General features: G+C 32.5%; 3 protein-coding genes across 12 annotated transcripts; all 3 read left to right on the top strand.

Annotated features, from left to right (window-relative positions):
• The first annotated feature begins 10,530 nt into the window (after nucleotides 1-10,530).
• Nucleotides 10,531-29,110, top strand: LOC143237961 (alpha-tocopherol transfer protein-like). Of its 4 annotated transcripts, none has more exons than XM_076477743.1 (8): nucleotides 10,531-10,675; nucleotides 13,659-13,762; nucleotides 19,557-19,716; nucleotides 20,248-20,309; nucleotides 23,486-23,679; nucleotides 25,623-25,733; nucleotides 27,168-27,267; nucleotides 28,555-29,110. In XM_076477743.1, exons 2-8 carry the CDS (start codon nucleotides 13,669-13,671, stop codon nucleotides 28,713-28,715), a joined length of 882 nt encoding a protein of 293 aa, XP_076333858.1. In that variant the 5' UTR covers nucleotides 10,531-10,675; nucleotides 13,659-13,668; the 3' UTR covers nucleotides 28,716-29,110. The 4 variants fall into 4 exon arrangements, with proteins under 4 accessions (XP_076333858.1, XP_076333855.1, XP_076333856.1 ...); XM_076477740.1 differs by having other exon boundaries at nucleotides 10,537-10,675; nucleotides 13,585-13,762; XM_076477741.1 differs by lacking the exon at nucleotides 10,531-10,675 and adding an exon at nucleotides 10,876-11,135 and having other exon boundaries at nucleotides 13,585-13,762.
• A 26,653-nt stretch (nucleotides 29,111-55,763) lies between these two features.
• LOC143238721 (phospholipid scramblase 2-like) lies at nucleotides 55,764-86,913 on the top strand. Of its 4 annotated transcripts, XM_076479198.1 has the most exons (10): nucleotides 65,882-66,019; nucleotides 69,587-69,676; nucleotides 71,737-71,876; nucleotides 76,149-76,259; nucleotides 77,941-78,018; nucleotides 78,436-78,575; nucleotides 80,154-80,315; nucleotides 80,991-81,152; nucleotides 82,733-82,813; nucleotides 86,801-86,913. In XM_076479198.1, exons 3-9 carry the CDS (start codon nucleotides 71,759-71,761, stop codon nucleotides 82,763-82,765), a joined length of 804 nt encoding a protein of 267 aa, XP_076335313.1. In that variant the 5' UTR covers nucleotides 65,882-66,019; nucleotides 69,587-69,676; nucleotides 71,737-71,758; the 3' UTR covers nucleotides 82,766-82,813; nucleotides 86,801-86,913. The 4 variants fall into 4 exon arrangements, with proteins under 4 accessions (XP_076335312.1, XP_076335310.1, XP_076335313.1 ...); XM_076479195.1 differs by lacking the exon at nucleotides 86,801-86,913 and having other exon boundaries at nucleotides 65,881-66,019; nucleotides 82,733-84,237; XM_076479197.1 differs by lacking the exons at nucleotides 65,882-66,019; nucleotides 69,587-69,676; nucleotides 86,801-86,913 and adding an exon at nucleotides 55,764-55,870 and having other exon boundaries at nucleotides 82,733-84,237.
• A 12,917-nt stretch (nucleotides 86,914-99,830) lies between these two features.
• LOC143237446 (4-galactosyl-N-acetylglucosaminide 3-alpha-L-fucosyltransferase FUT6-like) lies at nucleotides 99,831-112,031 on the top strand. 4 transcript variants are annotated; one of them, XM_076476701.1, is made up of 2 exons: nucleotides 99,831-99,964; nucleotides 106,722-112,031. In XM_076476701.1, exon 2 carries the CDS (start codon nucleotides 106,831-106,833, stop codon nucleotides 108,070-108,072), a length of 1,242 nt encoding a protein of 413 aa, XP_076332816.1. In that variant the 5' UTR covers nucleotides 99,831-99,964; nucleotides 106,722-106,830; the 3' UTR covers nucleotides 108,073-112,031. The 4 variants fall into 4 exon arrangements, with proteins under 4 accessions (XP_076332816.1, XP_076332815.1, XP_076332811.1 ...); XM_076476700.1 differs by lacking the exon at nucleotides 99,831-99,964 and adding an exon at nucleotides 103,210-103,422; XM_076476696.1 differs by lacking the exon at nucleotides 99,831-99,964 and adding an exon at nucleotides 103,517-103,929.
• The last annotated feature ends 14,964 nt before the right edge of the window (nucleotides 112,032-126,995 follow it).

Here is a 126,995-nt window from a genome sequence, read left to right as displayed (position 1 = left end):
GAGAATCAATGCACACGTGTGTTACTTTACTACTTCTGTGTTTTTTTACGTATTTATTTGTCGTCCCTTGGCAAAATTCGTATGATGTCAGTTAGCTTGTACAGATGGAGCTACTATAGCCTACACATATTTTAAACTCTATACGAAAAAATGTTTGTGTTTTGTTTGTTATTGAAGCAAAGCCACAATGAGCTATATTCTGTGTCCACCGCGGGGAATCGAACCCCAAATTTTAGCGTTGTAAGCCCATAAACGTATCACTGTCATACATTTTGATGCATTAGTAAATAACGTTCAATTAATGTTTTTGATTTAACAGACTACAAGTTCTGAAAAAGTTAAGAGAAATAGTGTTAGAACGATACTTAACGTACGAAGGAATGAAAAGTACTTACTTTAATTTCTTACGACTATTAACTACAATATTGTGCAACAGAATATTGAAATATTACTTTGAACTTTCGTATTTTATTTGAGATTTGGCTAATTTTTATAACATTCATTTAAGGTACTGGTTAACGACCTTAGCGTTTACAGTAAAAGTTTTGTTTTCACTGTCTTTTCGATTTTTAAGTATTATATAAAAAATAATTAAAAATTACACTGCCCTGTAGTAAAGTGAACTTAAGTATTGAATGTTTTCGTTTGCTCTGTCCAACATTCTTAAAAGAAAATCCCACTGGTTATAAGAATAAGTAAAGGATTTTACAATTAGAAATTGAAATGATGCGTCAATTTCACGGCTTCGCTTTTCTTTACATTATCGGCCCAGTATGGCCAGGTGGTTAAGACACTCGTAATCCGAGTGTCGCGGGTTCGAATCACCATCGCATCAAACATGCTTGCCCTTTCAGCCATAGGGGCGTTATAACGGTGTAATCAATCCAACTATTCTTTAGTAAAAGAGTAGCTTAAGAATTAACGGTGGGTGCTGATGACTCGCTGTCTTCTCTCTAGTCTTACACTGCTAAATTAGGAACGGCTATCACAGATAGCCCTCTTGCAGCTTTGCGCGAAATTCAAACCAATCCTTTACATTAAACTAAACTTACAACAAAAAATGTATTTTTTTAATGTTCTAATGGGAACAAAGATCGCTTTTATTATTTTAGGATCTCTGATTTCCCAAGAAAAATTGTTACAAACATTTCTCCAAATGCTCACGCACATACAATCTATAAGCATTAGCATATATAAAAATTGAGGGGGGAGAGGAAGATGGGGCTGTGATAATTTAATTTGAATTTCCAAAACTTTATTTAGATGAATAGATTTAGCAGTACTAAAAAATTATTTTTGTACACAAAGTGTTATTTTTTTATTGATTGAAATGTTATGATGTTAAGATTTTTTTTATCAACCAATAAGGGTGCAGAATGTGAGACTATTTTTACAGAGAGGGTGCATAATGTGAGAGTAGTTTCACAGGATATAGAATTTGAAAGCAGTTTTTCAGAGAAGATGTAGAATGTGAGAGTAGTTTGATAGAGAGGGTGTAGAATGTGAAAGTAGTTTTAGAGAAAGGGTGTAAAATGTAAAAGTGCTTTACAGCAAGGACGTAGAATGTGAGAATAGTTTAACAGAGATTTATTTCAACTCAAATTAGGATCAAAACTTGGCGGTGATGATGTTTCCTTAGTAAAGTAACTGTCCCTTCTGTTAACAATATACGTAGTTTTTAGTTTCGTTATTTTAACTTTTGACATCATATTTCAAATTGAGCGTAATAAGAAACGTAAATTTACCTATACATCTGGTAAACATGTCTTACAACTTACTTACAACTACGTTTTTAATTAAGTGTTTGTCTCGTTATTTTTACATCGAGTTTTGTCATTTCTTTCATCTGGCATCAGATCACTATCTCTGCACATTCTCGGATCTTCAAGCACTCACAACTTGAAGTAAACGGTTCTTACGACACTTAAAAATGGTTCTTTATTAGAATTGCGTATCTTATTTGATTAACGATGGAAAAAAAATAAATTTATCATTAAAATGCAAAGAAATAATTGAAATGGTTAAAATAACATAATAGTTATGCGGTTAACGGCTACCATCTTGTTTTTAATTCTTATAGATTTTTAATAAATATTCTCATTAGTGTGTGACGTTATCATTACGAATTACTTTCCTTAATGCAACTTATGTGGATGAATTGTTTCTTCATTCTAGTGTCCAATAAAGAAAGAAAAACTTTCGCGTTAATTAATAAACTATGTATCTTTGGGACTATTTTTATGCCTTTTAAAATTTTTGTAACTCAGTAATAAGCTACACAATGAGGTATTTGTGTTATGCCCACCCCGGGTATCGAAACTCAGATTCTAGCGTTATAAGTCTGCAGACATAACCGGTGTGCCACTGGGGTGAGGGATAAACTTTAAACTTTCTGTATCTACTGTTTTCTTTCGAAGGCATAACGAATAATCCTAACCAAAGCATAAATCTAGCGAAACGCCGGCATGATCCTGCATCGTTCACATTCTGTTAGTAATATACTTCAACTCACTGACCATATAATAAGGGTTAGCAAGAACTTGAAAGAATTTTAATTTAGGCCCTGAGAACTTAGGAACAGTAAAATAATGAGATTGTGTTTTTAAGAAACGCAAAAAAAGCTGAAAAAAACTCACTCCTTTTAAATTCCAGGGAAAAGAAAACTAGATTTCCTGACCATGTTTACATTTATAGAAGGTCGATTTTTGCATGATTTTATATCAAAGTTCAATAAAAGACGTATTTTGAAAGTTTCAAAAAGGTTTACAGTAATACTTGAATAGCTATTTTTAATCTAATGAAGTTTTTATTTGTTCTTTTAATATCCTTTCTAATCACAATAGTCAATAATACAGCAAAGATGCAATCGAAATATTTAAAGAATTAATAGAAAATTACTATATTATACGTTAAAGGAATTATGATTTTTCTCTTTAATGGTGCCCTAAGATTCAGGCATAGCTCTCCTTAATCTTAAACGCTTGACCAGAGAGAAGGAACCCAGTCGGTAACACCCGACTTAACAAGGGTTTTCTTGGCTTTTGAACCAAATAATGTGATTATTTTTAAATTATATAGCACTCCTACTGCTGAAAGTGCTGAGAAAACTTTGCAGTACCTCATCTCGAACTCTAGACCTTTTGTTCTTCAACAACAAACGCTAATCACATCCAGCCCTTCTGTAAGTCGCAATAATTTATAACAGCAAGTCAGTATAACTAGAATAAACTTTTTCTGTAAAATGTTAAACACTGAATCCGTACCAGTTAACCACATATTAAACAATAAGCACTAAAACAAACTGAAAGATAGGCAGGCAAGATTTTTTACGAAGTTCAACTGAAAATTCCAGCCTTGCAGACCCCCGATAAAATAATAGAAATTGAGGTCGTGCGATATAAAAGTGGCAGTTGAATTCTAATATTCACTCTGATAAAAAAAAACAACAAAAAACTAGCCCAAGAGTTGATGGCGAGTGGTGGAGACTAGCTTTCTTCCTTTAAGCCTATCACTAGGAGTGACAAACATAGATAGCCCTCGCGTATCTTGAGCAAAAATAGTAGCTGGTTGAGTCTAACAACGCAAAATGTATATTTTTTCTTTATGTTCATTGGCCTTATGATTTTGGCCAGCAGTGTATGAAGACGGTGAGAAAGTTAAAAACGTAACACGATGACTTAAATGTAATATTGAGATAGTAAGTTACAAATATCTGCAGTAACCGAGCTGCTGGTTTTGAAACATGCAACAACGAATCAAATGATAAACACAAAGCCTAAATATTAATTAGTTGAAAACATGTCCCCACACTGGACTAAGAAATAGAAATTGCTTAGAATTGTTTAAAACGCTCTTGTTAGCGACCGTGGGAGAGATTAGTACAAATTTATTATTTCTGCCATAAGCCACGAGACTACTTAGGTATTACGAAAAAAGAACAACATCAATTTTGTTATATAACATGTCACACTCTTTCTTTCCAATTTCTGGTCACCTGCTCTAAAACAGGTAGGTGTGCATTGAAAAGGAAGGAAAAATTAGTCAATTAAGATACCTTCAAGAATTATTCTTCGTAATTGTACAAGATTTCTACAAATATCTTAATTATTTAGAATAAATAAAGCTAACTTTATTATGCTTTCCTGAACTGTTTTGAAAAGTTTAAGTTATATTATACCACATCATATATTCTGTCTTCATTTACGTTCACAAAGCTTTCGATTAGATTTGACATGTGAGCTCGGGTACAAAACTTTCACTTTAAAGTTTAGCTGCTATATTTTTATAACTGAATTAAAATTCCTCGTAAGTCATTTTTATAAAAATGAAATTAAAAGCTTAAAATAACCGTAGATTTTAGTTTGAAGAGTTTATATGTGACTGTACCAAGTACCACTATTCAATTTTTATAGAAGTTTCTTTTCCCACTTTATTCTAAATATCCATCACACTGAAAGCACCCTTGCAACCACGTAACAAGATTCAGTTTTGTAACAATGTTACTCACTGGCCTCCTTCTTAATGAGATTACTAGTTTTGTAACAAGATTCTTGTTTATAAGACTACCAGGTTTGTAACAAGACAACTAACTGGTCTTGTTGTTTATAAGGTTACTAGATTTGTAACAAGATAATTCAGTGGTTTTCTTGTTTATAAGATTACCAGATTTGTAAAAAAATAACTCACTGTTCTTCTTATTAGCGAGTTTACCCGATTTGTAAAAAAATAACTTACTGGTCGTCTTTGTAAGCTTTGCAACAATATAATTCATTGGTCTCCTTATTCTCGAATGGAAAGAAATTATTTTTAAACACCTGTTTTAATGGCCTAAAATTCTCTCAAAAGTTTCGAAATCCTGAATATTTTATTATTTAATTTTTATCTTTTGCTAATAACACGCGAAATAAAAACAAAACAACGAAATACAACAAACCTTCAATAAACACCTAAGGTCTCATTTGTACCTTTCTAACTGTTACACTCTCAATAGCTTGTAATTTAATGATTTGTCGGTAAAACTTGACTCCTCCCTTTTTCAGGGTCTATATGTAATGTTTTTTTTGTTAATACATGTTCTGTTGGAACCTTGTGAGATGTATTTTCTAACTAGATATTATAATTCTTAGTTATTTGAGCACTTTTATCCCACCTAAATTAATTCCTCCCATTACATTATTATAAATGTTTCATTATGTATAACAATGACAAAAATATGTATCTCTGCTTAGTTTTAAGACAATACAAAATATGGCTTTTGTGTTCTCAATACCGTTTGGTTTATAAGATTCAGGACTATCATTCACTGTTGCTACCATCAGTTTTTACTCTTCCCATGTTACATCACTCCAGTTATACATAACGGGTGTTAACGAACACAAAAACAAAAGAAACATTGTGAATGATTTAAGATCAGTGAAAGCCCCCCAGTGGCTCAGCTGTATGTTTGCGGACTTACAACGCTAAAAACCGGGTTTCGATACCCATGGTGGGCAGAGCACAGATAGTCCATTGTGTAGCTTTGTGCTTAATTGAAAACAACAACAAGATCAGTGAAATTCTGGATAGTTTTACCACTATTTTTGAAGGTTGAGTCACAATCTTATTACAGTGACTCTTTGTGCTTTTCAGTCACGTCAATCTAAGTTCTGCAACTTTTATATACATTTAAATGTACAAAATATTACTCAGTATGAGCTAATTATTCGTTGTACGTTGTAAGAATATTTTTGTTTGTTTTGAATTTCGCGCAAAGCTACACGAGGGATATCTGCGCTAGACGTTTCTATAATTTTGCAGTGTAAGACTAGAGGGAAGGCAGCTAGTCATCACCATCCACCGCCAACTCTTGGGCTACTCTTTTACCAACGAATAGTGGGATTGACCGTAACTTTATAATGCCCAAACGGCTGAAAGGGCGAGCATGTTTGGTGTGACGGGGATTCGAACCCGCAACCCTCAGATTACAAGTTGAGTGTCTTGACCACCTGACCATGCCGGGCCTTTTCAAGAAGAAAGACCATTGCAAATACCAATTTAAGAGACGCATTTCACGCAGGCTTAAAACGGGATTTCGCGATAATGCTCAAAACCTTTCGCAGACAAAGAATAGGCTATTCACCAAATTATAACAAGTTTTTATTCTTTCTGAAAAATTAATCTGTAATCAGGAAATAAATCCAAATATTACGAGAAAAGTAGACTTGAAATGCACGATATTTTTGCCCCGCATTTTTTCCACATTACAAGGTCATGTAGGAGTCTATTACAGAACTATGAATGAAGTCACGACTTCATAGATTGAACCAAAAGCTTATTTCTTGAACAGAATCTGCTATTTATAAATATCATGAAATATGTGGTTTTGGTCACTTTAGTCAGAAACTGTGAACTTAGATATTCAGAACTTAGGGAAAGAACAATTTCAGCAAAGATAAGACAAACTGTTTTGAAAATTTATTTATTATTATTTTAGTTGCTTAAGGAGGAAAATATATTGCGTAAATCAGGGGAATTCCCGTTCTTAATTTTGCATGAATTAAAGAACCCTTAAAAAAAAAAAAGACACGAGTTTCCTCGTTCTTCAACTTGTCTGGATACCAGAAATTGCACATGCAGTTTGATTCCAGCTGTGTAAAAAACAACAAAAACAGCTAAGCAACTATAAAAAACAACAAAAGCTTAAGATTGAGATGCGTAGAAATTAGATAGAAACTTTTAGAACGTTACGATATGAGGAAAGTAAGGATTGGAGCATATGGAGAAGAAAATAGCTTATAAGGTGGTTCATCATTCATTATAATCCAGATGGCCATTCTTACTGAATGTGTTTACTATATCACTGTACATTTTATGTCATAAAGTTGCAAAATGGCTATCTTTAAGAGAGTCAGATGGAAATTATTGACGAACGTACCTTTAGTTGCTATTAATTAGTTATAGACAGAGAACTCATGCGCAGTACCTTGGTAGCCTCAAACGTCGACCTTAACTGAAAACCTATGAGGTGCTCTCTATTGCTTAACGTTAACTCTAACCTACAGGAATAAGCACTGTTAATTAGTTATATCTTTTGTTATTTTTTTTAAAAATGCGTGGTGGTAACTTTAACTTATAGATATAAATATCGATAATATGTACAGCTATCAAAACACTTTCTGATGACTTCATAAGATAAAAATAAAAGTATGCACAATTTCTTAAAATTCCTGCTGATAACTTCAACATATAGAATCAAGGCAGTGACAATATGTATAGTTTTTGAAAGTGCATGCTGGGATTATCAACATATAAAAAAATACACTTAAAATATAGTGACACAAAAAATCCAAAAGACAAAATATATACAATGAAAATGTGTACACTTTTCCAAGTAACTTCAACTAGATATGTCAAAAATGTGATTACAGTGTGAAATTATTACAAATCTTAAGCTCTGCATCCGTTATTGTGTAACTAAAAATGGCCAAAGGCCGCTTGGGGAGACCACCTGTTTTAACCATATACACTACTACTCAGTAGCGTATTGTCTGTCAGTCAGTCAACAGACAATAAAATGACGTCACATAAGGAATTCTTAATGTTACAGTTTTTACTGTCAGTAAAAGTTCGTATGTGATAAATTTCAACAACAATTATCTACTCTGTAGACTACAACACAGAATGATATGTGAACTTCAAAAGCAAGAAATAAAAATATTTGATACCATTACTTTCGATTTTATTTACTATTGAAACAGAAAATTTTTGGGAATTCTGCAGAAGCACATTTAGTATATTTTATCAAAAGGCATCATAATACTTGACGTCTTTAAATTAACCGTCTTCTGGATATATTGTAGTCAAAAGGAGATTTACTTAACCAGCAGTTTATGAATAATAAACATTAATTCAACGTTCGTTAATTTCATACGTCTACATCATTGTTTTTCCCTTATGAAAATAAAATAATCGTTTATATATGTTTATCATAAACTTTGTTTATAATTTTTAGTTCATGTTTTCCAGTTTCATTCATATAACAAGGTGCCGGGAGTTTGTAAGAAATCCAGAACACCGGTGATCAGGACCGAGTTACGTTGTGTATTTGAATCAAGTTGGTAGGAAATTAAAGTTAACTCGCAGAAAATTTAAGAAATTTGTATTCAATCCCAAGGCATATGTTTATGTTTGTTATGATCCTTTGGGAATACAATTATCCATATCTTGTTTTTCACGTGATTTTCATTCTCTTTCACTAATTTTTATTAATACAGTACTGAGCAAAAGTGTTAGGACAAGAGAATATTTTGTCTTTCTTTTCATTTTACGTGGCTGTTTCTTCCATATCAATATAGAATGCAAATTTCAACACTGTGGTAATCCTTCACTAATCCGTGTTGAGATTTATTTCAACAAGCCAAGTAGTTGTCATTTATTCGAATCATAACATACTTATACCAAAAACGTGTCATAAGGGTTCTACCTGAATAAACATACTGATCAAATTTTAGGTCAGGAATACCTGTTATGGTATCCCAAGCAGTGACTTAACTGTACAGAAAAGTACCGGTATATGCTAAAATAAATCAATTTAATAGCATTACACAAGTAAACCGTGACAAAACCAGCGTTTAACACTATGTGTTAAGTTTTGTTGTCATGCCACGTCTCAAAAAACATGGAGAATTGTCAGTAGAGCAGAGCGTTCACGTAAAAGGTTTACTCGATGCTGGTTAGACTCTCCGACAAGTTGCTGCATACTTTAAATGTTCCTCAAACAGTGTCAAGTACACCATGGATCGAGCGAATGAGATATGTACTTGAAGGAAAGCAAGAGGCAGAACACCTAAACTTAATGATACTGACGTTAAGTATCTTTGTTTATGTAGCATTCAGGACAGAAGGAAGACTGTCACTGATCTCAAGCATGAGATAAAAAACTACATACCAAATGAAAGAAAAATATCCAGATATACAGTATCAAGAAGACTCAACTAGAATGAAATATTTGGACGCGTAACAGTTTAAAAACATTTAGTTTCATCTTCAAGTATTGTCAAGAGACTGAACTTTGCTAACAAGTACGAAAATTGGTCTATTAATGGTTGGAAAAGGGTGTTATGGACGAATGAGTCCAAGTTCGAAATATTTGGTTCAAAACATTGGTTATACGTCCGGTGGAAAAAAAAGCGAAAGATAACTGTTTCTATACATATCACTTACCATGAAGCATGGAGAAGTCAGTGTGATGACTTAGGGGTGTTTTCTGCTGAAACGATAGGAGATATTTACAAAATAGACGGAACAGTAGATGTGGTATGTCATGGTATACCCAGTATTATTGATATCTACTATCAAGAAGATAATGACCTCAAAATCTCGTCCAGTCTATGTATAAATTGCTTAGCTAAGAAAGAAGTTGTTGGAGGAGTCATTCAAGTGAGATAATGGCCCCCACAGAGACTCAAATGAGTAGATCTGGGGTTTAATATAACAAACACTTGACAAATTAAAAGTTACTTTCAAAGAAACTTTATGGGAATGTATTAGAGACAATTGGAGTGAAATCTTAAAGGACACTTTAATTAAATATGTAGCAATAATACCTTAAAAAGTGTCTGTAGTTATTAAAACAAAAGGGGGACAAAATATTAACTGTTTGCTGAACTCAAGCACTTCCATTGAGTTTTTATTGTATTAAATACGAATATTAATAAAATTTTGATGTTTCACTTGTGATTTTTCGTCCATTTTTCTTTGAAACCAGCCCGAAGTCTAATTTTTTTTAAATTTTATGCTAAGACTTTTACTTAGTACTGTACATCTTACGTCAATAACATGTTTATTGTAAGTCTTTATTCTTGCGATTCCTGTGGTAAAATGCAATACTTTAGATTACTAATTCATACAGTTTATGATGTTCTGTTTAAAAGGTATAGTAACGTAGCGTAGCATTACTGGTACAAAAAGGTGTCCTAGAATCGGGCTTTGAATTGGGACATTGAGAGAAAAAATTCCGCCATTGTTTTCCCATACATTAACAACTAACACTATATATACAAGCAATACCATTCTTTTTTACTAAACAAGTATATGGTGTATTATTTTACGTATTTTGACACATAGCAAAAAAAAGTAAATAATTTTCGGTTTCTTTGAACTGTCAGATTCCGGTTGCTTCATTGTTTTTACAGTCTCGACTAAAGCTAACAATTCTGTCATTTTACAGACACGGTAACGAGAATGATGTCAATTCTGTCATGTAATTATGCAGATTTTATTACACAAAACCCGTTGCAGTAGAACCTCAGTAGTAAACTTTACAGCTTACAACCACTAAAATCTATAAAATAATCCAGTAAGAATAGTCTTTAAAAAGTGATTTGTTTTGTTACGATGCATGTATTAACTTTCCTTATTTGTGTTTTATATATATTTGAGAAATAGCTATAGGACAGCGACTTTCAACAATCTTATGATCTTGCGCATGAGCACTAAAGACTTTTGTTTTTGTATTATATCGCTTTGATTTCGTAAATAAAAATGGTATTTTACAGTAACGAATAGAAAGTTAGAGTAGGTGTAGCAGGATAACCCTATTTCTCAGTAGTTTCTTACTGGAGAACTCGGTAACCACGCTCAAGTCCGCTGAAAGCCAAGTGTAATACACGTAGGACTTGCTGTCTGCCAGTACCAGGTAATACTTAGTTCAACTAAATGTATGTCTATGCCAATAATAACGTAGAGGAAAATAGTCCTTCACATGACACCAAATGATAGTTGCCTCAGGTACTGCAGTGTTAATGTGTATGATTATAGTTATGTAGCGACTTTATGAAAGCACAAATTTGTTTGCTTGTTTCGAAAATTCGTGCAGGTCTACACAAAGATTATCTGTGCTAGCTGTTCCTAATTTTGAAGTAACAGACTGTCTGGAAAAAGCTAGTCAATAGCACCCATGGTAAATTTTGAGCTGCTCTAATCAAATAGTTGAATTTTACCGTCACTCTTATAACGCACCCATTTATCTAAAATGTGAAATCAGTGTTTGAGACAAAGGAACACGATCCATAAATAATAAGATTCAGTTCGGCACGTTAAATACAGGGACACGATCGCTCCAGAAAAGCAAAAGCGCCCGCTCCGATGAATCAAAGGTAAGATTGAGGGCTTTTAATATTAAAATTCAAGGTTAAGTCCTTGCGATGGATACATAATATATAGCTCGTTGTGCGTCTTTATACTCAAAGAAGAGCAAGCAAACAAAACAAAAGCAGTAGGACTGAAGGGCTTGCAAGGAATTATATGTTACTGTGTTTACCAGTTAAAGTGTCCATCTATTCTTTCTAGTTCTTCATTTATTTCAACTCAGAAACAACCAAGTTTCTCGTTATAGTTTCAATTTATCACCCATGTCTGCGAATGACACTTGCTTGTTTATCATTATTAACTTTTAATCAGTGGCAGTTATCTACATAGAGCAGAACTATAAATATATTACAAGTAATGAGCATAGTCAATTAGATATAACGTTTATACTATATTGCTTACAATTATTACGATACATTAGTTTTTTTTCTAATTTTCTTCCTGATAAAGTATATTTTATTATAATTAATAACTTTACAATAAGTAAGAGTAGTTTAGAACAGGTACGACGTGTCACTGGTGCAATCATTATCAAGTGCACAAGCTTATATGGTAAAGAAAGTTTTAATATTTAAGTCAATATTAAAAATCTAACAACGTATTTAAATTCTACATTTGATTTTGGTTAATTATTCATGTAAGTTTCAATCTGCGTGAATTTTTTACATTATTTATGTGTGGCTAAATAAAAACAATACAAAGGTGAATAAATAAATAAATATACAATATTTTATGCTAAACATTTGTATAAGCTTAGGAATTTGTGAGGAAATAATGATAAATGATATATAGAGACGTGTCTGAGTAGTTCTTAATTGTAGGATTGTTTGATTTTATTAATAAAGCTTCTCTGATTTGTTTTTCTGTTTGTGTCAAGTCAGGGTCATGTTTTAGTACTGTGACGTTCTGTTCAGAAAAATGATGTTAATTTTTACTCATATGCTCGTGGACTTGAGAAGGTTTTTTGTTTGTTTTTTTGGCGTTCCTTTTACCTGATCTTCAAGTAACATACTGTTTCATCTATGTAAAAGGCTGGACAAATGTTACACTGTATTTTTTAAATGTTTCCTGGTGAGGTGGATTCCTTATACGATTTTCTTAACATGTGTTTAATTTTTATTTCAAGGACGAAAACGAATCTAGGTGTTATGTTAAGGATATATTTTCGCGCTAGGCCTTTCGAAATTTCTGATGGAGATACACTATTATTTTCTATATATGGGATGATTGAAGTAATGAGGTTTTTGTTTTGTTTCGTGTAGTGTTAGACTGTTCCTAAAATTTATATACATTGTTAGATCTTGAATATTGGTTTAAATATTAAAACGTTCTTCACTGTACAAATCCGTGTACTTGATAATGATCGCATCAGTGATCGAAACGTCATACCTGCTCTAAGAATTAATCTTACTGTAAATGGTAATAAAATTACAACACACTGTTTCGTTAGCTGCATACCTTTGTTGTTAGCGAGAGTTTCTGTCGAAGAAAACATGGATAAATTAAATGATTTATTTTCGAAGGAAAAGATCAAATTATTTAAATCAGAAAACCTCTTTTCTGTTAATAAAATGTTTTACTAAAAACACGAAAATTCAAAAGTAAGAATTACTAATTTTACGACCTTTTAAGTCTAACACAACGCAACATGTATATCTATGTCTTTCAGCAAAGAAATAAACTATTAAATACGGAATAATTATTAAATATAATGTTGTCTGTATTAAAATTTAAAAAAATGCTTATAAAATATATGCGTTATAAGCGATTTTGGAAATTTAAGTAAAATCGTAAGTGGTGTTTGAAATTATTCATGAAATAAATGTTTTATTTGCTGGCGTAAAGAAAGCTTGCGTTAATAAGCCTTGCCACAAAAACATTTAAGTACATTTAGACAACACTTTTCATAAGTATTTGATTTAATTACAGTTTGCATTAATAAAAATAATACAGTTATTTAGACATTGGTTTCACTGTCACTATTGTAGCATTACTTAGAAGATTCAGGAGCCCGGCATGGCCAAGCGTGTTAAGGCGTGTGACTCATAACCTGAGGTTCGCGGGTTCGCATCCCCGTTGCGCCAAACATGCTCTCCCTTTCAGCCATGGAGGCGTAATAATGTTACGGTCAATCCCACTATTCGTTGGTAAAAGAGTATCCCAAGAGTTGGCGGTGGGTGGAGATGACTAGCTGCCTTCCCTCTAGTTTTACACTGCTAAATTAGGGACGGCTATCACAGATAGTCCTCGAGTAGCTTTGTGCGAAACTCAAAAACAAACAAACAAACTTAGAAGATTCAAAGGTGTAACTACATTGACACATGTTTGCTTCTATCGGTACTGTAATTTGACAATGTTACCAATCTACCACTATTCTAAATTTTTGCTGGCTAGTTTTCCAAGAAATTGAACTAAACTGTCTTTCTATTCATTTAAAACAAAAATGTTTATTTCCAGAATCAAAGGGTTATAGTCTTGATTTCAAACATCATGAATAACTATGAAGGAACTGAAACTGAAAATCATTACAGTGATAAAGACATGACCTCAGAAGACGAACAGATGGTAAAAGAAATGGTGATAAAACTTCGTAACTGGGCAGCTGACCAGCCACATTTAGTGAACCCCAGACTAGGTGAGATAAGAACCAAACTACGATTATGGTGTCCTAATTCCAAAATATTACTTCAATAATTAGTGTATAGTATAAATGTTCCAAATAATAGCATAACGACGATTATGGTGTCCTAATTCCAAAATATTACTTCAATAATTAGTGCATAGTACAAATGTTCCAAATAATAGCACAAGCTACAGTTTCGTGAAATATTTTATATCCATTAAATATATTTCTATATTCATTACTAAATTTAAAATGCAGTTTTAGCGTGTGAGTTTTATTATTGTGGGTGGCCGGAAAATACCTCTAAGAGTAAAGCTTTTTTTCTCACAATGTTAAGGGACATGGCGCTGCAAAAGTAATCGCACCAATTGTTGTTGTTGCTGCTGTTCACTGGGTTAACCTTGCTGTTATATATATAAACTCCTTAGACCTCATGAGTTAACCACCTTCGAGGATAACAAGAGGTTCTATGTCAATACATTATAGGGAAACATCGAAGCTAGTTTTATTACTTCAAATAACTGTTTTGTTTTAAAAACTGCTTTACAACTGGTTCATTACTTCTTTTACTGAAAACATGTCTCACACATGTACTGGATCAATAGCGTAATAAGTCATCAAGTCAAGTTCATTTTCAAATCATTTTCCTCCATATTTTGAATTCACTTTTGAATTTTTTTTTAATTTCGCGCGAAGCTACACGAAGGCTACCTGCGATAGCCATCCCTAATTTAGCAATATAGGACTAGAAGGAAGGCAGCTGGTTATCACCACCCATCGCCAACCCTTGAGCTACTCTTTTAACAACGAATAGTGGGATTGACTGTCACATTATAACGCCCCCACGGCTGAAATGGCGAGCAGGTTTGGTGCGACCGGGATTCGATCGCGCGACCGTCAAATTACGAGTTGAACGCCTTAACCCACCTGGCCATGCCGGGCCGGTGTGAAGGCTTTGAATAGTCTCAATAGCTTTCTGGGAAAATGGAAACAAATAATACATGTTATTTCTTTGAATCTGGTAAAGAAGTAAAAATAATATGCATTTCGAGTTGACAACTAATAGAATTAAAAACTGCTTATCGTTAATCGTAAAAACTTGGTAAAATTAACAGAAAGAATGAATAATATTGTAGAGGAATGATTAAATATAAGTACGTGTTCACTTTATATATAATAATGAAGTAGAGACATACTCTGACCATGACAGGATACATATATAAAATATATACACTGTATTAGAACTTACTAGAGAAATAAGAAATTAAAGGAAAAAATGTAAAAATTAAGAACAAAAATTTCGACTTAAGAAAATAATTAAAAACAAATTAAGAAATCTGTGATCTGAACCAGTATTCAAGAAATCAAGATTTGGAAATAACATTGGAGTGGTCGAAGAATTAAAAGAAAACGTACATGAAAATGTGCAAATATTATTAATGAAATTCATATAAGAATTTGAGAAGGTGACATATAAGCTGTTCATAGACTACACACTGTTAGCAGAAAAAATAGAAAGATATAACTGGCTGATAGCAAGTACAAATGGAAATTATAGCATAAAAATGCTGATATAAATTTAAAATTTAAAGAACATAGAGTTAACTTCATTGAGCATCTAACACCCGCATTATACAAAGCAAAAATTTCCACAAGATGCAAATTTTATATTTGTATATGTAAAAAAAAAGGAAAAAAATCTTTCCGAGAAAATCAAATGACCAGAATATAAATAATAATCATCTACCACTCAATTCCGTCAAGGAACATTGGGCCGCAATCACTTGCGGTTTCATGAACAGGTATTTAAGTGAGTAGGTTGTTATCCCACTGCACCAAGCCGTTCCTAATTTAGTAGTGTAAGAATAGATGGAAGGCAGCTAGTCAACACCACCCACCGCCAACTCTTTGGCTACTCTTTCACCAACGAAAAGTGAGATTGACCGTCACATTATAACGCCCCCACGGCTAGGAGGGCGAGCATGTTTGGCGCGACTCGGGCGCGAACCCGCGACTCTCAGATTACATAGCGCACGCCTTAACGCGCTTGGCCATGTCAGGCTCCATGGATAATAAATACGATTTAAATAAGCTGATACAATGAAATGTAAAATGAACTTAAATATATTTTTGAAATATAATTTTAAAAGGCATCTAATATTCAAGCGAAACAAAAATGATTTTTTTTTTGCTGTAGAAATAATCAACTAACATTATTACATATAAACGTAAGAAGTATTAAAAATAAACATGTGCAGTTCTAATTGATAATATATAAATATATATATACGCATACGTTGTATTAATTCAGAGTGAGGTATAAATATTAGGAAGTACATTGACATCATGTAGAATAGTACAGAATATTTTTTTAACTGTAGGAGCAATAATGGCTTGTGTTAACACTGACAGAAACGTTTAAAGAAATTGAAAGTAATGAAAGGTTAACAGGAGAAATTCTGAGTATATATTTGGAAAAGCGTAACATACACATTACAGCTATTTAGAGATCAAACAGCTTTATGTAATGTGAGTTATTAAATGCATTACAAATCATTGAATTAAAAATGTAAAGTATGTCGGTGATAAACATTAAACGCTAGATAAAACATTTGGACAGATAAACCAACCAATTTCAAGTTTAGATTGTGTATTTGAAAGAAAAATTGTTATTGTTTCTCGAATTTCACGCAAAGCTACACGAGGGCTATCTACGCTAGCCGTCCCTAATTTAGTAGTGTAAGACTAGAGGGAAGGCAGCTAGTCATCACCCCCTCCCAGTAGAACAGCAGTAAATCTGCGGACTAACATTGCTAGAAACCGGGTTCGATATCCGTGGTGACCACGCCAACAATTTCCCATTGTGCAGCTTTGTGCTTAATTATAAACAAATAAAGAGTATTTTTTAAAATGTTAGGAAAAATTGATAATGCAAACATAATAAAATGTAGTGTTCCACATGTTTTCGTATTTGGGTTCATTTGTTTTCTTATGTATATAAATGATCTATGTGCTCTAAATTTAAATTGTGGAATTACTATGTTTGTTGATGATACAGCAACAACATTTAGTTATTATAATATAGAGGGTCGCGGGTTTGAATCCCTGTCACACCAAATATGCTCGCCTTTTCAGCCGTGGTGGCGTTATAATGTGACGGTCAATCCCATTATTCGTTGGTGAAAGAGTAGTCCAAGAGTTGGCGGTGATGAGTAATTGCCTTCCCTCTAGCCTTGCACTGCTAAATTAGGGATGGCCAGCGCATATAGCCCTCGTGTAGCTTTGCGCGAATTTCAAAAACAAAGCAAAAGCAAATTATTTACAAGGAATAAATGTTAATATTTAAAACAAAAAAGTATCTACTAATACAATAATTTGAAGATTTTAACTATCTGTTCAGCAATTAGTCATAATCAAGTCTGTCATTTTGTCTCTTAGTACTAAAATTACTTAATATATTTTTAGTGACAAAAATTAAAATAATGTATCTAAATTTAAGTTACTTGTAATAGAATTTTTAATTAACTATAAAAATATAGAAAATATTTTAAGGTAACAAAATTAATTATTCGTGATTTTAACTTAGGTGTGATTTAACGAAACACTAAATAATTAATGCTATTAACTGGATATACTTAATAACTTTTAAGTAAATCATTTAATAAATATTATTAAATAAAATACTAAGTAATTAATGTTATTAATCAGAATGAGGTGAAAGCTCTTGAATTAATCACAATTTTTTATAGGTTCGTTTGGAATAACGATTAATAGTCAATTCCTTTTCATGGATTGTGGGTGTTAAGGCGCTTAGCCTCTTGTCAAGTAGTTCAAAACAATGGACAATTGCAGATAGCCGTAGATACAAAATAGTTCGCACTTGTTTCTATCCATGAACATCTTTTAAGAATAGCTGAGTGAATCAACATTTTGCTTAAGACCTTTCTTTCTTCTATCTCTTTGTAACAACGTTGTTCCTGTTTCGTAACTGCTCTTGGAATATTTTTTCCTTCACGATCTTACTCGTTCCGAAAGCCTTAATTAAATGCTGTTATCCAACACAATAATTTCCATTAGAACAGTGGCTCAATAGTTATAGCAAGCTGGATTATAAATCTTCATGTTCATGTTTCGCTAACCCATTACAATAAACAATAAAATCTAAAAGTTGGTACTGAGCACTGCTGATTACACAATGCAACTTATCCCTATCTTTTAAGATACTTTTGCCTGACATTCTAGTAGGATTTGGCCGCAAAGTGCAGATCACGTGTTTGCGGCAACGGGCTGTAAAAAACTAGAACCCTTGGGCTCATAGTCCATGTATTCTAGTCGCTAAACATACGCGGCCCCAGGCGCAAAGATATTATAAATACCAGTTCTTCTTAACTGATTGGACATACAGTAAACTCATAATTCTATCACTGGATCTCGTGTTTGTCTGTAGAAGGCACGGTATGGACAGGTGCTAAAGGCACACGACTCATAATTCGAAGGTCGCGGGATTAGATCCGCGTCACACCAAATATGCTCGTCCTTTCAGCCGTGGGAGCGTTATAATGTTACTTTCAATCCCAACATTCGTTTGTAAAAGAGTAGTCCAAGAGTTGGCCGTGGGTGGTGATGATTAGTTGCCTTCCCTCTAGTAAGACACTGCAAAATTAGGGAAGGCTAGCGTAAGTAGCTATCGTGTAGCTATCGTTGAATTTGTGCGAAATTCAAAAATAAACTTCTAGTTGGCCAGTTCTGTCGTTTACTATTTCTTGCTGAATTCCCCCCCCCCTAAAATTCGGAGGAAGAGGTCTCGTGCAACTGACCCTCCTGGGTATTCAAAAAATTAACCTATCCAAATACCCACACAAAAGAAGCGAAGCGAAGCGTTGTGCCGTTTTTAAACTATTTTTACTTTAAACATTTCATTTACAAATTCAGTTTATTTTCATTTCTTTTCCAGTTGTTATTCCATTACTTTGGTTAACTTTATAAACATTATTTTACTGATATATTGAGTTTGCCTCTTGTTTCACGTGTAATAAATAATAGTGTTTTTCTGTTGCACTTCTAATTTTGTTTCTTCAGTTCATCGCCTGCAATTCGTTCTTACCAACGAAGTTCACGATTCTCCAGTTATTTGTTGGTTTCAGCTATCTGTTGACATCATACAAGTGTCACTTGTCCATTACCGTCCCTGATTTTGGTCTGATAGATTGAAGACATAATAAATGGAACCCATTAGCAACTCTTGAGCTCTTCTCGGGTGACCAAAGAGAGGGATTTAACGGTCACTCTTACAACAAACGCATCACCAACCGTAAATTAAGGACAGCTTTTTTGTAATAGCAGGGACGGCTAGCGTAAATAACCGTCAAGTAATTTTGCGCGAAATTAAGCAGATAAAACTAATGATTTAATTTTAGTTGCTGCCATTTGTTAGCTGATGAATTGTACCTGATTCTCTCTAATTTATTTCACCATTAATACTTGTAAGTAAATCATAATTTGCAAGCTGTTATTTCCTAATTAAGTAATACATCAAATGATATTTAATTAATTACGTTTATTTTTATGATAACCTGTAGGTGCATCATATCCTTTATGTTTCACGAACTTCAAAGGCAAAATATTTTTATCTGTACATTAATGCGTATGTGAAAGTATGTTTAAAATGTGATTACCAAGTGTAGAGTTTTAGAATTCCTTATAAATTCGTTTGTTTCAAAGTTGATCGTGAAATCAGTCTGTGTCTGCTTCTCATTCTATAAGTCTTTATTCTTTATACAATCCTAAACTTTGAGTGATTTTACAGACGACCGTTTCCTTCTTCGGTTTCTTTATCATCGGAAGTTTAACCTTGATGACTCGCAGTTACTATTGGAGAAGTACGTGAAAGCACGCACGAAGTTTCCACACTGTTTCCAAGTCTTAGACATCGAAACTCCCGGAGTCTTAGATCTGCTTTCTAACGGGTATGGAAGTTGAATGACGACTTCTTACACATCATTACATGTAGTAAAGGGCCAGGCATGGTCAGGTGGTTATGGGCGTTCGACTTGCACTCTGAGGATCAAGGGTTCGAACTCTCGTTCCACCAAACATGTTCGCCCTTTCATCTGTGGAGGCATTATAATGTGATGGTCCATCCCACTAGTAAAAATAAATGTAGCGTCAGGTTATTTTTTACATTGCTAACTCTGTACTTGGGTCTTATATTTTAGATATATTTCTTTTTGTTACTTATTGTTGAAGACGTGTTTGTAAAGTACTGGTGGTTTATATAATTGGATGATTATTTTGTAACTAATACTAGATCATTCTCAATGTATAACTGTTTATCATTAATTGTTTACCATGTAGACTCATAATTCAGTCGATGTCACTAGTGCTAAAAAACCTTTCAGTGTTAAAGTGAAATTTCTGTCAAGCTTAGCCGTATGGGCTAACGATTATTCACCACCTGTTTGCATGCTTTTGTTTATTTCTTTTACTGTACTTTAAAGGTATGTCTTTCCGCTTCCTGAGACAGATCAGCATGGTCGTGTTGTCATCTTTGGAATAGCAGGTAACAAGTTTCCGATATACTGTTAGAGTTTTAATAACAATTTTTATGTCAAATAACCTAGTTTAAGATCGAAACTTTAATTATATAGCATATTTTATGCCAAAGAATCTTCTAAAGTCACAATGAAATTTCCAACCCAAATTACGTATTTAAGGATCTTGCTTATTTCTCATCAGTTCTCAGCCAACATATATGTATTAATAAATTCAAAATGTAAGTTTAGTAATTTAATTAAAGTGCGAGTAATCTACAAAAGTATAAGGGTTTTGAATTAAAGTAGCCAAAACCTGTTCATTGAGTGTTACGCAAAATGTGAGGTTTTAGTATAGACTAAAAAAAAAACTACAATTTTAACAACGACCAGGCAATTGATCTTCTGCATGGGTGAATAATATTCAAGTCTACTCATAACAAAATTTTGGAAGACCATAGCACCTACTGGCCCATCTCTGCTGTTCCGTCTTCTAAACTAAAAATATTAATAAACGAACCAAAAAATAAAACCATTCCTTCATATTCTTATCAAGCTCTCTTTTAAACTCACTTAAATTCATTACTTTCACAACATCCGAAGACACTCAGCTTTAAGGCAACCCAACATATTAGAAAAATAAAACTAACTTAGCTAAAGATGACTTCTAACCCTGCCAAAATTTTTGTGTCCCCTGATGCTGTTATTCTCGCTTTTAAGTGAAAAAAAGATTACGCATCAACACTATTAATTCCTTTTACAATCTTAAACACCACAGTCAGATTCTCCCTAACCCCTTTTTCAAGAGAAAACAATTTCATAGATGTTAACCTCTTCTCGTATGACAAACCCTTCATTCCAGACACCATTATTGTAACCATTCTCTGAGCCCTGTCAAAAAATTCAATGTCTTTCTCAAGGTAAGGCGTCAATACCAAACACAATACTTCAAATTTGGCCTGACGAGTGACATATACAATGAAATAATAATCTATCTAGGCTTGAATTAAATATTTCTTTAGATACAACTTAAAATTCTATTTATCTTAACACTAGCAACAGCACACTGTTTTTATGACTTTAGAAACTGATCAGCTACTACATCAAGATCTCTTTCTTTCAAGGTAACATTAAGGTTATTCCCATCTAAATTATGCTTATAATTCAAATGCATTATCTTACATTTGTTATATTTAAAAATAATTATCCCTTTATTTGCCCAGCGTATTAAATATTCCAAGTCCTCTTGTAAATTAGCGACACCCAAAATCTTAATATCATTTGCAAATTTAAGTAATTTATTCACCATTCCCTTAGCTATATCATTGATACAAATAAAAAAGAGCATGGGTTTTAAGACTGAGCTCTAAGGTACCCCACTCGTGACAATAATCCAGTTTGATTGAACTCCGTTTGTAAACATCCTCTGCTTTCTTTCATCAAGCCATTTTTCTATACAGTTTGGAGATATTTTTACAAACCTTTTGTATGATACCTTGTTAAAAGTCTTCTGAAAATCCAAATACACCAAATATAAACTCTTTCCTTTATCTACATAAGCATTAGTCTATTCAAAGAATTCCAAAAGATTTACAAGACAAGATTTTTTCCATAGTGAACTCATGTTGACTATCAAATAAATTCCAAACATTGTTAAATGACTTTCCAAGTTACTTTTTATCAGTCTTTAAAAACTTTTACCACAAGTGCTGTAATTACTAGGACAATTTTCATCATCTCCCCTGAAAAGAGTTAAGTTCCAATCCTCTAATACCTGCCCGCTATTTAAAGACTGACAAAATATAGTAGTAAGTGACTTAGATATCCAATCTTTAACCTCCTTCAAAACCGTTGTGGGAAATATTCTCTGTCCCAGAAGTGTTATCAGTCTTTAAAATCCCCGATTTTTTCTTAACAATCTCAGAATTAATGCAGTCATCTTGTTCGGTATCATTTTCATCTATCAACTGTTTAAGATGTAGAATATGCTTAAATCTTCGTTAGTAAAAACTGAAGAAAAGGCGAAATTTAATACCCCAGCCATCTCATAATCATCAGATACGAGCATTCCTTTATCATATCTCAAGAGTCCTACCCCCATTCTAACTTTTTGTTTACCCTTAATGTATTTAAAGAAATCTTACTGTTAATTTTTATATTTTCAGCCAACATTCTTTCATATACGTGTTTCTGATTTCCTAATTTCCTGTTTCACCAACTCTTCCAAATCTTCTGACATATCAATCAATTTACATTTCTTATATCTGTGATGCTCTTATTTAATTTTATCTCTTATACTCGTTATGAGCTAACCTGGCTTTTTAATTGCAGTTACCCTAATATTAAGTTAGACGTCTGATATTTGTAACAAGAAGAAACAAAACTTTTTAATAAAAAGAAAGAAAAAGGCTGCACTATTACACAAAATCTTTATTTTAGCAATGGGGTGTATGTGTGTTTTCCTGTAGCAAAGCCACATCACGTTATCTTCTGAGTTTAGCAATGGAAGTTAGACCAAAACATGTTAACAAAAAAAATCAAAGAAACGGTTTAAAATTTTATGTTAATAAAAACTAGTATTTACTAGCATAAAATTAATTATTGTTTTTTTTTAAGAAGTAGGATTTAGGCATCGTGCATTATATAGGATTATTTGTTTTGAATTTCACGAGGGCTATCTGCGTTAACCGTCCATAATTTAACAGTGTAGGACTAGAAAGGAAGGTAGCCAGTCATTACCACCCATCGCCAACTCTTGGGTGTTTGGTGTGACGGTGATTCTAACGCACGACCCTCAGATAACAAGTCGAGTGCCTTAACCACGTAACCATGCCTGGCCCGTAATACAGAAAAACATTACTACTCACAAACGGTGTTTCCTGGTGCTTTTAGTTCTGTACAAGTGGAGAGTATCTTTCTATTTTGAATAACGGAAGAGACCGCGAAATACATAATAGTTTAATGAGTCCGATGTATTTTTAAATGCATATATTTTCTTCAAATTACCAATAATATACAAACTATTGAGGGTTTCCACATTCCATTTTTTAGTTTTTAGTTTTGAGGTATATAAGTAAATAAACTTGTAAATCAATCGATGGTCTTCAAAAAAATATTGATAAAACGACTTTTGATTCAGGTAAAGAGCTACACCAATCAGAATTTAAAATATATTTACTGTATAATGTTCCACATTTATTAACAGGTATTAATGATCCAAAGCGTCACAAGCCAACTGATTCATTTCGAGCATATATGTCGACATTTGAGGTTCTGTTAGACGACGAAAATGCCCAGAAACACGGCTTCTCCTATATTTTTGACCAGACAGATTTCCGGATTTCTCACTTCACATCTGTTGGACTCCGAGATCTTCAACGATTGATATCTGCAGGAGAAGTAAGAACGTTATATTTTTTGCAAGGACGAAAATACAACATACACAAAATGTTGGGGGGAGGGCGCACACAAACGTCTTCGGCCCGACATGGCCAGGTGGGTTAAGGCGTTCGACTCGTAACATGAGGGTTGCGGGTTTGAATCCAAGTCGTACAAAACATACTCGCCCTTTCAGCCGTGGGGGCGTTATAATGTGACGGTCAATCCCACTATTCGTTGGTAAAAGAGTAGCCCAAGAGTTGGCGGTGGGTGGTGATGACTAGCTGCCTTTCTTATGCTGCAAAATCAGGGACGGCTAGCGTAGATAGCCCTCGAGTAGCTTTGCGCGAAATTCAAAACAAACAAACAAACATCTTATTATATGTAATAAATATTGTATAAAGTTTACACTAAAAAAGAGTGATTAGGAAAATAAACAAGACCATTTTGTTTAAATGGATGAAGATTCAAAAAGAGAAAAGAGCTATGGTTATTTTAAAGTGAGCTAAAGCTTGGATAGCTATTGACAGAAAAGTAGATAAAAACATAGTTATTTATAGTTTAGGCAAACTACGGTTTATGAGAATAATGAAAATTATCATATGTAGTTTGTTCTCCACATAAGACAATTTTCATTATTTTTATAAATCAATGTAAGTTTTGTTGTTGTTTTTTTTTGTCAATGAGAATAACACAAGGATATTATCTATCATAATATCATTCATACGTGATGATATTAAGTGAGTTATATGTTTTTGAAACAGTAGGAGATGCGTCATAATAATGAATTCTCACACAATATTAAGTATTTAACCACCATCATCTGCATACCCAGTTAGTTTTCAACTTGGCTTATGGTGGTCTCATCATTTGTGAGAGAAAGATACTTTGCTTTGATTAATCTTATGCAATCTTTTCTTATTGTACTGTGGACCAGGAGCATAAGCAGCAAGATGGGAGGCTTTACCACATGAACGTCGTTTGTAATATCTGAGTCACGAAACGTATTCGTGAAAATATTATCATTTCACCACGACAAAAACTAACATACTGTCTTAGAAACTTTCAATGTATCAGAGTAAGATTGGTTTCATTTAAATATACTCTGCTATCAACAATGAAAATTTACAGATCTGTAGATATTGTAATCCTAGTTTAATGTTCTGTTGTTTCTCTTTGTAAGTTTGCGTGTTTCAAGACCTCTCTTATATTTGTACTACAACGTGAAAATTGTCTTCACACACCACACAGAGTATTTCACAGTACTCCCTTTTTGATCACTGTGAGAATTTCTATATTTTACCTCCAGTTTCATTTAACCATCGTGATGAGATATTAATTTCCTACTTAGTGATCTTTTCTATGCATACCATACATTTGGCTGCTATATCATGTTGTAGATTTGGTCTATTGGTGATCTCTATTACACACCTCACAGTAGTACTATTGGTTTCGTATGGACTTCTTTCTACGCTCAGCGCATACACGTCTTCATTCAAATGTATTATAATAAGCCTGTAGAAGACAAAGGTTATTCCCATAAGAAACTAGAAGGAGCAAATGTGTGAGATAGTTGTTACCAGATATTCACAAGTTGTACATCATGAAATGATTCATAATTATCAATAGTCTTATAACACAGGAAAATTTTGAAATTACATAAACTTATATACGGTAATCAAAAATGTAGAAATATAAATATGATGCGTCTTTTTAGTTATAGTTTAAAAATGAAATGCTGCTGATTAGTGCAATTCAGTTCCAGTGTGTCACTGTTAACTTTTGTCCATAGTAAAGTTTATTTGGGTCGGAAATAAAATGTTTAATGAATGTAACGATAATGTTCTTTACATGATTTGTCATCGAAAGAAATTTTATGTTTAATATAAAGTTGATGGGAATTTCAACATGAAGCTGAAGACGTAAGAAGAAATCGTTGATAATGCATAGCATTTTGTTTTCAGAAAGCGATGCCTATTTCCCACAGACAAATCCATTGGTATAATATGCCCAGATATCTCCTGTTTATCTATGAACTTTTTAAAAACATATTGAGTAAGAAGATTCAAGAACGGGTAGGTTTATGTTCATGTGTAGGACTTTTGTTTTTTTCATGTTTATTTTTTTACATCGGTGTTTGTTGTTAAATGTGTTATAATTTAAGTAAGATAATGAAAATCGGCGATTGAGCTTAAATACTATAATTAATATACTGTGTATTTTCTGCACACTAATTTCTCTTATTGGAGTAACAAACAGTAATAAAGTAATAAAGCTTCGTAAAAACACTTAAAATGTTATACGATACTATGAACAAGCGTGACACTAATGGACAAAACATGTTCATTTTACTTTACAGTAGTATTACAAGGAAACACGGTAGCTACAGTAAGACAAATAACTATTTGTTTGTTGGGAAAATATCAATTTAATTTTTCTGTGTATATTAGAAGTGATTTATCAGTTAAAACCAAAAGCCCTACTGGGAGTTGACGCAAATGCTTGTTTAAATTTATGCACGGATGTACATTATGTTGATATAATATTTTAAATTGGCAAATTACGGTTTATTAGAATAATGAAAAGTATCTTATGCAGATTACATTTACCACATGTTTATACACGACATGTAGTTTGTTCTCCAGATAAGGCAATCTTCATTATTCTTATAAATCTTTGTTTGTCAATTTAATACCACATGTTTGAGTTTCAAATAAAATAATTATTATTATACTTAGATAAGATCTGAGTACGTAACCCACAATGTCACTCTAGTAAAAATTTGAAATATCTAAACTAAATATTTTAAGAAACATAATTTATTTGCACTTTATGTCTTCATTACCCACCTTGAATATAAAAAATAGACAAATACGTTTGTCTATTCTCTGTATAAAAGTAGCTTATTGAACGTCGTTTAATGAATGTTTGATTCAACTGAATCACAAGTCGCTATTATTAATTTGTTCAAGAAACAACAACATAGTAACATTACGTTAATATATATGTTTATGATAGCAATGTCGTTAAATTCACAATTAATTACAAATGTGTAAAAGGAGAACTGTTAATTGATACGACGCAGAATTAATGTAATTTACAAATGATTTTTGACCACCCTGCACAATTGTTTTAAAGTAACACCATTATACATCGAAATAGGAACTCGAATAATTTTATCTAGCCCAGAATACAGCTTTCTAGAAAATTAATGTTTTGATTCTATTTTAACTATTATTTATCTGTTGTAAGATGCTAACGGCATGATCTTTTGACCAGAGATAACAAGATCAGCTAGACCACAACCCTTAAAGTGTCAGTCCAAAAACTGATTTTAGGCATCTGCGTTAACGGATAAACGTGTTTTAATTATTAGGGTTAGAAAATGTAAATCATTCTGAACTAAAACTACTAAATTTAATTACTAGTATGCCTGTTAAGACTATTAAAGAGTGGGCATGTATGACGTGTTTAACATAATACTGCACCATGACTTTATTTTTCTCCAGATGGTTGTTCACTGGAACCTCGAGAGCCTTCATTCTCACTTTCCTCGTAAGATTTTACCAAAGGAATACGGAGGAGAACGCTCTGTGAAAGAACTTGCAGGTATTCGATTTTCTTTTCCATATGGTAGCTATGACAGTCCTAACAAATTATTTTGCGTCTTATTGTCTAAGATAAAGCTTCATAACCACAAGTTATCATAACGTAGCTAAATAAATCATCTTACTGTTAAATAACGTGAAAACCAAGTAACTGTGAGACTTAGGCTATCTCTGAGAAGGCGAAGTTTTCCTAGATCGTAAATCATAGGCTGTTAGAGATAGGCTGTGTGACACATATTCAGATAGTGGAACGAGATTGGAACTTTTTATATTTTGGAGTTGATATCACGTACCTGAAATTATCTGTCCCAAAATAATAATATTTTGGTGACTTCATTTAACCAAATGTTAGCTCTTGATAACCACGTTTGGCGTCTTTTACTTGAACGATTAAAGATCTCTAAAGACCTTTTTGGAAAACTATTTTTAACTACTTGTAATTTCACAGATACTATATTGAATAAATGTGTTTGATTTTTATATATACTTACAAGCATTCAACGTAAGATTACATATATTTTATATATATATATATATATATACATGAGCTTAAATTTAATGATTTACAAGATATGACTGACCAGTGATGTCGAGAAAACCCACTTGTAGAGAAAAATGTATATGTAAAAACGGATCGTTTGGGTTGAGAAAATTTTTTACGCAGAGGAGCGAACAACGTTTCGACCTTCTTCTTGTGAATCTGACGATGACCGAAGAAGGTCGAAACGTTGTTCGCTCCTCTACGTAAAAAAATTTTATCAACCCAAAGGAGCCGTTCTTACATACATAAGCTATAGCTAATGATTTACAGATGTGTAACACTTTTTGAGAACAATATTTGTCTCTTTAGATATTATATAATATAACGAGTTCTGGTATGAAAAGTCTTCAGTATGATTGTTATCAACAAGTGCAATATAAAAACATCTGTTTTAAAATGTGTCTATTCAATACCGTTCATTAAAGTAAATCATTTGTAGCAACAAAACCCACCTAATTAATAAATGCTTATGATATAATTGATGACATGGATCATTGTTGTTGATTATCATACTTAGTCCACCTAGCTATTCCGTCACTTTTTACTGACTTTCAAAATTGTTAATAATTTGTAAAATAAAATGCAACTAATGAAATAACGCATTAATTTAGAAAACATCTTTACTTTTGTCCACTTATAAACGACATGAAACTGGTAACTACAACACTCAGCTTTTATTATCTTCGCGTCTAAGTTGTTTGCATAAGTACAAATTAGGAGTTTCTCACGTGTGGTGATCTTCTCTAGGTCGTTGGGTGGAGATATTACGACAAAAGAGGGAGCACCTGCTATCCTTAGACAAAATGCAGTATGATGAAAGCAAAAAACCTACCCAGACAAGTGATGACAATGGATCTTATGGTATAATGAAATATATGGGTAGATTAGCAGGACTGGATATCTTATGAGAAATTGTCTGCCATAATATTTTATAACAAAACCGTTTTTACAATATGAGCTGCATATCAAACTCTATACCACAACTTTTAACAATTAGTTACATGAAAATTTCTTGGATATTGAGACACTAGGATTATAAATGTAACTGTTAATGTTGCGCTAGTTCTGTAGATGTCTTTAATATTGTGTTTATTTGTTAATGTTTATATATTGTGCCAGTTCCAGTTTGCCAACATTTGAATTATATCACACTATACCATAAGTACAAAGTTCGAGCATTTTATTTTTTACATTTAGCTAACATTTTTCTGAATTTAAGCTCCGTCTTAAAATATACTGACGCTGCAATGAAATAAGTACTTAGTCGTACGAAAACCGTAATAAACATCATTCGGATTCTTCCTATGCTCGTTAACTGAAACATATTTATACAGATAAACATCATTTGTTTCTTTCCTATGATCGTTGACTGAAACATATTCATACAGATAAATATCATTCGGTTTCTTCCTATGCTCGGTGACTGAAATATATTTATGAACATAAATATCATTCGGTTTCTTCCTATGCTCGTTGACTGAAACATATTTATACAGATAAATATCATTTGTTTTCTTCCTATGATCGTTGACTGAAACATTTATACAGATAAACATCATTTTTTTATCCTATGATCGTTGACTGAAACATATTTATACAGATGAACATCATTTTTTTATCCTATGATCGTTGACTGAAACATATTTATACAGATAAACATCATTCGTTTTCTTCCTATGCTCGTTGACTGAAACATATTCATACAGATAAATATCATTCGGTTTTTTCCTATGCTCGGTGACTGAAACATTTATACAGATAAACATCATTTTTTTTATCCTATGATCGTTGACTGAAACATATTTATAAACATAAATATCATTTGTTTTCTTCCTATGATCGTTGACTGAAACATATTCATACAAATAAACATCATTTGTTTTCTTCCTATGATCGTTGACTGAAACATATTTATACAGATAAACATCATTTAATTTTTTTCCTATGATCGTTGACTGAAACATATTTATAAACATAAATATCATTCGGTTTCTTCCTATGCTCGTTGACTGAAACATATTTATAAACATAAATATCATTCGGTTTCTTCCTATGCTCCCTGACTGAAACATATTCATGCAGATAAACATCATTCGGTTTCTTCCTATGCTTGTTGACTAAAACATATTTATGCAGACAAACATCATTCGTTTTCTCGCTATGCTCGTTGACTGAAACATATTTATACAGATAATCTGTATAATGATAATAATAATAATAATAATAATCTGTATAATCTCCTTCCGATCCTTACGGAAGCAAGACAGCCAGAGAGTAACAGAAGGTTTAATCTGGAAAAGCTTGTTATCATGTTGTTCACTCCAAGTCGACTGCCAACTGGCGAGGAGCTGAGCCTTCAATACAGGACCGTAGTTCATGTATGGAACTGGCACGGCCACGATAGTACCTGAGCAGACGGACGTAGCTGCAGTGTCAGAGAACTCGTTCCAGCGTATACCGTCGTGGTCTGGTATTCAGAAAAACTAAATAAAAGTAGATGATAAAGAGAAATGAGCCAGTCGGTTTTGAATATAAATGAGAATGGGATGTGAAGCAATTCCAGGCCCGATAGAGAGCTAAGTGTATCATTATAAATAGTACAATTCGTATATATGATCCAAGGTGAGAGAAATAGCATACAATTCAGCAGTGAATAGAGAAATTGTAGAAAGGACCCTGTATGCAACCACCAAACCACAACAAACCGTGACAGAGCCCACAGAATCACCAAATTTCGAACCATCTCTATAAATGGGAATGGAAGGATTGCTCAAAGGATGTCAGCAAATAGAAAAAAATACTTCCAACCAGGGGTATTTGCCTTTTTCAAATTACTCAAAATAGGTCACATTTGGGGATCGTAATAAGCAATAGTGGGATGGGCTGACCAGTGGGGACAACAACGTCATCCAAGGACAAACCCAATTCAGCCAATTGCACCTCGATACAAACGCCAAAAGGAACATTGACAGACCATCTATTCTGAAAAATCATGGCCCACTGAGGAAGGAAAACACAACTACAGGTGGGGTGCTGTAGTAAGGATCGAGTTATGAAGTATACCGTAAAGACAGCTGCAAACAGTGGAGACGTAGAGGAGGTTCATGAGACTCAGTGTACAAATTCTGGACTGGAGAAGTGGGGAAAGCCCCAGATGGTGAAGGGGTGCAACATTTTCAAGACCAAGGTCCTGGCAAAACCATAGACTATGGACCCATAGTCTAATTTTGATCAAATAAGGGCATGATAGATCTTTAGCATGGAACATTGATCTGCTTCCCAAGAGGTGGAAGAGAGGACATGGAGGATGTTCAGTGCCCTTGTACATTTTACACATAGCTGCTTGATGTGTGGAATTAAAGTCAGCTTACAATCAAATATAGGCCCTGAGAACTTTGCATTGGGACCACAGAAAGACAACTTCTCCGAGACGTAGCTCGGGATTGTGGATGAATGTCTTACTGGTGGCAAAAGTGCAAGCAAATGGTTTTAGAGAGAGAGAAGATAAAACCACATGGACTTGAAATCACTGGTCTATTAAAAATGTTTAATAAAAATTGACAAATGGTCGTGCAACCCATATGAGTAGAGGTTTCGCAGGACGCCATATCTCCACGTAGTATCATAAGCCTTCTCGAGGTAAAAAAATACAGAAACAAGATGTTGTCACTTGACAAAAGCCTTCCCTGATTGACGTTTCAAGCCGAATCAGATGGTCCATGGTGAAGCACTGCTGTCGAAACCTACTCTGGGTGGGCGAGAGAAGATTGTTTGATTCGAGGAGTGTGTTTGTTTTATTATAGCAAAGCCACATCCGGCTATCTGCTGAGTCCATCGTGATTTGAGGAACTTTGATATTCGAATGAAAAGCTGGTTTCCTTTCTCTATACATGTATATGTGTGTGTGTGATATTTTAAAGCTCTATTATGTTACTATAATGTAAAATTGCGCTAAATATCATAGAAATTAATTAATAATAAATCCTTTAAGGTGAAAAATATTATGTAATTATAATAACACATTTCCTTCAAATTACAAGAACATGCACTACAATATTATTAATTCTTATCTATACTTCGAAAAAAATGCTTTACACCATATATTATTAACAGGTCAAATATAAATATATTTCAGTACACAAACAATAATACAATTTACAATAACGATTATAACAAATAATGCTCAATGTACACAAGTTTTTACAAATTTACAAACAGAATTGAGTTTTCTATCTAGTCTGAAATTTTCTTGATATCCTATTCAGAGTTCAAGATGAGCGAATTAATTTTGAGTTGGTGTAGATACAATTCACTTAACAGGAAGCTAGAATGTTCTGTGTTCTTCGCCGAGTTATTCACCAGTGAAGTTATATAATCTTTTCGTAAATATATTAATGTTCGATATGAATCCACTGAAATCAAAAGGTTTTTAATGTTTGAAATCTATAAAGGGTCTTAGTCAAATATCTAAAGTTCTCGATTAATAAATGTTATAACAATCACAGTTACATTTCCGAGGTTTATAGTACAACAACTATATTAAACCAACAATACAAACTATCTCCTGGCGCGTCGTGGCAATTATATTTATAAGTGTGAGAAGAACGCCTCGAAATTTCCGCTTATTGAATAGTGTAAGCGATACACAAGTGTTTATTTACACGCATATATTATTGATTTTTACTCTCGAGAGTACTCTTCAATTTTAGTGGATACTTGGGAATTTCACAATAGAGTTATAACAGTATAAGTCAAGTATGTATATTTCTAAATATAAATTTGACTTAAACATAACATCAATATTAAAATGGATATGTGATGTTTTACTACTTTAAAGCTGTTTTTTTCTTTACCATACAGAATATACAGGAACAACTACACGGCATTTTCCTATTGAACCATATTTATCATAACAGAGTTTGTTTTTGTTTTTGTAGATAAGATTTTAAAGAATAAATAGAAGGTGGAATATTACAAATTGTTTATTAATACAAAATAACAATGTAAAATATACAGAAACTATTATAAAATACGTCACTCAAGGTTTACGTTTTTAATCACACCAAATTTATTTGAAAGTAAGACTTGCTATTTATTATATTTTTACTTTAAAAAGCGATAATTATCCTTTGAAGTATAAACTCGTGAGAAATTATATGATGCTTCATAATTCTTGTCGAGATGTTTGTGTTTTAGGATATAATAAATTCTTACATAAAAATTTAGAAAATGGCAAAGAAAAGATGGGTGATGAAATATAAATAAGATCTTATTAATTTTTGTTTTAATCTATCAATATTTAGAGTAACGAATAAATTTGCTAAAGCATCTAGGAAGTTACTACAGAGCAATCAAAGTTCAACAAGTAACTGAGCCTAATGAAGTAACAATATTATAACTGAGCCTAATCAAGTAACAATATTATAACTGAGCCTAATCAAGTAACAATATTATAACTGAGCCTAACCAAGTAACAATATTATAACTGAGCCTAATCAAATAACAATATTATAACTGAGCCTAACCAAATAACAATATTATAACTGAGCCTAATCAAGCAACGAGGATCTGGCAATATAACAACCGAGCTTAGACAGACAATAAAAATCCCGATGATATAATAACTAATTCTGGACAGGTAATAAAATATTAGTAATATTATAACTGAGCTTAATCAAATAATGAGGAACTGGAGGTATGGCAACTGAACTTAGTCATGTAACAAGAAACTTGCAATACTATAACTGAGCTTAGTTAAGTAAAATAAAACTAACATAACAATCTTATAACAGAGCTTTATCAAGTAAAAAGAAACTAACAATACTATAACTGCATCTAATCAAGTAACAAGAAACTAACAATATTATAACTGAATCTAATCAAGTAACAAGAAACTAACAATATTATAACTGAATCTAATCAAGTAACAAGAAACTAACAATATTATAACTGAATCTAATCAAGTAACAAGAAACTAACAATATTATAACTGAATCTAATCAAGTAACAAGAAACTAACAATATTATAACTGAATCTAATCAAGTAACGCAGAATTGACAATATGACACCCAAACTTGGTCAAATAGCGGGAAATTAACAAAATGCAAACTTGTTCAAGAAATTAGGAACTGATAACATGACAACTTACCTTGGTAAAGTAACGATGAACTGATGATGTTAAAACTGATGTTGAAGAGGTAACGAGGGGAACCGTTAATATGACAAATGAGTTTGATCAAGTAGTAAAGAATTAAAAACATGAAAAAAGAATTGTCTAGGTAATGATTAACTGACAATTTAACGCAACGCATAAATACTTTCAAATTATCAGGAACTGGCACTATGAAAATTGAGCATGTCAGGCAAAGAAGAACTGACGCTATGATAACTGGGCCTCTCAAGGAAAGGATTATTTTGAATTTCGCGCAAAGCTACTCGACGGCTATTTGCGCTAGCCGTCCCGAATTTAGCAATGTAAGGCTAGAGGGAAGGCAGCTCGTCATCACCGCCCACCGCCAACTCTTGAGATACTCTTTTACCAACGAATAGTGGGATTAACCGTCACATTATAACGCCCCCACGGCTGAAAGGGCAAGCATATTTGGTAGGACGGGGATTCGAACCCGCGACCCTCAGATTACTAGTCAAGTGCCTTGACCACCTGGCCATGCATTATAACCGAGCTGGGTCACGTAACGAAAAATTAATAAGTAACGAGCAGTTAACAGCATGCTAATTTGAACTTTGTTAAATAGCAAAAAATTAACAAAAGCCAAACGTGTCCAGGAAATGAGGAGATGACAGCTCAGCTAGTCAAGTATAGAAGAATTTACAATATAGCAGATGAGCTTGGTCAAGTGACGAAGAATTAACACATTGACAACTGAATTTGTTTAAGTAACGAGAATCTGACAATATCACAGTTGAAATTAGTCTTTGCAATTACTGCACATGAAATGCAGGAAATGTAGTCTTATGCAATATGAATGAATTAACTTTTCATATGGTTTATATAGAACAGTCTAACAATACCACTTTACAAATACAACAGGTGTAGGTGATCAAAATACTGAAGATTGAGCGATTTTTACAATAAGAAAGTTCAAGGTCCCATATTATTGTAACAGTTTTTGCGAATGATGGCTAATAAGTATTAGACCCTGTATCTTAATATGATTTGTAATCTTTTGGCTAATGAGTCTTCGTCAACTTGAATTCATTGGTTGTTTCCCAGCTTAACTGTACCAGGAGATATTCCTAGCTTTACTTTAACAGGAAATATTCCTAGCTTAACTGCAACGACTTTTTCCACCAGAAGATCTCTTTCGCTTTCATAAAATTTACTTTTTTTCATTGGTTTGGTTCTGACTTCAAAGTCCTTTCCTGTCTTAAACGCTCATTTCTGTGACTTTTCCCATTTCCATATATAATACTGAAGATTTCCTTAATTCACTCAACATGGTTTAACAATACTGTCATGAATATCTTTTTTTTTTGTTGGAAAAACTGTGAAACATTTGTCGAGTCATAAGTTTATCTAATGTCTGTTGTACTTCAAACGGTGAAAGAGTTCGCCGTGAACCAATCATTTAGCTGCAAGATAGAATATATTCACGAATGTCGACACACCATTGTATTAGTATGCATAAGTTGTATTGATAAAATATAATTTATCTTCTCTATTTTTATATTAAACATCAATGTCTAATTATAATTTATTTAATGTATATTAGTTACTTTTATCTTTATTATTGTACACACGTTGTTTCTTGGCTGTTTAAACGAATCCTAAAATCGTTTCTGACAGAAGTGTTTGTATTTGTTTGTTTGTTTTGAATTTCGCGCAAAGCTACTCGAGGGCTATCTGCGCTAGCCGTCCCTAATTTAGCACTGTAAGACTAGAGGGAAGGCAGCTAGTCATCACCACCCACCGCCAACTCTTGAGCTACTCTTTTATGAACGAATAGTGGGATTGACCGTTACATTGTAATGCCCCCGAAGTGTTTGTATCTTTGATACTAGTGAATACTTTGTTGAATAAAAAGACACTCCACTCGAAGGAAAGTGTAACTACGAACGTAGTTATCTGTATGAAAGATGAATGATAAACGTATACAACAGTTAGACATGCAGTTTAGAAACAAAACAATATTGACGAAATATGAGTTTATATCGCTAGAATCTATAAAAAAACTTATACTTTTTACGGTCTTTTAACAAATTTCCTTTGAACGGAAAGATATACAAAAAATACTATATCACTGTGATAACAATAATACATTTACCAAGTCCACATTTGTAGTAATTACTTGGTTTTTCAATATGGATCATAGATAACTGACACAGAATAAGATTGTACCTTAGAAAATATCAGTTAAACCCAGTTGTTTTTGTAGAGAAACTGTTTTGAGAGATTAGTAACATTTATTTCCCTACATTTTAGTGACGATAAAGTTTAGATCAAGAAGTTATGAAGTGTCGAGGAAGATTAATGAAAAATTTGTAGTAGTGGTGCTAAATTATCATAGAAACGTGAACACTGTAAAGTGAATATATATACATATTTGTAGTAGTGGTGCTAAATTATCATAGAAACGTGAACACTGTAAAGTGAATATATATACATATTTGTAGTAGTGGTGCTAAATTATCATAGAAACGTGAACACTGTAAAGTGAATATATATACATATTTGTAGTAGTGGTGCTAAATTATCATGAACACTGTAAAGTGAAAAAACGTGAACACTGTAAAGTGAATATATATACATATTTGTAGTAGTGGTGCTAAATTATCATAAAAACGTGAACACTGTAAAGTGAATATATATACATATTTGTAGTAGTGGTGCTAAATTATCATAAAAACGTGAACACTGTAAAGTGAATATATATACATATTTGTAGTAGTGGTGCTAAATTATCATAAAAACGTGAACACTGTAAAGTGAATATATATACATATTTGCTAAGTTAGAGTCTGTTAAACTCCTTGCTAATTTTAATATTCAACCGAAACGTTTTATAGCCTTCATTGAAACATTGTTAATGGTGACAATGAAACTTTTTGTAATTAACTAACATACTTCTGGTTATCAGTGATGACGAGAAACCCACTTGTTGAGAAATTTATATGCAAAAACGGCTCGTTTGGGCTGAGAAAACACTTTACATAGAAGAGCGAACAACGTTTCGACCTTCTTCGGTCATCGTCAGGTTCACAAAGAAAGAGGTAACTGACCGGAAGCTGACCACATGTTTGAAAGGGGTTGTGTAACTGTGTGTCGAAATGTAGAGGGCGGTATTAGATGTTTGAATATATAATTTTATTTATTATATTAATATAGGTATAAAGGCGTTCCTTTATATTGGTTTATTTTGGGTTTAAGTTGTTGTATAAGTAAGGCTTCTTTAATTTTACGTTTGTTTATGTTTGTTTCTTTATTTAGTATTTGAGTGTTTTCTATGGTTATGTTGTTCGCTCTTCTATGTAAAGTGTTTTCTCAGCCCAAACGAGCCGTTTTTGCATATAAAAATACTTCTGGTTAGTTCTTGAAAAAAGGCTCCGCAAAAAATTATTGTTACCAGTATATATGAAATATTTTAACAAGAGCTATAACATTTTATTATAAGTGAACAGTGTGTAACTGGTGATGTCGACAAAACCCACTTGTAGAGAAAAATATATATGTAGAAACGGCTCGTTTGGGTTGAGAAATTTTTTTACGTAAAGGAGCGAACAACGTTTCGACCTTCTTCTTGTGAACCTGACGATGACCGAAGAAGGTCGAAACGTTGTTCGCTCCTCTGCGTAAAAACATTTTCTCAACACAAACGAGCCGATTCTACATATATAGTGTGTAACTGCCATGTTCAATTATCAACAGAGTTGAATCACGTAAATAAATCCACATTTTAAAAAAAAAGATGTTACAGGTTTTTCATCTTAAAATCTTATTACATTCAAATGTTGGAGGAATAACACATTTTATAGGAACATAAATATGTAACATAAATATTTCTCTGTTATAAACATGCTATATAACGACAAAATTTAAATCACGAGTCTTTGATCTTGCCACTCATGATATGAAATTATAAGTCGTTGGGTTGAAGAATAATAGTCTTGAAATCTATTAAATCGTAAATTAGACGTTCCCTGAAAGCACTCTTAGTATAGATTTTATTCTCACAAATTTACTTAAAAAACGGTTATTTATATTTAACTGTTGAGAAGTCATTGTGAAGTATGTTGGTAATTGGAATATTATTAAGTTGTTATGTCTAAACAAACCGAACAAATAAACACATTAATATTTTAAAAACATTGATGTAAAAAAATTAAAAGTTTAGCATCTTGTTATTGAAATAAAAATAAATATCGATTTAATTATGGTATTTCAAATAACTTGAAAAAAATACATGTTTACGTTTTTTATATACAAGCATCCTAAGTTACACTACGTGACACAAATTTTGTTCCTGGATAGTATGTGTTATTTCTTAATTGCTTATGTTGTAAAAATATAAAAAATGGCCATTATTCCCTTCTAACTTTGCTTTTGTGGCATGGATAATGAAATTTAGAAATTAACCTATTTTCTATGTAAAAACGGGCAAATATGCACATTTTCATTTACATAAGGTCTGAATAAAACAACATATGAATCAATATTTACGTGTATTTATACTAAAGTTATACGAAAAATGAACAAAAATATTTAGAAGTGAGTAGTTTTTCGAGATTTGCGACTGTAATGTAAATCACTTTCACGTATCAGCCCCCAAATATAGTCTCCCATCATGTTTTCGTTACATGCTCCTTGGTAGCGGAGTTCAAAAGTCCAGTATATCTTGGTGGAGGCGCTCGCCTTGTTTCCTTGAATTTATCAAGATGAGCGTCAAGGATATGGACTTTCAGAGACATCCTGCAGCCCATTTTGCCGTAGTTCTTCACCAGGACCTCAATCATTTCCACATAATTTTCGGCCTTGTAATGGCTCAAGAAACCCCGAAACATGCGACAAAGCTGACCTAAGTTTTTGTTCCCTTCCTACTGAGCTTCTTGGGGAATTCTATGAACTCCAGGATCTTCTTTGTTTGTGGTCCAATAAAGACACCAGATCTGACCTTTGCCTCAGACAGCTTAGGGAAGAAGTCTGTAAGGTACTTGAAGGTTGCAAACTCCTTATGAAGAGCTGTGACAAATTGTTTTATAAAACCCAGTTTTATGTGCAATGGTGGGAACAACACCTTCTGGAGGTCCACTAGTGGCTCACACTTGACATTGTGCCTCCCCTCAGAAAATTCGGTCAGTTGTGGCCAGTGATTCTTATTGTAGTGCCCTGCGGTGTCTCTGCTGTTTCAAAGGCAAAGATAACAGGGAAACTTGGTAAAGCCTCCTTGGATAGGTCTATGTGTTCACTTAGACAGCTAGAACTAAATTGAAGTGATGAGTGGTAAGCCCCTGCATATGAAAAGTTATAGAAAATTCTAAAAAAAACTATCATAAGTTCTACAACATTCCAGAAAATTCTTGTAAGTTCTACAACATTCCAGAAAATTCTTGTAAGTCCTACAACATTCAAGAAAGTTCTTGAAAATTCTTGTAAGTCCTACAACATTCAAGAAAGTTCTTGAAAATTCTTGTAAGTTCTACAACATTTTAATAAGTTCTTGAAAGTTCGAGTGAGTTCAAGAAAATTCTCTGTCAGCTATTCAGCATTGAATCTACCTGGAATGTTCTGTAAAATGGGTAAATTTGAAAATTTCATTACTCAGGTCACAAAAGCAAAGTTTCAAAAGAAAAATAGGTCTCTTACATTTACTTTAGGCACAAGCAATTGAGAAATAACACTTTCTGCCCAGGAACAAGAAAAAGTAAAAAATTTGTTACATAGTGTTATGATCATATGTGATGCAGGCATTTGAAGATGTGAATATTTCTAGAGAAGTGGAATTTCTGCATGTTGGAGTTTCTGCACATCAAAAATATTCGGCATTATATGAGCTTCAACAAATTGGAGAAAGTTTATTTTAAAAGCTCTAAATCATCCAACCGTTACATATGAATTTGTTTATAGTAGCCTTCGAGTATACTTTTGTATAATAGATGGCGCTAGTACGACATTCTTAAAAGATAGCATCCAAGTACGTAACTTCGGGATTGTTGATTTATATATGGCCACTTCAAAAATGACTAGTTCATAGAGAAACAATTCATTTATAACGAAGTTAAAGAAACTTAAAGAAGTCAGCTGGATGAATATGTTATATAGAAATATCCAACCATACATTTAAAGAATAGCAAGTAGTAAAAACTAGAAAGGAGTCTGAGGACAAACGAATTTTGTTTATTTTTCAACGAACTATCTATTCTATATTCTATATCCATTGCGTGAAACCTAACTCCGTATTACAACACGCCCCCCACTAGTACAGCGGTAAGTCTACGGATTTACAACGCTAAAATCAGAGCTTCGATTTCCCTCGGTGGGCTTCGCAGATAGTCCGATGTGGCTTTGTTATAAGAAAATCATACACACTTTTTAAAAACATTTTAAAGCTTATACTTGTGGTTTAAACCTCTGTCTTCCTGCTTATAACATCGAGAACGTGTTCAAAATAAAAACCAGTCTATCTGCAGGTGGGTCAGCGGTAAACTTATGAACGTGCAACACTAAAATCAGAAGTTTGCTTTCTAACCGAGATAATTCTTGGAAGTGCTACCATTTATCAATATCTGACGTAATTGTCTCGCGTCTACAAATAATAGATTGTTAGACGCTTGAAATCCATACATTTAACAGTTATTAAATAAAATAAAACAATGATTAAGCATCTTTTACAGAAACATATAAGATTAATGTTTATTATTGAAATGTACTTGGGTAATTGAATAAAAATTTATTATAATATTTTCTTAAGCCCCTCCTTCCCCTTTTCCAGGAACTCAACTTAAGCTTCATGATTTATAACCTTGTATTTTCTGATTCGATTATCTGCAGTTGAGTGGTCGCAGGTGTCTCATTTTATCTGTTTGTGTTAAAACCTCAAGGACCAAAATATAACAATATTCTCAATAAACTTTAAATATACTTTCACAATAATATTCTTGAATTTTAATTATTAGGTACCGCTGGAAGAATTTAAAGGTAATCGACGTATATAAGAGATTTACATAGTACACGAAAGTGTTAGTTCATCTACTGGCTAATCACCAAGAATTTCAGCAGTAAATCTGAGTGTTTATGAACTGACAGGAATACGATTTAATAATTAATAAATAATTTAGAAATTTTATAAATAATAATTAAAATAACATTTGGCTTATTCAAGCACTACAACAACCTCACGTGTTCAAATTTATGTTCTTCAAACCAGGGACTTTAGTGCAATAATCCACAGGCCTATATTTAAGGATTTGCAGCCCATTGAAATAGAGAATGAATAACCTCAAGCCTTAAGATCACTTCCCATGACGCCACCAGATGGACATCACGCATGTAGATTTATTTATAAAAGAATGTGTATTTGGTTTGGCTTGAATTTCGCGGAAAGCTAGTCGAGAGTTATCTGCATTATCAGTCCCTAATTTAGTAGTGTAAGACTAGAGGGAAGGCAGCTAGTCATCACCACCCACCGCAAACTCTTGGGCTACTCTTTTATCAACGAATAGTGGAATTGACAACATTATAACGCCCCCACGGCTGAAAGAGCGAGCATGTTTGATGTGACGCGGATCTGATCCCGTGATCCTTAGATTACGAGTCGATTGCCTTAACCACCTGGCCATGTCGCGCTGTGTGTTTTTGTGCTATATATTATAACAAAGCTATATTGGGCTATTTGCTGTGCTCACCGAATGGAATCGAACCCCTTCTTTTAGCACTGTAAATCCGTAAACTTACCGCTGTCCCAACAGGGAACATTTATAAAAGAAAATATGCTATTTTCAGATGTACCAGCAAAAAAACTTATTTTTATATTATTAAATGGCCTTCTGTTCGTGGACCATATCCTTTTTTTCTTTTTTTGAAAGGCAAGTCTAATGAATCCGATAATTGTTTGGACTTTAGCTTTTTCTTTTCTGTTAAAGTACAAAAATATCTTATGTGAAGGACTGTGACATTTCCAAAGAAGGGCGCTGCACACCTTGTTTGCTTGTTTGAATTTCGCGAAAGCTACACAAAGGTTATCTGTGCTACCCGTCCGTAATTTAGCAGTGTAAGACTACAGGGAACGCAGTTAGCCATCACCACCCACCGCTAACTCTTGAGCTACTACTTTACCAACAAATAGTGGGGTTGACCGTCACATTAGAATCTCAGAATACGAATCGATCGCCTTAACTACCTGTCCATGTCGGGCTTATCTCTATATGTCAACAACTTTCTTTCGTTTATTCAGTCAAGCGGGTAGCCCAAGAATTGGCGGTGAGTTGTGATGACTTACTCCCTTCCTTCTAGTCTTACATTGCTAAATTAGAGACTAGTAGCGCAGATAGTCCTCGTGCAGCTTTGCGCGAAATATTCAAAACAAACTATTTACCTTCACCACACGTACGATTTATGTTATTAAAATTGTTTCTTAAAAACTAAACAAATCTGAGACTACTATGACTTTGTTACTTTTAATTTCTGCCAAGTTTTTTCATTTCTAGTTATCTTAAATAATTACTCTATTCAAAATATAAGGTTAAATATGAAAACTAACCAATGTAGTGTTAACACTAGTAGACGCGTTGTTTGGAAATTTCCAAAATGGTTGCTACCATGACTACAACATAACAAACAGTTGTACCACAGCAGGTAAAGCACGGGCTGTCAGTCCATTGCACTTAACGGCAAATAACCAATCAAACGTAAATATTAGCATATTCGCTTGTTAAACTCGGTTGTTACTATGACTACAAGACAAACTGTACGCTTTTCAGTATTTACAACAAACTAATGCAATTTTTTTTAAGAAATAAGCAAACTTTGCAACAAAACACATAACACCGTTCTTATACTGAATTTAACTTTGAAATCCTGAGTGTTTTAAATGCTTAAATCAAAATGTGGTTATTAAAAATATCTAATGATATACTAAGAGAAAAACATGTGATAAATATTTGGGTTGTTAATCGAGGACAGTTTATTTGGATAAGTAAGTTATACAATTGTAATGCAGTGTACTAGTCTACGGTGGAACGATCGTTAACACGTGCATAATACAATCAACACAAGTAAGCACCTTGAGTTTAAATAATAAATACACCCACTCGCATGGCAATTCAGATATGATTTGTAATCCTTTTTTTACCTTTGTTTGTTTTAGAGCAAAGTCACATTAGTTTCCTTGTTGTGTTCATCTCGGGGAATCAAACCCTGGATTTTTTGTGTTGTATGTCCATAGAAGTAGCTCTATCTCACTGGAGAATCATTTTTAACCTACCTAATCAGAAGGACATGTAAAATGGTAACGTTCGTATGATTCTTTTATATTTCTATGCAGCCCAGTGGTAAATACAAGTTCTTATACTGCTAAAGAAATTGAAGTTCGGTACCTGCAGCGGATACGGTACAAGTCGGTGTTTTGCGTTAAACTAATCTTTGAGTCACGCAGCATAAAATTTGGTTCACGTAAATAAAGAACAGTATACAAAAGAGATAATGACTATTGTTTGTTTTTATTAAACACAAACTACACAAAGGACCATATGTGCTCTGAGTACCACGAGTATCAAAATCCTGTTTCTAGCAGTTTAAGTCTGCAGACATACTAATATTCCACTAGGAGGGGGGGAGGTAATGTAATCAATTAATTATTTTAGGCTGCCATAAATCGCGCACACCCCTGATTATACAAAAAATACTTTTCTGGAGGAGAATACACAGAACGAGTACCTAGAAACATTAATAATTTTTACTTTATACAGACTAAGTTACGATTAAAGTTTTTGGAATATAAATAATTAATCGTATGATGGCTGTGTGGTTCAGTCAAGATATGAGTATATCCTAATATGTTAGAAAGATTACACAGTATATGAAGTACATATTTTATTAAAACATAACAGAATGACCCCCGCTAGTACAGCGGTAAGTCTACAGATTTACAACTTTAAGATCAGCGGTTCGATTCTCCTAGGTGGGCTCAGCAGATAGCCCGATGTGACTTTGCTATAAGAAAACATACACAGTGACAGAATGGTTACAGTTTACTGTACAATTAACAATTTTGATCCAGATTTTTACATTTTGATATCGATGCACGAAATATAAAACCTGGTACTTAATAAGGTCAGCCTTATCTGAGAGCTAAATTCTTCAAGATAGAACAAAAACGCAAACAATTAGCAAAACTACTACTCAAGAGATGATTCTATAAGAGGTCATTATCTTAGCGCTTGAAATGATAATTTACGAAAATATTATTTCAGATATACGTATTAAATAGTCCGACTTATTATCTGTTGATATTAATTAAGTTTCATAAAATTATTTTATGTATAACTGATTTTTTCGCGTAAAATTATTCCTGTCAGTTGACTCTTCAGTGCTCTGGCAGAATAAACTGACGTCTAAAATAAATATTATTTCAACAAAAGCGAAATTAACCTTTATTTATTTTCCTATAGATACCTTATAGCTTAACTTAATACTTATAAAAACACACTTCAAAATGGTGTGTAATTAAACTTAGAAGGATATTTGATGATAACAAAAAAGAAGTGTTTTTAATAAAGTTCGATGAATGTGCTGAACTATTATTACTTCTCTCCAGCTTATGGTAAAAACTCAAGTGCTTCTGTTGAAGACAAACGTGTTTCTTAGGATCACTCGATATTATCATTCAGATCTTGTAATATTCAAAACATTTCTACCCGTGTATTTATGATTGGAGAAAAAATATCAGAATCATTGATGAATTAATATATTTCTGTCAAACTGTATACATGGTTTGTAAGAGATTGCAATTCTTTATCACCAAAGCCCTGATATCACAATGAAAGATTGTTTTATAAAAAAAATAAGTGGAATTACTTATAATGCATAGATTATTATAACTTGCTTTAGTCTTATTGGATAATTTATTAACGTTATACCATTTAATGGTTAAACGAATTTGAGTATAAAGTTATACAATTTTGCTGTATTAACTGATTAGTCAAAAGATGATAAAGTTTTGAATAATTTTACTTACTACATAATACAAACAGAAACACCGGAAATATTATAAAGTATTTTGATGCAAGCATACGAGCTTGTATAGACTAATGAAAATAATTATGGAAACGGTAGCGAAAAAGTCAAATATAGTAGAAATACATCCACTTCTTCTGTAAAAATAAGCAATCCAGTGTTGCTAGTTTACACTGCAGTTGGTTGGTCTTCATCCAACCAATGAGAAGGTGTCACACCAGTTTAAAGCCTGCAAATACTATGGCCAATACTAGTAGTGTACATCCGCTTGTTCAATTTTTATAATGAAAAAAAGGTATTTAATGTGGAGCTGAACATGAGCTTTAAATTATTTTTATCAAGGATGAAATCTATTCATTCATTAGTAAATTCTGTGTATAGAGGGGGGAGATTTGTTCTAAAGAAACTTTCAAGATTGGTTATTTAGAAAGTCATTCGGATAGCCAGATTTTATATGAACTTTTGGAGAAAAACATTCTGTTTAAAAGTGACATGATCAACTTTCGTTTAAAGAAGAAAAGGATGAAACTATTGAGATTAATACTACAGCCTGGAATTATTTTTTAGAATGCACACTTGTGTTTTTGTTGAATTTCGCGCAATGCTACACGAGGGCTATCTGCGACAGAGGATTGATTGTCTCTTTATAACGCCCTCACAACTGAAAGGGCAAACATGTTTAGTGGGAGTGGAATCGAATCCACGACAATCATGTTTAGGAGTCAAACGCCCAAACCACCTGGCAATGTCGGACCACGATACACAATGATAGAACAATGTGCACTTACATCAGCACTCTTCTAGGACTAGTAATACGTTTTGTAAATTTAAGTTTACCTAATTTGTTTAAATCTGTTTTTCTTTGTAGAGTATTCTTCAAATGGAATGTTCGAATAGAGGTTATAGACCCATAAATAGTTACAATAAAATAAATTTTTCGTTGATAAAAACTTATAACTGTGCTTACGTTTTTATTTAATATATTTCTTTCACAAACTAACCATAATAGCGAATGAAAAACATTTTAAGCTTCCAATGAAATGAATAACGTTTTTATGCGGGAAACGAACAACTATAGCTTGGTTGGTTGGTTGTTGAATTTCGCACAAAGTTACTTAAAGGGAAAAATGAACTGCCCTTAAAAAGATTAAAAGTTATAAATTAAAGGGAAGCAGATATTCAACATCAATCAGAGCAAACGCTTGAGTTGTTCTTTAAGAACGAAAAGTAGGAGCGACAACACATTATAACGTCTCTGTAGCTGAAAGGCATATTCAATGACAAAATTCTAACCCATGCTCTGCATATTGCGAGTCAAGTGCCCTAACAAGTACAGAATTAGAGAACACATATAACGTTAGGAATAATAATTTAACGATAAAGCATTTGTATCTTAATTAGAAAAACTCAGGAAGTTTTAAGATTTCACACGAATAATTACATTTTGGTTTGTTAATCCACCAATGGGTTTTTTTTATGCAAATTAAAACATGGAAGTTCTTTATCCGAAAACGTTATTACTTTATTATCGGATAATTAAGACAGCGTATCGAGGAAACCTTTTCAGTGTCACACAGTAAGCTATTATATGGATATTAGATTTATGTTAATCAGACGTTTCCTGCACACTATTTGTAAAACAAAATTTTCTTGTTGCCAATTAAAGTTATCATAAAAGTAAACCGAGTTTACGTCGTTATGTATATTGAGTTAAGGTTTCTACTTAATTGCACTATTCTAAGCAAAATGTATGTTTTTTTTTAAAGGGTTTAAGAGGTACTGTTTTCATTATCTTTAAGAAGATATTTCTTATATTAAAAGCAGCCCTTAAATTATGTTTTACATCTATTTGTTTATATTTAACTCACAATATTAATATTACAGATAATGAAACACATGACTGACTGTACTTCAAAACTGTAACTTGTAAAATGAGAAGTTTTAAACGTGTTTAATACATTACATACTTTAATCTATGATGTGAATATTGAAAGATTATTTCATCTTTCGGATTTATTTTAATCCACTATTTCGTTTTTCTTTGCCTTGTGGCCAGATATTCAATCACTTATCCAAATGGGAAGTAAAGTGGACATGTGGTAGCGCTCTGGATTTCAAAGATAACGAGTCGGGCTCGAATTCATGCACACCTTGTGTAGCTTAATAGTTGGAGCATTCAAGTCACAATCTGGCGGTTGCGAAATCAAATTCCATCACTCACCATGCTCGTCCTTTTAGTTATATGGGACCGTTATATTGGAACGTTAAATCCCACTATTCGTTAGTAAAGAGTAGTCCACGTGCTGGTGGGTGAGTGGTAGGTGATAATGACTAGCTTCCCGTTAGTCTATTACCCGAAACTATGGATGGCCAGGCAGATAGCTCTCGAGTAGCTTTGGATGAAATTTAACAAACAAAGAAAATAGAAACTGTGCGATATTAAGAAATATTCCCAAACTTTGAGCTGTGAGTGCGTTATAAGAATGACAGTCAATCTTCTGGCGTGGGTGACAGAGTGTCTCTAGTCAGCAATCATAAATTTAGGACATTGGTAGATAGCCTTACTAGTATTTTCATAAGTTACTTCACAAACATCAAATTCTAGTTTACTCCAGAAGGTATCCCTGCTAAAATGGATTAGTTTTGTAACTAGTTTATAGAATAGTCTCTGTTTCTCAGGAAACACTTTCGGTTTTAAATAATAAAGTATCAAGGACAGTTTTTAAGATGCAGACCGTGTATTTTTGTAAATTATATTTTACTTTTGAACTATATATATCTTATCCATTCACTTTACAACTATTGGAATTCTGTATGGGAAGTATTGTAATTCAGATGTATTAATTTATATAATGTAGTTCAAATTTTCCTTAAAATGCTAAATTGATTTTACAATCATAAGTTGAATACTGAGCCACACATCAATGAGTTTGATTGTTTGTTTTGGATATTCGCGCAATGCTAATCAAGGGTTACCTGCAACGAACCTTTCGTAATTTTCAGCAGTTAGACTATAAAAGTATCTCGTCGGCGGGACTCATTGCCAACGCTGGAGCTACTCTTACCTCATCGAACAGTGGTATTTGACGGTCAGCCTTACAATAAAACCATAGAACAAGTGTGAAGCATGGTTTTGCGAAAAGGAGATGTAAACTGTAAACTTTCAAATTATTAATTTAGGCACGCTAATTACTAAATCACGCCCGCCCACATAAATGAGTAATGTAATCCCTTAGGTATAGCTAGTCTAATCAATTAATAAACTTTCTTTCTACTCAATGTTTATCATTCATTTTCATAATTGTGGAGCCTGGCATGACCTGCTAGTTAAAACACTCGACTCACAACTTGTGGGTCGTGTTTTCAAATCCCTGTTACCAAAGTGATTTCTCTTTCAACTATGATGGCGTTATAACGTGATGATGAATCCACTATTCGTTGATTAAAGAGTAGATTAATAGTTAGCGGTGCGTGGTGTTAACTAATTGCAATATAAACAGTAAATGTGAGCTTAGTTATTACCAAAATATTCCAACTTAGACATAATTTAAATACATAAATATGTGGATAAAAGTTTATTAGTGATTTTTTGTTATTTAATGAAGCACATCTTAAATATTTGGGTTTTATTTAAACCCATGCTCGATGGTGTAAAAGTGGATATAGCTTAGAATTGTCAGTTCTAAGCCTAGCATCATACGTCACTAGAGGGTGCAACATGCGTGTAGACGGAGGAGGAGAGGGAGAGTATCATAGTTCCAAAATCTGGCACTAGAGGATGCCTTGTTAGAGACTCATTACTAGGCCGTCATGACAGGCTACATGTTTTATCTTATCGATAATCAATCATTAATTAATTAAGTAATCTATACTTAACTCGTTAGAAAGAGGACTCTTAACTCTTATTTGTTGAACTAATTATGATTAATTCGTCCTGAAAAGAGTGCTTAACACTAATTCATCAGTTAATTAAATTTCCTTTACATTCGTATGACCCTAAAATTACAACTTCATAATTATCGAAAGGGTTTAAAGATTTTCCATGATATAATAAAATGCCAAAAACATTATTTAACGTAACATTATCAAAACACACATTTTATCAGACAAATAATAGATGTCTGTAGGTTTAAATCGTCCTAAAAAGAGCGATATCATGCAACAATTAAAACTTTGACTTTATACAACGTTTTACGCCGTCAATAAAACCTTTATTATGCAATAACACTTTTACTAATTTGTGGCAAAATAATTTACACTTGTTACTTTATCTCGTGTTTTACAAATGCAGACTTTCACACATATTCAATCATCATTATCACTGTAGAACTTTAACAAATATACTGTGACAGCACTTATACATGTTGTCAAACATATTATTTAACTTAAAATGTTTGGATAAAATTGCAACTTACACTTTACTTCACATGATTAATGACTATTACAGATTAACAACACTTACCATAAATTTTCGAGGACCACCTTAGTGATGTAACATGTTCAATACGCAGTCTACAAAATATCTGTGATATTTGTTTCAATGAAAGCATACAATAATAAAATAGTATACAGGTTTCTACATATTATTTCTATTACACGACTAACAAACTGGTATCTGATGTCAAACCTTTATACTGTTTAACGCCCCCCCGCTAGTACAGCGGTATGTCTCCGGATTTACAACCCTCAAATCAGGGGTTCGATTCCCCTTGGTGGGCTGAGCAGATAGCCCTTTGTGGCTTTGCTATACGAAAAACACACATACTGTTTAACATTAGTTTACGCGTATATAGAAGAAAGACTGGATAAGTCAACTTTTATTCTACAACTCTTTAGACATCCTGATGTCCCCAACTATTAATTTAACACAGTTTACCAAGTCTGATTTACTTAAACTTTCTGACCAGCTTGAAAATATACAAATTAGAAAAACCATTTGCTTAGAATGACAAAGGTCAGTTCTGAGTTGACTAGACCTGGTAAATGCACAAATTAAGTGCAGACTGTGTTACAATATAGAAGTATAACATAGTTTGACGATAACATAAATTCAGTGTTTGTCATACACTATCATAATACAAAACATTACTTACTATGAACATTTTAAAAAATTAATAATAAACTATACTTATGATTAATATTCACTTTTACAGGTCGCTAAAAGTATTCAGCTAGACCGTAATTATAATGTTTATCTATCTATTCATAACATATTTAACAATGAGTTTTACGTAAGGCCCGGCATGGCCAGGTGGGTTAAGGCGTTCGACTCGTAATCTGAGGGTCAACCGGTCGCACCAAACATGCTCGACCGTTGAGCAGTTGCACACTATGTCCAACATACAGCAAATGGTGAGACTGCATCAGTATGCTTAAACAAATTTTTAAAAATTGATTCTACTTAAATATGTGACATTTCGTTATTATTTTAATTATCTCATGTTTAGAAAGATCGTTGCTATATATTAGTCAAAGATTTCAAATTATTGACAATGACCAGCTTTGATTTATCTAACAGTAGCAATAAGTTTATTTTACGACATTTTTAAGATCAAAGACAGGACAAGGATCTTATTTGCATAAACATTTTCATCAGGATTTATTGCATTGGTAATTATTATCGTAAAAGTTATTGTCTAAAATATCTTGGGGAACACCAGTAATTATTTAATTTTATAGAAAAATATACTTTTTCACTTTTGTGTCATTTGTCTAGTCATTCGCTTTTGCTACAACTAAAAATAATAAATGAATGATTTACTGATTATTTATACACTTTGATTAAAAGTTCAGAAAACATTAAAATTAGCTCTTAGATCTATACTATCTTGAACTTGTGTCAAAGATGATCATGCGGTCACATCAACACATGTATGCTGTGAAAGGAAGATGGTTGAATAATTGCCTCAACACGTCATTAATGGTTACAGCGAGGAAGCTGTCACTATCTTATTAATCGTCGTACATTAGTTTTTAAAAATTTAGCTACTAACATTTAAAATAGCAGAACTTACTATTTTCTACTTACCATTTACCACATTGAGTTCAAATCATACCATACCAATACATCTCATAAAACTTTGTTTGCAGCAATATTTCTGTCATTAAAAGTAGTCGTCACGTAATCAGTGATGCATAACAGTTGAAAGCAATGTTACTCTTGTGTCTAATAACTGTTGTATGTATTTGTTTTGTCACATTATTAGTCACATAAAAAATTAATACACTACCCAAATTAGTTGACAACAAAAATAATTAAATAACCTTTAGTTATAAATCAAGTAATTATTATTCGACTACTTCAAAATACTTATATCTCCTCACGTGTATTTTGAAGCTTTTTCCATAATATCAATTATCTTTCAGTTACACTTTATCAAAAGTATAAAAATCGTCAGAGTTCTACGATTTTCTTATATGAAACTTACTTCTCATTATAGACTAATATACTATATTATATATAAAAGTAAAATATCGGACCAAAGTATCGCATAAGTTGAAACATTTGTTAATAAAACTTCAAAATACACTAAAATGATATTTACAAAAAATTTAGTATAAAAATGCATTTCAAAGTTATAATTTTATGGTTAAATTGCACACCATGACTGTTAGTTTCTAACAAACCTCTATTTAATATAAAACTCATATTTCATCATAACCCGATGTAAAAGTGTAATTACAAGTGTGTAAAAATCACATATTTGTGAGCAAAACTGCAAGATATGTTAAAATGCTATTTATGAAAACTTCTTTGTTTATAAAATACTGATGTACATTTTAATGTAATAATACCAGCAATATAAGAGACAAATGATCAAAGCTTCTTTATTTTAGAAATTATATACAAAACATGTGAAACTAATCTGCCTGTCGTGCTGACCTTCACATAGCACTCTCCTACAGCTTAAACTTGATGTAAATAAAAACATGTAATGTATCACATATACATAGGTTTACTGTCTATTATTACATAATAACATTTGCAACAAACCATATGTCCACTATACATTAACTCCGGCAATGGTTTTGTGTCAAAGCAAACTTAGCTATTCTTACACTTTACATATCATTACATAAAAGCTAAATGCATATTCACAATATTTGATGATTCAATAGGAAGTTATTTGTTTTTCTAGGTTACGATATTCTGTTTTAAATATAGAGCTCGTGTATTTGTTGTTTAAATATAACACATAAAGATATGTACACAGTCTAGCTTCTTGAAAGTGTAATCATCTATCCACGTAAAGAAATATCAGTATTACACTTTGGAATTTTTTATCTGAGGGTAAAATTCTTCTAACAACAAAATAATCGTTGATACTTACCAATAGGTTTGAATTACCAAGGTGAAATTAGATTTCATACAAATCAGTGCATAATTCTTCTTATACTTATGTTGTTTAAGACATTTTGTAACAGGGATAAGTTGTATCACATGGTTCTTCTTAAGTTACAGCTATTTAAATTTTTAATTTAAAGAACAGAAGGTGACTAGTAGAGAGGGGAGACTATTTTATATTAGTTTTGTCGATGTCTTTCGACGGTGAAACGGTGTATGTATTGTATAGTTTAGTTTTATTTTTTGTAGGAGAAAAGAAAAACGTTTGGGACTGAGTGTTTGACGACATCCTTGAAGTCTCATGCTGGGTAGAAATGACAGACAAATACCGAGATAATCAGAGTTTCTCCTCATACAGACCGATAAAACACTTATATTGAGTCTAAACATACAACGACTTTCTTAAGTCCGAACATTGATCTCTCGTTGATGGAGGACCTAATGGTTCGTGGGTCGGTTGTTATTGCCACGTATAAAAATACTAACTGTTTTAACAAATACTTTGGTACATTTATAGCCAGCTAAAATTAACTATATAAATAAATTTTACACAGACTTTGAACTTATTTCTTATTTGGCGGTATGAACGGTAATGGCACAGAAAGATGACTATAAAATTTTATGAATTCTATTTCTATGGTATAATTTAAAGTGAATAATATTTTAAAAATGGTAAATTTTGCTGTTTCATATAGTAGCAAACGAACTGGTTAAAATTAATACGCGATGATCCTCTAAAATAATGACAACTTCCTCTTTCTAGTTATTGATGGCATATAAGACAATGAACTTATCATGGCGTAAGTGTATGGATGTGACCAAGAGATCACCTTTGGCACAATTTGAGACCGTGTTTATAATCTAGTTTCAATATTTTGTTAACTTTTAACAAAAAATGTATGAATAATTAATAAGTCTTTCATTTACTATTTTTTTATTGTAGCAAAATGAATAACTAGTCAAATTACATAAAGACTAAAGAGTATATTTTTGTCTAGATTACTTGACAAAGCAAACAATACATTTGTTAAAATCCTATGGACAGTTCTCAAAGTAACGGTAATTAAATATAGGGTAAGACTCCTGTATGTTTTTGGTGTTAACAAAGCAACTGCAGAGTTTGTAACATCATACATGGGAAATTGATTTTTGAAAAATGGGATGTAAGTATAGTGCTCTTTAAAATTTAGACAGATAGTATGTTCTGTACGTAATGGTTATGATAATGATTGTCAATCTAATAAATTATAATCGAAATGTTTACGTTAATAAAGTCATTGTCCTGTCTTTGATTTAAAACAAACCTATCATTGCTGCTAGACATGTAAAAACTGACCATTGTCAGTGATTTGAAATTTTCGTTTAATATGGAGGAACAATGTTTCGAAACACGATATAATAATCATAATGAAATCTCACATATTTAAATAAAATCCATCTTTTATTTTAATCCGACTAATACACTTGTTGTATGTCTTACACAGTATTATAATTAATAAATGTTTTCTGTAAATGTATTGAAAATAGCACATGTTTATATAGAATAGAACTTTGAGTATATTCTATATGGACTTTACTAAGTAACAATAAAAGTTTAACAATGATTGTACACTAACTTATATAAAAGCTAATTTAATCCATACAAAAGGTTATTATGCTGTTAGATAAAAGAAAAGTTTCTCAGCCTATATTTTTATAATTCTAAACCCGTGTAAGTTTGATACGAGTACTATATTTGTTTAGATTGTTTGTTTGTTTTTTGAATTTCACGCAAAGCCACTCGAACGCTATCTCCGCTAGCTGTCCCTAATTTAGCAGTGTAAGACTAGAAGGAAGGCAGCTAGTCATCACTACCCACCGCCAACTCGACCCTCAGATTACGAGTCGAACGCCTTAACCCACCTGGCCATGCTGGGCCTGCTATATTTGTTAAGCGGAATGTCAAATCTAATGAGTGCCACTTTAGAAGTCTTGATTTGTCTACTGAAGGCCAGTTTTAAACTGTAAGTAAACTGCATATCTGATTTAGTTTTCAAATAGTTTGTATAATTTCTAAACTAAAGAAAATTTTGAGTACTTGCGCAAACTGAATATTAATTAAAAATTATTTTTATAATAACTGCTGTTTTTGCGTGACAAACACTTAATTGTTATCAAAACTTTAATCACTTGGTGTATGGACAAACTATGTAGTACTGCTAAACATATTTCTTCATTCCAGAGAATATTTTCTCTATCACTGACCAGGTATCTAACGCTTTAGTCAATACTACAATGCAGCGCAGGTCATATGGTCAAGTCAGAAGTGCTGTTTTGTCATTCTTAATGTTGAAAGTGTCATGCTTAGTATTTGGTTTGCTGATGGTAGACGACGTCAATATGTCCAAAGTACTGTCACAGTCCTTTTTTTTTATGTAAAGTTGAAACGATATCACTTTGTTAATCTTGTGTCTGATCTTTGTAATTGTTAAAAGTCTGTGTCCAATTGTGTGTATGTGAGATCCTTTTAGTGCCTTTGCACTATACATTCTGAAAGTCCTGACGTTTTAACTAATAGTAACCAGAAATGTTGTTAGTATATTATATTTAGTTATAGGGCGATTATTTGTTTTCTATGATTTGCGAAACATTAAGTGTCCTTCAAAATATTGTCTGAAAGAAGATATGAACAGTTTAGAAATATATTCCATACTTTTGCAAGATTTGTGTGCCTTTATAGTGGAATAATGGTTATATAACAAATGGACGAATAATATTACTTGTTCTATAGATAATGATTAAATATGTTGATATGTTGATATTAGATGTTGATGACTTGTGTACAGTTCTACGAACAGTTGTTAAAATATGGTTTTGACATGTGGCAATTTCATGCAACATGTGTAAGATATTTGATCACAAACTAATAAAACTTAATTATTGCATTATAAATGTTTTATTAACGATCTTGTTTTATAAGTATAAGTTATATTTATTGTATAATAAATTATGTGGTACTATTACATAATCGTCTATTAAGTTCACCTGTTGCGGTTTTCTAACAACGCGCTCTTTACAACAAGTTGGCCTGGCATGGCCTAGCGCGTTAAGGCGTGCGCTTCGTAATCTGAGGGTCGTGGGTTCGCGCCCGAGTCGCGCCAAACATGCTCGCCCTCCCAGCCGTGGGGGCGTTATAATGTGACGTTCAATCCCACTTTTCGTTGGTAAAAGAGTAGCCCAAGAGTTGGCGGTGGGTGGTGATGACTAGCTGCCTTCCCTCTGGTCTTACACTGCTAAATTAGGGACGGCTAGCACAGATAGCCCTCGAGTAGCTTTGTGCGAAATTCCAAAACAAACGAACAATACAACAAGTTGCTGGAGGTAATCACTGGAACTGTTATCTCGCTATCATCAACTACCCCACATATGTGACTTTAGGTTGACTTAAACCAATACTTATGTGTCGTATGCGTTAGACTGAGTAAAATATAGTCCTCTTGGGACAGGACAGTGATAATTTAGTGCTGAAAATTTTTAATCACTTGAATGAGTAAGTTTTAATTATTACATTTTCAATGTAGGATTAATTAAATGATAAAAAATGTGATATCCCTGTTAGGACGAATTAACTATAAATAAATTAGCATTAAGCATTCTTTTTTGATGATTTAATTATAATTCATTTAATGAATTAATTACAAATTATTTATTTCAGGGTGAATTAATTATAAATAATTTAATTAATTAGTGTTAAGTACCCTTTTCAGGACGAATTAATTAGAAGTGATTGAATGAATTCATGTTAATAGTCCTTTTAAAGATAATTTAATTAATTAACTAGTGATTTCTTATAGATAGGATGAAACGTGGGTTGTATGAATCATGGCTCCCTAAAAACACGTTCTCTACTTTGTGCTACTATTGCGTAATCGTCCTTCAAGTCCACCTGTTATGGTGTCCAAGCAACGCACCCTTTACAACATGTAGTTGGAGGTAATCGCTGGAACTATTATCTCGTCATTGTCAATTATCCCACATATGTGGCGTCCTATGGTGGCATTTGTTGAATTGTGAGCCCATAATCTGCGATAACATTGTATTGTGTTTTTTAGTTATTGTTATTGTTTTTTTCAATAGCCGTTCTTTAATATATGCACTGTAAAATTATTTCATTAGGAGTGCTATATATTTGTCTGTATGCATTATGTTGATTCCGTGCTCTACTTACAAGTTGTGGGTCGTGAGTCCGAATCCTAATGCGTTGTTTGGTAATGAAAATTTTCGAAGCTTGAATCCATAAGGTCGGGGATTTTCAATTCTTCGGTATGATATCGATCATAGTTCTCTATTTTTATTCTGCTGTTCCGTTACATAACAACAACATTACTTTTTAAGCCTGGCGTTACCGGGTACCTTTTGTAGTTCATAAATACGTTGAGTAAACACTTTCAAAACCATGATCTTTATTACAAGCATATGTTTGTTTTCGTAGTTCGTTTTTGCTTTTTACGTCCTTAGAGACTAAAAAAATGATATTGAGAAATACGAAAACAATTTAGCAAACTCTTTTAAAATCTTTAACCTACAAGTCGAATACTGAAACAAAATTCAACGCGTGTTAATGTTATTTAATAGATTTTTCTGTATTAAACCGAGGGGATCTCTGTTATAAATTATAGCTAAAAATTATATATTTATACTTTAATTAAAGTCTTCTGGTGAGGCAGCGGCAAGTTTATGGATTTAGTTTGTTTTGGAATTTCGCACAAAGCTACATGCTCGCCCTCCCAGCCGTGAGGCGTTATAAGGTGACGGTCAATCCCACTATTCGTTGGTAAAAGAGTAGCCCAAGAGTTGGCGGTGGGTGGTGATGACTAGCTGCCTTCTCTCTAGTCTTACACTGCTAAATTAGGGACGGCTAGCACAGATCGCCCTCGAGTACGAAATTCAAAAACAAACAAACAAAGTATTTAAACATAGTCCCACAAACTTACATTTGTCAGTGAGAATTTGACAAAGTGCTTTTCTAAGACTTTTGTCTGTTTCATTATTTATATTAAACAAACCATAGACACATTTGAAAAGAAAAGCAACAATAAGATAACAGATAGATGATATGAGTGTTTATAAGAAACCACTAACATTGAAGTCTCTAAATGAAACCCAACTGATGATAGCATGTACCTGTTTTTTAAGTATATGAATATTTCTTCCTAGAAATATGTATTTAAGGTTACAAAAGGTACCCTAACCGATCTGTTGTTCACAATTACACTAAGAATACTATTGTATTTTTAGTAGGCGTGGTTAGTTTAATCTTGGGTCATACTTGTGATATACGTGATATAATACTTGTGATATAATATTTACCCTGAATTTATTATTTGTTTTGAAGATACACAGGTTTTAAACTAAGTTGCGGTCCAGAAAACCGTTAACTTGATCTTGTTTCAAGTGACTTTTGTTCCTTTGTTATTCTCAAAGTAGATATTATTTATTACTACCCATGGAGAACATTGCATAATTGATACGACACTGTACAGGAATTTCGACAATAGGGTCTTTCAGTTGTTGTTAGGTAACATTTAGAGGTTACAACTATACCTGTGTTGTAATAATAGTGACCAATCACGTGCGAAGCACATGTCACTTTGGGTAAGTGCGAGATTTCCTCAAAATTAATGAGCCTGGCATTTAGTGGGTCTGAAACTTCTTCAACTACTCACTGTGGTCTATAACATGGTGGTGACCAAATTAATCTAGGAAAGCCACCTAGAACAACTATTTAAATTAACAACTCTACAAGTACACGTATTGTGTATGTATTTATTGTATTCATAAAAATTATTCATTTTACCCACTAGTTTTGTCAAGTTTCATTTTACTTTATATCGACTCAACCAACGGAAAGTTTTAGTGACACTTTATAATCGACATTTTGAACAAATTTCCAGTTATTTAGGAAGCTTATCTCTAATAACTCTAGCATATATACAGAAAACCTTAATATACCGTATGCTAGTGTAACAGTTTCTATTGCTGGCCACCAAGTTCCTTCAAGCTACTTTCTGAAGAGAAGAACAAAGTTCACTCCACTTAATGATAACAAAAGTATTTTATCTCCTTAACTACAAGTTCTATCTGTTACTTTAAAGTAGGATAACAAAACTTTCAACGAGTGTTCGGCCTAATTTTATAATTATATCCACTAGATACTTTTCTCATGCCGCCTGTAAACTGCGCCATTAAAGGCCCGGCATAGCCAAGCGTGTTAAGGCGTGCGACTCGTAATCTGATGGTCGCGGGTTCGCATCCCCGTCGCGCCAAACATGCTCGCCCTCCCAGCCGTGAGGCGTTATAATGTGACGGTCAATCCCACTACTCGTTGGTAAAAGAGTAGCCCAAGAGTTGGCGGTGAGTGGTGATGACTAGCTGCCTTCTCTCTAGTCTTACACTGCTAAATTAGGAACGGCTATCACAAATAGCCCTCGAGTAGCTTTGTGCGAAATTCAAAAGCAAACAAAACAAACAATGATTCTCATACCTACCACACTTTCTGTAATTTTATTAATGTGCTGCAAACATTTACAAAACAAAACTAGACAACTCTTTCACAGCAATTTAAATAACTTATTGATGTATTTACTAAGTTCACTAACAAACTCATTAATTAATAACATTTACTCTCTAGCCTACACAACTCAAGTTATTCGAATACTATTGGAGAAAATCCTAGACTTTAAGCCATGAATAAGAGTTAAAAAGAATTTGTTTCACGATAACAGTAATTTATATAAACACAAATATAAGTTAATTAAAACTCTCCGAAAGCATAAGTTTCATTGTAACAACATTTCAAACAACATCAATAATGACGCATTAAACAACATTATTTTTTTCAGATTATGACTTTCTTAATTTTCCAAAAATTTACCCACACACTCAATAGTCATTACTGGGAGTCTTAAAATTATATAAACTGAAAATTTAAAGATTTTCATGAGTAAGATATCTTAATATTGCGAAACGTTTTGATGAAATTATTGAAACGACTAATATCAAATTGAAATACAAAATAAGCTTTGATTTGTTTTAATAAGGGTTTGGATAGGCAGAAGAAGTAATAAACGATAAAAGCATTTTTTATTGAAAACGTAATGCCTAATACTTTCACACAAATAATTGCTTAAAAAAACAATAAAGAATCTATTAAACCTTTATAAAAACATGTCATAATTCCAGCACACAAAGCAGCCAATAACCTTGTTTAAAATTGCAATGAAATCCTATATTATTACATTTTGTAAGGAATTTGGTTTTAATCTTCAAATACTTCAAATATTGCAGCCTTTTATAACTCTGTTTATATAATTGACACTTGAAACCGTCGGTACTTAGCGAAACTCCATAATTATAGAATTGAATAAAACACAAAGGCAACTATACGTTTCACAAAAACATCATTTATTTATGGTTGTGAATAAATGAAGGTTTTGTAAAACATACAATTGTCTTTGTTGTTTTTTTCTTCATTTCTGTAATTCTGTTTACAGTTATATTAAAACCATTTCGAACGACATTATCAAACAACATAATAAAAATTTTAGCAGGATTTGCCGTTGAAACAAATATTAACAATAATATAATTACCCCAAGCTATTTTGGAGTCCTAAATTTCATAAGTCATACATATAGAGAAGAATTTAAGTCTAAAATTAAAATATATTTAACAACAATTCAGTTCACACCTATTTAAACAGGCCAAGTCATACGTATCTTTGGTTAACGATTTCAGTACACATACAGCAAATGTATTTATTTTTTCACTTAAATATCAACACAATACACTACTTTTAAAAAGAACTGTAGAGATACATCAGTAATATAGTTTCACTTAGAGTATCTTCACGAAAGATCTAGTACTTGGAAAGAAGTACTGTATATAGAGGGTTCGAACCATAATACATAAAGCTTGTAGAAGTGATTTTCTTTCAGTAAATTACACTTTGCAATTGTAGTCGCTCCATAGCGGCTCAAAAAACGGCTCTGAGTTCGTATGTCTTCTGCAAATACAAACTTTTAGCTCATAGCTCCGCCATCTTTTCAACGGTTTGAGATCTAATTACAGTTTTGAACTCTGGAAGTCAAACCCTTTTGATACATGTATTTGATCATGCCGAAGTTCTCATAGATTAATTTACTCTAATCCTGCCTAAAATAATTTCAAGTGCCGTGAATATTGAGGATTCATTCTTGTTTCAATATTGTGATAAGCATAAATTGTTTTAACTTAAAGTAAAACTATTATATTTTCGACACTTTTCACCTAATCTTCAATAAGGATATTAATAGCATTAATCCGAAGCTAACTTTCTTTATCCTTACTTTACATAATGTAAGACAAACCTAAGCATTCCACATTTGAAAGTTATCATTTTATTCAAATCTGACATTAGTTTTGTTAAGTCAACTATTCACTTAGTATGAATCGTATAATTAGTACGGTCAACACAGAATACAAATACCTCTTAACGTATATACTCCAACACAGACCTAAGCATAACCTTTCACATTTATTGTTTTATTTAGTTTTACCAGATCTAATGCTGTCCCTGAGTCTGTATAGATCTCACAAATGATAATTTCTTTTAATAAAAGAAAATGGGAACTAGAAATGAAACACCAAAAACAAAGGAAGTAATGTAGGAATAGGCAGGATAGCATTACAACTCTTCGCGGTTTCTGATATGTTGAAATCTCAAAGTAGGTGTGGCCATCATTCTGTCTAGTCCTATCTTGTGTACTTTTAGTAACTTGGTAATTGTTCAAATTAAATTAAGGTATATACATAGTTAAATTTCTCTTTTGTAAACTTTGTTTCAGCAGTCATGTACGGATACATATATGTAATCAAATTACCTGAGAAAGGCATGACATCATAAGAAGTAAGAGTGTTTGATGTCGGAAGTCAAACAGAAAGCTCCAATAGTCATAACTTTATTTATAATGGACATTATAGCTATATGACTGGAACAAATGGATCAACAAAGTAGTATTAAACTACAGATTTTTGACATTTTAAAATTAGTTGAGTATTTAAAAAGGATTAACTACTGTCAAAACTCATTTCAAGCCTATAATTCGATCAAATTTCAAAGAAAAACACTGGTAGTAATGGATAGAACGATGGTTACACCCACTTTGAGGTTGTAGAAGTGAGAAACCAAGTGTTCTTATGTTACCCTGTCCATTTCCACCTTATTTTTTGGTGATCCCATTATTACTTCCTAATTTGTTAATTAACAGGAAGGAATCCTCAATAACCGAGATACTTGAATCGAAAAAGTATGAGATGCTTAGTCCAAAACTGTAATTAAATTTTAACTCGATCAAGATGGTGGAGCTATGGACTACAAGTTTATACTTGAAAAACAAAACAAAAAACAAACGCAAAGCTGTTCTATCAGCCGCTATGTTGCAGCTAAATTTTTTTTTTTTTTTTGGTTCTAAGTCTGGAGATTACTGTGTTTTAAGCCTATCCTTTTCGTAGTTTTTAGTGGTATCTCTCGATGTTTCCTGACTTTTGCTCACGTAGGAGAATCACATGCTATGATAGAAATGCTTTAACCAACACAGAAACCTTGAGTCAAGTGTATAGAATATAAAACTTTGCTTGCAAAGGTTAGGTTATAGCTAGAACCTATATATAGAGAATCTACATAATTCAATTTTTTTTTTATCCAGCTAATACAGCAACAAACTGAGCCGATAGCACGTGCGCATAAGCAGTTGTGCGCCTGAACGTGATATGGGGCGGGTTGTTACTTGGCACCTCACAGAGGATGCTCGTAATCACAAAATATGGCTACTAGTGTATTGTTAGCTGGTTAGTAGTATTACAAAGTGGTTATTGTTATTATCAATGTTTTAAGTAAAACTAAGAAAACACTTTTTAGCCAATATTGCATAATTCAATCATGTGCATTTAGATTTTAATGATAAGAAGGCACGGGAGAACTGTGCCTTTCCAACCACGTCAGTCAGACAATCATATTGACAAATTTGTGGTTTTGTAAAATGTTTGTCTTTGCTCTACCGACTTTCTTAAGTTCTTTGGTAGCGTGTTACTGTGCAGTTGGTTTGTTAACTATTCAACAGCGTGTGTAAAGTGCTAATAAAGTCTCGTTTACATGCTGTTTGTAGTGTGTTTGATATTTTAATTTATGTTACACATATTAAACATCTGACCTATTCCTACTATAAGTACTACTGCACTCATGAAATTTAACACATCTCTATAGGATATAAATAACTTTTTTTTTATCCTGATCTTAAACACTCCATCACATGTGGAAGCATTTAGAACACCAAAAATATTTAAAACTATATCCATAATCTCTAACCATCCTCAAACTAACTTTTTTTAAAATTATTCTTCCACTTGTGGCCCGGCATGGCCAGGTGGTTAAGGCAGCCAACTCTTGGGCTACTCTTTTACCAACGAATAGTGGGATTGACCGTCATATTATAACTCACCCACGGCTTAAATGTCGAGCATGTTTGGTGGTGATGACTAGCTGCCTTCCCTCTAGTCTTACACTGCTAAATTAAAGACGGCTAGCGCAGACAGCCCTCGAGTAGCTTTGCGCGAAATTCAAAACAAACAAACCAAGCCTTCCACTTGTAAGAACTGGTCAGTTTTTGTTCCATTTATATGCTCCTTTCTCTTTACATTATGGAGGATTGAAGCAAGTAAAACTAAATCATGTACACTAGCGGGAATCTATTCACATATGTTGTACTATCGTTCTAAGGAACTTACTACATACTAAGTAATACGTATGTCAGTACGTGTTTCTCTAATCTACAGCAATTTACGCTATTAAATTGAAATAATTCAATATATATTTTTGTTATTTGTAGTATTAGCTATATTAATATATAATATTAAGTTTCTAAAATATTAATAACTACATTAGTCCAATGTGATGGATCTTGTAGATTGAAACCTACATGTAACGACTTCACTTTGGTTCTTGGTAATTTAACTATGTAGAAAATTCGACAACTGAAGTAACATTTTTGTTTATATGTAGTTTGTTTGTAAAGTAAGGCCTATTGGTGCACATGAGTTATGCTAATGGTGGAATTTAAAGTTGAAAAAGTAAAACACTTTTCTTATTATTAAGTTATGTTATTTTGAATTTTGCGCAAAGTTACTCAAGGGCTATCTGCGCTAGCCGTCCCTAATTTAGCAGTGTAAGACTAGAGGGAAGGAAGCTAGTCATCATCACCCACCACCAACTCTTGGGCTACTCTTTTACCAACGAATAGTGGGATTGACAGTCACATCATAACGTCCTCACGGCTGAAAGGGCGAGCATCTTTGGTGCGACCGGGATTCGAAACCGCGACCCTTGGATTACGAGTCGAACGCCTAAGCCATCTGACCAAGCCGGGCTCTATTATTAAATAAACTATTATTTTTATCGAATAATACAAAATAACCCGGTCCAAAATAGAAAATACTACAACAATTCTGTCAGGAGTAACGTTATTCTGGTAAAAAGAAAACAGAATGTAAACTCAATTTCAATATAAGATCTCAAACGTGATTGAAATAACAAGAAGAAAATTTTTGTTCAAATTTTGCGCAAAGTTACACGAAAGATATTTACGCTAACTGTTCCTAATTTATCAGTGTAAGACTTCAGGGAAAATAGTCATCATCACCTACCAGAGTCTCTCTTTTATCAATGAATAGTGGAATTGACCGTCTCATTGAAACGTTCCACGGCGAGCATGTTTGGTAGGATGGATATTTGAACTTACAACTTTCAAATTGCGAGTCGAGCGCCCTAACCATTTGGCCACTTTAAAAATATAAAATGAAGTCAGAAATTTAAGACAAGATTTAAGAGATAGGAAATTTAGAAAAGAACTGCTCACAATTTGGAAGATAAGAAAAAATGTACAGAAAGATTTCAACAATAAAATCAAAGTATTACAACAGCACATCCAGACTGAAGAAACCGTGATAATTTATAAAAAGACATCAACTTGGGAGGGAAAATGTTTAGAAATTGAGTTCATAAATGTAAGCATCAAAGAAAATTAGTTACAAAATATGAAAAAGAGAACCTATCTATGTACATTTACTACGATTATTGTTATGCTGTCTATGGCAACAAGACGTCCATAAACTGCTCTATCTACACCACTACCTCATCAAGTTAAGATATATAATTAACCAGTTCAAAAAAATCGCCTAATTAAGAAATAAACACATTATGACAACGGGTACCATTGGAAACATATTGCGTGCAGTTTGATATGAAATGAGTGGACGGAAGGATAAATGTCAAGATATTCATCTTGCTGCATATCTAAGATAACTGGCTTAAACAACATCGAGCAAACTTACAAAAAAAATAGCCGTATCAACTATCAGGTATTGAAGCATTACATCAGAAGAAAGCCTATAAAGCAAAATTAGAAAAAGTGAAAGACAAGATCTTAGCTAAACTTGTTCCAGATGCTCCACGTGAAATGATGGATCCGTTCGACATGTGAGAAATATAGAGATGTCTTAGAAAGTGAAAACATCTGAATTATAGACTGAAGTAAAATAAGTGTACATCTGTAAGGGAAGCTGTTTAATTTATAATATAATTAGAATCAATTAAAGTTATAGAGAAACAACTAAATAATTCATCCAGGAATTACGGGGGCGTCATTGTGTGTGTGATTTTTTAGAACACCACCACATCGGATTACCTCTGCGTCTGCTGATGGGAATCGAACCGTTAATTTTATTGTTGTAAAACCATAGACTTGCAGCTGTACCACCCGGTGACTGGAAGATGTCTGAACAAACAGGGTATAAACATAAATGCCCTCTGAAAATAGCGTCACATAAGGGACGCTTAACATTGCAATGTGTACTGTCGTAATGACATCAGTGAAACCTGCGCATGCAAAGAAGTAAGAGAATGATTACGTACTTTGTAGACTACAACAGAACTTCATATATGAACTAGTAAAACAAATATAAATATATTTGTTACTCTTGAAACAGAATATTTTTGGTGACCCTGCGAAAGTACGTCTAGTATAAAGGTTTTATTTCATCTTAAATTCAAAAACATCTTAGTTAAATAAACATTATCCAAACACAGCCTCCCTGCATTAGTGGTTTATCGGCACAGTATCAGCAGTAACAGACGAATTAAAGAAATTGTTTTAATCTCAACAATATAAACGCATGTTTTCGTAGCCGTCTTTTTTGCTTTAATTATATTGATAGCACAGACTTAGGGAAGATATACTTAGTGTGTAAGTCACTAGATGGTGTACTTTTTCGGGCTTTATAAGAAATTATATTTTTTCACAACCTAAATGATAGTTTCTTTTGATGATGAAGAAATTACCACTTACAGTAGAACAAAGTTATATTTAGGTTACAAGTACTTTTACGTTCGCGTCCAACGTGTATACTGCTTTTTCTCTTTGTAATCTACTCTCACTACAATACCCTGATAACCAAACAGAAGCTCGCACGATTCGTTGAGCCTAGCTACGTCACTGATTACAAGTGCACTCACTTGTGAATATATCAGAATGTTGGTCAGATGGATTTTTAAAAATCATGTGAAGTCAGACAAAGAAAAATAAATAATTTGTGAGACACAAAACTAAGGTATGTGCGTAAATATCTAAATGAAATAAGTTTAAATATGTTAGTGTGTGTTTTTTTTCTAATAGAGTTCTAAAGCTTTTAGATTTTTATACCAAGAACACGTATCACTACAGTAATAGTAATTTTCATGAAGGTGACATATTAGGCTAAAGCAATAGGTTTAGGTTAATACTGTACGATAAAATAATTATCTTGAACTGGAAATAGTGACGTGTTGCATGAAACCCTTGTACAATAAAAGTGATAGATTTTGTGAATTATTTTTTTGGGGGCCAGTTTCTTTTAATTTTTTGTTACAATAATGAGTTACTTTTTATGAGATTTACTGTTAATGATTCCAAGACTGCATGTATTTCTTCAAAATTAATAATAACATACATATACTCCGTGTTGTCTTTTTTAATTCTGTACACCACTGCTTTCAAAAGCTACTTTATAGTAAGCCCTTCGCTAGAACGATCGGTGTTGAAACATTTATTTCACAAATACATTAGAAGCACACTACTTTCTTCAAAAACTGAAGACACATCCTTTGAAAACATTTAAAATATAAATTTGTTGTGTGTATATGTGTTGTGTTATTCCAAAGTAAATGATCATTTATGATACTGCGATAGAGAATTGTAACAAACTTCCTGAGCTTGGCTAGAATGGTTTAAGGTTATAGAGTTACACATAAAACAGTTTTTACACGGCGTATTTTTTAAATATTTCTAAGAAGATTTTCTATAATATCTGGACCATTTTAGGAAAGTAGCCTAAATTGTTTAGAGCCGTTTTCGAATTGTTATAAAAAAGTAAAATGGGTAGATGGCCGATGGGTACTCGTTCTAAAAATAGGAAGGTTAAGTAAAAACTATTTATAATATATAAATGAGTCGATCATGGTGTAGGGTTAGCGAACTCGGCCTATAAATCTGAGAGGCTCAGTTTTTCGTCTCGTTGACTCGAAAAATGCGTTCCCAAATTTGAGCGCTGTGGGTACACATGAGAGGAAAGATCAACCGACACTAGTTCATTACATTACAATAGTCAAAGAGTTTCCGATGGGTGATATTTGCTAGCTACCATTGTTTTACTCTATCAGTTCAAAATTAGGTATAGTTATGCGCAGTTAGTTCTTTGTGTAGTTTTGCTCTTACAGTATTATTCCTATTTGTAAGAAAACAACAAAGTTTTGATAAATAAGCAGGTATTTAAAATAAAATAAGAATACTTAAGTGCAAAATCGTAGAATACGTTAACGCATTAGTGGTTTTGTACGTTTTGAAATGTTTCAAAGCTATCCACATACATAAATTTATATTTATATAGTATATTTATGGATGTTAGTCTATAAAATTCTAAGTGTTTTGTGTAATTAAGTTATTAAGTTTATTTTTAAGTGCCAAAATTGTACTAGATTTTATAACTTTTTTTATATCGGATCTGGCTCCTAAATATTGGGACTGACTCCTAGGTCTGAAAATATTTGTCGAATGTCACTACTAGAAGCATTTATTGTTCCTACTTTTTTAAAATAAAAAGAGTGTGTTTTTGAAACTAAACAAAAACCTGCACAATGGGCTATCTGTGTTCTGCCCACCACGGTTATGGAAACCCGATTTCCAAAGGTGTGAGTCCACAGGCATATCCACAGGGAAACTGATATTTAATAACAGAATTGTTCGGTCTAGATACCTTGGGTTTTATTATATTGTTCATTAAATATGTATTTGATCACAGCACTAAACCTATTTAAGAACCCAAGCTAACGGGTTAACCCAGTAAAACGCCACATTCTTCCTCTCCCACTAATATTGCGTATTTTTTACCTTACATCAGGGTCATGGGACGACCAGTTTGGTGACTATTATCCCAAGTGTAGTATGTGAACTCGGGACCACTTCCACAACAATGGGTGATTTATCAACTGAACTATACGGTTAACTCGCTAACAGTTGCTAGTAAAGCACACTTTAAAAATATAAACTTCAGAAGAAAAGTTCACTCCTCGTCTTCATTCATTTATCTTTATTTTTCTGTGTTATTTGAAACTTTAGATCAGCGGTTGTCTCTTATGGAAGTTTATTTTTACGGCTGTGTGGATCCTACTTTGCCGGATACCTCTTTTTATAATGTACATTTTACCTTCAGCACGTTGTAGTTTTTTTCCCTACTTTTTGTCTTTCTTTCTAGAAGCATCTCTTTTAGTGTTTTTTTATCTCAAGAATTGTCTTAAAAGTAATCGAATGTTGCTTTTAGGCTCAGTTTCCTTTATGTGTATATACTCGACATAATTCTTACGTTACCAAGATGTACATACGTTGAGGCCAATGGTATTATATTGCAAAAACATGGAAATGTTATAATAATGAAACCCTTGACAGATCTAAGAGAAGTCAATTAAACATAGTATGTGTATGTTCCTGTATTTATTTACATTTTATTAGCTCTAAACGCGTTGTAAATCTAGTTAGAGTACTGTATGATAACTCCCTGTTAGGAGCTGATGCCTGGCACAACCGCACTCATGTGTAGGAGATTAACATGAGCACTGACGTATGATTAATACGTTTTGCAGAATAATACATATTTTGTTCGTTGTTTCAATGAGGGTTGCCCCCATCTGTTTAATGGCTTAGCATATGTAATTTACAATAAAGAAGATAAAAATTTTCAAATAATCTATATCAATAAAGCAGCTTATTTTTTGATGCACTTTAACATTTATTTCTTAATTTTTTCTTCTCCAGAACGTGAATTTTAGCGACGAAAATGGTATATAGAATGTCTAATCTACTCATATATGAGCTCGACTTGTAATTTGAGTTGCGGGTTCGGCTCCCATCACACCAAACATGTTCGCTCTTTCATCCTTGAGGGCGTTGTAACGTCACGATCAATCCCACTATTCGTTGGTAAAAGAGTAGCCCAAGAGTTGGCGGTGGGTGGTGATGACTATTTGCCTTCTCTCTAGTCTTACACTGCTAAATTAGGGACGGCTAGCGCAGAAGCCCTCGAGTAGCTTTGCGAGAAATGAAAACAAAACCAAACAATACTCTTTTATCTTCCCTTTTTAATATTTTGGTAATTTATTAATAAAGTAGCCAAAAAGCTTTCAGTTAATACCAATAAAACAGTTTCTACTTAACCTACATTAACATATGCGGCAACTTACTGGTGAAATGCTTGTTTGTTTGATTTAAAGCAAAGCCACTTTGGACTACCTGTTGTATCTACCGCGGGGAGTTGAACCTTGAATTTTAATATCAACCTGATATAACTTAACACATGTAACTTACCAGTTAAAGAGTCGAAAAAATTTCAGCAACCAGTATCATTAAAGTAACTTGTGCCTGACACGTTGATGTACCAGTCCTTTATGTAATGTATTACAGTATTCATTATTATCTTACCAAAGGTTTTGTATAAGCTTTAAAAATTCCATGCATATACTTTAAACATGGTAAACATTGTAATATGTTCAAGGTAAATTTGTAGAAAGAGTTAGCGAACAAAGTAGTAGCATTATGGATGCTTACCGTTACCCACTTTCAACATCCAGTTCTTAATGTCCTTCCACAGTGTTTCATGTGATTAATTAATTGAAGATCATTGACGGCTGCAGGAGTATTTTATAAGCCGAAGTTGAAACAACACGGGTCAAAGTAGAAAGTGAGTATAACTGAAAAAACAGCTTCTTATATCATCATTATGTATTATATTATTGTAATGGTGGCGGTCATTATTTTTCATTGCTTCCCTACACTCTGAGATATGTATTAGACGTTTGTGTGCCCTCCCCCACACTATGTGTATGTTGTGTTATAGAAAGTTTAATAAACATATTTGTAACTACGTGGCGCCATCTATGCATGTACTTAACTTTGATTTACTGTCAAAGATAAAAAAATGCTTAATAAAAACAACAAGAATGGGTTTGGATGTATTGCTAGCCATCATTAATATGTCCCTTATTCCAAATTATACAACCACAAAGTCTGGTTGATACTGGTCCAGCGACCTAAAAGTAGTTAGATAACGGACAAACAGACATACACCAGGTTTTTGTGCTTTATATATACATATAGTTTCTATCATATACATTTGTTTTCCCAAGTTTTAAATACATCAATGTAAGCTATGAAAAATATAGTATTTTGTAAAACTAATTCATATTAAAGAATATTGAAAAGATGTGAATACAAACGTCTTTACGCAACCTATGAACAGTTATAAGATCTTATTTGTTTCATTTAACAATTTCAGATAAAACAAATACTAGATTACACCTATGGTTACTTTTTCGTAAAACATTTAACATTACACAAGTGCCAAGAAATAAACAAAAATAAATAAAAACAAAAAATTTTTATATGGGATTATGACAAAAAAAGCAATTGAGCATAAACCATGTTCATTGAACATGTTGATATTTAAGTGAAAAATACTTTCTTGACAAGAGGTATGAACCTCTTCCACCGGGTGTTCCACAGTATCCAGAAGAGTATGTTAAGTGGTTAAGATCTACATTAGTTGAATCACACAAGTTTTCTTGTCAACAACTACGAAAAACTGCTTGAAGAAATTAGGTCTGGTTGTGGTACATACCAGAAACATTGAAACAGCTTGAATCTAGCAGAAACAGCCCATATCTTGAGCTCTGGCAGATTGGTCCATTACAGTAGGTGCAAGCTGAATTAAGGTATATGGGCTATGTGGCTACGTGAAACACTACGCAAGCACTGCACTTTTGGATTATCACTTGGGTATTATTGTCTGACAAGTCTTTGAAATGCTTTACTTTTGATGTTATAAGATACGATATAAATATTACACTATGTGATTAACACTCGATCATCAGTGAATCGATGTGATACCTGAAACATCAACAATTTGTACAACTGAAGATGGAAACTAGAAGTTCGGAAATTGAGTTGAAAGAACTTTGTAATCCTTGTTTTCTGGGGTGTCAGATAATGTTTCACAGTATGATAAAAACCGTACACTTGCTCATAACTTGATTGATTTCATAAGCTAGAACGTCATGTCTTTGAAAGAAAAATAACAGAAAGAAAACACAATCGCTGCTTTCAAAACTACAGAGTGCGTTTTCTTATCTGAAATTTAGTCTAAAGTTCGAGAAAAATACTTCCATAATTTACCCAAGTGATGAGAACTCTACTGAGTATGTGAATTCTTGATCCTCACGTGGTTAACATTAATCCTTCTGGTTAAATCTGACGTTTTTTGTTAAGTAAGAATGATTGGATACATACAGTTCTACTTGGTTTCTAACGTGTTGGTTGATAGGAAGATATCTTGAGAGAGGAGTGCTCTTAACTAATTCTGTATGAGGTGACAGATGTTATTGTGGTCTTGAATTAATTAGCAGGTTCCTTACAAAAGATAAATATATAACTTCTCAAGTCTGTTTATTTATATTAAAACTTAATCATTTAGCTACTTTCAGATTAACTGTAATTATTCTGATGAAATCTTCTATTGTTTTGATACACGATACGCTTTTTGATAACAGTTAATCTGAGATTTCACTGTAATTTCACTGATTTTCCCAGGATAACCATAATAGTATTTTCATAGGCAAATAAGTTTCATAAAGGGTTGAAACAAATGTTATTCTAGCTCTTGGGAAAGTGTTATGAAGGCTTATTATTGTAATTTTAGTAATATTGAAGTTTTGAAAAAATATTGTTTTTCTTTCTATGTTCTAGGTAAATAAAGACTTGTTAAAGCATGGAAGCGATATATGACTCGCAATTTGGGCCTCCTCTTCCAGCACAAGCATGGTGTCCTCCTTCATCAGGTGTGGTTGATGTTCCACCAACAAGAACAGCAGGTTATCCACCAACAGGTATGGTGCTTTTTGATTTTATTACAGATAATGTGTGTGTGTGTGTGTGTATACAATTGTACAATATATCTGTAAATAATTTCACACACTTCAAAACATAATATCTTTTAAATTAAAACGTATAGAAGCATCCTGTAAATTGCATGTTTGTCTAATGCCCTTGGGTTTCTATACGCATCTATAAAATCTACAAACACTTGACAAGCGTACTTTCTGTTATTGCAACATTTGCTTTTGTGTTGCCTTGGCCCCCATCAGTGGTACAACAGTATGTCTGTGGACTTACAGTGGTAGAAAGCAGATCTCGATACTCATGGTTGGCAAAGTACACATAGCCTCATTGAGTAACTTTGTGCTTAACCTCAAACAAACAAATCTGTTACCGTGATAGTGGCATGTGTAGAGAGGCATGATGCTTAAACTGTAGATTTAATGTGTCACTACAGCCAAGAGTCCAATGGCTTAATGCATGAAGAGAATATAGTGCCCAGAATAGCACTGCTACATGGTCAGTACCAAGTACAGAAGGTTCAAAAGATACATTGACTAGCTCCAAAATTAGTATCTCACCCTGTTTTAATGCTGCAGTGAGTTATCTAAGACAATTTGGCATCCAGGATTTGGTTTATCTCAAGCTCAATATCAAGACTTATATGGAGTTCATTGTTTGAGTATTATCTCATTGCTAATATTATTTTACTGGATGATATGAAAATATTTCGCATTGTAAAATATAATTGTTGTAATAAATGCATGCTAATAACAGGATCGGCTTCCAACTGTGGGAAAACGGCGTTCTCCAAAATGTTCAAGTAAGTTTACAGTATCCGTTACTGAGGGATAGTATCTTAATTTACGTTGACTGAATTTCAATATCTCATTTTACAAATTAGATCTCATGTCTGTTCGTTTTTTTAATTTCGCGCAAACTTACACGAGGGCTATATGCGCTATTCGTCCCTGATTTTACACTTTAAGGCTAGAGGGAAAGCAGCTAGCCAGCATCACTCACCGCCAACTCTTTTCACTAACGAATAGTAGGATTGACCGTAACATTTAACGTCCCCTCCTGAAAGGGCGAGCATGTTTCATGGGACGGGGATTCGAACCCGCAATCCTCGGATTACGAGTCGAGCGCCCTAACCACCTGACCATACCGTGCCAGATCTTATATCATTGAAGTGTTTACCCCCTCACTTAATTGCACTCTTTGACGACACTTATATATTGTACAATGTGGAACGCATTTTAAAAAATCTTGATACCAGAATGACACCAAACTAGCAAGCATGTTTTTCTCATTTATCTATAAGGTGGTCAGACACCTTTATGGTAGATTTAGATGAAGAAGATGACTACAGTAGAGTTAAACTGCCCATGTTTGCTGACAAAATGCTTAGAATAGGCAACAGTGCCACTAGGGCATGTGAAAATTTGCCTAGACAGAACATATTGAGGCTGGACAGTATGCAAAGCACTTAAGCCTACAAGTGCTTATCCAAAGATCACGGTGAACAGTCATCTATCATCATAGTTACAGATTGTTTCTACACCAAAGATATCGAGAGAAGTGGTTGGGCATTTATAGTTTTGCAGAGCAACAATATTCTGCAAAGCTGTAGGAACATTCAAGTCCCTACAAACAGTGCAAAATGGAGCTGGAAACCTTAAAACAAGATCCACACTGAACAGGTGTAAGTATGAACTAAATACTACCAACATAATATTGGGGCAAAATTCAGAATGGTTTGTCTCCAAATAGATGGCAGAAAATGAAGCAGGTTAGTGGTGAAGCTTGCGTTTATGTCCAAGATCATGCAGGTAAACGAGGAAACTAACAAACACGTAAAGAAAGAGGTTTTATGGAATTCATTGTAGCTCTAGTGATAAGATATCGACCTATTAGTTTTGTGAAGGCAACAACCATGGACAATCTTAATTGGCTCACTGTGGGAATGATAATTGTTGGAAAACAAAATGCCGTATTATGTAAAACATTATACAGACAGCTGCAAGCCACTTGTGACGTCTTCTACAATTTGCAGGATAGCCAGTTTCTACTTGAGGGACCAGCGCTTGTATGTGCATCCTCCAGGGATTTTTCACCTTGTATTCAGATTAGTAAACTAAATTAACCTTATGCAATACAGTGATGGCACCTTAATATAGACAAAGAACTAATTCAATCTTTTATGCCACTCTTTTAACAAAAGTACCTTAGCTTACTTGTTACTGTAGATAAATGGTGTAGAATTCTGAGAAAAGCAACCTAGAAGACAACTTGCTCAACGTCTTACTTTATGAACAACAAAAGAAACACAATGAAGGCAGTTACTGGCTCAGGTAAGGTGGTATTACACATTTCTTATGTTTTTTAAAGTTCCACTAGTAATAAAATGGTAATGAAGAAAAGTAAGTTTATGTGTAAACTTGATCCAAAAGTCTATTTAGTGTTAAATAAAGGCTTCAATGTTCAAGACATTTTAAGTTTCGTAAATAAGAAAGTTTCAAGTAAAGAAAATAGACCTGGAAAGACGTAACGGACTAACAAAACGTCAAATGCTTACGGCATCTTTACTTGATTTTGAAATTAATTCGGGACCTGAAATAATATTTGTGTGCTTTATTCTATACGAATCCAGATCTGAGGTTACTTGTAATACAGCTTAACATTTTGAAATATTAACGATGTTTGATATTATAAATGTAAGTGGTTATGCTTTTGTACATTTTATTTGTGAAAATGTATATCAGAGTATTAAAATGATTTTTACAAAGAATCATGTGTAGTTCTAAATGATTTACAATATCATATTTGCTTGCATAACATTAAAAGAACACTGAGCTTTCTCAGTTATATTTATTTCTGCTACATAAGTTTTATTTACAATTCCTAGTTATATAGTGGCCCGGCATGGCCAAGCGTGTTAAGGCGTGCGACTCGTAATCTGAGGGTCGCGGGTTCGCGTCCGCGTCGCGCCAAACATGCTCGCCCTCTCAGCCGTGGGGGCGTTATGATGTGACAGTCAATCCCACTATTCGTTGGTAAAAGAGTAGCTCAAGAGTTGGCGGTGGGTGGTGATGAGTAGCTGCCTTCCATCTAGTCTTACACTACTAAATTAGGGACGGCTTGGTGCAGTGGGCTAACAACCTACTCAGTTATACACATGTTACTGAAACCGCAAGTGATTGCGGCCCTATGTTCCTTAAAGGAATTGAGTGGCAGATGATAGTGATGAGTTATATAAAAGGAAAATAACAGAAAACATTAATTTACTTAGATACGTTTGTTTACTTGCAGCTAGACACAAAAGTACGCAATGAGCTCTGTACACCATGCGTATCAAAATCGAGATTCTAATGTTGTAAGTCTCTAGACATGCCGCTGTATCACTGAGGGGCAGTCGCGTACGATAACATTTCAAAATGTTGTTTTTCTATAAGTGAGAATTTTAAATATCTTCAACATAAATGTTTCTCAAAAACGTATTTGAGTGTAATTCTGATTAAAATGAATAATTAACATAATCTGGAAATATATCTGCATCAATGGGGACAAACCAAGCAGTGCTTTGTAACTGTTAAACAAGGTATGCCTGTAAATGACACTGGTCCTTAGGTGGGTCGGCTGTAAATCTACGGAATTACGATTACAATCAGAGATTGGATTTTACTTTATGTTTGCTCAGGATTTACTCATGTCGCAAATAGGTACGAACTGCTTAATATTTGTTGTATGAGAACAGCAGACTTATCTTACTCGTTTAAGATGATTATCTTTGATTTTTTTTCTGGCACTGCTTATTGATTAAAACCTGATGAAATTAAAGTTAATATATTTTAGAACAATGCATATTTAACCGTATATATTTATCTTATTTCATCTAAAAGTGCCTGTATGTATGCGTGTTTTTTTTTCTTATAGCAAAGTCATGTCTGCTGTGTCCATCCAGGGGAATCAAACCTCTGGTTTTAGCATTATAAATTCGTAGACTTATCACTGTCCCAGCGAAGGATTTAAAACTGCTTGTGCTGTAAAATGTGTACTCACTATGTAGACATCACGTGTTTTATGTTTGAAAAATAAAAGTGGAAGAATAGTATGCATTACACATTCCTTTATGATCGAATTATGACTGCATGTTCCTCTAACGTCCAAGTATCTCACACAGTAATATAAACAATTTCATGATATTCTCAAAGGTACATATTATACATATTTTTTAAAGACATAAAACAATAAAAGTACTTAAATATTATCTTATTTTCTAGATCCGGCTGCTTCACAATGGATTTCTTGCCCTCCAAATTGTACTCCAGGATTGGAGTACTTGAGCATGATCGACCAGCTTTTGGTGCAACAGAATGTAGAGATTTTGGAAGGTTTGACTAAATATAACGTAATCAAATTTTGGGGTAGAGATGAAGAGGTTTGATTACATTTTTATATTATGATACCAGGAAAAGAAGAGGAAAAGTTTAATTACTTAGAATTACTGTTAAAATATCCAAGTAGATGCTTTGTTTTTATACAGATTGATTTACATATATGAATTTACAATTAATTTTTTTTTATCTAGTTTCAGCTTAAAAGCACAGAGGTTTCCTTATATTGTATTTTTCAATAACTTACAAGTATAGGTATTTTTATTTCTATTCAAAATGATACATAATTATTGTGGATGTAAAAGGCTAAATTTTGTTTCCTCAATATTTTTCTTGGCCAGGTAGATAATACAATCGACTCGTAATCTGAGGGTCTCTGGTTCGAATCCCCGTTCCACCAAACATGCTCCTCTTTTCCCCCAGCCGTGGTGGCGTTATAATGTTAGGATCAATCCCATTATTCGTTAGTAAAAGAATGGCCCAGTAGTTGGCAGTGGGTGGTGATAACTAGTCTTACACTGCTAAATCAGGGACGGCTAGCGTAGATAGCCCTCGTGTAGCTTTGTACGAAACTAAAGAAAAACAAAACAAATATATTTGAATTATCCTGATTGTTTCTTCTATATAACAATAAATATATATACTCACTTTAACTCTCTTTTTCATTTTATACTTTTCTTTTCATTTGTTATTAAACAGAAGGCTACACAACGGGCTATCGGTGTTGTGAAAACCACAACAGGTATCAAAACCCGGGTTTTAGGTGAGTTAATGAGGGTGCTTTACTTTTCAAAAAAGAATTTTAGCCATAAATCAAAGTGGTACATGGGCAATATCAAGCATACAAATACCGGAAATAATCTTATCATAGAAATGATAGATGCTCGTAGGATATGTAAGATAATTTAATATACAGTTTTACTTGAAAGATCACCCTCAAGTTTGCCTCATTACCTTCTTTTTTGCCAACTATAAGGGCCTGATAATAAACAATTCCAATGGGACAGACGTTGTTTTTAGTGTGTTATTAAAACAGTGTAACCAGTAGTTAGAAGCGAACACAGATGATCATCCTCTAATTTTACTTTACAATTTGATAATTTTTATTATCAAACCAGTAAACAAGTAATGACCTTTTATTGGGTTCTATCCAATCTTAGCTGATGTTTTCTCCCGTATTCTTTATTTTTGAAAGATATGTCGATGAAGAAAGTATAGCATAAGACCAAAAAGTGGGCGATCAGAGCACAGAAAACTTACTAATATATAGAGTGAATATTTTTCGAGATTCACTATCTGATCAGTTTTTTATGATCCATCAATTCCCAACTCCCACTCTCGTTGAACACTTTGTGCAATCTATGGATTGCAATATCGAACTTGTTACAGTGGTAAATAGTGGCCAAATTGCTATTTTATTGTAATTATAAGAAAGTGGCCAGTCAATGCACATACATAACTATATGTAAGTTTACCGTTTTACAGTCTCTCTCTCTAATGTAATAGTATTAGACTTTGAATGTAAACATGTAAAAATGTCTGATTCTAATTTTAAAACACAAAAAATGCTACACTTTTAATTGAATGTTATATGTATTGATATTTTTATATCGATAGAAATATTTATGCATTTGAAATTTTATGAATGATCAGTTCATTCTTGATAATACATTTGCAGCACTCGTAGGGTTTGAAACTAATAATAAATATGAAGTGAAAAACAGCATGGGTCAAAGGGTGTATTATGCTGCTGAAGGTGAGTTTATAGGTTGAATCTATGTCAAAATTAGAAAACCATTTATTAAATAATCACTGATTAAATCTAATTATTATTATAATTTATTTAAAAAATACGTTATTTCACTAGTTTTACTTTTTTTTGACCTAGTAACCTTTCATATAGTAGACAGTGAACATAAATTATACTGATGTTCATTTTCTGTGCTTTTTTAATGTATTACGTGAGAGAATGAAGATTTATATCAAACTTAATTTTCATAGCATGACGAACTACACTTAAAAAAAAATAACCATGTGAGAAATGTTAACGAGCTAAATGTGCCTCGCGGAAGAACCATGTAATAAAAACATGTTTTTCCACAAACTGCATTCTGTGTGTATAGTTTGTTTGTTTTCTAAATCAATAAAAGCTCCTTGAAACATATTTTGTTAGATACACATTGCTGCACCCGGTACTGGTGTGGTCCGATTCGACCATTTAATATGAAAATATTAGACAACAGTGGCCGCGAAGTTATTCATCTCTACCGACCACTACGATGTGACTCTTGTTGTTATCCTTGCTGTCTGCAGGTAAATAACAAAGAGTGTACGTTTAGCCACAAAAGTTGATTATGTAAAAACCAAATTTATTTAGTTAAATGAAGAATGTGTGAAAAACAGAATAAAACGAAACCTCTGTATACCAATAAATGTAACCTGAGTGAATAAGGTCAATATAGTTAAAGTAGTTTAATAAAATTTACTTGAACACTAAATATTAATGATACATCAAATGTAGTACAAATTAAACATTTTATCGTTATTTACATGCAACATTTCAAAATTTACATTTTCAACGTTAGGTAGCGCAACTATAAACAAAACGATTCATCTGTGAAATAATAATTAGTTGTCACCCACTGCATCCCCTTCAATAACCGAATGATGAAATTGTTTAATTCAAATAAATATCCAACTTTATCAAAAAAGTTAGAAATTTATACTTACTTTAAAACTTTTGAGATATTTTATAACTTCCATTAGAAAAGGGGAAACTAAGGATAGTTTACCTCTGAAGGCCCGGCCTGACCAGGTGGGTTAAGGTACTCGTCGCGTAATCTGTTGCTGTAGTACTATATAAAATTAAAAACACACATTATTTTATTCTAAAAATAGCATTATCAGCCAGAATAAGAAATACAAACGACTTTAATATTTATTCTGTAGCTAAATTTTAAGTAAAATACATCTTTCAAATTTTTCTGTTAATATTATTATTATCAAATCTGGAAACTTTGCTTTGGTTATAGCTCATAATCAATTATCCCTACTGTTATTTCTGCTCTTATTTCCGTTCCATTGTCCACGACATTTAAATGAAGGTGAATCTAGTCTGTATCATGTGAGCTAAGAAAAATACCGCTAATGATGCAAACTGGAAGAAAAAGCACACTTAAGATAGTATCCCCCCACAACATATTCAATCATACAAAGTACTAAAAAAGTGTTTGATTGTCGCCCGCTGGCACAGTGGTAAGTCTACGGATTTACGATACTAAATTCAGCAGTTCAGTTACCCTCGGTGGACTCAACAGATAACCTCATGGGTTCTTTGTTTTATATATATAAACACGTGCACCGAATGATTTTATTTTAACTTAATATGATTATTTTTTTCTATCTGGATTATTACTGCTGCCATTGTTATCAGTGTCAGTACTACTGGAGCTGTCCTAAATCATCAGTTCCATTTTCTTCCGTTTTTCCCATTATTACCTGTATTGTTTTTACTGTCCATTCATACTGGAGACCTAAACGTTGTTTCAAAACATGTATTGCCCTCACTCCCTATCAACCATGTATAGCTAACATCGTGGCATATTTGGGAAACCTAAACCTTATTTACAAAGCACATTTAGAAATCAATTACTGAATTTTCTGAATATGACCTTTCATAGAAAATAGTTAAATCAGGCAATGGCTCAAATATAGAAATAATAGAACATTCTTATAAATATATGTTCTGATTTTATTGGTGTAAATATCTGGAGGGACAGTGATAATTTTTGTGTTCTAGTTTGTAAAAGGAAGATATTGCTTTCTGATTTTTGATTTTATTCAAACTTATTTTTAACAAAACAAAAACATAAGAACATATTTCTATTTCAGGAAATGGTAGTTACAGCCTCGGGCTCAACTATAGGTTTTGTGAAACAGGAGTGGAGCATTTGTATCCCAAAGTACAGAGTAGAAAATGCTGCCAGGGAATGTGTTTTACGGATTGAAGGACCATTTTGTCAGTGCAATATTTTTGGTGATGTGGAGTATAAGGTTAAAATTTATGTATTACATTTGATTACAGTTTCGCTTAAATGGAATGTGCCCATTTAGTTAAATGTTAATTTCTGGCACAGGTAAACTTCTAACAGTTGTTTTACACCCGTTTTTTATAACTTAGTAAAAAATATTTAACTAGTTACAAATGTATTCATTTATACAGAACTATCTAACATTTTCTAATATTTAAATTACGTTTTCCTCTCAAATTGTTAAAATGTTATTTTTTGTAACATTTGATATCACTTTATTCATTTAATCTTCAGAAAAATTAAAAATATGAAAATATGATTATTTGTTAATCTGTAACCCGTCGAGTAACATGTTCGCCATTTCAATCATGAGAGCATTATAATGTGACATTCACTTCCATTATTCATTGGTAAAATATTAACTCAAGAGATAGCGATGAAGAGGAGATGTTAACTGGTTCTTTTAATTAATTATCAATTTAAATTCAGGGACTACAAGCACAAATGGATTTTGAGTAGTTTTATGCTAAAATTCAAATAAAATATCTTTAACTTGTTTATTTTCAACGCAAAGCTACACAGTTGCTATCTGCAAGGCGCTTGCCAAAGTGATATTTCGTGATAGAAAAGTAGTGCAATTCATTATCGTATAGTACAATCAGGTGTGATTTCTGATCTTTACTTTTTCCTGCCTCAGGTACTTTCCCGTGATGGAAGTAAAGAAGTTGGAAAAATTTCTAAACAATGGGCAGGATTAGTTAAAGAAATTTTGACGGATGCAGATACTTTTGGTATTACATTCCCAATGAATTTGGATGTCAACATAAAAGCTGTTCTTCTTGGAACGTGCTTTCTGATAGTGAGGATTTGACACATTTTTAAAATTATCTCAAACTATTTTATTTAATTTTGTTTCTTTTACATGTAGATGTTCTAGAGAGGCTGGAAATATGGGTTGGTTTTCCTTACTTTTTTCAGCAGTTAATGCCAAAGTGAAATAAATGAATCTGTTATCTAACAAGGGTACAAAGAAGGGAAATTTGGGCATATTCTGGAGGTGATTCAGACAGGTAACTGCACTAAATGCTTAGATGTAAAACCAACATACATTACTTTCTTCTAGCCCTAAATGGTCTAGTTTTTGAACACTGGATGAAAACAGTTTAGATAGCTGTAAATTAATTATGAAAGAGCTTCATCATAGATTTGTCTACGCAGAAAACTGAACTATCCACAGGATGGAATTAAGGCCAGGAGATGCAATGAAAGTTTGGCAGTTTCTACAAATGATTTATCCTAGTTACACTGCAAAGTAAAGCGTGGTTGCTTACGGCTACAAGTACCCATGAGGGTATCCTTTTATATACGTTTATTGAGGTTCTGATGACTGAGCCAATGAGGATTAATTTACGCATCAAAAATTTTCTAATGCTGAATAAAGTTAAATTAGATTTTAAGTAATTACTTGAAGCAAATTTTTGCGAAGTAAAAAGCTAGATGTAAAACTACTGTGATACAGTAAATCGAAAATACCTTTAGAATCACCTACACTTCTGAGACATTAGAGAAAGTCCGAATCACCTCGGCGAAAATTACAGGATTCTGTAGAAGTCCAGCAATAAATAAAATCCAGAATCAGTGGTTTGTAACAAAGCGTTTAGAATAAGATATACAAATGTACTAGCATGTTTTAAACTTTTCTGGTTTTTACCAATCAAACCTGTTGTTTTGTATCTAAACACCAGCAATCTCGTTGTAATAGCTCTAAAATAGGAGGATATTTTTCAGCTATATTGTGTAATTATAGTCAACTATGACGTTACGCCAACTGGAATTGTACTAAAATGGTGTGTGAACTGTAATTAAACAAATAGAATGGTTAGCAATAATTTAGTCAGAAGTAACTGAAACTAGCGCATCATCTAGCCTTGTTTCATCCATGCTGCATTTAAGAGTAAACAACCAGTTTTCAAACCATCTGAACTCGCTGGTAGAAAAACGTAGAAACAAGCTGGACACTTATCAACAGAAAGAGTGTTGTTGGAGCTTAAAGTAAAAATGAAGAATTTATAAAATTAAACTTTCATATAGTAAGGACTTAGGGGGTGGGAAAAATAATGATAAAAGTTAACCATTTTCATTTATTATTTTGTAGTTACGTACAAAGCTACACAAAGAGCAATCAGTGCCCTGCTCACCACGGGTATTTAAATCCAGTTTCTCGCTGTGTGAGTCCGTAGACATATCACTGTGCCACTGGAGGGTCATTTCTATTTATGTTTATGTTTGAAATTACCATATTTTTAGGTTTTACAGATGTTATGATAAACATATAATACAGTAGGCCGTTTTCTACTGCTTTAGTAAATACTTTAGTATTTAATCTTCTTGACGTATCTGAGATTAACAAATACTCTTTTTGTTTTGTCTCTCTTTCAGGACTTTATGTTTTTTGAACACAACCCAAATTAAGAATGAGACTGCCCAGGGATGTGTTGGAGAGATTTGAATTAGTAATAAGTAGGTGCCAGTGTAGTGGATGTATTTTCTTGCTTATATTGGTTTAAAATATAACATATAAATTACAGTACGTATATACATACGAAGGAGTTAAATATCAAGAAAATCCAAATTTTCTATATAGTTTCTTTGTTTGTATTTTATCAATATTGGGCAGGTCTGACTTTCTGTCAACCACCTTTGTACACAACAGGTTTCTATTTTAAAATATTATATTTAATAATTTATTAAATAAATCATCACGAAGGATATATAAGTAAAAAAGTGTTATTATTAATCATCCCTGTGGTTGTATGCGAGTACATTTTGTATTTGCGGTTTGTGCAATATATAACATGACTTATTTGGTTAAACTTGCAAATAATTTGTTGTTGTTGGTTGGCTTTTTTTATATAGTGTAAACTGAGATTAGTAGATTTGATTTTAATTTCTGATATACATCGTGTATAACTATTAAAAATGGTCAGAGATTTCATTAATACTCCCTGTAAAAATTACGTGGCACCCTGTAAAGAGGAACATTATTGTATAAAAATTTAGAAATAATATTCTCAATAGATGAATATGGTAACACGACGTAATAGATATTCACATAATTATATTTATTTTATACAACGGATTCTAAGGTGAGCTACAAATTTATGTACCATTCATGTCATTAAAAACTTATGCTAAAATTGTATCAAAACTAATACAGTGTTTTAAGTAATTCTCGTTATTTTCTCGAAGTTCATAAAGATTTTTCTAATCATCCAGAAAATACTGAAACCATTTTTGTCGGAAATAAGAGAACTTAACTCAGTTTTACTATATTCACTTATCTGTATTATAACTTGTTTAATGCATTTTAAACAAAAGTACCACAAAATCTCTAATACAGTATGGTTATTACTCTTAGAATAATTGCAATTCTTAAATCAGATGTAGCAAAACGTGTAAAATTATTGTAACTGAATTTAATAATGGCTTTTACAACAGTTGTTTTATGTCAAACTTAATATCCAAATTTATAGTAAATACATATAGATACAGCTCTCTTAGATCTTACATCAGATGAAAATTTTTATATATTCAAAATTATTACATCACATTGAATCAGTAAGAGCGAACAGTTTAAATTTGATTTATAAAACATAGTCATAATTAGTCATTTGTTTTATGCCTATATAGCAATTTTAGAACAATTGTAGATAAAAATGTGGTGTTGAAAATATTTAAACGTATTTTATCATATAAAAAATGCATGTGTTTCATGCCACAAACTAAAAGTTTTGTGTGTGTGTGTTTAAGTGTGAATTGTAGTGCTTTGGATTAGTGTGGAGTTGAAGTTCACGTTTTGCTGTTACTGTATTAAAATTGTTTTGTTTCATTATTTAGTTTACTCCAAATTACTGTAAAATAATAAATGTGGCTTATACTGGAAATGAGGTGTCTTCTTACACGTACTTTCGGTATCGTAATGTGGTATAAAAAGTAAGTTGTAGAAAAACTTTAAACTTCCTCAGATTTTATATGATGAAAGCTCCAGATCTCAATAATAAATATTAATTGTGAAATGGCGTAAAAGGTTAAGGTAGTAGTAAAAATATTACAAACAATGGATTAAAAGACCAATTTCTCATGAAAATTCAACCTTCCCTCTACCTCTTCGTTGCTAACTACTGCTTTGAACCTTGTGTTTAATCTGACTTGAATCAGATATGAAATAAGTTTTGAGTTTTTTATTTTCATTGTAAATTCTATGGTCAAAATACCTATTTTATCTTATTTCAGGAAATTGTTGTCTGATTAATATAGTAGGTTAAAGACTGATCTATTTTCTCATTTGATAAGGAAAATTTAAATATTTCAATAACACATAATTACCTGATAGAGTGTTTTCTTCAGTCATTTAAGTGTTCTGAAAGGTAACATGTTTTCTGTCATGGTTTCAATGAGTTTGTAAAAGATAGATTATTTATGTAGCTCATTGAATCCTTTATTTAAATACTGTCTTAATAGCTTGAACATATCTTTTTTAACATTTTTAGAAGTTTCAATGAACCAACCAAAGAACAAACATTTAGTTATTATTATTTACGCTTTGAAAATATCTTATATCAACTGATAGAGAGCAGTCTCCTTGAGGAGAATATCAGATAATAACATATTAATGTATAACACTATTCTTGGTATATTTCGTTTTCATGGTGAATTTACAAAAACATGCAAGGAGTCATTGCCTCTTAAGTTGCGTGCACTGTATTTTGAAATCTTCTGTTTGGATAATTAAAAAAATAAATTTAGTGTAAATGAATGTAAGAGTATTTCTTCAGCATGTTTAACTTTACAAGTTTTAGGATAGTGACCCCCTCAGAGGTTAGGCAATAAGCTTGAGGGTTTATGAAATTAAGTTTCGGAGTTCGACCTCTACAGTTGACACAACATAAGCAGTCATTACGATGGAATACTAGAAATAATACACACTTCAGTTAATTAATATTTTGCATCAACATTCATATTAACTACATACAAAAGTATAACACAAATGGTATATACGTTATGTCGACTCTTCTGTTATAAATCTAAGTAACATAAATTAAGCCAACAAAACAGCATTGTACTCACAAGACTTTCTTGATATAATTCACATGCCGCAAAATCCTTAACCTGCTAAAACGGTCAGCACAGAATGTGCAAAAATTACTGTGGAATATCACGTTATTAGTGTTCAAACGACCTTTTCTACGTGCTTTGAGAGAAATTAAAAGACAATAATGTTTTGCATTGATGGTCAGCTATTAGTGTTTCTACATCAACGTGTGACTCAGTTACATAAACAAGATTACCACCTTTTAGGTTGAAAAGCGAGCTTCTATCTCTCAAAACTCGGAAATGTATTGAGCCCAAACCTCCTGAAACGATACAAGTAAATGCATATTATGGAAATCCCAATGTATTATATGACATGTTAATCATATTTTAAGATTTATACATATCTGAAATTAACTAAGTTAAGAGTAAGGAAAATTAGGGACAAATATTTAAGTTTATAGTATACAATGTTACAAAATAAGAGAATATGTGTGAATATTTTAACAAAATTTGGCTTATTAATAGAAAATATAATGACAATAATGGTCAAATCCCATGAAGTTTCAATGCTGTTATCAATAGTATATCGGATTGAACTCTGTAACTACTACCATTTATGGAACCTATGATCAACGACAAAGTAGCTCTGGAATATTTGGGGAAAAATGGTCAAAATAAATATGTAGCTAAAGTGGAAATAAAGTAGAAGCATTATATTATACAACATGTTGCATAGAATAAATGCACACCAAAAAAGATCACAATTGTTCGAAATGTGTTAACTGAAGAATCCGTTTTGTAATGTTTGTGATTGTTCAATCTTTCTGTCATAAATAAAATATTTAATGTTTTTAGCTTGAACGGCCAAATCAAAGATCTGTAAAGTTCAGCATAGTTATCCTTAATATCGCCCTTCTAATCAAATGAAAAGAAAGAAGGGAGCAGCTACTATGCGACTATTCTTAATCGAAAAGTTATTTTCATAGTTTTTATTTTGGTATAAACTCACAAAATTACGGAAATTTTTAAATAATAAATGTAGAAAACTAAATAAGAATTGTTTTTAAAGATGGATCAACATTTTGCAGTTTACAAATTATATTTTTTAAATTGATCGCGTCTCAAACAACAGACCATTTTTAATAGTTTATATTTTGTATTGTCATTTTTTCTCTATTCAAAATTTTTAAAACATTCTTACAAAATATAAAAGTTAAGAATTTTTAATATGTACAAATTAACATCTATTTATACAGTTTTCAACTTTAAGTAGGAACTACAGTGTTCAAAACAAGAGCTTTCCGTTACTCTCTTTCTTGTAGTAAATTCTATTTATAATTTGAGAACGTAAATGAGAAAATTAAAAGATATGTGAAAAAAATATAATTAACATTATTTCTATCCCAATTTTAGGCCTGCTGGTTCCATATGCTTCGCCACTTTTCTGCGTTAAACTTATGACTCATTTTCTCCAGATAGTGGTTCGGTATAGCCAGGTAGTTAGGGCACTCGACTCCTAATCTGAGGGTCGTGGGTTCAAATCCCCTTCACACCAAATATGCTCACTCTTTCAGCTATGAGGGCGCTATAAGGTGACGGCAAAACCCACTATTCGTTGGTAAAAGAGTAGCCCAAGAGTTGGCGAAGGATGGTGATAACTAGCTGCCTTCCCTCTAGTCTTTTACTTTTAAATTATGGATAGCTAGCGCATACAACCCTCGTGTAGTTTTGCGCGAAATTAAAAAAAAATCCTCTCGATGAATAAAGTGTATATATCTCACTGCGTAACTTTGCACTAAGAAAATAAACAAACTTTCTACGTTAAAAAAATCAAACAAACAAACAAACATTTTTATGCTTTTCCTATAACATACATACAATAACAATATTTCCCTTCCAGTTCAGTAGTTTCGCGTTTATTTCATAATCATGTCGTTCTTTTATTGCAATCCTACTTTTAAAATTTTGGTTATATTTTACGAAACAGGCTTATGTATGACAAAATTTAGCACAGTGCATAAATTAAAACTTCTTCCATTGTAACAAAATATCTAACATTTCATGTTTTCATTTAACAGTTATTAGTTTTTTGGAATTCCGCTAAAATGTTACCGAAATTTACTTGAAAACCATACATACCAACTTAAGAAAAGTTTATTTGTTTTTTAATTTCGCGCAAAGCTACACGAGAGTTATCTGCGTTAGCTGTCCCTAATTTAGCAGTGTAAGACTAGAGGAAAGGCAGCTAGTCATCACCACCCACCGCCAACTCTTTGGCTACTCTTTTACCAACGAGCAACATTATAATGCCCTCACGGCTGAAAGGGCGAGCATGTTTGGTGCGATGGGGATTCGAACCCACGACCCTCAGAGCACCTTAACCAAGGTCCTTAAGAAAAGTAAGGAGTTAGTTTTTGCATAAAGTTTGTATATAAAGGTTAAAAAAACCAATATAAGTACAATGTTTTTATAAGACAGATTCATAGAAATTGTAAATGTGTAAACAAAAATACAATTTGATGAATACTCTGCCTAAACAATATATCAAAGAACACAATTGACTATTATGTTTGATTAATTTCTTAACCAATAAGATATAGTAGTTGGTCCAATAAGGAAAATACTTTTCAAAATATTTCACTTAGTGACTACGTTACCATCCATTTTTTTATCCTTTAATAAAACAAAAGCTAACATTTTACTTAATAAAGTGTTCTCAAAGATCACTATAAATTAATCTCTCTCTTCTAGAGACATGTTTAAAATTATTTCAAATATCAGATGTAGTTTTATTATTTTAGAAGGAAGTATCATTAATGAAAAAATACAATAACCACAATACTTTAAAAAGTAAATATTGTACAATATTTAAATTAATGACACAACTAAGAAACTTATTGCAATTAAAAGTACTTGATAACACTTGAGCAGATACAAGAATGTTTAATTTAATAAAATTAGTAAATATTGTCTTCTTCTAAATGGAATGAATTTTAAAGAATGAAATATTATTACCATTTGATTGTAATAAAACTATATAATAAATAAATTAGACTTTTAGAGAAAAATCTTTTTTAAAAATTATGGTAGTAATGTATTTACTTGGCAACGTTTCCAGCAAATGTTTTTTTTATTCAAGTCACAAACAAGTTTTTAAAGGTGGTTTCTCAATAGAAGTCTTATTTATTTATTTTATTACATTCGTATTTTTTACTTATCTAATACATAGACTTAAAACTACTAAAACTGAGCATCGTCTGTCAAATTATCATAATTATAACGCAGAAGGGTTGCTGATCATATTTTTGATTAAGTAGTGATTGGTTTGTTGATCTATCTGTGCTCTCAAGAATCGAAACCAGCTTTATAATATTAGATTGTAAAGAAAATACAAGCCTGTCTAATGAAAGTATGAAAATATAAGAGGTAACATGTAACTTATGCAAGAATGTTTTAATTTTTTAAAAAGGTAACTGTGTTAAGATTGTTTGTATAATTAATATACAAGTGCTATTAAGGTTTAAAAAGTTTTCAACTTCGTGTTTTAGTAATTTAAAATTTATTGTTTAAAAAAGAACCATTTACTAGCTATGGGCAAAGGATTACCTTGTAGATATGGTAGTTAACTTTATTTCATTGCAATAATAATAAACATAGCTAGTGGGTAGCTGATACGGTTAATGATGATTCACTGAAGCTACTAACTATTTTATCGCATTAGTTTGAAAAGTAAAATCTTAAGCTGCAGCTGCAGATTGTCATGGAGATTTGTTTAAGAATACAGTAGAAACTTATAGTTTCTCCGTAACTAAATTTTATATATATAATGTATAGCAATGGGCGAGTATATGCCTAGATGAAAACACAACTTCTTAGTTTTGCCAGTGGAAAGTAAACTTTTCAAATAAAACATATACCTCTAAAACCGCTCTAAATAAAGCTTCGTGTATATTAAAGTAATTATTACATGAATGGGTGTAATCAAATTTAATGTTATGTTGTATTATTTTTACTGCTTCACTTCATTCATAATATTGGGATTAGCTCCCTAAAAATAGCAGTTGTATAGTGTACAAAGCATATTACACACATCTAATGTTCATCTATTATTGATTGGTAATTTCTGTTTCATCAGGTACATAAAGTTTTGTTTGTTTTTGAATTTCGCGCAAAGCTTCACAAGGGTTATCTACGCTAGCCGTCGCTAATTTAGCAGTGAAAGACTAGAGGGAAAACAGCTAGTTATCACCACCCACCGCCAATTCTTGGGCTACTATTTTACAGATGAATAATGGGATTGACCGTCACATTACAACGCCCCTACGGCTGAAAATCGAGCATGTTTGGTGCGACGGGGATTCGAATTTGCGATCCTCAGATTACGAGTCGAACGCCTTAACCACCTGGTCATGCCGGGCATAAGATTTTGAAAGAAACACGAGATATTTATAAGATAGTTAATTTCAAGGGGTAATTATAACGTTGTTTACACTATAAGTATGATGTTTTTAGCTTAACAAAACATAAAAGAAACATATCGACTTTTCAATACCTCTACGACTTTTGTAGTATCTTATTTAGCTTTCTATAAACGATTTGGGTGCAATATACCAAGTCGTTTTTGTTTTAGGCTGACAAGAGAATAATAATAACAAAAAGAATTTACAGATTGACTGTTTTAAGTGGATTTTCTTTTCCTTATAATTCTTTTTTCGTGTGTATTTTTTATTTGTGAACAGCCTTATAAGTCGATAGAATATATTTTAAAGTGTTGTTTGAACTGAATCTTTACTGTTTAATGTGCTTCTTACCCCAAATGTTCTACTAGGGATTTGTGTAGCTCGGTAACCGAATTAAGAATAAAATAGTAAAAATAAAGCGACCGAAAAAGTTTCAACCTAATTTGTTAAAATTTTCAGAAACTCTGCATGAGGTAGCTTTGCAAGTAGTTGAATTATATAAAAAGTACGATCTTATGCTGACACGAAATTACAATAGGTTCGGTACTTATATTGTATATAATCAGCTCGAATTATTTACCAAATAGCTTAAGAATTTTTACAATTTTATTTTCTGAAACATAATTGTTTTTTGTTGTGATAACTGTATTCTCATACTAGAAAATACATATATGTAAGAAATGTTTGGATAAAGAATTAACTGAACATCTTTATTTTTTGACAATTTGCAGATACATTCACTGAGTATAAGTTTAACATGTGCAATGATTTCACTCCGAGTTCATGAAATATAAGAAAACCTTTTTTTGTTTGTTTCAGCCTTACTATAAAAATGACTCATGCTGTTCACATCAAACCACTTACTGAATTGAATATGTTTTTGTTAACCGATTTTCTTCATTCTGTAGGAATCGATTTGATTAATAAGAACAACGGTTTTATTTACTAAATAATAACAGTACTCATATGCAAATTTTATGTTATTTCTAAAACTTTTTACTGCAGTATTTTAAATTTTAAACTCTATCCCAAGGAAAGTCAATATAAAGGGGAAAGACCTTTAACTGTCTTTTTCTTTATCTGTCAGTAGTCAAATTTGTCCAAAAAAGGAAAATATTTTTTCTTGCTGATTATTCTTAAGCCAACTTACACATTTTTTCCTGCTTTTATATAATTACCATCAGGATAACATACAGTCTCCCATCTTCTTTTTACTGTCAATTATTTCATGTCCTTGTTTTCGCTTCTTATCAAAGCACAATATCTCTCTTTTGTTGTTTTTTTGAGGTAATTTTTCTGGATTCTTCTCAACAAAACGAGCAGCTTTTTTTATAGTTTTTGTTTTCTATCTCACTCAAGACATTTCAGGTAATAAATATTTATTATTTTTTGCTTTCCTTCTTCAATAGACATTTCGCAGAGCTATTTATTCATTTCACTTTCTCTTGTTACTACTCATATGTAAATATTTTGTTTCTTTCTTTTTTTATAACTCCCTGTCAAAACTCTAATGAAAATAATGTTTTTGTTTCGTTTTAGGACACTTGGTGAAATTATTTCTTATTATATTATTTCCTTTTTCCAAAATTTTTTTTTTGGGGGGACGTATAAAGAATCATTATATTGTTATCTCTTCTTAAAAGTTTCCAGTGGGCTATTTGATCATCTATTTTAGACTTAATGGTGAACTTAATGAACGATCAATGGTTTGATTATTATCAACTGTGAAATATGTGAAAAAGGCCTGAAATCTGTTTCTCCTGGCTTGATCACATTGGTGGATTTCAACGTCAGAAAGTGCTCTTTCGTGGATTGTGTAAATATTCATTGGGTTTTGTGGAGAACTACAAGAAGTTGAAGAAATCTCAAAATTCATCACAGTAAAATAAAATAAAAAGAGATGCTATACTTTGTTATTGGTAAGAGTTATCATTGAAACCAATAGTTACAGTTAGAAAAAGTTATAATTTTGGCCAAGAACTTCCCCGATACGGCTTAAGTCAAACTGAAAATATCATGTCATGTTAGCTGCGCAATATTTTCTTCTTCGTCATTTCAGTTATCATTACAACAACTCATAGAAACGTTTCACTCTCTTACTGTCAAGTTGAGGGTTTTATACTTAGTACTTTTGGCCACTAAAAATTCAATTAACAATATTTTTACTCAATAATAATGAAGAAAGTAAATATTGGTGCTGATCACATAATAAACCAACATCTTTCTCTTTTTTATTCTTTGTTAACGATTTGATTTGTCATTATTTAAAGTACTAAATTTTATGCAATATTGGTTTCTATAAATCATGTTCATGGTGTCAGAAAAACACACTAGTTTCAAGATGTCTTGATAACGATGAATAAAAACCATATAGCTTAAACGCTTTCAAAAGACGGGCGTTTCTTCTTTAGAGCAATCCCAGTTTGCCCCTGAAGAAGAAAGGTCCACCTTTCAAAAACACTCGGGCTATAAGATTTTTCTTAATTTCTTTAAATCATGTAATAGTGAGCAATGACCTCTATAATAATATTATACTCATTTGTCTTATAGAAGCTAGAAATTAAAAAATATATATTTAAAATGGGAATGAGCTATAAACAATAACAATGTTGAACATTTGTGGTATAAAAATACCCCAAATTAAATCTGTATTCATAATTAACCCACGTTTTAAAAATAATTCCTTATAAATCCATGCTTAATGGCTATTATATTAATACATTGAATATAAACCATCAGATTTAATTTGACAACAAGTTATGCATTATATTACAGATCATATTTTGGCTTGACTCAGTAACTTGCAGTAAATTGTTCAATGTTATTTATTCCTATAAACGTATTCCTAACTACTCAACTTGTCTCCTTATGAAAGCATGAGCTAATAGACTTGCTTAAAGTTATACGTACACACAATTTAGTATAAAAACATTACATTCCTTCGTGTATTTTTAATGACCATGAAACCGTTTGTAACAAGTGTCACGTCAAACATGCAATTGTATTTCATATAGGTAGTGCCTTGTATACATAACGATCAGATAATTCTTTGTCATATCCAGGCTTAACGTTACTAGAAGAAACCATTAGGAATAACCTCAAGTTGTGCTTTAATGTAAAAGTAGACTAGAAATTCTACAATTTTGTTGAATATGCCGTATATTAAACAAAATATTCACACAACAAATTAGTTAAAACTATGAAACTGACCTAGGTCACTTACGAATTAACAGTATAACAATCTGTATGAAAGACAGAAAAACAAGACTGTTCTACCCTTTAGGCATAATTCGAATTCTTAAAGATCTAAAAAATAACTATGCTTTCCTAAACGTGGCTCTCTCTAGACAAACCTCTATCCAGAGTATTCACATATAAAATATTTGCTCTAAGAACTTTAAAGAACCTTCCTTACTTTCCACTGTATATATTGGTGAACTCTCTAGACCTAGTAAACCAGATTATGTTTGACTAATCTGTATTATTAATAAGACCCGCATAGAACAGAGCTTTCAAAAACTATAGGTTAGTCCTAAATCTATGCCCTGAGCTAACTTAAATTTCATAAGTGTTAACTAGTATTAAAAGTTATTTGGACTATTATAATCAATAATATTGATGAAAATGAGTTGAAAAATAAGTAGGTAAAATGTGCAAAAAGCGTTGAAAACTAGAACCTAACATTTTTATACATGTTGACTATAATTGAAAATATTGCTTACAAAACAGTAGTTCTTTATCAGGATGGCTAGGTAGTTAGTGCGCTCGACTCGTAGTCTGAGGGTCGAAGGTTTGAATACCCCATCACACCAAACGTGCTCGCCTTTTCAGTCGTGCGTAGGTTGAGGTGTTATAATGTGACGGTCAATCCCACTATTCATTGATAAAATGGTAATCGAAAAACTGACTGTGGGTGGTGGTGACTAGCTACCTTCCCTCTAATCTTTCAGAGCTAAATTAGGGAATGCTAGCGCAAATAGCCCTCGTGTAGCTTTACGCAAAATTAAAAAAACAACAACAATTAATTAAAGACGGATTTGAATAATCAAAAATTTATAATAGAATATTTCACTGGCTTCTAAATTATACGGAGATTCATGTAATCCCGTGTGGCTAAGGAAAACAATATGGTGCACAAGTTACCTTCTCACCCTGAAACATACATCAAACACAAGTCTACGAAAATACCTAAAGTTGCTTCTAAAATAGGAACATCACACTGCAAAAGAAAAAGTTTGCGTACTGTTTTATATCAATGTTATTGTCTACACGCATGGAGTAATTATTGAATAAATACCCGAGTAGTAACATGGAAATTAGCGTATGATCGGACAAACATGTACAAGCCTATTCTTTATATGTTTTTGAGCATTTATTTGTCAAAACACGCATAGTAAAAGAGTGTGTTTCTGGCATAACATTTTTCGAAACAGATTAACGTTTTTTTCTAGATAATTTATCTGTTCTTGATATAGAGTGGTTCCTCGTCATGTGCTAGAAGTTATAGGGCCTCAAATTGTTCAACTGTACACAATGGTATAAAACAAACGGATATTGCAAAAACATTAGAGTACCTTTAATCTAAAATCCTGAAACATTGTACTACAGAAAACGTTTTTTTCAGGAAAGTCCACTAGTAGACGCCAAAAAAATACTGCCAGAAATGACCATGTTTTGATCAGGTCAACACGTCAAGGTCGAAATAATTATTGTGACATCTTACTAAAGGAATGGCACGAACACATTTATTCTAAGTTATCCACAGAATAATGAACAGGATATGACCAAACCAGATTATTTTGTAAGAAACGCTACCTGAAAACTGATATTAACCAGAATTTATCACCGTCACCATGTTAAAATCTATTTTAACTATTTGAATTCTAGTGTTAAATTTAGTGCTACTAGAAAAGACTCTAAATTGTAACTTTAAATCTATACCTGTTTTTTTTCTGTTAAATCAAGCTATATTTCATGTGCTAAATGTGTTTTTCATAACTTTATTACTAATCCAAGCAACATTTGATATTAATGTAAAGGGGACCAAGAATCAAAGTAAAATACGCCACGTACAACTATAATAGCACTTCTCATGGTATTATTTACTCGATTTATGTAAAATTAATGTAACAAATATTGAACGCTGTTAGAAATATTCTGTATGGATAACTCTGTAGCTACAAGATACCTTTTCTCCGTACATATATTATTGCTTTTTATTAATAAGCGTCTAAAAATATTTGTTTGTTTGTTTTAATTTCGCACAAAACTACTCGAGGGCTATCTGTGCTAGCCGTCCCTAATTTAGCAGTGTACGAGTAGAGGGAAGGCAGCTAGTCATCACAACCCACCGCCAACTCTTGGGCTACTCTTTTATCAACGAATAGTGGAATTGACCGTCACATTATAACGCCCCCACGGCTGAAAGGGCGAGCATGTTTGGCGCGACGGGGATGCGAACTCTAAAAAATGTCAACACACTCTCTTATCCACAGTAATAACGTAAATAATTTATTCATATTTACACATGTTTTTACATGTCTAAAGCATATTTTTTTTAGCCTGGAAAATTTACCATGTATATAAAAAATTTTTAACGTTTTTTGTAGTATTTCGGAATGATAACTACTTGAGAGAATCATATGCACCTTATATCAGGCGTATTAACGCCGTTCATTAACCTTTACTTGCATTTACGATTTTTATAATTTGTGTAATTCCAACTTTTATTTTAGTTTGTGCAGTCAAAATGTGCTTATGTACTTCAGTTTTTGTTTAAACAACCGTCTTTATTACACAAAATATAACTTAGGCAGGATTTTAAAATCTTACAATAACGGGAAAATGCCCACAGCAATCGAACTATAACTATTGTCAAGCGAGCCTTAGGTATGCTTTGAATAAAGTTTCCATTTAATTGAACCTGAATGGTGTAATTTATCAAGGTGTTTCAGAAACTTCATTGTAGTGTGTAATCTAATTATAAGCAACAGTTTCTTTTGTGAAATAGTACGTCTATAAGGCTTAGCTTTAGCGAGTTGACTTCTTCTTTTAATAACCAATCACATCGCAAAGGATAATTCTAAGATGCTCGGCTTTATAGTACTTATCACTTACTTAATGATTCTGTTTTAAAAAATAGTGACATTAACAATTGTCTTCAGTGAACTGGATCTTTGCTTCATTTGCTTCATAGCTGTTCATTTGGTTTTAATGTTATTAAATCAAGTTTCACTTTAGAACACCGACTAGCTACTGCCATGTCCTGGTTGTTGTTGTTTTTGTCCTGTAACGCAGCATTTTTAATGTGGACACCTTTTATTATCACCATAATACAATGAGACCAGAGCAATTTTTTTCAACAGCTTCCATAGTTTTGATGCTTTTGCAAAATAGAATATATTGGTACTGATAAATTTTCTATGTGATATCTTATATTTTGATGTTTAATATTACAATATTAAAAATTCAAGCATACGGGGTTGAGTACTTTATATTAAAATGAGTCTGAATATGCTAATCAGCAAGTCACGTGTCAAGTACACCCTTCAAACAGTCATGATGGAATAAAATATAACGGAGATAAAGTTTGGTATTCGGTAGGTAGTGTGATACCACCAAAAAATTGATTGGTTTAAGGAAGGAAATTTCGACGTAAAATAGGCACACACAGGTTTTAAAAATGTGTTCACATCAAGGATTTATCATTTCAAAGACGCAGATATTTCTTGTACTTTATGGAATTGGAAAACATATGAATACGGTTCATCATCAGGACCAACCAGAAAGAGATATGCAACAAATGGCATCCAAATCGTGGTAAGCGCAAAATTCAGCCTTTTGTAACAGGTGAAATACCACGAAGACAAAGTTCAGTTTTAAATTTTGGACACATTTAAACAAATTCAAAAATACTTAATACACTCACGGACACCCGACATTACGCTACACAAATAAACAAAAGCATAAGCTTTTAAAGACCAATTAATCAAAATATTTAAAATACATCAAGAACCAGACATGAATAAACATTTTGACAAGCAAAGTAAATGGATTTTCACACAAATAAACACTTTTACACAAAAAATTTTTCGACCACTACAACAATCTACCAAAATAATAATCACAATCCAACACAAAAAAATAAACACAATAACTTAATCCGAAGTTATACTAATTATAAAATTAACCAAAAGAAAGCACCAGGAGATGACCATATACAAACAATGCTATTAAAAAGAAAAGATAATAATAGATTGATCAATTAACAGCATTATTAATTCTATCCCTAAATTCGAGATACACCCCTTCCTCTTGGAAACAAACAAATGTACTTATGTTTTTGAAGCAAGGAAAACCAGCGAATAAGGCGGGAAAATTACTGACCGAACAGTTTAACTAATTGTATAAGCAAAAGTTTAGAGTGAATAATTAGCAGTTGGATTTCAAATTGCCTGAATTTTTAAATAGTTTCAGAAAATTACGGCAAACAACTAATTATTTAATTAGGCTAACTTAAACCGTAATAAATAGCCTTCACCAAAATAAATGTATTATTACTCGCTTTATCGATATAGAGAAAGTATTTAGCACTCTATAGCGTAATAGTTTAAGATGCAAATTAATACAAATAAAATTACCAACAGGAATTATTCGCTGGTTATCCAACTTTTTTGACAACAGAAAATGTAGAGGGCATCTACTCGGAGTATTTTAATTCAGCGGTGGGTGTTTCTCAGGGATTGATTTGGTTTGAATTTCGCGCAAAGCTACACGAGGGCTATCTGCATTAGTCGTCCCTAATTTAGCAGTGTAAGATTAGAGAGAAGGCAGCTAGTCATCACCACCCACCGCCAACTTTTGGGCTACTCTTTTACCAACAAATAGCGGGATTGATCATAACATTATCACACTCCTACGACTCAAAGGGCGAGTATGTTTGTTGTGACGGGGATTCGAACTCGCTACCCTCGGATTACGAGTCGAGTACCTTAACCACCTGGCCATGCAGGCCATTTCTCAGGGAGGGATAGTTAGTTCTATCCTGTATATCATGTATGTAAGTGATATACATACCATTAAACGATATTAATTGTAGTTCAACTTTATAGTATGCTAATGACGTGGCTACCAGGTAGAGCTGTATTACGTATTATAATTTATCTCGGACTAGTTTCCGATTTATGATATTACTTATAACAATTTTAAATAGCTTGAGACTGAATTAAATTTTAATTAGAACTTAAATGTTAATGAAATGTCAAAAGGTATCAAATTTGTTTTATTTGACAACAGTACTGATACACACAGTTTTCTTTTTTAATACAAATATATTTTAATATACATATAATAACACAATTATGATAACAGTTATCACAAATATTCATCTATATACAAAAGTTTTACAAACTTGAGTCTTCTATCCGGTCTGGAACTGAATATGTTATCAACGGTTCACGATGAGCGAATTAATTCCGAGTAGATATAGGCACAATTCATTTAACGATGAGCTGACTAGCTATTTTCTGATCACATGCAAATTTTTCACCGCTGAAGTTATATAATATCTTTGTAAAAATATTAATGTCGTATGTTAATCCGCTAAAATTAAATGTTTAAAATCTGTAACCATTCCTGGCCAAATGTCTGTAGCTTTTCGATTAATAAACGTTTATCACAGCTATAGCTTTCGAGGTTTATAGCAATACTAACTGTACCAAAGCAACAACATATATTGTCTCATTGCGCGTTGTGTTAGTTAATTTTATAATTATAAGAAGATAATTTCTAGAAATTTCAGCTAAGGTAAGAATACTGCCTTAGTACAATGTTGATTCTTAAACGCGAGACTCTTGTACACATTTAGTGAATAGGCTGGAATTTTACAATACATATTTAGCAGCATAAGTTACATGCATTTCTAAATGCGTGCTTAACTGAAACAAACATCGATATTAAAATAATTATATAATAGTAAATCTGTCACTGCTCAAACGCACTCTTAGTAGCATCAAACAATTTAAAACCATATTTAAGTCGAATAGTAGACAACTGTCAGAAAACAAAATTAATATTATTTCCAAAATCACTTAACTTACATAAAAATCTTCCTCAATTATACCCAGGTGGATTTCCTATTAATACCAGTTCTTCAGCAAATATTTCAGTCCTAACCCATGATTGAAAAATTAACTTGGAGAAAACACATATCCGAAATTAGGAAAAAAGTGTAGTATTGAGTAAACTATTTCAAAAGATTAACAGGCAAAAACACAGAAGAATCCACTGAAGACATTATTTAAATTCATAAACGATATATTAGACCAGTCACAAAATATGTATGCCCAGCATGGTTAAATGTAGGAAAACAAATCTTAAGAAATTGCATATAAAACAAAATTTAATACTCACCACGGCTTTCAGAGTATCAAAAGTCGGAAACTCAATATTTTAACATAATTATGCAAACTTATGTATACTAAAATACAGATTGATAGATTGCTCGTTCTGCTACTTTAATAAAAAAACTAAACAAAAATCATTTGGTGACAAATATCGATCGTTATAGCATACATGATATTGATAGGGATAAGTGTTTCCTTCCATTAAATTTCTACGTTAAAAATAAGACTACCTGCAGTTGATATTTAAATCATTTTACCAGAGAGATTTAAATACTGTCGTTGTATTTAAAATAGGTATTTATGTACTACTACGTGTTGATGAATATGTCTTGTCTGCAAGCGTAATTTAATTTTGGAAATATTTGTAATCATACACCACCAAACGAAGGGAAATACTAAGGTATGAACTGTTTGCAAATATTTATGATCAAATTAAAAAAATAATTTTAAACTATACTAAGTGCTACTGACATGTTATTTAAAGACACCGCTTTGAAAAGGCAGATAAGTTAAACCAGTGCTTTGTGTCGTGAATAGTATCAGTAGCATTTGACAGTTCTTAAAGTGTTAGTTCAAAGAGAGGAAAAATTTAAAAATGTATCTGACCCTCCCACATCCTCGGTGACCTAAAAGTCCGGTGCAGAAACGCGTAAACAGTCAACATTTTGGTTTTTGTTAGCTGTTGTCTCAGCTTTGAGTTTAAATTTCTAATTGTAAGGATTGCTTTTAACTTAATGTTCATTTGTTTGTCGCTAAGTCTATTATTTTGAAATGTTCAATGTTATACTTCTCTATGCATTCTTTGCTTATATAGTTGTAAATTCCATAGTTGTTGGAAGGGCTGTTTATATTGTTATATTTGTTTTTAAATTAGCTTAGCTAAACACTGGCCCTTTTGTAATAATTAAGTGAATACTGAACGGAAATTAATTAAGTTTTGGAGGGAGAAAGAGGTCTTTTGAACCTATCCTTCCTAGGTCTGCAGGATCTAAATAGATCTGGAACAGAAACAGCTAACAACATCCCAATCTATGATAAACGTATCTGCTTGAGATGGAAAAAGATGAAAACTTCGTCAAATAATCAATTGTTAATTTAAACTAGCAAGCTTCTAGATCACGTATGGCCATATATTTAAAAAAAAATCATCCTGATTCTTCAGATTTAGTGCTTGGTATAATATAAGTTTAAACTAGCAGTCCCCTAAATTAGGTCTCTTCGCCAATCTAAAAGAAAACAAGGTATTGCAGTACCTATGTGAAGTTTGCAAACTTAATTTTTTTAAATGTAGGGTCAGTCTTAAGACAATGCTGCTTACATGTCTGGGCGTTATAAAGAGATACAGCAAAAGATTTTAGAAGAAAATAAGTTTGTCATATATGTGCCCTGTGCAGCTCATTCACTAAATCTAGTAGGCCGAAGTGCTGTTGACTGTTGTCAGGTAGCAGTTAATTTTTCCTTTACAATGCATTTGCTCTATACATTTTTTTTTATCCTCAACCAGTCAGTGAAAAATTATTAAAGCTTGTCTTGGAAATGAAAGTGTGTCAAAATCCCTCTCTGATACCAGATGGGAGTCACATGTATGGCAACAACAGTAATTTTGAAGTCTTTCTTTAAGATATTGGAAGTTTTAGAATATCTAGTTGAAGACCAGTCACAAAAGGGAGACACTAGAAGAGAAGCAGACAGTATTACAAATAAAATGCAAGAGCTAGAATTTATTTTTATGTTGATCACGTGGGATGAGATTTTACAAAAGTTTCATAAAGCAAGTTAAGTTCTGCGAAATGAGAATGTGAATTTATAAACGTGCAGATCTATACGGGTCATACTGGACTTTGAAAGATTTGAAGCAGTTGCAAAGGAAATACTACTATATGTTGATTATAATGCAGCTCAAACTCGCAAAAATAAGGTACTCAATGATGGAGACTCACAAGAAGTAGATCTGAATGCCAGAGATAAATTTCGTATCACCACCTTCTTTTCTATACAATTGTTGACAAACTAGAAACCAGGATGAGAAGAAGAGGAGAGGTGTACAAAGAAATAGCAAACAGATTTTCTTTCCTAAGTGATGTGCCAAATGATGTCACTTCATCTGCTGAAACTGAAAGGTGCTCTCAGTGTTCCCAAAAGTTAAGTGATGTTTGCCCAGAGGACTTGGACACTAATCTCTCTGCCATGCTTCAGCAGTTTCACTCATATGTGCGCTGTAAGTTCAGTGCAATAAAAACTGTAAAAACCAAATTCAGTCATGCAGAACTTTATAAAATAATTTCAGACAAAAGACAAAAATGAGTGTGCGTTTCCAAACGTAAACATTGCATTGCGTATATTTTTAACATTAATGAACACAAATTGCACAGATGAGCGTTCATATTACTCAACTCTGGCGTATTAAAAATCCCAACAGAAAAACTACGCGACAAAACAGGCTAGATGCCTTGTCTCTGCTAAGTATAGAAGCAGATTTGTTACGCCAAATTAGTTTTGAGGACTTGATAAAAGATTTTGCAATTAAAAAATCTAGAAGAAAACCTCTTAAAATTTAAATAAATATTAAAGTATAAGTAAATAATTTGCTTATAGGGTTTTAAGTTCAAAGTGAGAAATTGTTAACATCAAAGTGACAATTTTTTAATAAAAGGGTTTTTGAGTAAATTTTTCATTTTTGTTAACATCAAAGTGACAATTTTTTAATAAAAGGGTTTTGAGTAAATTTTTCATTTTTGTTAACATCAAAGTGTGAATTTGTTAACATCAAAGTGAAAATTCTCAACTCAGAGTGAAAACAAATGTGCAGCAAAAATAATTATTTTTAATTATCATTAATCAAATAAGTGTTCTCCATCATTATTTCTAAATAAAAGGCCTCAATCATTGCTTGATTTTGATCCGTGCTCAATCTGTTAAATAAATGAAATAAAAAAGTTGTTATTTAATATAGTTGTGGGGTCTGACCTGGAAGAAAACTGAAGAAGGGGTTATAAATTTTCAAACTTTTATTTCACTTTCAGTAATTATTGAGTCTTAATGTCTTGTCAGTTAAACAATGGAGGGTCCGATGGGGGCATCTTTGTTGGGCTGTGCTTAGGGCATCAGTTGCCCTTAATCTGGCCCTGATGCAATTGTATATATTTTTAAACATATACACCCAATATGAATTTTAGTTCACAATACTTAAATAATTCGCTCTTTTTTCTCTTTCGAAAAGTTAATTGGTGTGTCAGTGGTAAGTTTACCAACTTAGAATTTCAATATACGGATTTTGATTTTCAATCGTAAACAGGGCGCAGATAATCCATGATACAGTTTTGCGCTAGAACAATAACTTTTAGAGAAATCTAAATAATTAAATACTTATGTAGTTGAAGATAAGGTTGTAAATTTTGTGTATATTGATCTTTAAAAAATCATTTGACAAGGTGCTAAATAAAAAGATCGACTTATTAAAAAGAAAGAAATATATTTATAGGAGTGGGGGAGAACGTAGCACATTGGAATCCGACCGCTGATTTTAGCGTTCTAAATCGGTAGACGTACCGCTGTACTAGCGGGGGTCGAGAGAAAGTTAGCGATTTTTGCTCATTTTAATTTACTCTAATGACTATTTAAATTTTTCTGATAATATTAAAATCTTAAACGTTGTTGGCTGTAAAGAGAATGATGCTCATAAAATTATTTTAATTATTTGTTGAATTATGTGAATAAATAGTGGAAGGCCTTAAATTTATGATTTATTATAAGTTAAGGTATAAGTACAATTGCAAGGAGAATACCTTTGATAATATTGTGGAAAAAGTTATATCATATAGATGTATTAACTAAAAGTCTAAAGATATTATAATTTCAAAAAATAGGTTACTGGATAGGCCTCGTTTGGAGAATTGCTTTCAGTCTTGGTCTCTTTATTTCAGAAAGAACATTAATTTGTTGGAAAGGATTTGGAGAAGGGCTGTTAGTGTAACACCTGTGATGGAAAGATTATCATAGAAACTTTTTGATCTTGAAAAAAGTGGGACTTACAGGAATTGATATTGTCAATACATCTTTTTTCATTTGCTTAATAGTAATGAGATGGCCAGGGGAACACAATTATAAACGTTGGTATGGTGGGAGTCCTCTTCACTGACTAAAGCTGAGAAAGGTTTATTTTTCGTACAAGGTAGCGAACGTTTAAGATTGGTTTCCTGAAGATGTGGCGAATACAATAAGTTTAAAGGGAGCCTTAATATATATTTGAATTAAAGACCGGTTTTTATTTTTAATTTACTGGGTAGGTTGTTGTTGTTGTTTTGAGTTAAGCACAAAGCTGCACAATGGGCTATCTGTGCTCTGCCCACCACGGGTATCGAAACCCGGTTTTTAGCGTTGCAAGTTCGCAGACATACCGCTGAGCCTCTGGGGGGCAACTTAATAAGACACCGTAGAATCGTAAATAAACCATTAACAGGTCTTTATCCTTAAACTTTATGTTATGTTAAAACAATCAAAATATTATTTTGTATTTGTGTAATTTTAACGTTTATAAATACTTTAAAATATCTAGTTAAATAACACGTGGGACTAATACCGTGTGTTTTTTATCCGCATATTTCTTTGCTCACAACGGGTTTAAAACTGTTACTGCTGACAAGATCTTGAATTTGAAATGATAGAAGTATTTAGTGAGGTAAGAATGTTTCCCTCGAGTGTAAGTTGAAAAACCTGGATATTAAATATTCAAATCGAATAAAAGCCCTTAATGTACACTCTAATTTGATAGCTTTAGTCATTATTTTCCAGTTAATTTAGATTGATAAACAGTTAGGCTGAAATATTAGTATTTTAGTGTATAATCCTTATTTTAGTCAAGGTTCAAACTTAAATTATTGACGTTAGGCCTATCGTAATTTCTAGTTTAAACTTCGAATGTTCAAATTAATAGCTTCTGTTTCAATCGAGTTTTAAAATGCGAGTTTATTTCGATTGCTGTTAGTTATATAAAATTGTAGTAATAAAATTGCAATTAACATAAAAAATGTGTAGTTTTCCTGTTATGAATTTGTTGTGTAATATGAATAATTTAAAATATGTATACAAGAAAAGTAAATCCAAATTCCGAGATAGGATTTCTTGACTTTATTGCTAAAAGTTTCTTCCAAAAAGTGAAACGCAGTTTTACATAAATTCTTGGAAAGTTCATCGTCATTATGTTTAGTTTTGAAATAGCACCATCATTAGACAAATGATACTTAATGTACATGTATCAATTTGCATGTCTAGAAGAATCTGTTATTAGGAATTGGTTTAATCAAATAATGCATGTAATTATAAAATATTATATTTTCCGTATATAAGCAGTTTCACATTTTTTTTCAGTTTGCAAAAAATTATGATACTCTTTTTTTTTTTCTTACTGTGAGGAGGGTTTTATTTATGTTAATAGGACAAATCATTGTGGTAGAAAAATTCATGCAGTAAAAGTTGCCCCTTCACCAACTAAACTGAATAAACATCTATCGTCACATATAATTCTAAGTGATGGAACAAATCTTCTGACACTTAAAATTAATATTTAAAAATACCACCCATATGCAGGTTAACAAAACTCTTAACTATTCTAAATACTCGTAGAAAGCTACTTGTAATTCTAAGCTCCAGAAGAAAATAAAATTGGGCCTTTTTCACAGTTTCAGTTTTTCAAACCAGTATCTCTATTATCCAAGTTCTACATTATAAGCATATTGATATTATATAATATTCTTAATTAGGGGGAAGTTAAGGTACTTTTGAGTGGAATTTAAACAATACCCTTTTCCATTCGTTAAAATTTCTAAGAGAATGATGCATATTATTTTATGTGTGGTTAGAATGAAAGAGTCAGTAATTATATAACTCCAAAAGGAGTAAGTGTCTAGGATGAATTATTTTATTTATTTATTTTTTTAACAACTAATCTATATTCTAATGCAAACAACAAATATGTTTACCAAACACTTTTAAAAGATATTATCCAGCAGGAATAAAGAAACATATACTGAATTTTGTCCTGTTGCTAAGAGTATTTAATTGTAGATCAGCAGGGTTTGAGAAGCTTTAGTTTTTAACATTTTAAAATAATAATGAGAAAATTCATTTGTTGTACTATAAACATACAGAATAAGTAAGATAATGTACTGAATGGCCTGTGTTTAGGCTTGCAGAGCCAAGCTACTGGCATGAATCGGTTCTGTTTATCCTTCAAGATATCTGGGCCCATCAGTAATTCAGACTCGTGAATGAGTGTATATCTAAAAATTCCCCAAAGTACTGTGCAGTGTTTGAGTACATTGATTTCCAGTAATTAATTATAAGTACATAGAATACAGTTTCTGAAAATGCTATATAAAGAACAAAAGTATCATGAAAATCAAAAGAAAAACACAAATTAAGAAATAAATAATAACCCTATTCTCAAATAGATTGAAATTTTACCAATAGTGGCAGGTTTATTATTATGACTCTGGCTACCAGAGCTGGAAAAAATCTTGTTTTATGTACAAGATAAAGACAGAAGAATCATTAAGATAACACACTTCTTAATACAGTATCCCATAATTGTAGTTTATCCTCATCATTAATTATTCTAACTATACATATTAAAGGAAGATAAAACTCAAATTGTACAATATTCTGTACCACTCTCTTAAATGTATATTACCTCAGTAATAATTGCATAGATGTAGAAGTAACAAAATGCAAAATATAATATGATAAAAAAAATTCTAAATTAAAATAATTTTATTGATGAATCATGAAAACATTTCAGTCAACAGCCATTCATCAGATTTCCAGTGAGAATAAAACTTAATAGAAGGGTTTGGTTAAAAGAAAAGTAAGACATGGCTTGAAGGTTCGGGAACAAGTACCTAAGTTACAAAGGAAAGTAGCATAAATAAATTAATAAGATAAAATAATTCTGTATAAATATAGTAAATCAACTAAATCAGAAATATGAATACAGGTAACAGTGTAAGAATTGTTTATATTGGTGATATTGTTTAAAGAAATATAACAAAAAAAGGTATGCAAACTTAATCTTGGATAGAGAATAACTGTGCAAAGAAATGAAAATAAAGGTAACAAAAGTGGGGGAATAAAGAGAATGAGTTAGAGGGAAAAAAATTTTTTTTCAATAAAATTATTTTAATTTGTCAACTTTTTCAAGTTCTATTTTGCACAAGTATAATTTCATTCAAGAAAGGCATGGCACAGAAACAGTGTCAAGCAAGTATAAAATAAATTTGTGATATTTAAACTTTATTTAATGTAGAGAATCAGTACAAGTTTATGACCTTTCAACATCCACTTTACAGGAATGTCACCAGAATAAACTTCCATTTAAGTGACTTTACAAGTGATAGGCTAGAGTGTTTTATGTCAAATTGTGTGATTATGTAAAAATATGTTTTATTGTACATATGTATTGCTTTTGCATTTCAGAAAATGTATTCTGCCATGTCATAGAGTTCACTATGAGCCTAGAAAACTAGAAATAAAATAACTGTTTGACTACTCTATGCAAAGCAACAAACAAAAAAACTGAACTATCATGCCTAATAGAATGTGGAACTATGTTTTTGTGGTACTGCTGATTTCTGCAGGTGTCAGCTTGATCATCTACCAGTTAATGGAGTATGGTCAAAATAAAAGTGTGTTTTCACGACAGTACTTCCATCTCATGCAGAATCTGAATGATAGTCTACAAGATTATGTTTCACCAGTGAAGGACATTAATAAAGTTCCAAACACTAATGAAAGTGATAATGATGTGAGTTATGCAAAAAATTATACAATTTTGTTTTGGAAACATGGAAAGCGTATGTTAAGAAGATTCCTCAGATCTTATGGAAAAGTTGAACATGATCCTTTTCAGTTTTGTTCTGTGAGGAACTGCAGAGTCCAAATTGATGATGTGAATGATTTGAATGAGAGTGATGCAGTTATGATTCATCTTCATCGTACACAAGGACCCAACACACTCCCTCCTTATAGATTACCACATCAAAGATGGATTTTCTTCACTGATGAATCCCCACTTCATACGTTTCTGGTGACTAGAGAGTTCACAATGAAAGACTACAATGGATATTTCAACTGGAGCATGACATATCGAAGTGACTCGGATATACCAGTTCCATATGGTCGTACTGTTCCTTTAAGCAAAGCAGAAAAGGCTCAAATTAATTCTTTACCAAATTATGCAAAATTAAAATCCCGTTTAGTTGCAGTTATGGGAAGTAATTGTGGTGGGGCAAATAAACGATGGCAGTACATCCACAGTCTTGAAAAATACCTTAAAGTGGATATTTTTGGACACTGTGGGAAGTTAAAATGTCCAGGTCATTTCACTACAGATTGTCTCATTCTGAAGGAATACAAGTTCTACTTGGCTTTTGAAAATTCTAATTGCAAGGAGTATATTACAGAGAAGATGTGGTGGAATGGGTTTCACAAAGAATCTGTTCCTGTAGTCATGGGTGGAGATAAAGAAGACTACAAACAGCTCTGTCCTCCAGGATCATACATACATGTAGAAGACTTTGACTCGCCTCAAGAATTAGCAAATTATATCATATTCTTGGATGGAAATGATACTGCTTACAACAAGTATTTTGAATGGAAGAAAAATTACAAAGTTTTAAATGAACATGGGTATTTTGGATCTCCATCACTGCACATTTGTCGTATTTGTGAAGCTTTAAACATTAATAAATCTCCAAAGACATATCATCATCTAGAAAATTTCTGGAACAAAGATACTGACTGTAGAGGATCAGTGTTGCATTTATAATTGAGAAATATGATCTCAATAAACTTGAAAACAACAAATTTTAACAAAAATTATGGTGTTATACTCTGTACAATAATTTACATTATTTTGGTTGCAAGTGTGGATTTATACATTTGGCAGTTGTGATACTTTTACATTACTTCTCAATGAAACTTAAATCTATTTGAAAAACACTTACAGGTTTGAGCATTTGCTTTCTTTTCTATGATGTTCTTATAATTTGCACATTCATGGACAAGAAATAATTCATAACTGAAGTTTATAGTCTTTTATGAATATTACTAAGAGTACTTGCTGTATTAAAATATTCTAAATAAAAAATTTAAAATTTAACCAGAATTAAAAGTAAAATCAGTACTTCTCTTCAAAACAGATTAGCTGCCATATTCTTACCAATCAATGTCCTCCAGATAGTGAAGTGAATAAATCTGTAACAGTTTAAAAGTATCCCTGTGGAAATATAGCAGTTCACCCTGTGATAATCTTGTGTGGTTTTATTCAGTGTGGTAGAAAAGCAATATTGAATATTATGGTAAGATCTGCGAAATAGTAACTTATTGCAAATTTTTTACAGATTTATTTATAGGTAATGTATCTAATTTTGGTACAGTTCAGGAGACAGTATGATATTAGATAATCCCTGAATTGTACACAGAAAATGCTATGATATAAAGTATTAAAATTAAAATTATGGTTGTGCTATAGGAAAACTTCTGATATAAAATAGTAAAAGATATTTATAAAGTTGTATAATATAAACCTAGAATATTGTAACAGATTCTATGACATGAACCATTAATTGAACTTTGTTACGTATCCTTATTGAGTACCACAAGTTTGTGCATGAAACATCTGAAATATCACTTGAGCCTGTTTTGATCATTTCACAGCAGTTGAAAGATACAAAAGTTATTCTTCAAAAGATATGCTTTGATGTGGTTATAAGTTTTTAGAGATAAATTTTGGGTTTAGTTGTGACATAAATCTTGTGCAGATAACTTGTTTAATGAATTAATATGATTTGGATGTTATGTAAATGGGAAGGTTTGTTTTGTTCATTGTATGTTTTCATGTGTAAAATGTTTTATAACTTATTTTTTCTGTCAGTGGTATGCATCATCTTTACATTTTGCATTTTTGAAGGATTGCTTTACCATAATTTTCAGAAATTGTCTGATGTTCTATCTATGTTTATATTTTATAAGTATGTTGTGTTTTTGTTTCAATTTATTGTTAGATACTCAGTAATATTTGCAATTGTGCAATGATTTGAAATTAGAGCAATTGAAAGTTGTAACTATAAGAAGAAAACATACAATTCTGTAAGAAAAATTCCATGTTCAATTTTAATAGGATGTTTTTTGTGAATATGAAAATTACCTAGTGCAAATGGCATTATTTAAACTTAAGAAAACTGAATTTCTTAGCTGAGTATAGTTAAGTAACTAAAATTTACCTCCCCTGTCTACACACACACATCTTATAAATTTTGTCACACATCTTGAGTTTATAAATATGCCACATAAATAACTGCAAAAATACAAAAACCCACCAACAGGTAAGCTTAGGGAAAGAAATGTTCAAGGTGGTGCATTTTAACTTGAGAAAGAATATAACAAGAAACAAAGTGATGTGATGCAAGTCCATTTTATCCATAGAGGACTACTTTACATCCAATGAAACAACCAGTCAAAGCTAAGTGCAACTCTTCCAATCCATATCTGAAACATGGTCTCAGAAAAAGAACAGTAAAAAAAAACTAAGCTAAGTTTAAGATATTAATTTAGAGCCACAAGATGCTAAGTTTTTATTATGTAGGTATCACAAAGCGAGAAGTTAGTAAAATACTTGGATAAGTGTTTTACATTCAACTTAAAATTTTAATAAATTATGTAATTTTATTTAACAATTCATTGAGTTTGAGATCAAACTAGGTGTAATCATATAATAATGCTCTTAAAGAATATTATACTGTGGTAATTTTTTTCAGGCACATTATATTATGTGTGTGTCTAATAATGAAGTCATTCTGCATTTGTTAATTGGCTAAAGTTTGTTGATACAAACTAATTATATTACCTGTTTACCTATAAAATATTTTTTTATCTTATAAACTTAATTGTTATTGCAGTTTTGCTCTACCATATATTTGACATTAGTGACAAAAATATACCTATTAATATCAGTCCACTACACTTATTATTACAAACGATAATAAGTTATTTTAAAAAAGAATTAAACATGAATATAGATTAATAGATAGATGTTTGGAGAAAATATGACAGACTAATATTTTTCATTATTTTGACTTCAGTAACAAATATCTCAGTTTAATCATGATGACTATCAGTAGCAGCAATTTAATCATGTTATTCTTCTTCTTCATGTGTCAAATCTGCGGCAGACATCGACAACCATATCATGCCAGACTTCTCTGTTGTCAATCCTTCTTATCAACTCGATGTTGCTCATTGAGTTCTTGGTGACATAGTTATTGAGGCTGTCGATATATTTAGTTCTTTGACACCCTCTGCTTTTCCTCCCTTCTATTTTTCCACATAGCATCTGTTTCTCTATCCCATTCTTCCTACAGATGTGTCCTAGAAATTCCATTTGTCTCTTTTTTGTAGTTTTCATGAGGGACCTTTTGTATCCTGTCAGTTCCATGACTTCCACATTTGTTTTTCTTTCAGTCCATGATATTTTTAGCATCCTTCTAAGGAACCACATTTCAGCAGCTTCTAATATCTTCTCTGTATCTTTGTTCAGTGTCCAGCTCTCACAGTCATATAAGAGAACAGACCATACATATGATTTCAAGGTGTTAATTTTAGAATCATGTTATAGGATTGTATAAAAAAAATTCTCATTAAAACACTTAGAGGGATCAGAAACATAATGCCAATCATTATCTAAGTCTTTAGGAATTTTAAGAATGATCTCACCCTGCCACATTATTAGTCAGTTATGCATTAACTGCTTTATTTTGTACTAGTGGTAATTTCAGAAGTATCATTTATGGGATTACAATAAAAAAAGAAAAAACTTATTGGGTTTGTCACCTGCAGTGCCAGTTTGCAACACTGTAGTGTAATAGGAAAATGAAAACTCAATAGGGTTTTTACATGTAATTTTAAAGTAGACCTGGTTTAAGAAAAATCATATCTTACAATACACTAAGTTAAATAATCAAAGTACATTTAACCATAAAATTATGAAGTGCTTAAGATATTGTTCTAACAAAATGATAAATATTTCCAGTTGATTTTGCTGCTATTTTTTATATTATATTTGTATATAGCAATTAAAAATTTTCTCAAAATAGTTTTGTTCTATAAGAAATTGTTTTTGGTCTAGTTATAAATGTAGACATCCCTTTTGAAAATACTGTATATTGTAAGTAAATAAGGTGGCTAAGAATATAGAACAAATCTTTGATAATCTTATACAAAGTGTTCTGTTTTTAACAATCTCCTAAAATGAATATGGTCTTAAGGAATTGTACTGAACCTTACAAAGACACTGAATGCTATATGTTACATAAGGGAAAATAATACTTAAAATGTGTTTGATTGAGGAAGATGACAAAAATAAAGGCTTTTGCCACATACTGTTTTTATATGTCACTGAAAGAAATGTGGTTGTAAAGTTAATTAACAATGGAATGATGGTAAAAACCAACATAATCCTATTAAGACTACATGATTGTTTGTTTCATATAGAAAGATGATAAGAATAAAAAAACTAGTAAGTCTTTCGACCAAATATTGTTTTTACATGTTTTTGAATGGAATGTGGTCTTGAAATTATCATGTTGATTTAAATTGATGTTGTAAAATCAAAATTTTGTGTTTTAAAATTGCTTTAAGTATATACAACACATTTACTTAAGGAATTTTGTACATGTTTATTTCCTGTTTGGTTTTGATTTGATTTCAATAAAACACAATGTAACACAATATTTAATTAATTCACTTGTTTCTAGATCCAACTGATTAAACTATATTTAGTAAAATGACAAATTTTGACATATAGTTAGTTTACTCTGTAACCAAACTGGTAAGTTGAGTTGACAAAATATAATAAAATGCAAGAGGTATATGTAATTTAACATGAAAATATCAGTCATCCACAGGTCACTCAATCAAATAAATCCTTTTTGATGCACATAATTATCAGGTGAATTGATGCACACATTAACTTAAATGTTAATATGATGGCACTATACAAATAATTATTTTTCTATTCTGCAGAAAGAGCATTAATCTATTTTTATGTACTGTTTCCAAGGGATCCAATTGAAATTTATCTCAGTGAACCGATCTGCGACTTATAAGTTTTGTCTTTTAGAGAAGTTTCAGAGGTGGATATAATCATTATCTATAAGACATTTCTCTACCAGCTTTGCTTGTTTTGCATTGATGCACAAAGCTATACAATGGGGTATTTGTGTTCTGCCCACCACAGGTATTGAAAGCTGGATTTTAGTGTTGTAAGTCTACAAACATTCTGCTGTGCCAGTGGGAGACACTAGAATACACATTCAAAATGGTTACCAGGCTTGAAATAGTAAATATTAAGAATATTAATTCAGTTTCTTATTGTCTAAGTAAATAATAATAATAACCATGATACAAATTCCCAGAAAAACCTTAGGAAGGTTGTGTAAATCACTATGATCCTAAGCATGGATTTTTCAAGCAGTACCTTTTTAAAGTTCTCTGGTAGAACAGCAATAAGTTTATGGACCTATAATGGTAAAATCTGGAAATCAATTTCTGGTGGTGGGTACAGCAGATAGACAACCAATGTGATTTTGTTCTAAAACAACCTTTTAAAGACATCACTCAACTCCACTAACACTGAATATTTTATCTTATGTCACTTTGATTAAAAAAAAAAAGAGACCCAAACCAGAGGATGAATTGTAAGTAACTTCATGTATATATTAATAGAATGTATAGAAAATTTAAGGTGTGATAGGTTAAATTAAAATGTAGCATTTACAGAAAGCTTTTTTATTATTATTATTTCTGTTGTAAGAAGGTAATCAAAATCAGATGTCAGTGACACTCCTCTGGTCCAGAAATGGTTAAAGCATCTTTCAGGAGAGGGTTGTAACAAGTACAATGCATTACTACTTGTTTATTGCACAAGAAATGAATTCCTAAAGGAAAATTTAGGAGGAGAGTAAGGAAGATACTTTAACCAGGTCCTGAAAAAAGGCTTAATTATCTTATTCAGATGCCCATGTGAAACAATAGGATAATTGGCATTTAACCAGTCCATTGAGGTTAAAGCAAGGTAAGTGAACACTTTTAAAGAAAGCTGTCTAGCTGGTAATAATACCAATCAATTAAAGTTATAGATAAACAGTTTGTATTGTCAGATCAAATAGTTTACAATTGAATTACCTCTAATAAAGTATATAAACTCAAAGGATTAAGTTAGACATCTGATTACTCAGAATGAAAGTGAATTATAGAACAGTAGGTATTTTAATTACAACTTAAAAGGGGATACTACCAGGCACTCCAGAAAAAAAACCTATAGAAAATAAGAGCTGTTAGAAATGGATGTTAAGTTTTTTTTATGTTGTTAAAAACAAAGCCATACAATGGGGTGTCCAGGTTTCTGTAGGAAGGAGGTATTATACAACTCGGAAAAAACTACTAGATATTGTTAAAGTCCTGAATCATTTTCAACCCTGCCTATATACACACACACAAGGGTTTGTATTGCTGATACATTTTTGCAGTTTACAATGCATGATAACAAAATGGCTTCATAATTATCAGAAATAAACTTTACATTATCACAAGACCTCATCACTTAATAATGTAAGCACCATGAAAAGAGTAAGACACAAGATAGTAAATATAACTAACTTATAAATTTGGTTTGAATTTCGCGCAAAGCTACACGAGGGCTATTTGCGATAGTCGTTCCTAACGTAACAGTGTAAGACTAGAGGGAAGGCAGCTAGTCATCACCACCAACCCTTGGACTACTCTTTTACCAACGAATAGTAGGATTGATCATCACATTATAACGCCCCCACGGCTGAAAGGGCGAGCATGTTTGGTGTGACGGGGATTCGAACCCGCGACCCTCGGATTACGAGTCAAGGTGTCTTAAACACCTGGCTACGCTGGGCCAATTTATAGAAAACAAAATAAAATATAAGAAATCAATAGATATTAAAGACTAATGTCATTCAGCACTAAACTCGAGCAAAATAAATGAACGTTAAACCAAGTTATTGAGCGGATTGAGAATGTTGTAGGTAAACCGCCATGGTAGTTATTGGCTTAATAAAGGTCAAATACAAAGATGTAACGAGTACAGTAAAGTTCGGTATGTTCACAATAAGGCTGAATTATGTTAAAATGGAAACTATTTGTCGATAAAAACTAAGACTTCATATGGTACTTCCAAAGACATTACAATCAGAAGCTCTTCAACTCTAAAACCTTTCAACAGTTGTATACTTAGATTATAAGAAGAAGCTGGAGATAATAAGAGAATGCTTGTACTGGGTTGGATGCCAGAAAGGTCCACATAAGACACAACATAAGCAACTACAGCAGTACTGTGTTGGAGAGTTACTTGAGAGGGTTGTTGATGTGCTTGGTACTCTACGACCATTGAAAATAAATACACCTTATTGATTACGTGCTACTTCATCAAATGGTTATAAGCAAATGCTGTTTTCTACCAGGAAACAAATCAGTGAATTTGTTTCAGTATTTGGAGTACTTATATAACTTCATTCACATCAGGGATGGAACTTTGACTTAGCCTTGTTTCAAGAGATGTATTAAGTCCTTGGAATAAAGAGAATAATGTCAACAGCCTTTCCTCGCTATTGTAATGAAAAGTGTAGATATATAATTGTGTGCTTTTAAATAAGTTAGCCACTTATAAAGATGAACATCAGAAAATGTGATATCCCTGTTTTGCACTCTTACTCAATTGTTGAGCATCGATAAAAGAAGTTACAAGCAACACATCAGGGTGTTTGGAAAGTAAGTGCTACTGGAACTTTGTACTAGCACTCTGAGCACCATCGCCAAGCAGAATCTTACACAGAGTAAACAGCATTGATATTAAACATGACTTTACTCTAGAAAGGCTTAAATCAGCTAATTATAAAATGAAAAGTCTGTGATGTGAATTCTGATAAAAGTGGCTTGCATTTTGGCATAGCTATACAATCCAAGCCACAAGAAAGAATGATACCTAAAGTTAAATAGATGTTGGAAAGGACTATATATTGTATTTAAAACAATATATTATGCGATTTACAAAATTCAGAGTGATATGCAGTTGAAGTCGAGAGTCATCCACTGTGATTATCTTTGAAAATACACCAGTGAGAAAATGATCAACTGATTAACTTCAAAGAAAACTAGTTCAGGTAAATGAACCTGTTGATGAACCAGAGGTTTTTGTCGAGATCGCTTCTAATGTGTAATCAAAATTGAAATCACCAGAAGATACCCACAACCATCTACCTGAAGAAAACTTCCCTGGTGACAGATGGCAAATGATGATAAAGGGAAAAAAAATCACTCAATCTTCGCACTGTAAGCCACGGAAATAAAACCAAAAATATTTGGTGACTGGACAGATGAGGAGCAATAAATAAGTAAAAACATAAAGATATTTTCTTTTGTTAATCGCAAATGTGATTTTACTCAAATTTTGTATATTTCATTAATGACTTGATTATTGTAATACTTGGAATTATTACTATCAACGTTGTCAGCTGTCAAGAGTTAGTTACTTTATTGTTGATTGTTGAAGTTAAAACCTCATGTAATGTTATTCTTCTTATGTAATAGCAGCATATAATAATGTAGGCTGTGTTTATAATATTGATGTCTCTAAAAATTTGTATTGTTTGGTTGGAAGGAAGTTCATTCTCATTAGACGAACACCTGAGCTAATGTGTGGAATTTTTTCAAACTGTTGAAACTGTTTAAGCAGTATAAAACATAAGTTATGCTAGAATAGATGAGTTGTTGAGTTAGTATAGTTTGCCAAGTCATGGAGTAAGTATACAAGTTGTGTAAGTCACTGTGAGGTATATAGTTTAGTAACATTTGAGTGTATACAAGAAAAATCGTAAGGAAGTTAAATTATTAGGTCATATTTATTGTTCACTCAACAGTAAAGCTTAAGTCATGAAGCAAGTTGCACTTTTGGTCGAAAGATTACAATTATTTCTTTAACATTAAGAGAACTGGACTTTGAATTCTCTTTTTATCAAATAATTCAAATGAATCCGCCCAATGAACATGAGCACAAGAATAATATATTGCACCAGTAATTGGTTTGGGTCTTTTTAGTTTTTATGGTGTGTTAACTGAAATAGGTACATTTGGTGTATAATGGTATAAAAATGGCCAGTAAAGACCAACTTCAAGCAACAGTGATTGTCTCAACTGGTCCGAATGTATCAGGATTATTTAATTTTCAAAATGTTTAATGATTTACCATCATTACGATTATTTGTTAGCATTTTGAACCACACTTTAACATGTAACCATTTTACATAATGTGTAATTCAACTGAAGGGGTGATTCATATACATGTTCTCTACGTTTGATATTCTATTTAATCATTAAAGTTAACTATTTGTATTACAGAAAGCTGTATTTGTTATACTTTGACAAATATACTGCAACTGGTATATGTGAGAGAAGTAATGCTTCAAAGAGTAGAGTAGGTTAATGAGAAAGTACCGACTTATTTTTCAGTGCAGAACCTATTCAACCCGTCATCTGAAAATAAATCCAGTTTCTATATCTACTAAACTTTATGCCATAAAATTTCACCATTCCCCAGTCTAAAGGTCAGTTTAATCACGTATAGAATAATTGTGTAGTTCTAATACTCTAACTCTGAATAATTAACTATACTGAAATATTTAAAGATTGATCCAGACAGAATGTTTTATAACGTATCGCTTGATAAAATACACGTATTAGGGTTACGAGAAGGTAATGTGTGATTTTTCTTGTACACAGAGATTTTTCAAAGGAAAGTAGCTTTTTTTTTTTAATGAGTTACATAACCCCCGGCCCGACATGGCCAGGTTATGAAGGAAATCAACTCGCAATTCGAGGGTCGCGGGTTCGAATCCCTGTTACACCAAACATTCTCGCCCTTTCAGCCATGGGACGTTATAATGTGACGGTCAATCTTACTATTGGTTGGTGAAAGAATGGCTCAAGAGTTGGCGGTGGGTGGTGATGACTAGCTGCCTTGCCTCTAGTCTTACACTGCTGAATTAGGGACGACTAGCGCAGATAGCAGATTGATCGTCACTTGAAGCTCGTTGGTTAATTCATTCCCTATTGTAAGGCTATATTGTGTATCTTAATTTTTTTTTTATTTCTAATACATTTGGTGGTTACTTTAATTAAAATTCTTACCTAATATCGGTTTGAGCCACTTTTAGTTGGAGTAACAATTTTGACTCAAGTGATATAAATTGTAGAAAATTCTTCAGAACGTCTTGTTCAGTAGTAACCTATTCAACCAAGAATATGCACAGAAGTTAGTACATAGCTGCCAAAAGAGGAATGAAATACTAAATGTGAATTTTGTTCATTCAGATTTATCCAAAAAGAGTTAATTATCTCATGTGGTTTTCTTGATACTTAGGGCCTGGCATGACCAAGCGCGTAAGGCGTGCGACTCGTAATCCGAGGGTCGCGGGTTCGAGCCCGCGTCGCGCTAAACATGCTCGCCCTCCCAGCCGTGGGGGTGTATAATGTTACGGTCAATCCCACTATTCGTTGGTAAAAGTGTAGCCCAAGAGTTGGCGGTGGGTGGTGATGACTAGCTGCCTTCCCTCTAGTCTTACACTGCTAAATTAGGGACGGCTAGCACAGATAGCCCTCGAGTAGCTTTGTGCGAAATTCCAACAAAACAAATTCTTGATACTTCTATTGTATCGTCATTACTAAAATCATCAAAGTTTACCAGATAATCCTTTTCATTTCTAGACTTCCGTCGTGAACAGTTTACCCATTAGTGATTACTGAAGACGTATATTTTTGCTTGCATTTGCGATAAGCAGTGTTTGCATTGACTGTCAACTGTCATATGACATTTTTTCTAATGCACTTTGTACGTTACGGGTGTTGGACATAATGGGGGTCCATAGTTAAACTATTAATGAAATCAGGCAACTGGAATAAAGTTTATTGTCTCTTACACATAGCATTATGGGGAGTCTATAGAATTATTAATTTAGAACCAAGTTTCTTGTCTGTCGAACATAGGATTACAAGGGTCTAGATTTTAGAGCCGCTGATTCCAAATCTGGTATCAGATTTTGTGTTCTTCGACCCTCGGGATCTCAGGGGTATCATGTTTATGATTAATTACGACAAAAGTGCAAATATGAAATTCTACAGATTTCTCGGAAAATTGTTAATTTCAGTAGCATAATGATGGTTGCTTCACACAGTAAGTATAGTAAGCAAATCCTACGTAAACATATGCACGTAATATATAAATCGGAAGCAGAAGAAGAAAGAAACTTGATCTTCTAAGACCACAAGTGTTCAGAGATTTATTGCTGTTAAACACTGCAACTACTAAGTAACACCAAAACTTCAGGATTAAGAAGCCTGCTTTAACTTTACCCAAGACTCCACAGTTTTTGAAACCTAACAAACTTGGTTAAACTTGCTCAAGGAAATGTTGCACATAAAACGGAAATAATTAAGAAATATCCAATAACCTTGTCCAAACCAAAACGCAGGCGTTCTCCTATTCTTTCCGGGAAACTCTACTTAATTCACCCTATAAAATAGCTGATAAACTAGTCAAGAAACACATAGAAAAATAATCACATCAATTAATATTCCGAAGTCGGTGTGCAAATTACGTAAGGTTAGTGTACGATTTCTACAAGATTATTAAATATGTAACGTAATATTATTTATGCAATTATACTCCCCAGTGGTAAAGCAGTATGTCTGCGGACGTACAACGCTAGGAACCGAATTTCGTGGTGAGCAAAGCACAGATGGCCCGTTATGTAGCTTTGTGCTTAATTATAAATAAACTATACAGTGATAAGTATTAGCCTCAACAATATAACATGCATTAGATGTGTTGAATTTCCTTCCGTGCACAGTTAGCGTGCATTGTCCTCAACTTTTGCTTTTCAAAACAACTGTATATAAGACAAGGAAAGTGAAAGCTAATTGTTGTACATTTTTTCCCTTTCTGGATGTTACTCTTTTTTAGCAGTTAGTCAGTTCTAACAATCGTAATTAAACAGTGGTTAATTTATTTATTTAATAAAAAAGCGTGAATTTATAAAAGTTTTTTTTTCACTTGGTTCTGAATAATCATTTAATGTGATAATTGTAATTTAGATTTATTAAAAATTTGAAATTCCAAACGCTAGATGTATTTTATTACAGGAATTTTGTGGACTAGCAGGCAGTTTGGAAGAAGGAGCACCTGTTCAAATGCAACAAGGATCTTCTGGTTCACGTATTACGGGTGTGTAACACAGGTATCTACAGAATGGGTCCGGCGTGGCCAGGTGGGTTAAGGCGTTCGACTCGTAATCTGAGGGTCGCGGATTCGAATCCCCGTCACACCAATCGTGCTCGCCATTTCAGCCGTGGGGGCGTTATAATGTAACGGTCAATCCCACTGTTCGTTGGTAAAAGAGTAGCCCAAGAGATGGCGGTGGGTGGTGATGACTAGCTGCCTTCTCTCTAGTCTCACACTGCTGAATTAGGGACGGCTAGCCTTCGAGTAGCTTTGCGCAAAATTCAAAACAAACCAAACCTTTTGTAAATCATTAATATCCTCTTCATAGCCAGCAACACCCAAGACTTTATTATCATCTACAAATTTAAGTAATGTATTGACCATTCTTTCACCTATATCATTGATGTACATCAAAAAGAGCAAAGGGTTTAAGACAGAGCCCTGAGGTAAACCGCTTGTGACATTAATACAGTTTGTCTGAACTCCACTTGTAACAACCCTCTGCTTTCTTCCATCCAGACACTCTTCTATCCACTTTTCTAACTTATCATCCATACCTATCAGACAATTGTTTAACAAGTCTCTTATGTGGTACCTTGTCAAATGCCTTCTGAAAGTTCAGATACAGCAAATCTACAACCTTACCATCATCAACATAAGCAGCAACCTTTTCAAAGGATGTCAAAAATTTACAAGGCAAATCTTTTCCCTTAGTGAAACCACGTTGGCCATTCAATAATTTTTTTAACTTCATTGTTAAATGATGTTGAAAAGTATCTTTTAACAGTCTTTCCAAAACTTTTCCCACAACTGATGTAAGGATAATGAGTCTGTAATTCCCAAGACGATTTTATCACCTCCTTGAAAGAAGGTGTAACATAAGCTAACTTCCAATCCTCTGATACCTGCCCACTATTCAAAAACTGAGACAAAACAGTAGTAAGTGGCTCACATATCCAATCTTTAACCTCATTCAAATACCTTAAGGAAATATTATCTGCCCAGGAGCATCATCTTTTTCTAAACTCCTCAATTTTTCTTAACCTGCTCAAAATTAATGCAGTCATCTTCTTTTATCTCATTTCCACTTATCAACTGTGGAACACTGCTTACATATTCGTTAGTCAAAACCGAAAAAAAGCAGAATTTAATAAACCAGCCATCTTATTACCTTATAACGATCAGATACTAGCCTTCCTTTATCATCCTTCAAGGATCCTACCCCAATTCTAACATTGTTTACCCTTAATGTATTTAAAGAAATTATTACTGTTAATTTTACATTATTAGCCAACTTTTTCTCGCACATCCTTTTTAATGTCCTAATTTCCTGTTTCACAAATTTTTTTGATATTCTATAATCTTCTAACATGTCAGTCGGTTTATTTTTTTTATTCTTAATGCTTTTATCTAATTTTATCTCTGAAACTGTTTGAGTACAATGTTTTTTTTTCTTTACTTTTAGTTACCCTTTTCGTTCTAAAAGAAACTTGTTTACCTCGAATACTTAAAAAAATTCTACATCTGATCAGTGTCTCCAAATACGGGTTTCGATACAGAGCACAAATAGCCCTCTGTGTAGCTTTATGCTTAATAACAAAAAAATCTCGAAATAACTGCCCAGTTCACAACAGATAGCTCTTGTCGCGTCCCTTCAAAATTCACCTTTTTAAAATTTGTTAACAAAATATCATTATTCATGTATAAGTGATAGTAATGTAGGAAAAAAATATGCAAACATTATTTCTGTAAAACTAGAAACGAACACTCGATTTATAGAAAAGTTGTAGGACACAAACTTACAGATTTTTATAGTATAATAGAAGAAAAAATACAAAAAGTAGCGTAGAACAAAAACACACAGCATTAGTATGGAACATGAAAAATTATGATAATTTAAAGCTAGTTTTAATACACTTTAAAAAAGGGCAGTCTATTATAAATACCTATTTCAATAAATTTCACTGTAATATATGGTGAAGATTTAATGTTTTTAACCATCTAATCATAACAGCTTTGTTGATGTGACACACAGTTACTCTTGTCATTAAATGATTGTGTGTTCTGAAGGAGACATAGTAGATCAATGCTAGATTAATAAAATTCCTCATTATCGATATTTGTAGACATAATTACATTACTCTCTTTCAGAAGTTACTTGATGAATTATACTGTTTTGTTGACACTAAACAAATTAGTTTTCCTATCCTGTGAAAAGTTTCCTTTCGTTGCGCCAATGAAATGGTGTGGAACTAAGAATATGTTTTGGTCAGTTTATTTACTAGGTGCATGAATATCTAGAAGTATCAGAACTTGGTTTTTAGCGTTATATAGCTTGAGATTTACCACTGAGCTACATAATAAGCATTTCGCCAGTAAATGGATACATCAGCTACTACTACTCTACCATCAAAGTAGCTCTATGACCTCATTATTAAACCTTGAAAGTGTTGGTGGAAAGCTATACCCACATTAGAACTGTGAAACCCCTAAGAGACTAGCAATCCTAATTATGGAAACGTGTAACAAATTAAAAACAATCTCATATACTACAAAACTCCATTTCCTGAAGAAAAGGTACATTCAGCAATAAACCTAAAGAAGGAAGAGCTACATGCTACTGTTTGACAATACTTCTAATTCTATCCACATTCAGTCTGACATATGTAGAAGCCATTATAAAATAATGATTAATTAAATAACATACCATTAAACTGTGTAAAGATAATGACGAAATGTGACCTTATTTCTGACTAACCAATGATAATTGAGAGTGGCTGGCATCAACACTGAGATTTTTGTTTGCAATGGAGAATGAAAATTTTCATGATTTGACTTTGTCACTTTAAATAATTTACAGTGTACGAAAGGAAATATGGCCACAAGAGATGAGATTCCCGTCGAGTCTTAGACTTTAACACTTTCTTTCCTCATGTATGCACCACTGCAGATCATAAACTGTCAACTGACACGTGGGTAGTTCCACCATCAGCTACTGTATACGACAAAGGGAATATTTTAGGACTTTCCTCCAAATCTTCTTTCAAATCTGTAATTGACGGGTTTGAAGAAGATAAATGAAAAGGCAAAGAAATAAGCACTACAGATGGATTTTCTAATTCTATATCTTCCTTGAGTGCTGTTCCAACATTGGTTTCTAAAACATGCAGAACAACATACTCTTCCTCTGATTGATTCATAGTACATTGAACACTTCTCACTAGAAGTGTTACTTCTAAAGACAACTGGTTCATCTCCTCTAGACTCGGGAGCACTACTCTGAATATTGTCCAAGTTAGACACTACTTCTAAATATGACGGCTCAACTTGCCCATTTTCCAATACAGACAGACTGTTGATTCTTTAATCATGAGATATTTTTGCCAAACGTCGCTGCTCCAGGTGGAGCTGATCGGATATATCCATATTTTGGGGATTGCTAAACACCTGTCCTGCTTTACTGGCATCGGTGGATGTGAACTGTTTACAACACAGTAATTATATCTACATATTTCACAAACTACAGAACAGTCATTGCATTCATGGCCATATCTTAAACACTTGAAATTTTTTAGGGCCACATAATATTTGGAAATACGATCTCCCAGGCCACATCGAAGACATAATTGCATAACCACGAGACTGTAACGTTCAAAAGGAATAAGTTTAGTGCTGGACTTTTCATACCCATTCCCATTTGACGATTTTCTTTGGTATCATCTGGATCACACTCGCAATCTTCATTCATGCTCGATGTAAATAACACGATCGTACCGTGAAATAACCGTTTATGCATTTCAGATTTTAACTCAACTAATCTACTTCAGATTAGTTCCAGCTGAACGAACTTTTATCAGTTCGTTCTTGTGTCAGAATTTCTCACGCTCTAAAAGTGTCTGTATTATTAGTATGCTTCACAAGCATATCATTCATCACCAAGTGCTGAAGGTCTATTATTGAACATTCCCTAAGCTAGTACTTCAGAGAATGAATAACTTCACTTATAAATGGTTTGGTTCGGTTTGAATTTCGCGCAAAACTACACGAGGGCTATTTGCGCTAGCCGTCCCTAATTTAGCAGTGTAAGACTAGAGAGAAAGCAGCTCACACTGCCAACTCTTAGGCTACTCTTTTACCAACGAATAGTGGAATTGACTGTGACATAACGCCAACGTGGTTGAAAGGGAGAGCATGTTCGGTGTGACGGAAATTTGAACCCACAACCCTCATACTGCGAGTCGAGCGCCCTAACCACCTGGCCATGCCGGGCCCCACTTATAAGTGATGTCGAAATGGTATAACAGATCGATCCGAGTCTAATCAAAAGTTTCTTACTTAAGATAAAACAATTTTCTCAGTTCAGCAGTCCAGAAAGACTTGTATAAAATAAAATTAACAGACTATTTTAAAAGGCACAAAAATAATATAACAAAAACTGAATTCATTAGCATACTTACAGTAGTAAGTGTATCGGTTACACCATGAAATGTGCTGTCATCTAATTTTCAAAAAATGAAACTATTTTGAAAAAGGGAAGTATCAATAATTACAAAGTTGTTAAATTCAACTGATTAAAAAGGATACATTTATTTCGTGTTCTGAACGAATAGATTAATTAAACAGCTATAAATGATGGTATGGCTCTTTGGAGTAGTTCTCTATTAAAAATAATTATTTTAATAAAGATATTGTTTAGAAAACTCGATCATGCCTTAAGCCATATTAGAAAAAACTACTATATTATGTATATGATGTAACATATCTATCCATCTTAAACACTGCTTTTAAACTTCACGGTCTCATTCATCTCTTGGAAAAAGAAAGAGGCGAAACTTTTTGACTCCTCTCTAGCTTTCCTTGGATGAAGTGAACTTTTTAAAAACCTCTACCTATCAATTGTAAAATCTCTTATGCAAATATATAAGCGACAAGATTGATGAAATAACTTTGAATTTCTCTGTTAAAAATCTTTCAAATAATATAATAAATATCTCCACTTTTTTAGTATGACTATTTTTCACATATACCTATTTTTCTACAAATTAAAAACTTAAAGTGACATGAATTTTCGAATTTGTAATAACACAGTGTACAAACAAGTTTTTTTTATTTTTGTGTAAACGAGTATATCTCATATAAGTACCTATGAACAGTGTGTGTTGAATATACTACCAAAATAAAGAACTATATCTTCAACACCTAAAATGAGGAATAGAGTAAGAAAATAACAGTACAAATCGATTGTTTTGTTTGAAATTGAGCACAAAGTTACACAAAGGACGATCTGTGCTCTGCTCACGAGTATCGAAACCCGGTTGCTAGTGGTGTGAGCCCGCAGACACACTGCTATGCTACTGGGGGCCAGTATAAATAATATGTTATCATGTTCAATTCACATGCTGAAACAGGGCACTTTTCTATGATTTTCTCATGCTAAACAACTTTATATACATATATATATGTAGAAGCTGATAGACTGAATTTTGATATTAAAATAAGTTAAAACTACTCCACCAACTTGACTTTTAATCATACTGAAAGATATTCCAGATGTAGGCCAGTTAAGCTGTTTAAAGTATAGACAATGAAGAAAAACTGCTCAAAGTTTAAAAAGTAATTTTCAGTTTTAATCTAATGGGTACACTAAACTTTAAACCAAGAACTAAAATTATTTTTAATCACACTTAAAATATAACTGTAATAATTAAATCTTGTAGCACCCTGTTATTCTATTTGTTTTAGAGCAAAGCCACGTGGAGCTATATACTATGTCTATCGCAACGAATCGAACTCCTGATTTTGGCGTTTTAAGTCCATATACTTACCAATGTCCTTCCAGGAAATCCACTTGTTCTGCGAGTCTTTAACTTTATATCACCTTCAGTTACTTGACTTTATTAAATGCGTTTTCCTGTTTAAAATGTCTCCATATCTATAAAGCTTTCAAACTGTATGAAAATTATGACTAATTAATTGTTTTAATAAATCAAATGTTTCTATAGACTGATGAATTAGAGTTAAACAAAATACATTTTATTTCAAAGTTTAACAAATTTTAAAATGCTGCTTAGAACGATGAAATTGAGCAATGGAATCTTTAAATTCAAAATACGACAATTCTTGAATACGCGAAAAAGAAAGTTGCCGACACAAATGACAGAATATGCAAATTTAAGAACGCCAAATTGATTTAATGTATTAAAGTATTCCCCACTTGAGTGTGATGTAGTTGTTCATTTAAATTGTGGCCGGGTGGGTTAAGGCGTTCTACTTGTAATCTGAGGGTCGTGGGTTCGAATCCCCGTCCCACCAAACATGTTCGCCCTTTCAGTCGTTATAAGTTACAGTCAATCCCATTATTCGTTGGTAAAAGACTTGCTTGAGAGTTGGCGGTGGGTGGTGATGACTAGCTGCCTTCCCTCTAGTCTTACACTGCTAAATTAGGGGCGGCTAGCGCAGATAGCCCTCGTGTAGCTTTGCACGAAATTATAAAACAAACAATCGTTCAAATTATTTTAATGATTAATACAGCCTACTTGTAAAACTTACTCATGCTTGATCAGAAGCGAGAACTCATTTAGTTCAGCATGTAAATTATTATTCATTTTCTAACTTAGGACAACGTGAAACAAAACTGCGAAATGAACAGAAGATTAATTAAAAATTACAGATAGCGTGTTTTAAGTATAACGCCAGAGAGATACATTAAAATGTATTTGTTTTATTTGAATTTCGTGCAAAGCTACTCAAGGGCTATCTGTGCTAGCCGTCCCTAATTTAGTAATGTAATACTAGAGCAGTAGTTCCCAAACAGGGGTGCAAGATAGCGTTTCAGGGAGTGCGAGATAACATTTTTCTTTTCCAAATGTTTCGTTTTTGTTTATATATCATTAAAAACTAATTATAAAAATTTGTTTTGGCCACCTTCACCTTTATTCTTAAATAAATAATTACTATGAGGGGTCCGAGAACATATTAAAATTTTTTAGAGATGCGGGGCATAAAAAAGGTTGGGAACCACTGTACTAGATGGAAGACAGCTAGTCATTATCACCAACCGCCAGCTCTTGGGCTACTCTTTTACCAACGAATAGTGAGATTGACCATCACATTATAATGCTGTCATGACTGAAAGAGCAAGCATGTTTGGTGTGATGAGGATTCGAATCCGCGACCCTCAGATCACGAGTAGAGTGCCTTAACCACCTGGCCATGCCAGGTCCATTAATATTTAATGCACAACTTAGGGTCTAATTGTTTGAAAAGAACTTAAGCAAAGTACTTAAATATATACGTATAATTCCCGGTATTCCTGATGCTGTTTATGGACTTAATAAACAGCCGGAAAGTCTGAAAGCTCATAATGGTAAAATCTGAGTTGCGATATCCGT

Source organism: Tachypleus tridentatus, chromosome 13, assembly GCF_004210375.1.
Source record: "Tachypleus tridentatus isolate NWPU-2018 chromosome 13, ASM421037v1, whole genome shotgun sequence".
Lineage (NCBI taxonomy): Eukaryota > Metazoa > Arthropoda > Merostomata > Xiphosura > Limulidae > Tachypleus > Tachypleus tridentatus.
This window is presented reverse-complemented; position numbering and strand designations above follow the sequence as displayed.

Bases quoted from the DNA above. Each gene is read 5' to 3' on its own strand.
- LOC143237446 (XM_076476701.1), top strand. From the start codon at position 106,831: ATGCCTAATAGAATGTGGAACTATGTTTTTGTGGTACTGCTGATTTCT.
- LOC143237961 (XM_076477740.1), top strand. From the start codon at position 13,618: ATGAATAACTATGAAGGAACTGAAACTGAAAATCATTACAGTGATAAA. The intron at 19,717-20,247 runs GTATGGAAGTTG...TGTACTTTAAAG, and splicing joins TTAGATCTGCTTTCTAACGG to GTATGTCTTTCCGCTTCCTG. The intron at 25,734-27,167 runs GTAGGTTTATGT...ATTTTTCTCCAG, and splicing joins GTAAGAAGATTCAAGAACGG to ATGGTTGTTCACTGGAACCT.
- LOC143238721 (XM_076479198.1), top strand. From the start codon at position 71,759: ATGGAAGCGATATATGACTCGCAATTTGGGCCTCCTCTTCCAGCACAA. The intron at 76,260-77,940 runs GTTTGACTAAAT...ATACATTTGCAG, and splicing joins GAATGTAGAGATTTTGGAAG to CACTCGTAGGGTTTGAAACT. The intron at 78,576-80,153 runs GTAAATAACAAA...TTTCTATTTCAG, and splicing joins GTTATCCTTGCTGTCTGCAG to GAAATGGTAGTTACAGCCTC.